The sequence below is a fragment of the Cornus florida genome, unplaced genomic scaffold (genome assembly GCF_030987335.1).
Source record: "Cornus florida cultivar Cherokee Brave unplaced genomic scaffold, ASM3098733v1 CherokeeBrave_3.0.0_Hap2_Chr10, whole genome shotgun sequence".
Classification (NCBI taxonomy): domain Eukaryota; kingdom Viridiplantae; phylum Streptophyta; class Magnoliopsida; order Cornales; family Cornaceae; genus Cornus; species Cornus florida.
This window is the reverse complement of record NW_026775580.1, coordinates 32,213,380-32,357,558: the sequence shown is the minus strand read 5'-3', so window position 1 is coordinate 32,357,558 and position 144,179 is coordinate 32,213,380. Positions and strand designations below refer to the sequence as shown.

The 144,179-nt window shown below is 36.5% G+C and overlaps 2 protein-coding genes across 7 annotated transcripts; one reads left to right on the top strand and one right to left on the bottom strand.

The window, feature by feature from the left end:
• Window positions 1–68,216: 68,216 nt before the first annotated feature.
• LOC132280016 (COP9 signalosome complex subunit 4) lies at window positions 68,217–81,546 on the top strand. Its single transcript, XM_059782123.1, has 14 exons — window positions 68,217–68,500; window positions 68,606–68,757; window positions 71,670–71,773; window positions 71,885–71,945; window positions 73,360–73,452; window positions 73,544–73,644; window positions 74,882–74,990; window positions 76,088–76,132; window positions 77,111–77,179; window positions 77,271–77,362; window positions 78,163–78,205; window positions 80,358–80,417; window positions 80,966–81,025; window positions 81,306–81,546. The coding sequence occupies exons 1-14, from the start codon at window positions 68,371–68,373 to the stop codon at window positions 81,378–81,380; spliced, it is 1,194 nt and encodes a 397-aa protein (XP_059638106.1). The 5' UTR covers window positions 68,217–68,370; the 3' UTR covers window positions 81,381–81,546.
• A 1,231-nt stretch (window positions 81,547–82,777) lies between these two features.
• Window positions 82,778–134,657, bottom strand: LOC132280015 (probable serine/threonine protein kinase IRE4). 6 transcript variants are annotated; one of them, XM_059782117.1, is made up of 18 exons: window positions 134,406–134,657; window positions 133,961–134,223; window positions 132,458–132,555; window positions 132,129–132,344; window positions 125,725–126,969; window positions 124,835–125,007; window positions 124,483–124,735; window positions 106,250–106,342; window positions 105,770–105,910; window positions 105,573–105,665; window positions 103,857–104,049; window positions 103,697–103,782; window positions 102,996–103,084; window positions 97,103–97,154; window positions 96,866–96,922; window positions 96,148–96,294; window positions 83,595–83,669; window positions 82,778–83,142 (listed from the first exon to the last, which is right to left on the bottom strand). In XM_059782117.1, exons 2-18 carry the CDS (start codon window positions 134,181–134,183, stop codon window positions 83,047–83,049), a joined length of 3,330 nt encoding a protein of 1,109 aa, XP_059638100.1. In that variant the 5' UTR covers window positions 134,184–134,223; window positions 134,406–134,657; the 3' UTR covers window positions 82,778–83,046. The 6 variants fall into 6 exon arrangements, with proteins under 6 accessions (XP_059638100.1, XP_059638103.1, XP_059638102.1 ...); XM_059782120.1 differs by having other exon boundaries at window positions 132,458–132,552; XM_059782119.1 differs by having other exon boundaries at window positions 133,961–134,194.
• Window positions 134,658–144,179: the final 9,522 nt, after the last annotated feature.

Below are 144,179 nucleotides of genomic sequence, written 5' to 3'. Positions count from 1 at the left end.
GGAGGGCTCTCTCGATTTTGTTGTCACCAAAGACACAAGAGATTGTGAGAGCACCCGGATCCTTATACTTTGGAGGAGTGCTGTGCTGAATGATAGCACTAACATTTTTAGTTAACCTCACTTTCTTTGGCAAATGATTTTTAGAAGTGCGCTTTTGAGTGCACAAGTCCTTGAGAAATTTTGCATAGGGAGGGATTTGCTTGATAGCATCCAAGAGGGGCAAGTTGATCTTCACTTGCTTAAAAACTTCCCACATGTCTTAAATTTTACAATTCTTGTTCCCAATATGTGTTGACTCTTGAAGACGTTGAGGAAACGGAGCTTTTGGCTCATAAGTAATTTCCCCATTCGGGTTAACATGTGTGGGATTTCCATGAATGGTATTTGGAGGAGCAGAGCTTGGAATTTGATTGGAAGAGCTTGAATTTGGATTTTTCAAAGGAAGTTCTTTTTCATTTTTGTCTCCACCAACCTTGTTGTCAACCACTCTACCACTCCTAAGGGTGGTGATTGCTTGAACATGCTCATGGCTCGGCCCACTCGATGGAGGGGTTTCATTAATCGCATGCATCCCTCTAGGATTTTCAAATGGTTGAGCGGGAAGCTTACCTTTGTCCTTTTGAAGAAATTGGTTCATAGAGTTAGCTATTTGGCCCACTTGATTTTCGAGCTTAGCTATGGATTGAGTATGAGAGTGAACCATTTAAAGAGTAGGCTGCAAAGATGTCAAGAGTTGCTTGTTGGAATCCATAATTTGCTTGTTTAATGATTCCATCATTTGCTTGTTTGCAGCCACAATTTCATCAGTTGGATACACCGGGGGTTGATTGGAGACATTTGGATTGTACGGAGGACGGTAGCTTGAAGAGGCTGGAAATTGCCTATTTTGAAATTGAGGAGGGGGCTGATTTTGATGCCCCGTATTTTGGAATTGCAAATTCTGTGGGGCTTGTTGCCTCCACGAGAAATTCGGGTGATCTTGCCATCACGGATTGTAGGTATTGGAATAAGGATTATTCCCGGATCTTGAGAACATGGCATTAGCTTGCTCTTGATTTGGATTGGAAAATTGCTCTGGTGTAGGGCAATCTTCCGTGAAATGGAATAGACTAGTACATGATGAGCATACCGAACTTGCCGAATTTTGAGATAATGAAGGAGAAAGATGTAGTGCCATCAATTGATAGAATTTATGAGCTATGGCATCCACTTGAGATGATTCCTCCCTTATTGATTTTGGCTGACAAGGGTTGGTGTTCTTTGCATTGGTTGAGGTTAGAGCCCTACGAGAATTATGTTGAAGTGAATTTTCGCTTAAATTCTCTAGTAGAGTCCAAGCCTCATCCGCATTCTTGGACATGAGCATCCCACCACAAGAAGAGTCAACCATGAATCTATGGGGTTCGGTCAAGCCAACATAGAAAGCTTGCACTAATTGCCATTTTGGAATCAAATGATGCGGACATTTTCTAAGAAGATCTTGTAGCCTTTACCAAGTCTCGTAGAGTTGTTCTCCATCCATTTGAGAGAAGCTAAGAACGGAACGCCTCATTTGGTTGGTTTTACTCACCGGATAATACTTCTTAAGGAATTCTTGTTGTAATTGAGCCCAAGAAGTGATGGAATTTGGAGTGAGTGAGTTTAACCAATACTTTGCCTTATCTTTTAAAGAAAATGGGAAAAGATGCAGATGGCGTGCATTCTCAAGAAAACCTCTCAACCGGATGGTCGAACAGATTTCAAGGAATTCATCAAGATGCTTATACGGATCTTCATTATCAAGGCCATGGAAAGATGGAAGCATTTGAATGGTACTTGATTTGATCTCATATTGAGCCGCATCAATGTTTGGCATCACTATGCATGAAGGTGAAGCATATGTAGGAGGGATGAAATGGTCCCTGAGAGTCATTGGCTCTATATTTGGAATTTCGGCCCTATCATTATTAATTCCCTCATTTCTGACATCTCCTACATTTTCAGCCATTGTGTTAAATTCAGTTTCAAGTTCTCTTAGGCTAGAAAATTCCCTAAGGTTTCGTCTAAGAGTTCTTTCAAGTGAATTTATGTCAACTGGCGAGTCAAGAGTTGGTAGGGAGAGTGATCTACGGCCAAACATCAACAATACATAATGCTATCAACGCAACTATTCATCATTCACAACTCCACATACGATGTTCCCATTCTCCTCAATTATCAAGACAAAATTTAAATGGCCACGACAAGGACCGATGCTTGTACACGAAATTTAAACAAGATAATAGCCTCAACAAGGGCTTCAAAACTAAATTATCACTAAGTTTAACACATGCACAATATTCATAATGTCGAAACTAGAAGGTCAAGAAACTTACCTGGAGTCCCCTAGACTTACAAAATTGCTAGCGTTCCCTCAATGAGCCTCGATTTCCTAGAATCTCACACAATTTACAACAACAGAATTGTCAAAACCATACAAGAAATATTTACAAATCACAATATTAACAATCAAACCAAAGTTAACCCTAGAACTTCGGTTGCTAAACTGTTTGCAGTCCCCGGCAATGGCGCCAAAAATTGATCGGTTGAGAATTCGATCTATAATAAATCAACCTTCACAATAGCACGAATCATTGTAAAATAGGGCTATTGGTCGGGTAAGTCGAACCGCTGGGACTGAGCTAATCTATGGTAACCTAAGTGTCTAGAGTCTTTTTAGAATGATACGGGGTGTTCATAGAGGATTTTTTGGTTGCCACTTAAGCTATGAAAGTAAGGTGCATAAAATAAAAGTTTACAAGAGTTTAAAGGAGATAAAATACAAGTAAAGAGGACTAGGGAAGTGAATCCGCCTCCATCCCTATACACACACTAGATTAGAGCTAAATTGGGGGAAAAATAATATATGATGGTCAAGAAATATATAGCAACACATAGTTGCCATATAATCAACAAGATGCACATTAAATCTCAAGCAAGCATGATCCATCAAAGGTTAACATGTTTAGACTACCTAACTAAGGTGTAGCTTAACCACATTTACTTGAATGAAAGATTATCAAGCCCTAGATAAAATGATGAATCACATGAAGGTAAGAAATAAGCATAAACCATCAAAGGCTTCACCTAAGCAATGATCTATCAAAGTACTTATCAACATGCCATTAAACCATTTCATAACCTTATCTCCATTCTTACCATGAAAACTCAAGCAATATGATTAATATAAGACATCATCTAAAACAAGATAATCAACTTACAAAAATCATCCATACATATATCAACATTCATTACAACAAATGAAGTGCTCTTGGTTATGAAAAGACCATAGAATATACATTGTAATCCCCAAAATATAGCCTAAATTAGAACATGCTTACAAGAGAAGGGCCTCATCACCTCCCTAGATGGAGGTTTAGTTACCCATGGGAGCCTTAGAAGAAGGAAGAAGCTTGGAAGATCCCTCCATTTTCGAGCTCCTTTGTTATAGCTTCAAGAAGTCAATCTTTTCCTCCTCCTTTTCTCCCTAGAAATCTTACAAGATGAGATATATCTATGTTATGTGGTTCCCCTCACCTCTTGTAGGCATCATCCTACCAAACCCTACTAAACAAAGCTCAACTCCCCACCAAAAGACATCTCCAACCAACCCATAAAGAAGGAAATCAGAAATAAGGGAATCAAGGTGCAAATGGGCTGAAGTGATGGATCCCGGAGAGCATTCTGCCCAAAGTTCGAGCGCTCGAAGTAAGCCCTTCGAGCGCTCGAAGTTCCATCAGCTTGCTCATTTCTCTTGACCTACTTTGCACTACTTTGGTAAAATAGCCATAATTTTCTGCTCCAAACTCCAAATGAAGAACCGTTTAAAGATATGGAAATCTAATTCAAAGCTCTAAATACGCTATGTTTTAATAGAAGTCCAGTTCTCAAGTTTGTTAGGTCAAAAATGGCAAGTAAGGTCAAAGTCCACTGCTGCCAGAACTTCAGTCTTGAGCACATTGATATTCAAAGAATCAACAAAACATCATTTTTGCTCCTTTTTGGCCAATGAGCCTGAAAATATATAAAAACATGCAAATGAAGTTAATCTACATAAAATAATCAAATAATGGACTTAACTAATGCAACTAAGGGTGCTTGAATATGCAATATTCGGCTCTTATCAAGAACGCACACTGTTTTGGTTATTTGAATTACTTACTGAAACTTAAAATGGAGAAGGCTCTCCTTGAGATGGAGAAGGCTCTCTTTGAAATGGAGAAGGCTCTTTTGTTTCAGAGCCTTCTCTTTCTCTTGTTAATACGTGAAACTGGATTTTTATGGTCTGTTTGACTGAGATTGAGTTTTCTAAAACTATTTAAAGCCTACTGGATGATTTAATACACTGTTTAAGACTTAGAAAAATAATGGGAAGCTTGGTGGTATGTAGACATTACAAATGGAATTAATTTAAGGTTAAAATTGAACCTGTATGAGGATGGTTGGATTTTATCTTATAACTGCTTATTGTTTTAGCAAGTTAATTTCTTTGCATGACTTAAAATTATGAATCATGTTTTGCAGCTGTGCTATAAGCATACTGATGTTTAATTATATGTATGCTTAGTTGGGATTAACTGATAATTTAATCTGTTATATATTGTATCCGTTATGGCACTATTCGGAGGACTTCAGTGCATAGTCTTACTTTGCCAATTTAATGGACTGTAATTAGGATTTTAAATCGTTTTTGGGATGCATGATTTAGTTTTGCGCACGTTAAATTGTGTTTGCGCTTATTTTGGAATGTAGTTGATAACTATTTATACTGTTTTGTCAACTACGGTAAACGGAGGGTAGTATGCACCGGTATGGGACGGTGGAATACTAGGTATGGATTAGTTCAGACACTAAGCCTACCTAATCTGGATTGAGGTTCGAATTAACAATAAAAGTTAAGTCCAACTTCTGTTAGTGTCAGGTCAGTAAATAACTGAATGACATAATTGGATTTATGGGATAAATTGTTGTACAGATATCAAGCCACTATATCAGATGGATGATATTTTGTATTAGGAGGACACAGACTTTATATATTTATGTTATGATGCCATGGTATGAGCTTGAGTCTCATGACCATGGTTAGGGTGCGTATATCGCCTGGGATGGATAGCTGGATAGAGGTGTTATTCCCTGGTAGGTCTAAGTACACATGACCACATTATGTGCGATTTGCATGGTACCTCTACTTAGGTTGAGACAGACCTATTGGACTAGTGAGCGTCCTATAGTGTGTACTTATACATATATGGACTACTCTAGATATTGTTGAGTCTATCTAGGATGTATCTGCGTATCAGGTTTATGTATGGATCGTAGTAGAATAGGACTTGCATGTGGGCCTGACCCACTCTCTTATTTTTCAGGTGTTCGACAGTACCAGGCTTAGAGCTTTATCGTGTTAATGCAGATATAGACACTCACTCTTCCAGTTACATAGGATTTCCTTTCTATTTTAATTTTGGATTTTAATTCTGTAAATTTATTCAAAGATTTGGGATTAGGGGTCCACTAGGTGGATTCCCGAGTTGTACGGATTTAAATTATATTAATTTATTATTTAATGTTGAGAATTTTTATTTTAGTTTTCTTTCAGTGCATTATTCTTTTATTATTAATTCAGTTTTTATTCCTGCTTGTTTACATATTGATTGTTTGGTATCCTTCGGATTTGTGCTCGGACTTGATCACCTGTGGCTCTAGAATCGAGGGGTATCACACCATAATACCCATATCTATCCTCATTCCATCCATTGTGGGTGGAAACCTTATAATACTCATTTATAGGCACCATAATGCCTATGTCTACCCCTATGTCAATCTTTGTGGTTGGAGACCCTATAATACTCATTCATGGGCGCCATAATACCCATGTTTATCCTCATTCCCATCTTTGTGGGTGGAGACCCTATAATACTCATTCATGGACGCTATAATGCTTATATTTATCTTTGGGCCACCCTTTGTTGGGGTAGAGACTCTAGAATAACCCACCATAGGCAACATGGTTTTCATGCTCTCTCTTAGTTTTAACCATCGTTGGCAGAGACTCTAAAACCCAACTCGAATTACATAAGGTTCATTTTCCCAAATTTCATGGATGGAGGTCCTTAAGCTCAAATTCGGGTTATTTATGGCTCACATTCTCATCCGAGTTACCTACGACTCATATCATTCCAACAAACCGAGGTCTTTAAACTCACCCCATTCTAAACTATGTTTTGACTTGATTCCTACACTATGGGATACATAGGCAGTTTAGACAATCCTAAGCCCAGTTAGGTTTCTCGTATCTTCCACTATTCCCAATTAGGTGTGAGTTGTACGCAACGGAATATTTAGAAAGTTTTGTATTTTTAGAAACAGATCTGTGTCTTTCTAACTTTACTTATGTTAGCAATTAAATAATTAATTTCATGCAAGATAAAATAAAGTAGAGTAAAAAGTTAGAGATGACACCAAGATTTTTTACGAGAAAACCCCAATTGATAATATAGATCAACTGTTTGCTCGGGAAAAACCTTATGGATTGTGCAGTCCAACGTAAACTGATCCACTATGTATGAAACAAAGTACGTTGAAAGTTGACTCTGGCTCACACTCTATCGTTATACCAAATACCAATAACTGACAATCATTTAGCTTTGCGATGTCCCGTCCGACAACTTGACCTTTGGCTTATGCTTGATCTTCGTAAAAGTGTAACAGGTAGATTAAACAACACTCCACGAATGCTTTAACTGTTTCAAAGTGTGATCGTTTTTACTTCTGTTCTTCAATATCTGAATTCGATAGAGAACTAGATCTGCTTTTCTCTAATCGTTGTAGATGCTAGACTTTAATTATGAATAGGATTTAAACAACACTCTAAACTCACTATGTGTTTATGTGTGTGTTCTAGAAAGACTGACAAAGAAATCTCTTGGATTTTCTGCAAAAATAATCTTCATAAGGCTTTTATGAATAATGAAGTTGTAGTGTGATGCGACCGAGCGTGTGCACAAAATAATGCACAACACTTTAGGTTTAGAAATAATGTCAAGTGGGCATCATATTTTATAATTTATAAAACCATTAAACACTTATACTATGGAGTATGAAGCGAGTAGGTATCGTCTCAATAGATCTAAAATTTGTTGGTTTTTGGATTAAAATTCTACTTTAGTGCTTATGTGATTGCTAAAGAGAGATTTGTTTTGTGATTAGAACTAACTTATGGCATAGGATTCACCACTAAGCACATTCCCTAACTTACTAACTTTCAACTAATTGGGGAAATAATAATGTGTAATCTAAATGTGGCTAACAATTGCAATGAAAAGTGTAAACCATCAATTTCAAGCATGAATCAACTACTTAATAACAATTAAACTAAGTGTAGTGTAATTCACCAATTCAAAGTATGATTCATTAATTCAAGTTACAATTTCAACACACATTAATTTAGAGGATAATGCAATTGCGACAAAAAGTATGGAATTCAAACACAAGTATGGATGGTCTACTTACCTAATAATTAAATTGCAATTAAACTTATTAAACTAATTAAACATGAACTTAAAACTAATTAGACAATGAATTAACCTAAAAGTGTAGTGCCATCTATCAAGTAGAAGCATTTTCCATCAATTTGAAACACAATTACAACTAATCATTACTATGCATAGATATCACAAGAATCAATTAACAAAGAATTCAAGTGTAGAACTTGATTACCAATCAAACACACGTAAGACAACATGATATTGACATAGATAATCAAATGAAAGCATTAAATCACAATATTCAAGACTATACATCAATTACACAATTAAATCCCCAAAAAGTAAGAAAGAAAGAGAGCTTAGGTTATATGCTTAGGGTTTATCCAACCCTAAGTTGAAGAATCAGCCGCTCATGATTGATAGATGCAAGATGTTAACAAGCTCCATCCTTTGATTCATCTGGCCTTTCTTCTTCTTCTCTGAACTTTTCTTAATAACTCTAGCTTTTCTCTTTTTCGCGTTTTCTAGAGAGAACGATATCTCGATTACAAAAAATAAAAAATTTAATAAAAAATAAATAAAAACTAACTCTAAACTAATGAGTCTTTGTTCCTTTAAGTAACAAACCCTATTAAAGCCCATAAGTTACAAAAATAAGCCCAAAAGACAAAACCCCGTTGCCATCAAAACATGTTAAACCTGTAACTTAAATTGTTGCCAGCAACATAGCATCTGGACGTAATGTATAAGAGGCTTGCGTCTGGACTTAGTGCACTGCTGCATCCTTGCTTCCTTCTGAATGTTGTCCCGATGCTCTGGCTTGACTCCAAAAGGCCATAATGGACCGTTCTTAGCTCATTTTAACTTTATTGCCCTGAAATACACATAAACATAAATTAAGACTAAAACATGAAAGTAAAATAGATGCAAGGACTGAAATACCCTGGCTTAGGTGCTGAAATGTGCAACATTTTGATAAGCGTCAAATATTTCTTATTTAAGCGCCCTTAATTGCATTAGTTAAGCTCATTATTTGATCTGTTTATATAGATTAACTACATTTTTATGTTTTTGTGTTTTTGCAGGTCTTATTGCTAAAAAGGAATAAGAATAAAGTTTTAAAGGGTTTTGAAACACAAGTTATATCAGGCCTATATTTCAAGTGATCATCAAAGAGAAATAACATGAAGAGCCAATAAATGTAACCGGAGCTAAAGAGAGAAGTTCGTGTCAGAGTAGCATGCCTGGCGTCCGGACGCCATCCTCTAGAAGCTCGCATCCGGACGCCCATTTTGGCGTCCGGACGCCAAACCATCAGGGCCTCGCGTCTAGACGCGAGACTACCGGCCCCCATTTTATTTAAGTCCGATTTTGTCTATCCTGAGATGTATTTTTGAATTTTAAATGAGGGATTTTGTATTTTGAACTCACGGGAGGATAAAGAGGGGAAAAGGGCTGAAGAAGTCTATCAAGTTTGTTTTGGAAGAAAAGATAGAGAGAGGAGAGAGGATTTTGAGGGTTCTTAGAGGAGGCTTACAAAGATGGTGAGAAAGGGAATTCTATTCTCTTCTTCAATCCTGGACGGTGTAGCTATATTCATGAGAGGCTAAATCCCTTTTCTAGGGAGTTGATGTAACCAAGACCAAGTAAACATGGTTTGATTTGTATTTAATTTGGGGATTTTTCACTGTACATATTAGTTTCATAAATTAGAAGTATTTATATTGACTTGATGTTCTTTACATTAAATTTCCTAGTATTACACTTAATTTCCTATAGTGACAATACGAAATAATTTATGGAATGGTTATATTGGCATGAAATTAAGCATTTATATAGGTTATACCTAAGAAAGATGGACCATACTACACCCTTAGATTAATGTAGTTAGGTAAATGGTCCATACCAACTGAAGATAGTCTATGATATTTAATTGATTTCATGTGTTGCAACATACTATTGAAAGACCTTGATAGGCCATGCCTAGGGAAGATGGTTCATACCACAATCTAGTTTAGGTGGATGAACCATACTAACCAAAGATGGGTTATACTTAGTCCTGGATGTATGATCTTCATGACAATGTTATGGTAGTTTTATGCTCCTACACATCATTATATATATATAATTGTCAATCCCCAAGTTGAGTGTAAGTTTTACATATTTATGCAGTTGAGGTAAAGTCAATTCCCTAGCCTTTTCTTTATAAGTTCATTTCATTCTTTTTTACATTATTTACTGTTTTCTGAAAGTTAAATTCGTAGGTTAAGTGACAAACCAATCGATTTATCATTTCTTTTATCAGATAGAGGAAGTAGTTTTATAATTCTATTTACCATAAACTAGCAATCCTTGTGGTTCGACAACCCCCTACTCTAGCATAGCATTAATCTGCAATGATGAATGTGTTATTGTTATAACTGGTATTTTGAAGTGGTGCATCACATTTAAGCACTTATCATAGTGCAAAAGCCATTAATAAACCTGGATGACAATCAGAATTTATAAAGAATTTTCTAAGACCTAATCCTTCAGAAAATATAGGAAATTTCATGCATAGGACTTTTAATGTAATTATAAACCAACTAGGAAAGAAATCAGAACAAGATTTAAAGTTTCGAAATACTATAGAAGACCTTTAATGATACCCCTCGAATCCGAGACATGGGTTGATCAGGCCCAAACCTGAACCCAAGGGAATATCAGACAATTAATATATAAACGAACACAGATTCCAAAAAATACTTAAGAAATAAATATTAAAGCTGAAAAAATTACTAATATAAAATCCTCAACCATCATGAGTAAAATAATCCAACTCTCCAAAACCTCAAAGAGTACAACTCGGGAATCCATCCAGTGGACCCCTAAACAAAATCCCAACTGAATATAAACAACTGAAAATAAAATCCAAATCTAAAACATGGAATGAAATCCTACGTCATCGGTAGAGTGAATGACCGTCTCTGCTCAGTAGAACAAGCCCTAAGACTGGAACCGTCTGATACCTGAAAACATATAAGAGTGGGTCAGGCCCACGAATAAGTTCTACTTTAACTACAATCCATACAGTGACCCGATACGCAGATACACCCTAGATATCTCAACAATATCTATCTAGTCCATACATATATATATCCACACTAAGGGACATTCACTGAACTACACAAGGGGTCTCAACCTGAATAGAAGGCAACATACAAAACGCACCTGAATGGGCATGAGTACCTAAGCCTAACAGGGCACACCTCAACCTATCATAGCCAGCTACGCATCCACTCCATATACGCACCCTAACCATCGACTCTGAGACTCAAGCTTATATCGTGGTACCATAATCATATATTTAAAGTCCGTCCGAACAAGAGTATGTCATTTAATACATTGTTGATCTAACATAAGATTTATTATCCGATTAGCCACTCAACTTATTCAGTTGATCTCACTTAACCACAAGTAACAAATAATCCATGTAGTCACTCAACTTACTCAGTTGATCTAACTAAAATATAAGTAGGATTCAATTTTTTACAATCCATTCCCTTATTCCAATAGGGTAGGTCTTAGCGTTCTGAGCTAAAACATCCTAGGATGCCACCGTCCCATACTGGTGCATACAATCCATAACATCCATGTAAATTACAAAATAAAAATATCAGTTCAGTAATTAAAGTCCAAAACCATGTAAATTACAGAACATAAATAATAGTTCAGCAATTAAAATCCAAAACCATAATCCAGGTAATTGCAGAATATTTTTAAATCCAAGCCTTAATCCATGTAATTGCAGAAAAGAGTATAATATTTCAGCAATTAAAATCCAAAGTATGCATAGATCAAACATGGTAAATAAATGACCCTATCATGCATCCAAAATAAGATTTATAATCATACTGTATTTCGTTAAATTGCTAAAATTAAATTAAGCAATTAAACTCCTTCCATCCGTTAACCGCATGTAAAGTTGCATATTTTTCTACTGATCAATTAGCCTACAGGTATAACTTATGCCATATAAGGCTTAAAATTCCATGAAATCATTATTTAGAACCCCTAAGACAATCCTAAAACAATTCTAAAAAATTAAACTCGTCCAAACAGTAAAACAAATATTCCAGAACGCATAAACATGGGAGAGCCTGCTCTTAGAACTTGAGAGCAGGCTCCATTAAGCATGGAGCCGGCTCCATGCCTCTTGGAGTCGGCTCTAGAGGGGTGGGAGCTGGCTCTACATCCCCTAGAGCCAGCTCTTCACTTGGGGGAGCCGGCTCCCTCTTCCATGGAGCTGGCTTTCTCCCTCTCTGAGAGCCTTGGAACTTCTACGGCCTTCTGCTTCGTCTCCGGCCACTTCCACCTCTTCTATTCTTCATTAAAACTGACCCTAAGGGTCTTAAATTACATCCAGTATCATTCCAGTCCTTTGTTTACAACAGTTTGCATAAAAAGAACAAACAAAACAATTACCGATTCAACAAGCTTAAAGATCAAACGGTGAAACCCATCTTGCAAGAACAAGTCCAGATTAAATTCAACACATACAGATGATTGATTTAACCTATACTAAACATGCAAGGTCCATTTAATGTCCAATTAAAATCCTAGAGATCATCTAGGTGTGCACAGAACACAGGTCAAAGGGAGAGAGACAGAATAGAACTTGCCTATGTGGTTTTGGAATAAAAACCTTGTCGCCGTCTTCTTAAGCTTTTCGACGGCGTCCATTTACTATCAACTCAACAACCTACTGCTCAACCTTCCCTCCTCCTAGGTCTGACCTTTAAGCCACAGCCGGAACCCTCACCGAACTTGCTCTGTTTTCTCACAAGTCTCTGTTATGTTTCTCTCTACCTCCAGTATGTGTATTGGGTTCTAAAACCCTTGGCAGATTTATACAGATATATTTATAGGCTTCACTTAAAAACCTAATTCTAGTTATACTACGAGACGGAAAACTAAAAATACAAATAATAACTAGTCGGCGTAATTACACAAAGAAAATAAAACAAACCCTAAACTATTTACTACATTATTACCGAAGACTAACCCCAAATTAACATTATTAATGAAAAAAAAAAAAATTAAAGTTCCACATAATCAAATTAAACCATTTAACTATTAAAAACAAATAACTCAATTAAATAAAATAATTAATACATATAACTCAATCAATTAACAACAAATAAAACAATTAGACAAATAAACAAATAATGGCAAATAAGCAACTAATCAAATAAATTGAACAAAAAATACAATAAAACAATAACTAAAATGCCGAGACTATCCTTTTAAAATTAGGGGTATTACATTCTTCCCCCCTAACAAAAGGAATTCTGTCCTCGTAATTCGCTCTTACCTTCTTCCAATATTTCAGGAAACTGCAAGCAAATGACATCCTCCCATGCCCAAGTAGATTCAGCCTCATTGTGGTGACTCCACTGAACACACACCAAAGAGATCACCTTATTACGAAGAATTTGATCCCGACGGTCGACAATACGACACGGTGGCTCCAAATACGTTGCATCCGACTGTAACTCAATCTCCCCAACATTGATATACTGATACCGATCCTCATCTCGTAGAAATTTCCGCAACATGGAAACATGGAACACATTATGTACGCGATCCAAATTATTTGGAAGTGCCACCGATAAGCGACAGTTCTAACTTGATCCGTAATTATGAATGGATCGACAAATTGCGGTGACAACTTCCCTTTCTTCCCAAAGCGCATGACACCTTTCATAGGCGACACTTTGAGTAGATACTGATCCCCAACCTGGAACTCTAACTCACAAGTACGACAATTTGCATAACTTTTCTGCCTACTCTGGGCAGTGCGTATACGATCCCTAATAAGAGGGATCTTCTCCGAAGTATCCTTAATGAACTCAGGACCCAAGAATCTGCTCTCTCCAACCTCCATCCAACAAACAGGAGATTGACATGGTCGGCTATATAATGCCTCAAATGGTGCCATACCAATAGTCTTCTGGAAACTATTATTATATGTAAACTCCACAAGGGGCAAATAATTCTCCCAGTGGCCCTTGAAATCAAGAACACACAATCAAAGCATATCCTCCATGATCTGATTAATCCGCTCAGTCTATCCATCAGTCTGAGGATGATAAGCAGTGTTAAGATGCAACTCTGTACCCAAAACCTGCTGTAAAGTCTTCCAAAATATTGATACAAAGCTCGAATCCCTATCCAATATAATAGATAACGGAATGCCATGCAACTTCACAATTTCTGTAATGTAAAGTCTTGCTAGCTGCTCCGAAGTGAAGTCAGTGCGAATAGGCAAGAAATGAGTTAATTTAGTCAATCTATCCACGATAACCCAAATAGAATTGTGATCTTTAAAAGAATTTGGCAATCCCTCCACAAAATCTATAGAAATGCTCTCCTATTTCCACTCCGGTATCGGTAGTGGCTGTAGAGCTCCTGGCGGCCTCTGATGATCAATCTTGACCATCTAACAAGTACTACACTGAGAGACAAAAATAGCAATGTTCTTCTTCATACCGGCCCACCAAAATTGCCGCTTCATATCCTAATACATCTTATCTCCTCCTGGATAAACAAAAAACTCAGAATAAAGAGTCTCAGTCATCACATCCTTCCTCAAATCGTCAGCAAAAGGTACCACTAAACGGCCCTTGTACCTCAAACCTCCATCAGTCCCCACCTAGTAAAATGGGACTTCCCCATAAGCTATCTCTGTAACTCTGTCAATGCACTGCTGATCCATAAGTTGTGCTTTCAAAACCTTGTGAATAATAGAAGGTGTAACTACCATACAAACCATGAAAGCATCCGACAACTCATCCACCGTCTTCAAAGCATTCCACTCAATAGTGAATAGAGCTGAAAGACTACCAACAGGTCGGCGACTGAGGGCATCTGCCACCACATTCGCTTTCCCCGGATGATACTGTATAGAGAAATGATAGTCTTTCACAAACTCTAACCATCGGCGCTGTTTCATATTCAACTCCCGCTGAGTGAACAACTACTGCAGGCTCTTGTGATCACTAAATAACCTGAAGGATTCTCCCAACAGATAATGCCTGCAAATGCGTAAGGCAAAGACCACAGCTGCCAACTCCAAATCATGAGTTGGATAATTAAGCTCATGAGGCTTAAGCTTTTGAGATTCATACGAAATCGGTCGCTCGTCCTGCATCAAAACACATCCAAGACCTTGCAAAAAAGCATCTGTGTAGACAAGATACTCAATCCCGCTCTGTGGAGTAGACAGAACTGGTGCAGAAGTCAACTTGCACTTTAGCTCATCAAAAGCTTTTTGACAATGTTCATCCCACACGAACCGCACACCCTTTTTAGTCAGATGCGTGGGTGGTCCTGCTATCTTTGAGAACCCCTGAATGAACCTACAATAGTATCCTGCCAATCCGAGGAAACTCCGAATCTCGGTAGGTGAGGTAGGCTGTTCCCCTTTCTGACACCACGTGACCCAGAAACTTCACTTCCCGATGCCAAAATTCACACTTCTCGAATTTGACATATAACTGATGTTCATGAAGAGTCTACAACACGATGCGAAGATGCCTTGCATGATCGTCCTCAGACCTAGAATAAATCAAAATGTCATCAATGAAGACAATGACAAACTGATCTAAATAAGCCCTGAAGACTCTGTTCATTAAGTCTATGAAAACTGCTGGTGCGTTAGTCAGTCCGAAAGGCATGACACGAAACTCATAAGACCCATATCTAGTGAGAAATGTTGTCCTCGAAACATCTTGCTCCCTCACCCGAAGTTGATGATATCCGGAACGCAAATCAATCTTCGAGAAGTATGTAGCTCCCTTCAACTGATCAAAAAGATCATCAATCCTGGGTAAAGGGTACTTATTACAAATAGTAACCTTGTTCAACTCCCTGTAATCTATACACAGGCGAAGTGAACCAACCTTCTTCTTCACAAACAACACTGGTGCTCCCCAGGGTGAAGTACTCCTACGAATAAAACCCTAGCTCAGTAATTGTTGGATCTGATTCCTCAGCTCTCGCATCTCTACTGGTGCCATCCTGTATGGAGCCCTAGCAATAGGCGTAGTGCCTGGAGCTAAGTCAATCACAAAATCGATCTCGCGACTAGATGGCAACCCTGGAATCTCCTGAAACACATCCAAAAAGTCCTGTAGGATTGGTATGCTAGCCAATGACACAATAATCTCCTCCTCCATATGGAACAAATATGTGCTAGTAACCCTGTTCGAACGTGGCATAGCGACAACGTACATATCCTGACCAGGTATGGTGAACACAATAGACCTATCATAACAATTAACTTGGGCATGGTAATGTGATAATCAATCCATCCCAAGTATCACATCATAAGTGTGCATGTCCAGGACCAATAGATTGGCTAGAAATCTGAGTCTACCAATATCTAATGTCATAGGCCCATCACTCTCATGTAAAATAGTTGTATTGCCTAAAGGTGTAGAAATACCCTGAGGTTTACTGCATACCCGCGTCGTCATCCTAGATAAAGTAACAAAAGATTGAGATACAAATGAGTGTGTAGCACCCGTATCAAATAAAATATGTCCCTGTGAACCATGAATAAGAAACATATCCTCAACAGCCTGAGGTGCCTAAACATCCTGTGGCATGGGGTTGTACACACTGCTATAATGCAACTGCTACGGTGCCTATCCCCTAGTCTGTGGCAGTGCTGGTAAAGACGGATATGTCTGTCCCTAAATCCGTGGAACCTGTGGAGCGGGTAAAGGTACTGGTGCCCTCTATCCCTGTTGCACATCTTGTCCCTGTCCCTGTCCTACTTTAGGACACTGCCTGGAAGTATGACCATACTCTCCACAAGTGTAGCAACTACCTTAAAGGTGCTAAACTGTCTCTTCTACAATCCATCTTACAGGATTGATTCCCACAAGTTTCTTTTATAAACTCATTGGTAACCATTCCATCTCAAGACAACGAACTTATAAGCAAAGCTTTGTTTGCTTGCTCAAATTACAAATCACTCCACTGTGATAATCATTTACTATTGCAACAATCGCATTCCAATATAGTCTAATAAAACCATTTGTGTAATCATCACTAAAATGTTCTCATAAAACACAATAGAGATACCAAAACCACTAGTTCACTTTATTAAGAACTTCTTTAAACCATAAACTGTCAAAAGAATAATCGTAAAATATTCTTTAACATATTATTAGCGTACGTGATTAAATCCGTACTACACTTTTACTAATACCTCCACTACTACTAGAAATGAAAATCATATTACTCTTAAAAGAGCATTCATACTTGAACTCCGATGCCCTCCATCTTGGATGCTCCAGTATCTCCTCTATTCGGATCTTCTTCGGGGTCTTCCTCTCCACTTGGCTCAGCTTTGAGCACCACCGAAGTTGTGTTGGGTCCACAGTATGGTGGCCAATCTCGCACACTAGAAACCTTCCTTGACTTATACTCTGAAGCAACACCTATTGGAACCAATTCCTTGGTCTCCAATTCTGCCTTGTTGGTCGACCTTCGCAGGGGAATCGTCGGAGTAACTTTCTTCTTCCCTGGGTCCTTCTTTGCTGTCATCACAGACCATATCCTTTTGCTAGTGCCAAACATTCTGCAATTACAGAATAAGATTGACATCAGTATGTTCCAAGCGAACCGTAAAGGAATACAATGAATCCTAAACTTAAGCTCTAATCAAGAGAAAATGCTACACGGAAGTCTTAATACGAAATACCCTAGAGAAACTTGAACCTGGAGTGCTCTGATACCAACTGTGATACCCCTCGAATCCGAGACATAGGTTGATCAGGCCCAAGCCCGAACCCGAGGGAATATTAGACAATTAATATATGAACGAACACAGATTACAAAAAAAAATTTAAGAAATAAATATTAAAGCTGAAAGAATTACTAATATAAAATCCTCAACCATCATGAGTAAAATAATCCAACTCTCTAAAACCTCCAAGAGTACAACTCGGGAATCCAACCAATGGACCCCTAAACAAAATCCCAACTGAATATAAACAACTGAAAATAAAATCCAAATCTAAAACATGGAATGAAATCCTACGTCGTCGGTATAGTGAATGACCGTCTCTGCTCAGCAGAACAAGCCCTAAGACTAGAACCGTCTGATACCTGAAAACATATAAGAGTGGGTCAGGCCCACAAATAAGTTCTACTCTAACTACAATCCATACAGTGACCCGATACGCAGATACACTCTAGATATCTCAACAATATCTATCTAGTCCATACATATATATATCCACACTAAGGGACATTCACTGAACTACACAAGGGGTCTCAACCTGAATAAAAGGCAACATGCAAAACGCACCTGAATGGGCATGAGTAGCTAAGCCTAATAGGGCACACCTCAACCTATCATAGCCAGCTACGCATCCACTCCATATACGCACCCTAACCATCGACTCTGAGACTCAAGCTTATATCGTGGTACCATAATCATATATTTAAAGTCCGTCCGAACTAGAGTATGTCATTTAATACTTTGTTGATCTGACATAAGATTTATTATCCGATTAGCCACTCAACTTATTCAATTGATCTCACTTAACCACAAATAACAAATAATCCATGTAGTCACTCAACTTACTCAATTGATCTAACCAAAATATAAGTAGGATTCAATTTTTTACAATCCATTCCCTTATTCCAATAGGGTAGGCCTTAGCGTTCTGAACTAAAACATCCCTAGGATGCCACCGTCCCATACTGGTGCATAAAATCCACACATCTATGTAAATTACAGAACATAAATTTCAATTCAGCAATTAAAGTCCAAAACCATGTAAATTACATAACATAAATAACAATTCAGCAATTAAAGTGCAAAACCATAATCTAGGTAATTGCAGAATAGTGTTAAATATTTCAGCAAATACAATCCAAGCCTTAATCCAAGTAATTGCAGAAAAGAGTCTAGTATTTCAGCAAATAAAATCTAGAGTATGCATAGATCAAACCTGGTAAATAAATGACCCTATCATGCATCCAAAATAAGATTTATAATCATACTGTATTTCATTAAATTGCTAAAATTAAATTAAGCAATTAAACTCCTTCCATCCGTTAACCGCATGCAAAGTTGTATATTTTTCTACTGTTTCATTCATTAGCCTACAAGTATAACTTATGCCATATAAGGCTTAAAATTCCGTGAAATCATTATTTAGAACCCCCAGTACAATCCTAAAACAATTCTGAAAAACTAAACTCGTCCAAACAGTTAAAAAAAAATTCCAGAATGCACAAACGTGGGAGAGCCTGCTCTTAGAACTTGAGAGCAGGCTCCAATAAGCATGGAGCCGGCTCTATACCTCTTGGAGTCAGCTTTAGAGGGTTAGGAGCCGGCTCTACATCCCCTAGAGCCGGCTCTTTACTTGGGGGAGCCGGCTCCCTCTTCCATAGAGCCGGTTTTCTCTCTCTCTGAGAGCCTTGGAACTTCTACGGCCTTCTGCTTCGTCTTCGGCCACTTCCACCTCTTCTGTTCTTCATTAAAACTGACCCTAAGGGTCTTAAATTACATCCAGTATCATTCCAGTCCTTTGTTTACAATAGTTTGCATTAAAAAGAACAAACAAAACAATTACCAATTTAACAAGCTTAAAGATCAAACGGTGAAACCTATCTTGCAAAACAAGTCCAGATTAAATTCAACACATGCAGATGATTGATTTAACCTATACTAAACATGCAAAGTCCATTTAATGTCTAATTAAAATCCTAGAGATCATCTAGGTGTGCACAAAACACAGGTCAAGGGGAGAGAGACAAAATAGAACTTGTCTGTGTGGTTTTGGAATAAAAACCTTGTTGCCGTCTTTCTAAGCTTTACGACGACATCCGTTTACTATCAACTCAACAACCTACTGCTCAACCTTCCCTCCTCCTAGGTCTGACCTTTAAACCACAGCCGGAACCCTCACCGAACTTGCTCTGTTTTCTCACAAGTCTCTGTTATGTTTCTCTCTGCCTCCAGTATGTGTATAGGGTTCTAAAACCCTTAGCAGATTTATACAGATATATTTATTGGTTTCACTTAAAAACCTAATTCGAGTTATACTATAAGACGAAAAACTAAAAATACAAACAATAACTAATCGGCGTAATTACATAAAGAAAATAAAACAAACCCTAAACTATATACTACATTATTACTGAAAACTGACCCCAAATTAACATTATTAATGAAAACAAATAATTAAACTTCCACATAATCAAATTAAACCATTTTGTTGGCCTAAGGATTTTATCTAAAGGTCAATCTTATGTTTTGATGATTACAAACCATTAATGATGTTTAAGTACTAATGTTTTCATTGAGTGATATATAGTTAATCAATATTCAATCCTCAATGTTGAGCTAGAAAATCCATTCCAAGCATTACAAATACTCAAGCTATGGATTCAAGGAAGCCTTAAAAGTTACAAGAGATCAAAGGCATATTCAATCAAAGAAAAATTCGAACTTCAAAGATCATTCAAGCATTTCAAAGAAAGAAAACAAGTCTTCATCAAGCCTAAACGATCATGGTCAAGAATGAAGAAAAGGGGTAGATAAGATGGTGAGAGCTTAAGATTTAGATGGCAAAGTATTTTTGAATTCATTTGAAGCTCATCTCTATAAGACCATGCATATCATACATCATATGCTCCTACATCATTAGCAATGCTAGGACCATGTACATATATATTTAACATATGAAATCTTTGCTAAGAATGAGTTAGTTCAAGCTTGCATAAGCTTTGAAAGAACTCAACTTAAGCTAGAAATGCTAGGACCATGTACATTAATCACAATACTTATTTTGGCCTCTAGAAAGAAAAGGAAAAGGCATTGAATTTTATATTTCATCTTTAAAGTCTTTATTGCTATAATTTGGTAAATGACTCTAAGACACAATGCACTTGAAATTTAACATCTTCATATGTCCCTAGACTCCTAGAAACAGGCCTTGAACTAAATTGAATCATTCATCAAAGTCCTAGGTGCTAGAAAAATGAATATCTCAAAAGAATCAATTTTCAGCCTAGAAAATTTTCAGACCAGCTTGCACTCAAAATGCTATAACTATTTGTGTAGTTGGAATTTTTACATAAGGCTAGTGGAATTAGAAAGCTGACTTCGAGCTCTTGAGTTTAGACTCAAATTTCACCTAAAAAGGATTTGAATTGAGAGAGATATAACCATCACAAGATGACTGATTCTGCTCTCCAAAAATTCTGACTAGGTTGCACTAAAATGGCCATAACCATTTCTGTGTTTATAATTTTTGAGCAAGGCTAGTGGCATTAGAAAGCTTACTTCAAGGTAATAAATTTAGACTCAAATTTCACCTCATTTGGAGTTTCATGGACTGAGTTATGTCCATATGAAGTCATGAACTTTTTCTGTCCGAACCAATTCAGCAGCAGCCTTCATGAAGCAAGAGCCACCTCTATAAGAAATAGAGCCAGCTCTCTCAAGGCTAATAGAGCCTGCTCAATGAAATTTAGATAAAGCTCAATGGGAATTAGAGAAGGCTCAAAGAATAGAGAAGGCTCCATGAAAAATTAGAGAAGGCTCAATGAGATGGAGAAGGCTCCATGAAATAAAAGAGAAGGCTCTTTTCAATTCCAGTAGGCTTTTTAATGAAGGACTAATGTTTCCAACCAAAGAGCAGGCTCCAAAGAAATATAGAACAGGCTCTCAAAGCTAGGGAGCCGCCTCTCTTGTTTTACAGAGCAGGCTCTTTCTAAGGGAAAAATGATTCTTCAAAATAAAGAGATGGCTCACTTGTTTACAAGAGACGGCTCTTTCTAAGGAATAAATGAACAAAGAGACGGCTCACTTGTTTTAAGAGAAGGCTCTTTCTGGGTTTTGAATTGCAACGAAATTGTTTTCATTAAATGTTTCCCAACAACCTGTAACAGCTATATTGAGTCTCAAAATTCTATAAATACAGAGGGCTAGCATGCTAAATCAACTACCATTGTTGAGAGACATTATATTGCATCAGAGAGAGCTGTTGTTCTCATATCTTCTCTTCTTCTCTCTCATTTCACGCTTATTCTATTTTGAGAGATTCAATCAAGCATTCAAAGGGCTTTTGCTCTTATTTGAATCCTTATAGAGTTTGTGCTTTATTATTCACTTGAGAGATTATCAGAGCTTATTTTCTTCACATATTTCATCTTCTCTCATTCATTTCATTCATAGAGTTTGAGCTTCATTTATATTCATCAATACTCTAGTTGTGAGCAAAAAATTGTACTACTGTCTTTAAGAGATTCATTGTACACTTCATTTCTATTACAAGTTATTGTAAAGGGTTGGTGTGACCCAAAAGGAAGCCTGGGAGAAGGGTGTTCTCCTACCAAGAAAGAGAAGCAAGGTCTTGCTTCAATTGAAGGTTTGTTCTCCACCATTAAGGAGAAGCTCTAAGGAATTTGGGAAGTCTCAAAAGGGATCTTGAGCCGAGGAGTAGGAGTTTCCGAACCTCGCAAAAATCGCCTTGTTATTGTTTGCAATTTCTCTTCCCTTATCTCTTATACAATTATGTTAAATTGATTACTTTCATATCTTGATTATTACATAATTGATTATATTGTTGATTAGAAATTGTATTTCTATAATTTGCAAAAATTGGCCATTGACTCTATTCACCCCCCCTCTAGAGTCAATTCTTGGGTAACAATTGGTATCAGAGCCTAACCTATTTAAAGGACTTAATCGTCTTAGAGTACGATCATGGCCAACAATGGTAGTATCACACACTTAAAAGGACAATCCAATGATCAACCTCCTTGTTTTGATGGAAATGATTATATCTATTGGAAAATTAGAATGAAAGCCTTTCTAAAAAGTATTGATATTGATTTATGGAAAGTTATTGAAATTGGTAATCATATCCCAACCAAAGTTATTGAAGGGAATGAAAATTCTAAATCAAAAAGTGAATGGGATGAAAATGATCATAGATTAGTTCAATGTAATGCTTTAGCCACATGTTATCTTTATTGTGCATTAAGCAAAAATGAGTTCAACAAAATTATCTTTTGTAAAACGGCTAAAGAAATTTGGAACTCACTTGAATTAGCATATGGAGGATCAATTAGTGGTAAGGAATCATATATGCCTATGCTTATTGAAAAAGATGTGTCTTCCATCATAAATGAAAATGAATCAAGTAGTGAGATGCATTCTAGTTCTACTAACATTACTAATCATTTGAACTTTCTTAGTAGAACTTACTCTTATTCCTATAGTGAAGAAAATGAAGCAATGCAAAAGAAGAGTATAGACCTCCAAGCTTCTAGCAAAGAAGTAAGTAGCATAAAAGAGGTGGTTAATCTTTGTCTCATGGCCGACAAAGATGAGGTAAATTCTAACCATGATGATTTTGATATAAATATTTCTTATAATGAGTTAGTGGATGAGCACAATGAATTACTTGATGCATTTAAAGAATTACAAGGTGTGCTAGAAAACATGCTTGTGAAATGTGCTTCCTTTAAAAAAGAAAACCATGATCTCCTTCAAAGACATGAAAAAGTTCAAATGGAAAATGACTTTTTGAAAAAGGAAAATCAATATCTTGTGCAAAAATTAGAAAAGATTCAAATTGAAAATGAGTCATTGAAAAATGAAATGAAATGTGTATTTTCTAAAGAATCTTCATCAATTGATCTTATTCCCGAAAATGAGTCTTTAAAGAAAATAATTCATGATCAAAATGACATTTTAGCAAAGCTTACCAAAGAAAAGGAGAATTTGAGTACTATACTTAGAAATCAAAGAGATGTCTTTTTCAAAAATGAGATACAATATGATCCTCACACTAAAGATGCATGCTTGTTGAGAATAAAAAGGCCTTTGTATGATCATTTTGTCAAGAGTGGTACCCAAACCTCTAAATGCAATTATTGTAAAAGATTAGGACATATGATTCATGATTGTTTATATAGAAAGAAATTGAGGTCAAAGAAGATTTGGGTTCCAAAAGGAACTTATGTTCTATTGCCTAACTCATATGGACCCAAGAAACTTTGGGTACCAAAAGAAGAATATGCAACTCTTTCTTATAGGGTTAATTAAGGGCATCAATTAAGGATTATGAAGGAAGCATCACTCTTGGGAACAATTTCAAGGGCAAGGACAAGTGGATTCTCAAGTTGGTGCCTAGAGCACAAAAGAAATATCATGCCAAGAATTTCTCAATCACAAAATGGAAAGGATGCATCACTTTGAGAAACTACCACCAAGCTAATGAAGTTAGTACCATGGGTAACTAATTCCTTTCTCATTAATATGCTTTTATATGAAGAATTCAATCATGAAATTCTAAGCATGATGCTCTTGATATGCTACTTGTTCCTAATAGATGTAAAAATGTCTATGTTTTGATATTTTGCATAAAAGTAATTTGTTTTGGCATATGAGTTATGAACATGCTAACATAAAATGATTCTCTATCTTTCAAATGATCTTTAAATTAACTTTGCCCAATCTTTGTGAAAGATTTATTGGAAGATATGCCATCAAATAAAAGTATACATTATCTAATGTAGACCATCAATGCTATTTCATGTGAACCTTATCAAATGTATTAAAGTAGCAATGTTTTAAAAAGTCTTCTATATGCTTTTGTGATCTTAAATGTTTTATCTATACTTAATTGTGTCACTTCCATGCATATAGAAAATGATGTTGTTCAACTTGAGGAACAAATCTCATTGGAAGAGAGCCATCTCATTAAAATGAAGAATGAGAATTTATATTGCTTTCCTAAAGGATGGAAGTGTGTGTGTTCTATATAAAGGCTATTATAGCAAATTGAAAGGGTGAGCCTCAAAGTAAAAAAAAAAAAAAAAGGAAAACCCTAGAAAAGAAAGCTAAATAAGAGTGTCTCGAGAGGCCATATGAACACATGATTTCCTGTATTCTTAATAAAGAGTGAAAGTTGGATACATTCTCAGAAATTAGTGAGCAAGTGTAAAATACATTGAAGTGTTGATGAAGGCCTAATAAATAGAAAATCTGGTGCAAAAGGTAACTAAAAAGACTTAAATTTGTTGGAATCACTATCTTCACTTGAAGAAGGTTTAAACAAGCTCTTATATCATGTTTACATCTGGAGAAGGTGATCACTTGAACAAAGTTGAGTTGAAGTAAATTTTTGATATCCCTAACCCTCATTTAAGCTTATTTTCTGGTTTAGCCTCTGATTTGTGTAAGGAAGTGTTAATATCTTGCTGTGATTCATCTGTCAATCATTCTAGCAAGTGTATTTAGTTGAATAGAGGCTAGTGAAGTTCAAAATTTTCATCAAAACTGACCAACTTGAAGTTTGGCCTGGTAAACCTAAGTTGTTAAGGTTTAAGGCCTGAAAATTTGGGATTTAAACTGTGAAAATTGTATACCATGCTTATCTTGTTGTAACTGCTGCCTTAGCAAGTGTATTAACATGAAATATAACTGAGGGCTTCGAATTCAAGGTAGTGTTGCAGTGATTTTATAAGTTTTGTCCCTGAGTGCAGAGTTTCTACAGAAACTAGTCTATAACCGATTTTGAGGCTGAAATTAAATTGTGAAATGAATTACTTAACCTCTGAGCTCTTGTGAGAAGATGAACCAAGTATGTGAGAGTGTATTCTAGGCCTGAGACCTTATAGAATTCCATTTATGCCCTTGATTCAGAGGCATCACAATGGCTACAAAACTAATTCTGAGCTAAACTGTTTTATTACTGATTATGTGCTAAAGCTAGCAACAGCAGAGCCAGCTCCATTTAGAGGAGAGACGTCTCTTTGAAGAAAAGGAAAGCCATCTCTACACAAAGCAGAGCAAGCTCCACAGATGATCTTAAAGTGCTTGCTCTCAGGATCTCTTGATTTTTTAAAGAGAGAGCCAACTCCCTTTATATAAGAGCAGACTCTGCAAACTGAGAAAGCAGGCTCTATAAAAATAAGAGACGGCTCCTAACCTGGACCAAAACCTACATACATTTTAATTGCTCTCAGGATCTTATGCAGAGTTTAGTAAGAGCAGGCTCTAATTCATTAAGAGCCGGCTCCATGAAAGGCTCTAAGAAGTGCAACTCTCAGCATCTCCTTTGAAGTATGCAAGAGCCGACTCCAAATTTACTAAGAGCCGGCTCCAAAAATATTTGCAGAGCCTGCTCCAACATTTCTTGAGGCGGCTCACACATGCTATCAAAAGCTCTAAAAGCCTAACTCTCGGCATCTCAAAGCAGACCTCAGAAAATGCTAAGAGCCGGCTCTATAAATTTCTAAGAGCCGGCTCCATTAAATAACATAGAGCCGGCTCAATATATCATGAGAGCCGGCTCCATTGATGGATATCCTCTCCCTGATTTTGGGTCATCCAATTTAGTGCACTGTAGGATGATATATGTATACTTATTCTAGGCATCTTCACAAGTAAGGTTCCTTCATCAAATTCTCTTTAAAATTCATATATTCTTGCTGTTTAAATGAAATTTCAATGATAATTTCTAAATTCACTCTCTTTGATTCTTCATTCCATGAAACCCTTGATTGGACTGTAGCTTTCTCTTTACTTGTAAAAGACTTATTCTAGTAAGAATTGCTTAGTCTATAGTCTGTAAATTCAAAATTTATGCACAAACTATCATTTGTCCCTTGGTATCAAATCCTAGAAATATATTGCATAAATTTTATTATCAAATTCCATTTGATTTTGAAATTTATCCTTGAATAGCTTACATATATATCATCTATGTTTCATTTGGGCACTATATTGCAAGGTTCTACAGGATTTCCACAAATAAGCTGAATTTATTAATTTTAATCCCTATCCTTGTTATATAATTTTTTTTTTTGGGGGAGGTTTTCAAGCATAAATTTTTTTAGCACTTGGTATCAAAATTTTGACTGGATGTGAATTTTAATCTAGGTTGTTTTATTGTTTCAAAATTCTTTTATTACTACTATATATCTTCAGTCAAAATGAATTTGGATTTGGAATTTACATTGTGTTTTCATTAGGGTTTCCATTCTATTTGTTCTTTGTGTATTTTCAATCCAAACCCTAAAATTATCAATGGCTTCTATATATGTAAAATGCAAATTTGCTTCAAATTTCTTCCTATTTGTTTAAATCTTTCATGTTTCTCATGCATTACTACTTCAAAATTTGGCAAGAACCTAGTTCATCCTCCCACCTTTTTGAGATGACAAAGGGGGAGAAAGATGTGTGATTCATTATGCTTGTTATGCTTGCGTATATTACTTTTCACTTATTTTAGATGCATATTGAAAGGGGGAGTCTTATACACTTTAATGAGTAAAATATTTGTTGTAAAATCAAGCATACTATGATATTCAAGATATGCATATTGATAGGGGGAGTATTCTTTCAAATGCAACTCCACTTTGACAATAAACACATCAATGTTTTGTCATCATCAAAAAGGGGGAGATTGTTGGCCTAAGGATTTTATCTAAAGGTCAATCTTATGTTTTGATGATTACAAACCATTAATGATGTTTAAGTACTAATGTTTTTATTGAGTGATATATAGTTAATCAATATTCAATCCTCAATGTTGAGCTAGAAGATCCATTCCAAGCATTACAAATACTCAAGCTATGGATTCAAGGAAGCCTTAAAAGTTGCAAGAGATCAAAGGCATATTCAATCAAAGAAAAACTCGAACTTCAAAGATCATTCAAGCATTTCAAAGAAAGAAAACAAGTCTTCATCAAGCCTAAACGATCATGGTCAAGAATGAAGAAAAGGGGTAGATAAGATGGTGAGAGCTTAAGATTTAATGTCAAAGTATTTTTGAATTCATTTGAAGCTCATCTCTATAGGACCATGCATATCATACATCATATGCTCCTACATCATTAGCAATAGACTTTGAACTTCAATACACATATATTTAACATATGAAGTCTTTGCCAAGAATGAGTTAGTTTAAGCTTGCATAAGCTTTGAAAGAACTCAACTTAAGCTAGAAATGCTAGGACCATGCACATTAATCACAATACTTATTTTGGTCTCTAGAAAGAAAAGGAAAAGGCATTGAATTTTATATTTCATCTTTAAAGCCTTTATTGCCATAATTTGGTAAATGACTCTAAGACACAATGCACTTGAAATTTAACCTCTTCATATGTCCCTAGACTCCTAGAAACAGGCCTTGAACTAAATTGAATCATTCATCAAAGTCTTAGGTGCTAGAAAAATGAATATCTCAAAAGAAGCAATTTTCAGCCTAGAAAATTTCCAGACCAGCTTGCACTCAAAATGCTATAACTATTTGTGTAGTTGGAATTTTTACATAAGGCCAGTGGAATTAGAAATCTGACTTCGAGCTCTTGAGTTTAGACTCAAATGTCACCTAAAAAAGATTTGAATTGAGAGAGATATAACCATCACAAGATGATTGATTCTGCTCTGCGAAAATTCTGACCTGGTTGCACTAAAATGGCCATAACCATTTCTGTGTTTAGAATTTTTGAGCAAGGCTAGTGGCATTAGAAAGCTTACTTCAAGGTAATAAATTTAGACTCAAATTTCACCTCATTTGGAGTTTCATGGACTGAGTTATGTCCATATGAAGTCATGAATTTTTTCTGTCCAAACCAATTCAGCAGCAGCCTTCATGAAGCAAGAGCCACCTCTATAAGAAATAGAGCCAGCTCTCTCAAGGCTAATAGAGCCTGCTCAATGAAATTTAGAGAAGGCTCAATGGGAATTAGAGAAGGCTCAAAGAATAGAGAAGGCTCCATAAAAAATTAGAGGAGGCTCAATGAGATGGAGAAGGCTCCATGAAATAAAAGAGAAGGCTCTTTTCAATTCCAGTAGGCTTTTTAACGAAGGACTAATGTTTCCAACCAAAGAGCAGGCTCCAAAGAAATATAGAGCAGGCTCTCAAAGCTAGGGAGCCGCCTCTCTTGTTTTACAGAGCAGGCTCTTTCTAAGGGAAAAATGATTCTTCAAAATAAAGAGATGGCTCACTTGTTTACAAGAGACGGCTCTTTCTAAGGAATAAATGAACAAAAAGACAGTTCACTTGTTTTAAGAGCAGGCTCTTTCTGGGTTTTGAACTGCAACGGAATTATTTTCATTAAATGTTTCCCAACAACCTGTAACAGCTATATTGAGTCTCAAAATTCTATAAATACAGAGGGCTAGCATGCTAAATCAACTACCATTGTTGAGAGACATTATATTGCATCAAAGAGAGTTGTTGTTCTCATATCTTCTCTTCTTCTCTCTCATTTCATGCTTATTCTATTTTGAGAGATTCAATCAAGCATTCAAAGGGCTTTTGCTCTTATTTGAATCCTTATAGAGTTTGTGCTTTATTATTCACTTGAGAGATTATCAGAGCTTATTTTCTTTACATATTTCATCTTCTCTCATTCATTTCATTCATAGAGTTTGAGCTTCATTTATATTCATCAATACTCTAGTTGTGAGCAAAAAATTGTACTACTGTCTTTAAGAGATTCATTGTACACTTCATTTCTATTACAAGTTATTGTAAAGGGTTGGTGTGACCCAAATGGAAGCCTGGGAGAAGGGTGTTCTCCTACCAAGAAAGAGAAGCAAGGTCTTGCTTCAATTGAAGGTTTGCTCTCCACCATTAAGGAGAAGCTCTAAGGAATTTGGGAAGTCTCAAGAGGGATCTTGAGCCGAGGAGTAGGAATTTCCGAACCTCGCAAAAATTGCCTTATTATTGTTTGCAATTTCTCTTCCCTTATCTCTTTTACAATTGTGTTAAATTGATTACTTTCATATCTTGATTATTACATAATTGATTATATTGTTGATTAGAAATTGTATTTCTATAATTTGCAAAAATTGGCCATTGACTCTATTCACCCCCCCTCTAAAGTCAATTCTTGGGTAACATATTTAACTATTAAAAACAAATAACTCAATTAAATAAAATAATTAATACAAATAACTCAATCAATTAACAACAAATAAAACAATTAGACAAATAAGCAAATAATGGCAAATAAGCAACTAATCAAATAAATAAATAAATAAAATACAATAAAACACTAATTAAACTGCCGAGACTATCCTTTTAAAGTTTGGGGTATTACACTCTTGAACCGGTTCAAGAAAGGTTGAACCAGTCCCCTTTGGTACAACCAAAGTGGTACCGGTTTAAGATAGGCAGTCCACTTTGGTTGAACTAATAGACTTCTTGAACCAGTTCACCAAATGTCGAACCGGTTCAAGACTTTCAGCCTTGAATTTTCAGTGTCCCTTTTGAAAAAAAAACTTCTTTTCTTTTTCCAGATTTTTTTTTTTAAAACTTCACTGATTAAAATAAACACCAAAAAAAAGTCTAAAAACTAAAAATCAAAAATCTTTTTGACTTTTTCAAAATTTTCAATTTTTTTTTATATTTTAAAAGTAACAAATTGCTGATCATTAAATTCATCCAGTCAACACAATATTCAAAACTTTTTAAAAAGAATTTTAAAAAGTATTTAACAGTACAAATTTTTGACTTCACAAAATTTTCAAATAATTTTAAATCTCAGAAAGTAATCACAACATGAAATCTAACTTGCAAATTTTACTAAAAAATTTAGAAATTAATCTAGCAAGTTCGTGTGTGTGTGTGTGTGTGAATCTAATCCATTTTTAATCAAATTTTAACAGATTATTGTCTAAACTATATTGATCGAAAAGTATCAAGATAAATTTGTTTTTGAGCTATTTTTCTAAGCTTTCACTCTAAAGAGCATGCATCAATTTCCCAGCACCTTTCTTTTTACTCAATTAGCTCCTCTTCAAAGTCTAATGGGAGCTTTCGATCAAATCTCAATAGGTTATTATTTTTTCCTTAACAAATATTCCAGCAATTTTAAAAATTTTAATTTCTTTTTATGCTGAATAATTTCAAATTTATTTATTATTTTTTTGCAAACAATAACCTTTGTAACTTTTGTGATCAATATACCCTAGTCAACAATTCAAAGATTTTCAATCAAATTTTTCAGAGATGAACTAGTACATAAAAACTATTACCTTAAGAGAATCAAATCTAAAAATCCCCTAATCAATGCAAATTATCTTTCATTGTATAGATTACAAGCCAATAATGCGACGACCCTGGTTTTTAGGCCAGTGCATCCTGTGATGAACCGAAGATTGACCCGATAACGGATCCAGATTTGGAAGCAAGAAACAAAACAACTATCTCCTAAGGCACAACACACCTCTAAGACACTTTGATGACCTTCCATGAGGTCGTGGAACTCAATGAGAACTGACGCAAAAGCAAAAGATCGGAAATATGACGAATAAGCCACCAGGGGCAAAATGGTCATTTTACATGAAAATGACGCCCCTAAAATGTATATCATTACCAAAACACATCTGCAACTTCCCATGAAGTCACGGAACTCAAAAGAAAGTAGCGGAAGTGAATTATAAGAAACCGAACAAAAATAACCCCAAGGGCAAAATGGTCATTTCTAAAAGTATAAAATCGGGTGCTACCGAGCACACCACTAGGAAGACAGTGAAAAATTAATCAAGTTAAACTCAAGAACCACTTGATTCGGAGTCCGGATGGAAGAGAAAAGTCAAAACAAAGTTTTGACGTCGCCGCTGCCGTGAATAGTAAGCTAGGCAAAATACTGAAGTTCGTGTGCTATTTTGAGGTACTAAACGATATTTTCTGGAAAAACACGAAGAATAAATCCCCTTTAAAATAATTTTTCCAAGCTGACCATGTCAAAAGAAAATTTTATTTTTGACATGAAATCCCCAAAATGTCCTTACAACAGACTTTTTCAAATAGTGCAAGTGCGCACAGGAAATCAGATTTGACATGGGGTTTTTGGGTCCGAGACGACATTTTCTGGAAAAATGTTGTGAAGAAACCCCCCTAAAATCATATTTTCTATGTGACCATGTCAAGACCGGAATTTATTTTTGAAAGAAAATTTCCGAAATGCCCCTAGATCAGTCTAGACCAAGAGGGTTCAAAAATGCTACAGTGACTATCTGCAATTGAGAGCAAAAACAGGTTAGTAGATAAATTTTTCTGGAAAAACACGGAAAAGAAACCCCTCCCAAAATCAAATTTTCTACCTGGCTACTAGACGAAAACAAAGAAAATGGACTATAAAATGCCCAGAATGCCCCTCCATGAAATCTGGTCAAGAGGGTCATAAAGCTGCTAAATGTAAAACTAAAACCAGAACTTTGCAAGGGATTTCCGGTACCAAAATGATATTTTCTGGTAAAACACAAAAAAGAAACCCCCCCCTAAAATCACGTTTTCTAAGTGGTCATGTGGAGACTGGAATTTTTTTTCTCAAAAGAAAACTCCAAAACGCCCTTAAACCGGATTATGCAATAAAAATACAAAATGAGTCCATAGGAGGCTCAAATTGCCAAAGAAGAGGTTTTGCCCAAAAACAATCATGCACGCAAACTTAACTTACCTATTAGGACGTGCTACAATGATCCACGGCTTAAAAATACCACCGATGCAAAATTTGACCCCCCAACGGTCAAAAATAAGAAAATGCACATGAAATGGAAAATTTGAAATTTAAAATTGACAAATGATTTCAAATTACCGTTTGGCCCTTGGCCACACTTCATGCATGATTAATGAGACCTAGTAGAAGTGCCAGAACACACTTTGCACCACCCGATTTGAAAATGAACATTTAAAGGCTCGGTTTCTATTATTTTAGCCAAAAAATGCAATATGTGAACTAAAATACAAAAATGAAAACTAAATGGTGTTTGGCCCTTGGCCATACCTCACATATGGCAAATGAATGCTAAAGGATGAATTTCACACAAAATGCACACACCGGTGCGAGAATGCATATCAAAACCCTAATTTTCATACTTTTCTCATTAAAGGCAAAATTCAACATTCATGAATATTCATGAATTTCAAATAAAGTTTGGCCCATGGCCACAAATTATATACATGGAATGAGTGTCAAAAAGTATGCTTAAGCACATAATACAAGTTTGGAATCAAATATACACATTTGACAAAATGGCTACAAATGGCATTTCATACTAACACTTGCATGAAATGGAACTTAAAAGCTATAAGTCATCCCAATGAACGATAAGCATCATGAACCAAGTCTTCGTACCTGAAACAGTCCCCCAGTAACTTCAGGGTGAGTAAACAAGTTTACTCGTAGAGAATGAGCATGCATGGACTCGATTTCTTTAGAGATTTTTACATTGACTTGAAACAATTTAAAAAGGGTCATGCCACCTAATGTCTATATCAAAGGTTTGACTTAGGGAGCATCGTAAGCTACTCATGCAATTGAATTGAACCACGGCATACAAGTATACAAACTCAAATATGCAAGTCAATACTAAAACATGATATACGATATAGAAGCATATATTTACAAGTATACTAATCCACATTTAAACAAGTTATGCAATGTCTAAGCATGCATATACAAATATACAATTAACATGGAAAACTCATGAATCAAGTATACAGGCACAAGTATACTAAGCTAAATGAATTACGCATAAGACAAGCATACACGACCCAAGTATACAAAATGAAATTCGATTGCACAAATCAAATATACAATGCGTAAGTATACTAAATAGGGTTTAGATATACAACCAAGGATACAAGTTCAAGTATGCTAAATGAGATCTAAATACACAAAATAAGTATACAGTTTCAAGTATACTAAATAAGATCTAATACACAAAGCGAGTATATAGTCTCAAGTATACCAAATAAGATCTAAAATGCAAGATAAACACAAATTCACAAGTTACAAGTAATCCATAATTAACAACTTGAATATAAATGCGAAATCAAATAGTGGAAAGACTAGGATCCTTGGCTGCAGACCAATCGAGTAATTCCGGGTTACTAGCCCGCAAGGTACTACCTATTGCGCATGTGTATAAGTTATTCCGGGTAATTACGACCCACAAGGTACTACCTACTGCGTACTTTATATGACTTAGGAAACTCACGAATTCGTAGTAGGGCCAAACCCTAGCCATCACATGAACATGATCCTTACAAGCCTTCAAAAATAATAAGTTCAAAACTTATGCAAAATCTATAAGTTAAACCAAACTTATACATCTCAAATAATGTCTAGGAATCAATTTACATGCACATGTAAGGTTGAATCCACACAAACCATGTCCTAAGTTCAAGTCTACAATGACATTCACAATGTCGAATCTTCAGTATACGATTCATTACACGCTATAACAATTTCATTTTAACATTAAAATGCAATCTCATCCAAACGATCCCTAATTCAAATATGGTAAACAACATGGTATGATCACTACACAAACCAACTCAAAAACTAATTTGGATCATTGAGACAACAAAATAGAGTTTAATTGAAACATGGTAATTAAATCTCTAGTTTTCTAAAACAACCCCAAATGGCCCCAAATGGATACATACAAGTGAACAAGCCCAAGTCACTACCATTATCAAGTTAAAAACTCAATCAAACTAGTGGAACCATTAATTAGATTTTTAATTAATTCATTTAATTCAAAATCTCTAGATTTCTAAACTTATCCAAATGCTCTCAATTTAACATAGGTTAGAGAACATGCCAAGGCCTATTTTAATCTCACATTACAAGTTGTTTTCATGCTTGTTTCAACTATGTGAATTAAACTTTCATAAAAGATAAATATTAAATAAGTTTTGCAATTCTTATTCAAGTGCTCTGAATTTAATATATGTTACTCAACATACCAATGCCTAATTTACTAGCATGCCACAATTTAATTCCAATGTACTTATCATCATGAGAATTAAATCTTAAACAAGAAAATAATTAAATGAAAGGTTTCAAAACCTAATCAGATACTCTAGATTTGATATATATGAAAGTACATGGCATGTACATCAAGGATATCAAGTCAGAATTTCAAGGAAGTGAATAGTGCACTTGGAGCAAATTAATTAATTATTACTAGATTTCAAAACATCCCCGATTACTTTCAATTTCACATATGTTGAAGAGTACATTAAAGCCTAACATAATATACTAACACATATTGATTTCAAGCTAGATAAGGCCACATGAATTAATCTTTCACTTAAGATAAATATTAAATAAAAATTTCATTACTTGTCTAAAAGCTCTCAATTTAATATATGTCAATAACCATGTCAAAGGGTAATATTCTATCATGCCACATGTTTAAACCAAGTTATAAGCAACCGGGAAAATCAAATCCTTCACAAGAAAAATAAATAACAAAATCTCTAGATTTGTTACTAAAGCATAAAAATAAGTTACATAAACATCACTAGCATGCAATATAACAAGAATAATAACCTATAACACCCCCTACCTCAATTTGAGATGAAAATCTCAAAGGCCCACCAAAATAAAAGTGCTCTGAATCTGACGATACCGAAGGTTTTTGTCGGGGACAACACGATGAACAAGAATCCCCAAAAAGCCCCATGAAAATCACAACTTGACTTCAAACCCGAACTCAAAATTTGGCCAAAAACAGGTTCTAATAAGGGTGAAAGGTAGAGCACAACAAGGCGTACAACAAAGGTTAAGGCCGAAGACTTTTCACTAAGGAAATCAAGTGGAGGAGAAGAAGAAAAGGTGGCAGCCCAAGGAGCTCCCATGGCTGCCGGCCAAGAGGGGGAGGAAGATGATCAAAATCTAACTTTTCTTCTTTAAGTCCCCTATTTATAGAAAATCTCAAAAAGTGCCCCGAAAGGGCCCCGCCGGGTCCGGAAAAGTGGAATTTGAGCAGACGCACTCAAACGGTGAAACTCCATGAACAAAAAAGGTTTAAAATGAGAAAATATGAATAACAGAAGAAACGGCATCAAAAACTGAGTCCCGAGTAGAGAGATATGCCCCGAACAAGTTCGGCAACAACCGGGGTCAGAAACTCTGAAACTGGAGAAAAGCAATCAGAATGAAATTCTAAGAGTACACGACTCGACGAAATGTAAAAATGAATCCCGTACGAGAATCCAGGCTCCATACGAGGTATTTTTGTAACAACTTTCGTTATTTGCGCAATGGCCCTTCCAAAAAGTGAAAAACTACACTAATGGCCCAGAATGAAAATATCTTCAAAATTTTTTTTCTTAAAAACCCCTGAAATAAAATATCTTCAAAAGATATTTATGAAAAACACCCCAAGAAAAGAAAAAGATTCTGAAGAATTGTGCATCCATACCCCTACGAACACCGGGAGCAACCAGAGTACTTTTCTACAAAAGTAAAGATACGTATTTCGTGGAAACCACTTAGAATGAAGATACGTGAAGTCAAAAACTAACTCTGAGCATGAAAAGTGAGGTTGTGCCAAAAAGTGACAAATGGGAAAAAGACAGAATATGGAAAAGGACGAAATAGGAAAAAGGACAAAAAGTGAATAGTATCCGAAAAGTGAAAATGTGGAAATGACTCGGTCCTCAAAGGAAGTAGTCAATCCATACAAAAGAGTCTCAGAAACCATTTTCAAGCACTCAAGATGACATTAAGCGACGAGAAACAGAGTTCAGAAAGGAAAATTAAACGAAAAAACTTATCCATAAAATTTCAGGAAAAAGGAAAGGAAGGTAAATGACCGAGTCATTACAAATAATATATTTTTATCAAATTATCATGTGTCCTAATTTGCATTCACAGACAGATTATAAATTCAATTGAAAGAACTTTCACATATGTATCATGAAGAATATGATCAGAAACTTAACACCTAAGGGCCCGTTTGGCATGCGTTTTGTTTTAAGCATTTTGTTTTTGGTTTAAAACAGAAACAGTGTTTTTGTTGTAGGAGTGTTTTCAAAAAAAATCGGAAGCACGCTTGGGAACGATGTTTTACTATGGAAATGTCGGAAATAGAAACACGAACAATTATGGTTTTAGGCTATGAACAGTTTTCCAAACAAGAAAAAATAACTTTTTGGTGCTTTGATTTTGGGCCACTGTTCACAAAGTGTTTTAGCACTGTGTAAAATAAAACAAGGCCACACCAAACATGCTTTTGTTGCCAAAATCGACATTATAGTAGCCCAAAAACAAAAACAGCAGAAACAAAATGCATACCAAACGGGGCCTAAACCAAACCTTAACAAGTGATCCAATGGCAACAAAATTTTCATCTAAGCACAAACCATGATCACAGAATATCCTATGACTCAGTTTGAAGTAGGGGTGACAAAGTTCGATACGACCTGCCAACACGACACATACACGACACGAGTTAAATGTGTGACGGCCCAAGGTTTTTTCAACCCGGTGCGTCTGTGATGAACCGAAAGATGACCCGATAACGGATCTGAATTGCGAAAGCAAAAGATGAAACAACATCCCTAGGGACACAACATGTCTCTAGGACACCAAAGAGACCCTCAATGAGATCACGCAACCCAAAGAAAACAAATGTGGAAACAAGATTTCAAAAATGGACAAAAAGGAATCCAAGGGTAAAATGGTCATTTCCATCCTAAAAATGAGTACTACCAAGACACCGTTGGAAAGACAACAAAAAATAAATGAATTTAGACTCAAGAATCACTTGATTCGGAGTCCCGACGACAAAGATATCAAGTCTTAAAGTCGAAGGAAGAAAAGCCCTATCCTGGTTCGAACCAAAAACTAACACCCCTCCACTAAAACTTGAATCACTTGAGCTACCAAAGGAATCTAAGACTCTAATTGGTACCATTGGAAATCTTATTTCGATGCGGTCAGTTTAGACTCAAGAATGGACCAATTCGAAGTTAAAACGAGGAAGATATAACAACTTGAAGTTGGAGGTGCAGTGCTGAACCAAGACACACAAACACACCCTATGAACAGTACTTCGAGCGCTCGAACTAGGAATTTGAGCGCTCGAACAGTACCTGCCCAAGGCCAAAACTTTCTACCCAAACTTCGAGCGCTCGAACTCCTATAGCTGCACCTGAAATGCAACCTTGAAATGGAATTTTGAGGACTTTCTGGGCCTTTTTTGGAAAAAAGTTGTGAAGTAACCCCCCTTAAAATCATGTTTTCTAGTCAACCATGTCAAGACCAACATTTATTTTTCAAGTGAAATACCAAAAATGCCCTTAAGGTCTCATTTAGCAAAAATATGCAAATGAATGCTACTCTAAGTGTTCATTTAATCAAGAATGGTGTTGTGTGCCAAAGTGAACATGCACACATATGTAAAATGAGTAAATACATATGTTTCAATAGCTCATGATCACATAACATGTCATATACAAATTACAACCTGTCAAACCTCGAATTCTCATCATTTCATAAGACAATTATGGGATTAAACTAGCATACATGTGATATAAACGTACATGGCACTTGGCCTCATGTTATGCATACAAAATAGACATCTTCAAGTGTTCTTAGATATACATTACACATCAAGGACGCCATCTTAGCTTCTACAATACCATACATCCATGGTATACAAAATTAACATCCAAAAAGGAAGGCATGCTAAACAAATGCATGTCAATATACAAAAATGCTTCAAATAACTCAAAATCTTATAAGGATGATGAGCATCCAAGAACATGGTCTCTTTACCTGAAAAACAACCCAAACCACTAGGGTGAGTAATCAAGTTACTCGTAGGAGAAGTATATGCGTATACCCTAAAGTTTCAATATCATTGCAAGATTAATATAGACGAATACAAGGGAGCATTCCACTTAACGTCTATGTTCAAGGTGTGCTAAGGGATCATCTTAATCTAACTTAAATGATTCTTAAACAACACATAACAATGTCAATGTACTTAACAACATCAATTCGCAATCAACCAAAAATTACAAGTTATAATTAAACATTGGTTGTCAACTTGAAATTTAATGCGAAATCACATAATGGAAAACTTGGACATCTCGTCTTAGACTAAACCAAGATCAATATGGTTATTCCGGGCATTAACCCGCTGGGAAGACCACCCTAGTGCGCACTATCTCAATTGGGGAGAACTCATACCTCCCGCACTAAAGCCAAACTTTAGCCATGTCACTTGTAACACAATGTCCCAAGAGAATCCAAAATATATCAAGTTCAAAACTTATATATATCATAATTTAAGGCATATAAACCACCTTCCATGCACAAGTATCTTTGAAACCACACAAACCATGTCTTAGGGTTCCAAATCTAGAATGGCATAATAAATGACAAGTTCTTAACAAGATATAATGTGCAATATAATACCACAACTCATCAATTTAAACCATGTCTCAACAATAAGCTTTATGTACTAGATTACAACATTTATAGTATTAAGCTTCTAAAATAATTACAATCACCAATAGTAATCAACTTGAATGTAGAATTATCATCACAATAGTATAGTAATTCAAATCAATAAGAGTTATATACAACATCAATAATCCTACACAAGATACATACACAATATACATGCTTAAATCAAATAAACCCTAAGTCAATTATAAGGATTTCCTATAATATGCAAGACTATCATATTAGAAGCATGTACACAATATATATTAAACCCCAAAGGATTGTAAAACACTTAAAATATAAACATACTACCACCCCTACCTCAATAGAGAATTGAATCTCTATAATCTAAACAACCAAGCACTAAATGGAAAACAAGCTTAGGGTTAATGAAGAGGAAAATGAGAGGAAACTTTTACTAGTTAAGGTTCTTAGTCTAAGATAAATGGAAGGGCACCAAAATTGAAGAAGAAAGCTATTAACCAAGCTTTTCTCCAATGATGCCTAGGTTAGAACTTTGAAGAACTAAGGAAAATAAAGAGGATAAGTGAAAAATGGTGAGTGGAAGGGCTAGAGATCCTCCACTCACTATGTGCTCTTACACTACCTCTCACACACACACAATGCAAGACTAGATCATGGCCTTACACTTGTCACTAATCCAATGCCTCTTCCAAGACTCAATCCTAACCTTACACTTGTCAACAATCCAATGCCTCTTCCAAGACTTAATTCTAAGCTTACACTTGTCAACAATCCAATGGTTACATGTGCACCAATCTAAGGCCAACACATGGATGAATCTCCACCCACCAAATGTCAAGAGGTCATGGTGCCAAGTCTCTTCACCTATTCACCTAAATGCCAACAAATGGCTCCATGAGAGTGTGACACTTGTCACACTTTCCAAAAATTACAAAATGGTCCTTTTTCAAAATATCTTCTAAAATAAATTGCAAAAAGGTCCCCCAAACGAAAAATAATAATTTTGCATAATTACACTAAAATCCCAAAAGTTATGAATAATTACACTAAAGTATGCATTCATGCCCTTTATGAAAAAAATAAAAGTAACTAGCATGCTTTTCAACAAAAGTGAAAATACCAATGTCATGGAAATCGAGTATCATGAATGCATGCAAAACTGGAATCAAATCCGAACACCCGAAGTGAGGTTAAGCAAAGAAAAACGATAAACTAGTAAAAGCAAAATAAGAAAAAGGCGAAAAAAAGAAAATCACCAAAAATGAAAAAGGAGGAAAAAGTCCGGGTTATTACAACCTACCCTCCTTAAAAGGATTTCGTCCCCGAAATCGAGCCGTACCTGAAAGAGAGCATAAATGGGGATACCGAGAACGAACCTCCTGCTCGAGCTCCCAGGTAGTCTCCTCAACGCCGTGATGTCTCCACAAGACCTTAACCAATGGAATAGTCTTAGTCCGCAAAACCTGCTCCCGTGAATCAAGAATCTGGACCGGACCTTCCTCGTAGGTCACATCCTCATCAACAACAACATCTGTCCACCGTAAAACATACGATGGATCCGGCTCGTACTTCCTCAACATAGATACATGAAAGACGTCGTGAACCCTATCCAGGTCTGGCGGTAATGCCAAACGATAAGTAACTTCACCGACGCGCTCCAAGATCTGAAATGGCCCAATGAACCTAGGAGACAACTTGCCTATCTATTTAAATCTCAGAAGTCCCTTCCGTGGAGAAATCTTGAGAAAGACATGGTCCTCTACCTCAAAAGACAAGGATCTCATCCTCTTATCAGCATAACTCTTCTGTCTGCTCTGAGCTGTAGCCAACCGCTGCCGAATCAACTTAATCTTCTCTGTAGTCTCAAAGACAATGTCGGGACCCAAGGCGACTGTATCACCTACCTCGGTCCAACAAACTGGAGATCTGCAAAGTCTACCATACAATGCCTCAAAAGGTGCCATGCCAATACTGATCTGGTAACTGTTGTTGTAGGCAACCTCAACCAATGGTAAGTAGTCTTCCCAACTACCCCCAAAATCTAAAATGCAAGCTCGTAGCATATCCTCCTAGATCTGAATGGTACGCTCTGACTGACCATCAGTTTGAGGATGGAATGCCGTGCTGAAATGAAGCCCCGTGTCAAGAGCCTCCTGAAAACTCTGCCAAAAGTGAGACGTGAACCTGGGATCCCGATCCAAAACAATGAATACTGGAACCCCATGAAGCCTGACAATCTGCCCCACATATAGTCCGCTAAGCCTCTCTGCGTCATCTGTCACTGCCATAGGCAAAAAGTGAGCCGTCTTAGTCAATTTATTAATAATGACCCAAGCGGCATCATTCCTTGCCTTGGATCTCGGAAGTCCCGTCACGAAATCCATAGTGATGTGCTCCCACTTCCACTCTGCCACTGGTAGTGGTTGCCACAAACCTGCCGGTCTCTGATGCTCTGCCTTCACTTGTTGACAAGTAAGGCATTTAGCCACGAACTGAGAAACATCCCGTTTCATACCCTTCCACCAAAACTGTCTCCGCAAATTGTGATACATCTTCGTACCACCTGGATGAATTGCGAGTCGAGAATGGTGAAAATCCCGAAGAACATCGTCATGACAAGACAAAGGGACAAACATCCTCCCTCTGTACCTGAGACCACTGTCTGAATGCAAGGTCCAACCCTCTACATTCCCGCCGCCTGAAATCTGATCGTGGATGGACTTCATCTCCCTATCCTCCTGCTGTGCCTCAATAACTCTGCTAATAAGAGCCGTTTGAGCCACAAGGCTAAATAAAATAGCTGGTGAAACATCCTCATACAACTGCAAACCAAGATCTGCAAGCTCTTCTAACATCTTCCATCTGTGAATGGAAATGCTAGCAAGAGTACCCCGTGACTTCCTACTCAATGCATCGGCCACCACATTGGCTTTCCCCGGATGATACTGCAACACAAAATCATAGTCCTCCATGAACTCAACCCATCTGCGCTGCCTCAAATTCAAATCCTTCTGAGAGAAGAAATATTTGAGACTCTTGTGATCGGAGAAAACTTCAAACTTTTCCCCATACAAATAGTGTCTCCATCCCTTCAGGGCAAAGATAACCGCTGCCAACTCCAAATCATGTGTCGGATAGTTTAACTCGTGAGTCTTCAACTGCCGAGACCCATAAGCAACTACCCGTTCTGTTTGCATCAAGACACAACCTAAACCTTCTCGCGAAGCATCACAATAGACCACGTAACCCAAACCACGTTCAGGTATGATCAAAACTGGAGCTGATGTCAACCTGACCTTCAACTCCTGAAAAGCAAAATCACAAGCCTCATTCCATATGAACTTGACCCCTTTGTGAGTAAGTCGAGTCATAGGTGCCGCTAAACGAGAGAAATCCCAAACAAATCTCCTGTAATAGCCGGCTAGGCCAAGAAAACTCCGAACTTCAAACACTGTCTTCTGATGCTCCCAATCCATCACAGACTCAATCCCCTGACACAACGTGTCCAAGGAACTTCACCTCTAGTAGCCAAAATTCGCATTTCTCGAACTTGGCATACAATTGGTTATCCCTAAGGATCTGTAAAACTACTCTCAGGTGATACTCATGCTCTTCTCTCGAAGCTGAGTATACGAGAATGTCATCAACGAACACCACCACAAATTTGTCAAGATAGTCACTGAATACACGATTCATCAAATCCATAAAAGCTGCTGGAGCATTGGTCAAACCAAATGGCATCACCAGAAACTCATAATGGCCATAACGTGTACGAAAAACGTTCTTGGATATATCCTCATCCTTAACCCTCAACTGATAGTAACCTGATCTCAAATCAATCTTCGAAAAGCATGTCGCTCCCTTCAACTGATCAAACAAGTCATCAATCCTAGGCTAAGGATACCTGTTCTTGATCGTAGCTTGATTCAACTTGCGATAATCGATGCAAAGTCTCAAATACCCATCCTTCTTCTTTGCAAAAAGAACTGGTGCTCCACATGGTGAAGCACTAGGACGAATAAAGCCCTTAGTTTTCAAATCATCCAGCTGACCTTTCAACTCATCAAGCTCTGCCGGTGCCATACGGTACGGTGCCATAGAGATGGGTGCCGTGCCGGGAATAACATCGATGGCAAAAACAACTTCCCTTAAAAGAGGTAACTCCGTTAGCTCCTCTGGAATGACATCAACAAAATCCTCAACAACTGCCGAAAAAACACGGCCTAAACTATTATCCTCGTCAACTAGCAAACTAGCCAAGTAGGATCTGTGGCGACTCCAGTCACCAATGCTGAAAACCATTACCGGGTGGGAATCGCTCCGATCTCCCACAAAATGGAAACAATCTCCCTTGGGAGTATAAACAGACACCCTCCCGCGGAAGCAATCGATCGTAGCCCGGAAGAATGACAACCAATCCATCCCAAGAATGACGTCAAAACCCGTCATGTCGAGAACAACAAAATCAAACTCCAAAGTCCGTCCAGCTATCTCAATAGCACAACCTCGACAAACACGATCCAAAGACACTGGACCCCCCACTGGTGTGTCAACACAGAGAAAACTGTCCCGAAGTGTGACCTCCAGACCCAATGAATGTGCAAATGATGCAGAAATGGATGAAAGAACAAAATGCATATGAAAATGAAGGCTCAAACGAAAAACTGAATAGAGGAAAGGTACCTTGGTCAGTCGAAATCCCTGCGGAAGCATCCGTCTGTGGGAGAGAAACAACCTTACATGCCTTGGCCTGCAGCTTTGGACACCCCCTCTTGAAGTGGCCCTGCTGCTTACAGTAGTTGCAAGTCTCGTGAACCTCATTGATAACAACAGCTGCATGCCGAATGATCTGAGCTTGAAGCCGTGGGCAATGAGGCCTGATGTGCCCTGGCTGATGGCAATGGTGACACACTATCTCACGAGTGAACCCTGCTGTCAAAGGAACTGTGATCGTAGGACGAATCTGTTGTGATGGTCCCCGTGAGCAAGCAACATCCCCAACTTTAGCCATCTTTGCCTGCACCCTAAAGATGAAGCCTCATCCTCACATCGCTTCCTAGACTCCTTAACCCATACTACATCTAAAGCCTCTGCCCCGACGAGTACAGCCCGCTGAATTATATCCTCGTAAGTCCTTAAGTCTGGGAGTGGAGACTGTGGCCTGACCTCAAGCTGTAAGCCATCTCGAAGTCCCCTAAGATACTCTAAAGCCTCAGAGACTACTGGTGCCGGTGCCGGTGCCAGATTCTGCACCCCTGCTACCTGCCTGCGTATCAATTCCTGTAGGGATTCAGCAATCCCCTGATTGATTCTCTGAGCCACTCGCTCCTCGTAAGTCGGTGCCCGCGGCGAATCAGCATCCGCGCAACGAACTGGAATCCTGGGCCTTCCCGGACCCCGTGTGAACTCGGTGTCAGCCACCTGCTCCTCAGTGCCCTAACGCGAAGACTCTCTACGCGTGACAACCATGATGCTAAACGTATAAAAGAAAGGAAGACAATAATAACACAAGTTATTATGACTAAATGCAACTCACACTATGAATACAATGAAGCAAGAAGCAAGACTAGGTATGTAACTTACTGTCATGCTAAAGCAATTAACAAAAGCTTCTTAAATAGTTAAGCACTTAAACAGATAAGCATACATGTCAAAAAAAGGTACTCTTAACCACATAGGCATATAAGCAGAAAGACATGTCACACTACTAAGCATGTTATCACAAAACATCTAAACATGTTATGAAGTCAAAACATGTTATCAAAAGCATGTGAATGCATCAAAGTACATAAACAAAAGCATGATATGCACCCAAAACCCGTCGTCCTAAGGTGTTCAAACCTAGGAGCTCTGATACCACTTGTGACGGCCCAAGGTTTTTCAACCCGGTGCGTCTGTGATGAACCGAAAGATGACCCGATAACGAATTCGAATTGCGGAAGCAAAAGATAAAATGACATCCCTAGGGACACAATATGTCTCTAGGACACCAAAGAGACCCTCAATGAGATCACGGAACCCAAAGAAAACAAATGTGGAAACAAGATTTCAAAAATGGACAAAAAGGAACCTAAGGGTAAAATGGTCATTTCCATCCTAAAAGTGAGTAGTACCAAGTACACCGTTGGAAAGACAATGAAAAATAAATGAATTTAGACTCAAGAATCACTTGATTCGGAGTCCGGACGGCAAAGATATCAAGTCTTGAAGTCGAAGGAAGAAAAGCCCTATCCCGGTTCGAACCAAAAACTGACACCCCTCCACTAAAACTTGAATACCTTGAGCTACCAAGGAATCTGAAACTCTAATTGGTACCATTGGAAATCTTATTTCGATGCGGTCAGTTTAGACTCAAGAACGGACCAATTCGGAGTTAAAACGAGGAAGATATAACAACTTGAAGTTAGAGGTGCAGTGCTGAACCAAGAAACACAAACACACCCTATGAACAGTACTTTGAGCGCTCGAACTAGGACTTCGAGCGCTCGAACAGTACCTGCCCGAGGCCAAAACTTTCTGCCCAAACTTCGAGCGCTCAAACTCCTGTAGCTGCACCTGAAATGCAACCTTGAAATGCAATTTTGAGGACTTTCTGGGCCTTTTTTGGAAAAAAGTTGTGAAGTAACCCACCTTAAAATCATGTTTTCTGGTCAACCATGTCAAGACCAACATTTATTTTTCAAGTGAAATACCAAAAATGCCCTTAAGGTCTCATTTAGCAAAAATATGCAAATGAATGCTACTCTAATGTTCATTTAATCAAGAATGGTGTTGTGTGCCAAAGTGAACATGCACACATATGTAAAATGAGTAAATACATATGTTTCAATAGCTCATGGTCACATAACATGTCATATACAAATTACAACCTGTCAAACCTCGAATTCTCATCATTTCATAAGACAACTATGGGATTAAACTAGCATACATGTGATATAAATGTACATGGCACTTGGCCTCATGTTATGCATACAAAATAGACATCTTCAAGTGTTCTTAGATATACATTACACATCAAGGAAGCCATCTTAGCTTCTACAATACCATACATCCATGGTATACAAAATTAACATCCAAAAAGGAAGGCATGCTAAACAAATGCATGTCAATATACAAAAATGCTTCAAATAACTCAAAATCTTCTAAGGATGATGAGCATCCAAGAACATGGTCTCTTTACCTGAAAAACAACCCAAACCACTAGGGTGAGTAATCAAGTTACTCGTAGGAGAAGTATATGCGTATACCCTAAAGTTTCAATATCATTGCAAGATTAATATAGACGAATACAAGGGAGCATTCCACTTAACGTCTATGTTCAAGGTGTGCTAAGGGATCATCTTAAGCTAACTTAAATGATTCTTAAACAACACATAACAATGTCAATGTACTTAACAACATCAATTCGCAATCAACCAAAAATTACAAGTTACAATTAAACATTGGTTGTCAACTTGAAATTTAATGCGAAATCACATAATGGAAAACTTGGACATCTCGTCTTGGACTAAACCAAGATCAATATGGTTATTCCGGGCATTAACCCGCTGGGAAGACCACCCTAGTGCGCACTATCTCAATTGGGGAGAACTCATACCTCCCGCACTAAAGCCAAACTTTAGCCATATCACTTGTAACACAATGTCCCAAGAGAATCCAAAATATATCAAGTTCAAAACTTATATATATCATAATTTAAGGCATATAAACCACCTTCCATGCACAAGTATCTTTGAAACCACACAAACCATGTCTTAGGGTTCCAAATCTAGAATGGCATAATAAATGACAAGTTCTTAACATGATATAATGTGCAATATAATACCACAACTCATCAATTTAAACCATGTCTCAACAATAAGCTTTATGTACTAGATTACAACATTTATAGTGTTAAGCTTCTAAAATAATTACAATCACCAATAGTAATCAACTTGAATGTAGAATTATCATCACAATAGTATAGTAATTCAAATCAATAAGAGTTATATACAACATCAATAATCCTACACAAGATACATACACAATATACATGCTTAAATCAAATAAACCCTAAGTCAATCATAAGGATTTCCTATAATATGCAAGACTATCATATTAGAAGCATGTACACAATATATATTAAACCCCAAAGGATTGTAAAACACTTAAAATATAAACATACTACCACCCCTACCTCAATAGAGAATTGAATCTCTATAATCCAAGCAACCAAGCACTAAATGGAAAACAAGCTTAGGGTTAATGAAGAGGAGAATGAGAGGAAACTTTTACTAGTTAAGGTTCTTAGTCTAAGATAAATGGAAGGGCACCAAAATTGAAGAAGAAAGCTATTAACCAAGCTTTTCTCCAATGGTGCCTAGGTTAGAACTTTGAAGAACTAAGGAAAATGAAGAGGATAAGTGAAAAATGGTGAGTGGAAGGGCTAGAGATCCTCCACTCACTGTGTGCTCTTACACTACCTCTCACACACACACAATGCAAGACTAGATCATGGCCTTACACTTGTCACTAATCCAATGCCTCTTCCAAGACTCAATCCTAACCTTACACTTGTCAACAATCCAGTGCCTCTTCCATGACTTAATCCTAAGCTTACACTTGTCAACAATCCAATGGTTACATGTGCACCAATCTAAGGCCAACACATGGATGAATCTCCACCCACCAAATGTCAAGAGGTCATGGTGCCAAGTCTCTTCACCTATTCACCTAAATGTCAACAAATGGCTCCATGAGAGTGTGACACTTGTCACACTTTCCAAAAATTGCAAAATGGTCCTTTTTCAAAATATCTTCTAAAATAAATTGCAAAAAGGTCCCCCAAACGAAAAATAATAATTTTGCATAATTACACTAAAATCCCAAAAGTTATGAATAATTACACTAAAGTATGCATTCATGCCCTTTATGAAAAAATAAAAGTAACTAGCATGCTTTTCAACAAAAGTGAAAATACCAATGTCATGGAAATCGAGTATCTTGAATGCATACAAAATCGGAATCAAATCCGAACACCCAAAGTGAGGTTAAGCAAAGAAAAACGATAAACGAGTAAAAGACAAAATAAGAAAAGGGCGAAAAAAAGAAAATCACCAAAAATGAAAACGGAGGAAAAAGTCTGGGTCATTACAAAATGGGTAATGGGTTTACTATAAACTAGTTTGTGTCATAAACGGGTTGACACGATTATGTAACGACCAGAACCGGAGGTTAGAATCGCTAACCAGGTCCTTAACAAAACCCGATGACACACTAGGGGTAAAATGGTTATTTTAAAATGTGAGGGGATAATATAACTTTAAATTAGTTATTCTAGTCATTCCATGATATTTGGTGAGGTTCTACGGTCATCAGTTATGAATTCCCAAAAGTGTCCTTACCCGGTTCAAGGGAAATTCCGATAATATTCCACTAAAACAATTATAACTCTTAACATGAATGGAATTTGAGGATGAGATTAGTCTCATTGGAAAACTAACTCAAAATCCTTGAAAATAGACTGAAGAATGACCTAATTTGGATTCGGAACAAAGAAGTTATGATCATCAGAAGTCAAACGTTCCAAGCTGTCAACTGGAGAAGACAAAATAGTGAACTGGGGGACTTGAACTAGTTCAAGATAGGCAGTATGCCCATTCTCAAACCAAATATCCCCCCTTAAACCGGTTCAAGATGCCCAGAACCTCAAAAATGCCCCAAATAGCCTAAAACTAAATACTTGAGCACATGAGCACCCCTATGGTCCATTGGTGACCTTATTTAAGGTCTAAACCTGTCCCGAATATGCATTTAGCAGTGTAAAAATATAATTAAACCCCGTGCCTTCAATTAAACCAAATACAAGTCCAATACATCATTTGAAGACCGAAGTACACAAATCTCATTTTATACAATTCCAAAAGAATTAAGTACAAACAATGAAGCCTCCATGGCCAAAATTACATAGCTTTAATATAAATAAAATAAAATCCTAACTACATCAATATCCATGGATGCATATCATTCATCGGCTCAACTCTGAATTCCTGAAAAATGTTAATGATAATAGGGTGAGCTCAACAGTTCAGTAGAAAAAGCCTAAAGTACATTCCTAAAAATCCAGTGAGCCACAACCAAAGAAAAGGGATCATGGGATTATGAATCATATCAATCATACATAAATTTCACAAATTCACAAACTATACCATTAAAAATGAAATGCAAGTGTTCTCTTCTTCCTTTCCAACCCATCCTCACTAAAACCTTCTTAACCACCACCTTAACTTACAACACCATCCTTCATCTCACTTCTCAACATTTTTTTCCACACCAAACATTCACCTTCTCAATTCACCCCATGCCAAGAATATGCATATCATTCTGCCATTTATCAATATACAAGTCATTATTTACATCATGATTATCATATCAAACACCCAAACATAAAAATTAGTCACATAATTCATACTTTCACATTTTCTAATAGAAAATAACATGTTTGGCATAAATACAAGAAACCATCATATTCTCAATCCACAATAATTAAATCAACACTATCTCATGCTTAACATCAGAACCAAAAAGTTACAAACTAAGCATGTTTCACAATATCAAGATTTTTATGTAAGAAAATACATAAAATCTCACAAAAATCATAGGAATTCGTAATTTAGACTTCGCCTATCTCAAGATAGCAACCCAAGCTCCCTGCCAGAATTTCGAGCACTCGAAGGGTGGTCTCAAGCACTCGAAATTAGTGTAATGAGCAACATGCAATTCTTGCCCATCTCTGACCCATTGTGGAAGAATGACCATAACTTTGTGCTCCAAACTCCGAATGATGATCTGTTTGAAGATTTGGAGAGGTCATTCAGAGCTTTAAAAACTTCATGTTTTGATGAAGACCCAATTCTCAAGTTTGGTTGGTCGAAAATGGGGAGAAAGGCAGCACTTCAGTGCTACCAGGCAGTTCTGCGCACCTCTGGTAAGAAGATCATAACTCTCTGCTCCGAACTCCGAATGACGAACCTCTTGAAGATTTGGAAAGCTGATTCAGAGCTCTAAATCTTTCATGTTATGATAGAAGTCTAGTTCTTGAGTTTGCTAGGTCGAAAATGGCGACAAAAGTCAGGTTCTACTGCTGCCAAAATTTCAGAATTGGCACCCTTTTTGTTCAAAATTCCACAAGGCATCATTTTTGCTTCCTTTTTGCAATTTAACCTGAAAATATACAAAAACATGCAAATGGAGATAATTTACATAAAATAATCAATTAATGAACTTGGTTAATGTAATTTAGGGCGCTTGAATATACAGTATTCGGCTCTTATCATACCCCCAAACTTACATTTTGCTAGTCCCTTAGCAAAACCAAAATGCAAAGCTCAATGGAATGAAAAACATGGGAATGCTATTACAAAAATATCCACCATGGCAAAAATAAACATAAACATAGCTCAAATACAACTTGAAACAGATAAAGAGCTGGAGACGGGATCATTGGGAAGACTACCTTGCATATATGAAGCATTGATACAAAAATTGGCAAAAACCATTTCAACATGCATGCATTAACATCATAGTCCATATAAATAATTCAATTGTCATCTTTTAAATGGAAATAACTCAAACTCCAGTGAAAGTGAATTGAATTCTCAACATGCGGCTTTTACTTTCTTTTCCATTCCAAGGCACAAGTTTTCAAATCAATGAATTCCCCTTTACATGAAGTCCCTAAGGCATGATTTTATTTTCAAGACAACTTTTGTTGCCTGTTAAGAATTTATTATAACTCAAAAGTGAAACATAAAATGGTTGTGCAGTGTTGAAATCCTTTAAGCTTTCTAACCAACCTATGTAGCAAGCGTTAGGCCAACAACTCCCAAACCAGATGGCTTTAGGGTGTTAAGTGTAGAGACACTCCAAAGGGCTTAATAGCTCAAGTTGGAAAGGCTACGAACTCTAGCGAACCATGTTTATTACAATTTTTTTGAATGACCGTGCAATGTTTAAGTCCTTTAAACTTTCTAACCAACCCTTGTAGCAAGCGTTAGGCCAACAACTCCCAAACCAGACGGCTTTAGGGTGCTAAGTGTAGAGACACTCCTAGGGCTTAATAGCTCTTGTTGGAAAGGCTACGAACGTCAACTGGTCATTTTTTTCTTTCTTTCTCAGTTTTTTTTTTTTTTAGACAACTTAAATCATGCCAAAGATATTCATCTATTAGGTTCATCAAATCAGATTAACTAGGCCAAGGTCAAGGTCGATTAAGTTGCATGCCTCACAGTTAAGTTTCCAATGTGCATCTGTGCATTGTGAAGCTTAAAAGAGTGTCAAATCCAGCGAGAATTTAATTGAGACATTTTTACAGACTAATTTGAATCTACATGATCATTTCAACTCAAATTTTTCTTTATTTTTAAAAATTTCAATTGCTTCTATACACAAGGTATTAAACATATGTTTCATCTCCGACAAGTGTCAAGTTATACTATCATTGCTTAGCAAAAATAGTGATACCAAAATTATGCCAAAAATGCAATATTGCACCCCCAAACTTAAACTACACAGTGTCCTCAATGTGGACATGGGTTGAAGTTAAAGACAAAAAATGACAGAAAAATAAAAAGGAACAAAAATACCCAGGGGGAGGAAAAGGCATGGGGAGAAGAACCCCCAAACTTGAATTGGACTGCGCAACCTAGATAGTATCATGAAAAACAAAAAGAGACAACTACAAAAAGCATTAATAGCACAAGCATAAATACAGAAAAATAATGTACATAAAGTTAACAGAAAAGAGAGAATTTGCATTTCAAAAAGAGTTTACATGATTATAAAAAGAGCTGTACAGGGATCATGTCTACTAGAGCAACCTATACATAGCAAATTCTTACAGTGCAAAAGTAAAACAACAGATACAAGAGAAATATGTACATATGAAACAAAAAGATAAGGTCCAACACTCGCAGCAGCTATGGTCCAGAGGGAAGACGGGCGAGGATGGAATAGAGGAGAGACTGAGTCTTACGCCGGTCGGCCTGAGCCAAACGACGTTCCTCAGCTGCGACACGGCGGTCTTTAGCAGCAAGACGACGATCTTCTTCGGCACGGGAAGAAGTCGCACACATAGTCCGAGTGTACGGGGACAAAGAATTTTCAAAATGATCCATCTGCTCATGAATACCGGCAATGCTAGCCCGGATGAAATTCTGGTCCTGCTGAGAGTCGACCGGAGGCTCTAACCTTGCAGCGGCTGCGGCCGTGGAAGCATCCTCAGAAGGAGGGGGAGGTGGAGCTTGGATGAACAGGGGGGCAGCAGGCTGAGGGGTACTAGAATGGCTAAGAACATTGATCCACCGGCGCTTGGTAAAATTTTTAATCTTTTCACCTTTTGGTTCATGGGGAGGAACAATGAAACCCTTGTGCTTTAGGAGCCGAGTGATGAAAAACGGCAAAGGCAATTTTCGATTTTTAACTCGCGAAACCCGTGCATTATGAGCGTCATGCCAAAACTTCATAAATGTTGTCCAAATGAGCTCCGGGATGGAGAACCATTGGCCTTGGTCCATGGCATATAAGGCTTGCAAAAGGAGGCCCCTACGCTCGGTGCTATGCACCAAAGGGCAGACATTGTGCTTGAAAACAGTGTCAATGAACCAGAGGCGTTCCGGAAGATTGGTTTTGCGGATAAAAGACTGGGGCCTATTAGGATCGTCAACATTGCCAATGGCAGCGACAACCTGCTCCACAGTTAATGTATCCGGCTCCTCATATAAAGGGAGATTCTCACGATTGACAATGTCATCGGGGCACTCAATGGGGCAACCAGAAGCCTGAATGATGTCAGTCATAGTGAAAGCATAGGTGGTGCCATCAATGGATGTAGTGAGAGAAATGGGTGGCTCTTCAGGGCATTGGAGATTCTGGTAGAAGAGACGCACTACACGGGGGTAGTCAACCCTGGCAAGGGGCGCGCAAATGTGCTGCAGACGCAGGTTAGTCAATTCGGCTATAGCCCACGAAGTAGTGGGTAGAATGTCAAAGGCATCCGTGAGCGGAAAAGAAAGCTCGTAGTTGAGTTGTTTGCGATCCCAAGGATCACGTGGTCGCTCACGATTGACAGCACGGGCACCCGCAGAGGGTCTAGGAGGGCGAGAAGGACCGGCACGAGACATTTAGAGAGGTGGACTTGGTTGAGGACTTTCAGCGAGCACCTGGCGTGCACCACAAAAGAGAGAATGTGAAGATGAGTGGGAGGGATGATGAAAACCAAAAATTTTGACAACCAAACCAAGCTCTAGCATAGAGCAATCATCAACCACATACAACACAACCTCCACAATGCATTCCCATCCTCCTTATAAAGGAAATAAAGACAAGGAATTGAGAAGAATATGAAGCTCACATACCTTGAGAAGAAGAAGAAGAATGGAGGCACATGGATTGAATGCATGCATGCATTAGAATGAAAACTGGGAAGGTGGTGTGGAAGTGAGAGAAGGTGGTATGTGGTGAGAGATGGTTGATGGAGATGGTTGGTTTGGGTGTGGTGGTGTCGGGTGATGAAGGTTGGGGTGGTGTGTGGTGATGTGTGGCAGAAGGTGAGGGGTTAGAGAGAGAGATTAAGGAGAGAGAAAAGGTGGTGGGTGGTGTTGGTGGAGGTGTTGATTCGGTGGAAGAAGAAGGATGAGGTTGGGTGGTGGTGAGTGGTGTTGGGTTGATGAGGTAGGAGGTTGGTTGTTGGGTGCCGAGGGGGAGTGGAGTGTGGGTTCGGGGTTTAAAAGAGAGGAGAGTAAGCTTGGCTCGAGCACTCGAAGTTGGACTTCGAGTGCTCTAGAATGGGGCAGTGGGCTCGGTTGGCTTGGGTGAGAGGACTCAAGGAATGGCGAGCACTCGAAGCTTGGTGAGTGGTGTTGGGTTGATGAGGTAGGAGGTTGGTTGTTGGGTGCCGAGGGGGAGTGGAGTGTGGGTTCGGGGTTTAAAAGAGAGGAGAGTAAGCTTGGCTCGAGCACTCGAAGTTGGACTTCGAGTGCTCTAGAATGGGGCAGTGGGCTCGGTTGGCTTGGGTGAGAGGACTCAAGGAATGGCGAGCACTCGAAGCTTGGCTTCGAGTGCTCTAGAATTTGGCAGAGAGGGTTTGGTTTGGTGTTTGGGGTGAGAGATGAGGTTGGAATGAAGTGTGGAGCATGCATGGAAGTGGGTTGGTTTTGGAGAGGGGTTGGTCGTGGGTTGGTTTTGTTGGTGGCTGGTTTAGGGACATGTATGCATGGGCTTGCATGCATGCATGCAGGGCATGGAGTTGGATGTTGGAGGTTGAGGTTGTGTGGGTGATCTTGAAGAGAGAGAACCGAGAGGTGAGAGAGTTGGTTTGTGGAGTTAGTGAGGTTGGGAGGGGGGTAATGAGAGAGGGACCGAGAGATGAGAGAGTTGGTTTGTGGATGAAGGGGGGTTCGAGCACTCGAAGTTGGACTTCGAGTGCTCGAAGTATGGGCAGTGAGTTGGGTTAAGAAGCTTGGGCACTCGGAATGGGGTTGGGATTGCTCGAGAGTATGGCAGTGAGCTTGCAAGGAGTGAGAGAGATGAAGGCATTTGATGGATTGGCATGGCTGGTGCAATGCCTGTGAGTTGCAGCCAACTTGAATGCAAGGAGCTTGCATAAGGATTTAAGCAACATTGACTGAGCTTGTGCACTCCAAAAATGAGGATTTAAGCAACATTGACACCTATGCATGCAAGGTGTCAATGTTGGAAAGCAGAATTTCAGTGGCTTCGAGTGCAAGGTGGCAATGCATGCAATGCAGCAAGTTATGAAGGCATGCAAGGATGCTAATGGATTGTGCCACGGTTTCAAAATGTTTCCATGCATGCAAATGTAGTGCCATACAATATTAAAGTGGGATCACGTGATGAAAGTTGAATGCATGAACTCATGAAAGAATGCATGAATGCAATGCAGGCATGCATGCATGCAACATTGTAACCTATAGATTGATCATTCTTATGCATGCATGATAAAATAAATATAATAAATAATAAATAAATTAATAAATTAAATAAAATAAAATAAAAATAATAACAAAATAAAGTAAGATAAAATAAAATTAAATATTTCAATGAATGAAATCCCACTTCTTTTTTTTTTGACAATGCAACCACTCTCTACTGCATAAATGCATTTAAGAAACTTTTCAACTTTTTGCAACTTCAATGCAATGTATGGATGATTTTGAGGAATCATGATCCAACAATGGAGGAAGAGAAGAGGCTATGCATGTGAGTGCCATGTCGAAAGTCCGAGAAAATTGCCTGATAGAGCCGAAAACTTCCGGGAATGAAAACAAGAGCTGAGAAGGTCTAAGAAGCAAGTCTAAAATTGTGGAACACAGCTGAAGAGCTATTCAGAAAAATCAAATTTTTGGCTTTCGAGACCATTTCCCAGAAAATTTCAAGGCACGAGCAATTTAAGAAGGTAGAGAAGCTTGGAACATCGAAAGAATTTATTCCTTTGCTTTGCTAAATTTAATGTCGATAGCTAGACGAAGTTAGAGCAGGCACTAATCCTCAAAAATCTCAATAGCTAGACACACCGAGATCAAGTTAGTCCTCCTTACCCTATACCATGTCTCTCTAGAGATTCAAGCTTCCCTAAGTAAGAAAGTTCTTTTGGAAGCGGAAGGAAAAGAGCTTGAAGACAAAAGTTGGAAAGAGGTAATGGAAAGACCTCAATCCACTCTTCATCCTCAATGAAGAACTTTGGATTATTTAGGGGCTGATTTGGATGAGGGAAAGGTGGATCAAATGAAGGCACATCAAGCAAAGACTTGTGAAGGGCCATATTGAGCACGGGTATGCTCGACCAATTATCCTTCAGAATTTCAACATCCTCCTCACACTTATCCGGCGGCTCAGGCTCAATAGCTTGAGATAACTCAAGTGAAGGAATGAAAGGAGGTGTAAGCTCCCAAGAGAAGGATACATTTGATGTTGCCCAAGGAAGAGAGAGAATAGGTGGAGGAATATCAAACAAAGAATTTACCTCCAAAATAGAATTATCAACATCAAAATCCTCATAATTGAAATGAGCTAAGCAAGCTTTTAGAGGATCCTCCATTAAAAGAGGTGTATCAAGCAAAGGATTATGTAGGGGCTGTTTTAGAGTAGGGTAGACAATCTCTACATCATTATTTTTCCCATTTTGGGCCACAATTGCTTCATTTTGATGTGAGGCAACAATTTGATCTTCAACCACCATTTCATCATTTTCACATGTAATAACCACTTGATCATTCTCATGATGAAAGTTACTAGGAGTAATCTCATCATTCATAGAATTTTCTTTTGGATTGGCCATAAATTCAAATGAAAATGTTTCCTCCTTTGTTGAATTTGAGATATTTGGTCATCTATCATTGCACTAACTTGGGACTGGTGATATGGTACCACTTGATTGATAGACTCTACTGTGGATTGCATGCTAGCAAGGGAAGCCAATAGTTGATTGTTGGTGTCCATCATTTGCGTGTGCATAGACTCCATCATTTGTTTGTTAGCAACAATTAGCTCATCCAATGGAGACGGTGGAAAAGGAGAAGAGGGCTGGAAATAATGATCATTGGGTTGAAAATTGGCTTGAAAATGTTGCCCATGAGATTGTGGGGCTGAATTTTCCATGTCATGCCACAAGAAATTTTGGTGATCTCCCCTACCCGAGTCATAACCATTGAAGTATGGATCACTACTCGGTTCAGAGAAATTCTCATTTGGTTGCTCTAGATAAAAGTCCGAGAATTGTCTCGTTGGAAGACGTTCTCTTGTATGATGTGTATGACTAGAGCAAAAGGCACAAAACTCATGTGGTGTGTAAAATTGAGTTGAAGGAAAATTGCTCCCCATTAAGGACTAATTCAGCCACTTGATTAGATACATTAAGGTGAATTCACACAAAATATATACAACACAATTAAACTACACAGCAACCCTTCACCAAAACATCCACATGCAATGATCCCTTTCTCCTCAATTATCAAGACAAAAATCAAAATGGCCACGACAAGGACCGATGCTTGGAATTGAAAATACACAATTGAAATAGCCTCGACAAGGGCTTGCAATTTAACTACTTCTAAGCTTAACACATGCACAATATCCACAATTCGAAACTAGAAGTCACGAGACTTACCTGGGGTCCTCTAGACTCACAATTTGCTAGCATTCCCACGGCGAGCTTCGAGTCCCTAGGATCTCACTTACAACACAAAGATGGTTAGAACACACAAGAAATATTCACAAAACACAGTATTCACAATCAAACTAAATTTAACCCTAAACTTTGGTTGCTAAACCGTTTGCAAGTCCCCGGCAACGGCGCCAAAAATTGATCGACGGTCGAAATCAATTATAAATCAACCCTCTTCGCAATAGCACGAATCATTGTAAAATAGGGCTATTGGACGGGTAAGTCGAACCACTGGGACTGCGCTAGTCTTAAGGCAACCTAAGTATCTAAAGTCATTTTAGAGTGATGAGGGGTTTATAAAGGGTTTGTGTGTTTGTTACTAAACTAAGAAATTAAAATGCATAAAACAATAGATTGCAATGAAATTGAAGAAGTGAGATACAAGTAGAAAAGACTAGGGAGATGAATCCACACTACACCCTAAGTACATACTAGATTAGGTCTAAATTTGGGGATAAATAGCATATATGCAATGGTCAAGAAATATGAAGCAACTCCGTTGCTTAATAAACATCAAGAAGTTCACTTAATCAAAACAAGAATGATCCATCAAAAGCTACCATAGTTGAACTACTTAAACTAAGGTGTAGAATCAAATATACTATCTCAAGCAAAAGACCATCAAGCTTTCAATCAAATGGTGAAGCACATGAAGGTAGGAATCAAGTATAAACCATCAAAGGAGGTACCTAAGCAATGGAATATCAAGTTTCAAAATCAACATGCCTTGAAAAACATTCATAGTCTATATTATCATTGTCACTATGAAAATAAAAGCAATAAGATTGATCCAAGAATCATCAAAGATATAACAATGAACTTACATCAACCATTTACACATTAAAATTCATTACAAGAAGGAATATGCTCTTAGACTATGAAACTACCATACATTATACATTATAGTCCCCAAAAGTATAGCCTAATCTAGAACATGATCAAAAGAGGAGGCTTCATCACCTCCCTAGATGGAGGTTTAGCTCTCCATTGATACAAAAATGGAAGAAGAAGACGAAGAATACAACTTCATTTTCGAGCTCTACTGTAGCACTCAAGAACACTCTCTTCCTTGCTCTCTTCTCTCCCCTCTAATCTTGTAAGAATCAAGGATAACATCTATGTGGTCCTCCCTCTCTCTTATCAAGCTCAAGTCAAGGCTCTCTCTCCTCCAAGGAACACCTCCAACCACTTCATAAAGAAGGAAGATGGCATTGAGGAAACCAATATGCAAGTGGCTGAAATTGAGCCATTTCCGAGTGCAATCTGCCAGAATTTCAAGCACTCGAAGGGTGGTCTCGAGCACTCGAAATTAGTGTAATGAGCAACATGCAATTCTTGCCCATCTCTGACCCACTGTGGAAGAATGACCATAACTTTGTACTCCGAACTCCGAATGATGATCTGTTTGAAGATTTGGAGAGCTGATTCAGATCTTTAAAAACTTCATGTTTTGATGAAGACCCAATTCTCAAGTCTGGTTGGTCGAAAATGGGGAGAAAGGCAGCACTTCAGTGCTGCCAGGCAGTTCTGCGCACCTCTGGTCAGAAGATCATAACTCTCTGCTCCGAACTCCGAATGATGAACTGCTTGAAGATTTGGAAAGCTGATTCAGAGCTCTAAATCTTTCATGTTATGATGGAAGTCCAGTTCTTGAGTTTCCTAGGTCGAAAATGGCAACAAAAGTCAGGTTCTACTGCTGCCAGAATTTCAGAATTGGCACCCTTTTTGTTCAAAATTCCACAAGGCATCATTTTTGCTTCCTTTTTGCAATTTAACCTGAAAATGTACAAAAACATGCAAATGGAGATAATTTACATAAAATAATCAATTAATGGACTTTGTTAATGTAATTTAGGGCGCTTGAATATACAGTATTCGGCGCTTATCAGATCATCGATCTGTGATTCTGTATCATCATTCATCGATCTATCTCCAGTTCGGCAGTCCTCTATCTCTATCACCGTGAGCTCACCCAGATCTCTATCTTCAGTCCAGTCTCCAGTCCTCCGTCTTGTATAACTCAGTAAACTCACCCAGATCTATCTTCTTGTTGCACGCACCTGATTCTTTTACAACTCAGTGAACTCACCCGGATTTATCTTCTTGTTTAGATAAAATATTAATAATTCCATCAATCATTTTGTCTATGTATATTGTGTTGCTTGTAATCCGGTCTTGCATTACCTGTGATTTTTATTATAAAATAACCAAATAAATCATTTTAAATTTTAAAATAACCAACCGAAATGGGTGTGATTCGTTAGTGTACAAAACAAATCATTTTAGTTTCAACCCTCTTTATTCTTCATTGAGATCAACTTTTAAATTAAAAATATAAAACTTAGTATTTGATTTTAATGATTTTGCCCATTAATTAATAATATAAAATAAACTAATAATTTTAATGATTTTGCCCATTAGTTTGTATTTTAATTTTAAAAATATAAAATAATATAAAATATATTATTTTTATTTTAATTAATTAATTAAAATTATTTTTGTATTTGATTTTAATGATTTTTCCCCTTTTATTCGTTAGTGTACATGATGATCGCAGATATCGTTTATTTTTTCTTTACATATAAGTTTTCTTTATTTGGTTATTTTATAATAATAACCAGTAGAATATTTTTTATTAGTTCCCCAATATCTAAATCATTTTTAAATTTTAAAATAATAATTCCTGCAATCATCATGTATATTTTAAAATTCTTAACGAAAAACTATTTTTATAAGACTTCTCTTTCCATCTAATAACGTGAGAAACAGAAACCAGAATAGAAAACATTTTTAGTTCTAAAACATTTCTATCGTTTATCAGTTCCAATAAAAAAATTATGTCCATGTGAAACGTTATCTTCCAAAACTCTAAACTGAACCGTTACTTTTCTGTATCAATGGATTTTCATGAGATGTATAGAAACTAAATAATTATACTATATATATACATGTCCATGAAAAAAGCTGAAACTAAATACAAAAGTTGATGTCTTGTTATATCATTCTTTCCTAATTCTTCTGTGTGTGTGTGTGTGTGTGTGATGTTCAGGCTGTAATGTTTGCATTGAAATTATTGGCAATATTTGAATCTGGATTGACTTTAGCATCTAATTGTAATACTCCTAATTTTAAAAGGATAGTCTCGGTATTTATTTAATTATTTTAATTGTATTTTTATTTGATTAATTAATTATTTGCTTATTTGGCTATTTGTTATTTGGTTAATTGAATTAATTGTTTAAATTAAATTGTGTGTACATATATGTTTTGTTTGAATGAAATTATTTATGATGTGTTTGTTTAATTGGTTTGATTATTTAAATGTTGTGTTTGTTTAAGTGTAATTATTTGTTAGATTAAATGTTTTATTTTATTTTAAAAGGAGATGGATTTGGATAGTAATAATAGACTAACCCAAAAGGTCACATGGACTACTTGGATAGGAGGTTTGATGGGTACGGATATCTACCCATATATGAATGGTGGTATATACGTATATATATTTGAGTATTTATGTATATAAGGATGGAGTAATATTATTATTTTTAATAGAAATAATAATAATATTAGGATGACTAATATATTTTATATAATTATAAATTGTATTATAGTTATATATGATATATCACGTACATAAACTATGCTTTATGTATATATGTATTATTTTATGTTTTCTCTTTTTCTTTTATTTTCCTTTTATTAGAGGAATTGGTTTTTATATAGGATTAGGGTTAGAATTTAACTTATATATACATAGGATATATGTTTGCCAAGGGTTTAGAACCCTATTCACGTATTATTGGAGGTAGAGTAGGTTTGAGAAAAAACAGAGAGTTTTTGAGAGAGAAGAAACTAGGGTTTCGGCCAAGGATTTAAGGTCAAACCAAGGAGGTAGATTGAGGGTTGTTTGGGGGTTGGAACCAGAACAGTAGGAGGCTTCGACGACGGCCGAGGATTGCCGAAAAAGTTAGGAAGTAAAGGTTAAGGTTTCAATCTGAAACCTAGAGGCAAGTTCTTATTCTTACTCTTCCCCATAGGTCTGCGTTCTATACATGCATAGTTAATTCCAGGGGTTAATCAGATAATAAATTAACTTGATATGTACGCTTAAATTGGATTAAAACTGAGTTATGTATTATTTTGTGTTCTTGCTAAAACTTGAATTTTATTACATGAAATTTTGTTTTAATTGGTGTTTAAGATGCATAATATATTCAAATAATTATTTTGGAACTGTATGGGACTTTGTTGGGACCTTTAAAGACCTTAACGAGGCGATCGGAATGTCCGAAAGTCGCCGGAGACGAAGAAGATGGAAGATAGTAGAAGTAGAGGCAGCTCTACTTGGAGTAGAGTAGGCTCTACTCCTAGGACTTCACTGTACATTGGTTTTTTTTTTTTATTTTATTACAGAAGGGTTTAAAACATACCTAGACTATAATGGATAGTTGGAATGATTTAAATTGGCATAATTATTTTCCAGAATACATAATTTATGCTAATTTGTCATGGATACGAACAATATAATATTTTAAATAAATCTGTATATTGTTAACGAATGATGAAATTGCGTATTATTCATCTAGTAATTTAAATAGATGTTAAATGATTTAACTTATGGATTATCAGTATAATTTAGTCATGTATCTATCTAATGTTGAGTATACTGATTTATGGATTTAATTGATGTATAAATTTATTTTTCTTCATCAATTATTGGATGGAAGGGAGGAATTAATTGCTTAAAAATAACTTAGTAATTAATATAGATGTTATAGGATTTTAATCATGCATTGGCAGAATAATATGGTCAAGTATTTGGTCTGATCTTACTATACTTATTTCTGGATATTTGATGTATTTAGATTATTGCATCAACTGTGGATTTATTTGATGTATTACTTTGGATGTTGCATCATTTATGGATCATATGCATTAAATGCACCGGTATGGGACGGTGGCATATTAGGGACGGATTAACTAAAAACGTTAAGTCCTGCCTATTCATGTAACGGAATGGATTAACAAACAAATATTAAATTCTAAATATATTCATGTCAGGTCAACTGAATTAGTTGGATGACATACCGGATGTTTATTTTATGTTCTGGATCAGGATGGATTTTAAATATATATAGTTATGAGCCATGATATGAGCTTGAGTCTCAGGATCATGGTTAGGGTGCGTATATTGCCTAGGATGGATAACTAGATATAGTAGACATCTGGGTGTCCTGGTAGGTCTAGATACTTATGCCCACTTTATGTGCGATTTGCATGTTGTATTCTATTCAGATTGAGATAGACCTATAGTCCAGTGAGCATCCTATAGTGTGTATCTATATATGTGTACAGACTACTAGTAATTATTGGATTGACTAAGATGTATACGTGTATCAGATCTCTACTTGGATTGTGGTAGAGTAGAACTTATCTGTGGGTCTGATCCACCATTATTTTTCAGGTGTTCGTCAGGAGCAGAGATTGTTCGTGCTGAGCAGGGATCAATCTACTTCACTTTTCTAGATTATCTACATAGGAGTTTCATTTATGTTTCAGTGTTCTGATATAGACAGTTATGGTTGTCACTTGTTCAGTTGGGATTTTCTAAGGGTCCACATAGTATGGATTCCCAAGTTGTATTATTATTGGAGGATTGGATGTATCAGAATATTTTATTATTTATGAAAATTTATTCTGAGGATTTTTATTAATGGATTTTCATTTTAGTTTCTTTCAGCAATTTATCTATTCTTAGTTATTATATTTGTATTTTGTGTTCAATTATTACCGATTTGTTTTTTATATCCTCGGGTATTCGGGCGTGGGCCTGGCTAACCCGCATCCGGAAATCCGGGGGTATCACACTAATGATGCAATTGGAAATCAAATTATCTCTAATGATGACCTGGTGGTTCTATCACAAGCTATAGTATTCTTATTTTACATGCATTCTTTAATCCCCTTCGTTTCCAACTTTCCATTACATACATTCTTTTATATTTTAATCTGTTTTTTTATTATTATTTTATTTTTTATTTTATTTTTTTTATCTAAACTTATTATACACTTACATGTTTTGTAGGAATTTATACTTTTGGGTATTTTAAAAAAGAGTGCATACAGATTGCAGAAGGAAGTTTTTGAATTGCGAATCTTTGGCTTTTGAGAAGATTGCATGTTACCCTGACATTTCTATTAAACATTTTTATTTCGGTCTGTAATAACTTATGACTTATCTTAATTTCGGTCTGTAACTTATGACTTATCTTTATTTCGGTCTGTAACTTATGACTTGTGACTTAATCTTTATCTTTGGCTTCTAATCTCTCTTTTGGACTATAGTACAAGATTTCTAGCAATGTTTGCTAGTATTTTAATCTTTGGTCATTTTAAACAAGTTAAGCGGGTAAACACCTTTAACAGGTTAAGCGGGTAAATATGTTAAACAGGTCGTTAAATATGTTGTGTTTGGTGTGTCTAACACGACTCGTTTATTAAACAAGTTACACGTGTCGTGTCATGTTATTCGTTTAATAAACATGTCATATTCGGATTTAGGATATGTGACATGATTATTAATCGTGTCGTGTTCGGGTTGACCTGTTTAGTGTTATACCCCTAGTTCGACGCGACACGATTATAACACGCAAACACATATTGCCACCTATAGTTTGAAGGTAAAGTCCTTTTGGAAACTAGTTCCATGGACTCAACAGGTACATAATTGATCAAATCAGTCTTTTTGATCCACACAGTTTTCACTCTCACTTCCTGAAATTCTTTTTCATATTTTACCTCATTCATAGGCAAATTTTCAGTTTTAGAAATTTTATGTGGCACAAAATTCTTTTTCTTTTTAAAAAACACATTTTTCTTAGCATGAACATCATGAGAATGAATTTTAAAAAAATCTTTTTTTTTCCTGTGAAAACATGAGGATACTTAAGTCCATTCTTACCACAAAAGTGCAATGCAACAGTTAGGCACATAAGACATATCAGAATACAATGCATGGATTAGGCATACGATAATCAATAGGTTTAACAAAAATTGTTTTACCTTGACTATTAGACGAGCCTTTAACAAATTCTAACCCAGTTTTATCATTCATATCCTTACACATGTTGACTAACTTATTCAAGCTATCTTGACCCATTGTAAACCCTTTCAGTTTATCGTGTGTAGATTTCAATTCTATTTCAAGATAATAAATTTTCAGAGTAAGACATTCATTCAAAGAGTTAGTACTACTTACCTTATCTTCAAGAATGATGATCTTCCTGTTAAGCTCAATGATGATATAATTACTTTTTCTTTTTCCTTCATTAATCTGTTTTCTTAGATTTTTATTCTCCCCTTTTGCTTGGATAAGCTCATTTGCTAACTTATTGATAGCCTATTTGATTTCAATGGTTTCTCTGACCATCGTCTTCAATATTTCGTCATTCTTTTCATCCTCTTGCACCTGTTCATCTCAAACTTCATTGTCTTCATTATCTAAAATATTAAAGTCAGATAAAGTAACAATATGAAGACCTTTTTCAAGAAAAGCGATATAAGAAAAATCATTAGTTACATCATAAGGAGAGTCATTATCACTAGAAGCAGAATTTTCAGAAATAAAAACTTTCATTGTTTTTCCTTTATTCCTACACTTTTGATCTTTCTTAGGACTATGACATATATTGGATATGTGACCTTTGTCACCATAATTCCAGCAAGTGAATTCAGTTTCTTTTGATTCTTTTACTTTCTTTTCATTAAATCTAAATTTCGACGACTTATTAAATTTTTTAGAATTGGCCATATTGTCATTCCTTCTCATCTGTTGTCTTTGCAATATCTGATTGAATTGCCTTGACAGAAAAACAAAATCATCATTAGAGTTGCCATCGACAGAATTCTCAACCTATGTTGATTTTAAAGTAAGATTCTTCTCATTATGATTTAAATCAAAATTTTGCATCTCAAAATTTTTCAATGAACCTACAACTTCCATCAACTTTAGATGTTGACAATCTCAATGTTCAATGATAATTTCTACCTTTATTTGAAATCATTTTGGTAAAGACTTTAAGATTTTCTCACAGATTTTCTTATCACTGACTCTTTTGCTTTAGTAACGTAGTTCAGAAATAATTTCAAGAAAACCAGAATAAAAATCAGAAAATGATTCATCTTCTTTCATCATGATATTCCCAAAGTTATGAGAAAACATCTGAATTTTGGACAACTTCACTTTTGCTTTCATGAGTAACTTACAAATATCCCAAGCATATTTAGCAGTTTTACAATTAGAAATTCTAGCATATTCAGATGGAACAACGGAATTAATAATTGCATATAAAGCTTTTTCATTAGCATCATTATACTCAGTTTCAACAACAGTAAAAGAAAAGGTGTCTTTTAAAACTTTTTCAACTTTACCATCCACAGTTTTATATTGTGTAGGTGGTGTATAACCAGATTCAACAATAGCCCAAGTTTTACCTCCTGAATTTTGCAAATAAGCTCTCATCTTTGATAAGGACTACGTTAATTAGAACCTCCTTCTTTCAACGCATAAGACATGATGAAAACAAAATTTTTGAAATCAATCAAAACTTTTCCAAAAGGATAAACTCAATGTGTAGAGATTGGCTCTAATACCAATTTGCGAGTTGTACGCAGCGGAATATTTAGAAATTTTTGTATTTTTAGAAACAGATTTGTGTCTTTCTAACTCTACCTATTTTAGCAATTAAATAATTAATCTTATGCAAGATAAAATAAAGCAAAGTAAAGAGTTAGAGATGACACTTGAATTTTTAGCGAGGAAACCCCAGTTGATAAAATAGATCAACTATTTGCGCGGAAAAACCTCGTGGACTGTGCACTCCAAAGTAAACTGAACCACTATGTAAAAAACAAAGTACATTGAACTTTGACTCTGGCTTACACCCTATCGTTCTACCAAATACCAATAGCTGCCAATCCTCTGGCATTGTGACGTCCCGTCCAACAATAACTTGACCACGGGCTTATGCTTGATCTTTGTAGATTTGTAGCAGGTAGATCAAACAACACTCTGTGAATACTTTGACCATTTGCAAAGTGTGATCGCTTTTACTTCTGTTCTTCAATATCTGAATTCGATGTAGAAGTAGATCTGCTTTTCTCTGATCGTTGTAGATGCAAGACTTTGATCACAATCAGAATTTGAACAATACTCTAAACTCACTATGTGTTTATATGTGTGTTTTAGAAAGACTGTGAGAGAAATCTCTTGAATTTTCTGTAAAAATAATCTTCCTAAGGTTTTTATGAATAATAAAGTTGTAGTGCAAAAGCTGTTAATAAACCCAGATAACTATCAGGGTTTATATAGAATTTTCAAAGACCTAATCCTTTAGAAAATATAAGAATCATGTATAGGACTTTTGGTATAATTATAAACCAACTAGGAAAGAAATCAGAATATGATTCAAAGTTTCCAAATCCTGTAGAAGACCCTTGAACCGGTTTAAAAAAGGCTGAACCGATTCAAGAATGGCAAATTTATTTTGAAGCCAATTTTGAAAGGCTTAAACTGGTTCCAAGAAGCTTGAACCGGTTCAAGTATGCCAGACTTGAATCCTAAGGCCTGAAGGTTTAAAAACACTGTTTTGGTAAGATCTGAAAAAATAGCAAGTATGAAACGTGTCCTAACCTTTTTAGATTTCTTCCTAAAGTATTGTTTTTTCCTTTCTAAATGATCTTAGTATAATATCTTTGAACAACCTTCCAATTTTGCAGTCGATATCGATCCTGATATGGTAACTTAAAATTACAACTCGACTAGGACTTATTTTGACATAAAAAATTGCAAATTACAGAATTTATGTCTCATATTGGGACCATCTTCCGCTATATTTTCATCATTTCTTCATACCACCTTCATCTTCATTGCCATACCATGTAAATTAATCTTCAAGCATGCAAATCATAAATCATTATAATGCAATCATAAAATGGAAACGTAATTTAACACAAATAATTGGTAACTGTCTTTGGGTGCCTAACCCTTCCTAAAGCGTAAATAAACCCTCGAATCCCACATTTGGTGAAATAGACCAATTAGAAGTCATTTTAAGGCCCCCAAATCCATCAATTCCTCATCTTTGGTGACTTAACACATCAAAACTCAATGTTAGGTGGTCACTTCATAAAATATTCGATTTAGTTTTATATTCACACCTCACATCTCAAATTTTTCAAGGCCGTAGCCACCCGTCGCAAATAAAGTCCATTTCTCTTTGGGCGCGAAAACTGACCTCCAACCTTAGGAGGACAAGCTGGAGTGGGCTTTGACACGAGGAAAAATTGCAATGCGACAATAAGTATAGTGTTTGTGTTGATAATTCATATATAAAATATTCATATTATGGCACGACATAAATACAAAATAGCAAATACTAATTGTCATCGCAACACTTGTTAATAGAAATGGTACTAATGTGCCATATATTGTTGACGTTCACTTTGTAAATCGATAAAAAGGTACCCTTTGCAACAAATTAGCAGGCATCTCAAAAGGTTCGTATTCTTACGTATTGTTTACTTGACTTTTGGTAGTATCTATGCTCTGTTTGGTAAGAAAGAAGAAAATTAGAAGAAAGGGAGATAAGTAGGGGTAAATGAGACACTTAATTATAATGATTGTGTTATTTATTATTTTTGTTTGGTTGGATAGAAGAGAAGAGAATGAGATAATACCTTATTTTGTTTGCTATGACATAATAGAAAAGAGACACTTAATTATAATGATAGTTTTGTAATTTTTTTAAAATAATTTTTTGAAAAAAAACATTATCTTCCATCGATATTTGGAGGAATGAAAATTTAGGAAAGATGAAGGATGATGGATAATGAAAAATAGTAAAAAAGAAAAAGAAAAAAATGATTGATCCATCTTATTTTCTCCTCCCTCTTGCATCATCTAGACCAAAATGGAGGTAGGGAGTTTATTTCATCTTATCCGCCCTTTCCACCTCCCGCTAATTTGGTCGTTTTACTAAGCATTTTTTTTAAGGAAATTTTTTTTTTTAAAAAAAGGATTGTTTTGACAATTTTGCAAAAATATAGGATAATATGGTAAAAAGCCACGGTCACTAATTTGTGACGTGGCGGATCCTCTCTTGTGGGAGAGCACCGAAACAAGTGCACAGACTATTCCATGCCCTATATTAAAGTGCGAGACGGAGAGGAGGAGAGAGGGCTTTTACAGAGTAGAATTTTTTTTTTGAAACCTCCGTTCTGCTCCTCTCTCAAAATACAGTTTCACAAATTCGACACAAAGTTAAACCCTAATTCCTATCTGCGAAGTGCGAACGCCTTCTCGCCATGGATAGTGCCTTCGCGAGCGCCTCTGCGATCACTGATCAGAGGCAAAAGATCGAACAGTACAAACTCATTCTCTCCTCCGTCATCGCATCCAACGACATCGCACAAGCGAAGAAGTTCATTGATCACAGTTACTTCATATAAATCTTGCTCTTTCTTTTTTCTTTTATTTTATTTTTTGAATTTGGAATGGTTACAGTGAGTTAAAGTTGTTGATATTTTATTTGAATCACAGTGTTGTCGGACGACGTGCCATTGGTGGTGTCGCGACAGCTTTTGCAGACATTCGCCCAGGAATTGGGTAGGTTGGAGCCGGAGACCCAAAAGGAGATTGCCCATTATACCCTTAACCAGATTCAGCCTCGGGTCGTATCGTTCGAAGAACAGGTTCGTTTCAAGAATTTATGTTATAGACTATGTATGCATTGATAGTTTATAGAGTGTATATAAAGCGATTGGCCAAACTTGTAGAAAATCTCATACAGAATTTAATAGGATCGGGTGATTTGATTGTCTCCCTACTACTGCGTGTTGTACCAATTATGGAACAAGAAGCTGCTGAATTGGCCTATTTGTAATTCCGTTTTTGAGAAATGAAAAGGGAAGAAATAGATTCTCCCGAGCCTTGCTTGGTCACATCCAAGAATCCTGCAGCTTGATTTTACCAAAGATGATGAGAACGTGCACGAATGCTGCAAAATACTCGTCTTCTGGTTTTGTGGGTTTGAGAGTATGGTATATATATATATATGGGGAGTTTTTAATGTGTCCCACGCATTCAATCTATTATGATAAAAGGGTTGTCCAATAGGATTTTTTTCAAAATTTTGTATGACCCTCCATTTGGTCCCTAGAAAGCTCAGAGAAAGATTAGATGAGGATTTTTTTTGGATTCCACGGTTATATGTTGCTCTAGTTGCCACCAATAATGAAACAAAATACCTTTTTCAAACCAAGTGGTTGTATTAGGCCGAATTACACTTAATTGACTGAAGGCGTTTGTTGGCATGGATTCAAAACAACACAAGAATCATTAATTGGAAAATTTAACCTATTTTTATTCAATTATTCTTTGAGAAACCAAAGACATCACAATTTCTGCAATTTGATGATTTACAGGGCATTTTTTTAGCTCTTCTTATTATTTATTTTTTCTTTCAAGCTTTATCATAAATTTCCTTAAAGGTCTTTATTTCATTTCAAACCACATCCCTATGTTTCTTATATAGTTTTTCCGATCTGTCTCCTATTTCTTTTCCACATGCTGGTTCCAAACTCTCTTATCTATTGTGATAATCATGATTCTAATTATTGTGTTATTTGTGTAAGGCTATTGTATATGTTGCTTAATTAGGTTATTACCATTCTAAAATCCAAGCTTCTTTTCATCTTGTTTTCATTTGGTTTATTTGTACATATTTATTTGAGTTTATTGGGGACATGCATTGTTATTAATTCCATGGCATGTTGGCAAGTTTTATTTGAGAATGAAATGATTTACGTACCATCAAGGTAATGCTTGAGTGATATCTTCTCCACCTTCCAATGAGAAGGTTTGATGGAGACGGATTCCTGAAAGCTGTAAATGCATTTGTTCAAGTCACAAGAAGGACAAAGGGAGTGAGTGTGTGCTTTTCCTATAAAAGAAAAAGAAGGAAAAAAGGAAATGCGCCTTATTTGGCACTGGTTCTCTTCTTGTGGTAATCAGGATTAATGGGATTATTTGTGTCAGGGTTGAGTTTACGCTGGTTTGTTGTTCTAGTCATTGCCCTGCTTGGCAGAATTATTCCATGGGCGTCGCTTGTAGATTGCCAATGCCTACCTCACTGTATTTGTTACTTGTAAAGATTCTTGGGCACTTAATACCAATGCTCCAGACCCAATATGATGTAGGACAGAATCCTGCATAGTTCGACAAGCAGATTGACAAGTCCGTTTTCGACAAACCAATAGTGTTTTTTGGGTGGAAACAACGCATTGAGAAAAACCCACTAGCTTTGCTTGTGGGCCATGCTGGTTTTCGGCTGAAAACCTTCGTTTAGGGCTCCGAAATCGCGTTTTATTGTGTGTTACAGGAGGCCTGCCGATTATTTCAAGGCCTTAACGAAGTCAAAATGCTCTAAGATTTTATATTTAGTAGTTTTATTTGATTAGGTTTCTTTCTCTATTTTTACAGAATTTTTAGAGAGAATTTATTTTAAAACTTATTTCTAGGATTAGTTTCCTTGTGTTTTTAGTTTTCTTCTAATATTAGGTTTTCTTTCATTATAAAATATATGTAATGGAGAAAGCAGATTCATTCAACCTTTTATCAATAATATTTTAGAATTCTTTATGAATTTATCTTTCGTTTTGTGAATTCAAAACACCTACTTTGTGGATTCAAAGTAAACTGTTCCTTGTAAACAAATTTATCGCTTCCACTTACGTCACAATACTAGATGCTTAGGTATAGACTGAGATGCATTTACTCCTATGGTTCTGTAGTTATAGGCAAGGACAATATCAATGGGGCACATTCTGCTTTCACAAGTCACAACATGTCTGCCAGTAGACAACACAAGTTCACATATGGTCTAATCTGCTATATAATGACATTATAATTTTTCTTGAAGGTTACTGCACTGGAAATTCAGTTGTTATTTTGACATTGAACCGGTCAATTATTTAAAACTTAAGTATGTTTGGTCACCTTTTCTTTTCCTTTTTATAATTTTATTACTTTTTTGTATATGGAATGTTTATATTGCAAAAGATTCTCTGGGGGAGAGAAGCTGTTAGGGCACATGATAAAGTAAAAACTTTTGAAATTATTCTTCTATTGGTTTTCAGGGAATATCCTTTTCTGTTGGTTTGTTTGTTTAATTGTTCTGTGATATGAGTAGTGTTTAGGGTTTAGTCTTATTTGGCTTTCTAGTTTTGTCATTTGTGTGCTCTCATTGGTACTATCATATTTTTGGGTTTTACCCTTTGTTGTTTTTAAAACTAGTTGATATTTATAACAAATTTATGAAAAAGTTAGTTACTGCAGAAGATCAAATTTCCATTTGGTAATGCTATCCTGTTTTTCAGTTTACATTTTCATTAATTTTTTTTTTTTTTTTGGATAAATAAACATTTTACTTTAATTTTTCCGTGTGTGTGTTCTCGTCTGCAAATTCTGTGTGTTTGTGCAAATTCAATGTAATGTATAGCAGTTAACAGATATGATTTTGGAATGGAAATCCATTTTCTGGTATATTTGTTGATTGGTTGATATTTTGAGTGAGAAAATTACCATCTATCTGTATGAGTTGTAGGTGTTGGTAATAAGAGAGAAACTTGCTGAGTTGTATGAGTCTGAACAGCAATGGTCAAAAGCAGCTCAAATGCTCAGTGGCATTGATCTTGATTCTGGAATGAGGTTCGAGAGTAAGCTTCTTCTTTTGGTTTGTTCATGGACCAGTTCCACTTTAACATATTCTTATGTGCCCTCTGAATTTATGATTCCTTTTGTTTGTGTTTTCTCCCTCAGAGTGATTGATGATACATTCAGGTTGTCGAAGTGTGTCCAGATTGCTCGCCTATACCTAGAGGTACTCTACACTTCATTCTTTAAATCAGATTGAGAAGATGAAATTTATTATACATTTATTTCGATAAGGTTGTCATGCTTTTGGACGTGGCAACTTCCTGATTTTAGATGTTCGGAGTGAATATGTCTGAAGGGCTGGAAAAAAGAAGTGCCTGTGAAAGAGAAATGGAATATGTGCTCAGCACTTTGTATGCTGCAGTGTGCATGTGTTGAGAAAAGAGAGTTGTCTTCTTTTGTTAGGCTAAAAGAAATAGTGTTAGAATATGAAGTTTCTTTTCATTGAGGATAATTTCATTTGAAATTATCGCGATAATGTAAATATTAATTTCATTATGAATTATTGCCATAATTTAATAATTAATAGAAGCCAACTTTTGTATGGTACAAATTCTGTCCTCATATTAAGTCATTGGTGTTTGCTGCTAAATATCACACGATGTAAGATGCTAGGGATTCTATATATAGATAGGTGATGAATACATGTATAGGTGATAGATATTCGTTGTTCCTTTTATCAATCATTTTGTCCATGATCTCATAGGAATGCAAAATAATCATTTGAATGGTAATATTGTCCAACTAAATTTGTTGTGTAGTTCTTGGTAGCATTTTTAATTTGGGGTTCACAGTTTGGCATCTTTTCCCATATAGCCAGCCTAGTGACACGGGCTTAGAGTTTCAGCACCACTCTAGCTGCTCCCATGCGGCACCAAGACGTTGCTTCCACTCTCGCAAGTACTTGGTCAGCCTAACTCCCGTGCACACCTTAGCCAACACACTTCCCTCGTGCGCTTACTAGTGTTGTAGTTGCCCTCGCCTTCTCCTCACTTGGCTTGCATACTCACACACACTAAGGCACTTGAGTTGGCAAGGAAAGAACACTTTTATTACTTCAAAGAATGCTTTGTACAAGGCTAGCACTCAAGCTCTCTACAAGGCTCTCAAGACTCACTCTAGGACTCGTTGGCTACAAAATGAAGTCCTACTCCTATTTATAGGCATCCCCATCCCTAATGGATGGCTAGGATGCATTCTAACCAACGGTGGAGATCGATCTCTAGAACCTTCTCCCACATTCTTCACACTTCCATACTTATCTACTAGTATCTGCAACATTATAGAACTCTCCATACTACTCCACACAATTCTGGAGAACTCTAGAATCTTCCACATACTTCTACAATATTCTACACATATCTAGAATCTTCCACACAACTCTAGACAATTCCGGAAGATTCTAGAAACTCCACTCGCCATGCAGTTGCCATGCAGCGTCCTCCTCAGCGTTTGCGTGTCGTCTGCGTGGCACAACCTCCATAGGCGGGGCGTGACACTAGGCTGCCTAACTTAAGCATTCTGTATTCCTGTCTACTATACACTTTTGGAAATGAGTACTTTTGTTGCTTTTTTGGCAGGATGATGACGCTGTGAATGCGGAAGCTTTTATCAATAAAGCTTCGTTCTTGGTTAGCAACAAGCAGCATGAAGTATTAAATTTACAGTACAAGGTTGATATTGGTTGATGGTGAGGATTATTCCGTTATAGGTTGGGAGCTGTAGCATTTTGCTGACATTTTGTTTGTTCTTTTTACTTGTCAGGTTTGTTATGCTAGGATTCTAGATCTAAAGAGGAAGTTCTTGGAAGCTGCACTGCGTTATTATGACATTTCCCAAATTGAGAAGCGGCAAATTGGAGATGAGTATGTACCCTAAAGGATTTGGTTTATTTTTTTTGGAACTTCTTATCAAGTTGGTCTTTTCCAATCTATTTGTTGGTGTCCATGTTTTTGCATTTGTATTTGGGGTTTGCCAAGTCATGGGTTACTATGTGTGGAAAAGCATATTAAATCTATTGATGGTGTATACTGCATTGCAAGCTTTTAATGCTTTTCCCATTATATAGATGTCCAATGTCATTAACACTGGCCGTCACTGACATGTATCACGTGCCATCATAGTTTTCATTTCTATATACTACTTTAAATATATATAATTTACTTGAGTTGAAATTTCCAGACTTTGCGTCCTACACTCTGTTTGTTTCAGTGTTTGGTCGCATATAAAGTAAAATATTTTACATCCCTACTACAAAAATGACTTACAGATACTGAATCAGCTAAGTCATTTCACCCGTTTGATCTCGACTAATCTCGAACCAATCCGTCAAAACAACTCTGTTACTCTCTCGTTGCTCCATCACCAGATCTATAAAATGGTACAACCTCTTTCAAAGCAAATCATTAAAACGGAGATGAACCATTGGTTTTATTTCCCCTAATAGATCTATGAACCCTAAATATATCTCGTCTATGTATCATATATATGTTTGTATAAGAAAGAATCCAACTCCCCATCCTTCACCACCAATGAAAAATTGCAGAGTCCACCACCATATTGATCTGAAATGAATTGGATTTTTGGAAGCCACAGTCGCATTCTTTTCACAATTGATCTGAAATCTGGGTTTGCGACTGCTAGAAGACTTCTAATTTGAAGCTTGATTCCTATATGGTTATATCATTTATCTCTTGTAAAAAAAAATGTTGGGAAACTGAGAGAAAGAGATTTGATGATCACCACTAGCATAGCTATTAGTACTGTATCAACTCTATACAAAATTTATCTATGTTCTTTATATATATATATTCATGCATGTGTGTGTCATTTATTTTGTGTTGATTTGTTGGGAATCTGAGAGAAAGAGAAGCATGTGTTTTTGGGATTTGTTTGTATATGATTTGATTTAAGAAGTATAAATTTCTGATCCCCGGAATTTCCACAACAGTTGTTATACAACTTATACTCTTGTTTAGTTAATAGCATGAAAATATCTATAAGATACAACAGACATTGTGTACTCTGTATTGCTTGCCTTTAATTTACTAGTAGGCGTTTGCATGTTACTTAATTGATTTGTTAATTTTTTGGTTCTGCCAGAGTGATTGATGAGGAAGCACTAGAGCAAGCTCTGGCTGCCGCTGTGACTTGTACAATTTTGGCTGCTGCAGGTCCTCAACGATCTCGTGTTCTTGCCACTTTGTACAAAGTAAATTTTTTTGCTTAATGAATAGGAGAGAGTTTTAGAATCAGTTTCTATCCTTGAATTATATTTAAGTGTTTCCTTTTCCAGTAAGTAGTTAGAATAATCTAAGAGTTGAATTTTTGGTGTTACTCCTCTTTAAAATGTTCTCTATTCATTCGAAAGACACATTTATAATTGAAGTGGACGCCTTTCAGTTTTTTCGCTTGAATTATATTTAAGTGTTTAAGTGTTTCCTTTTCCAGTAAGTAGTTAGAATAATCTAAGAGTTGAATTTTTGGTGTTACTCCTCTTTAAAATGTTCTCTATTCATTCGAAAGACACATTTATAATTGAAGTGGACGCCTTTCAGTTTTTTCGCTTGTTTTTGCTCTGATGGTGCTGTTAATTGTAGTTACTGCTCTCTCCTCTTGCATGTGTGTATGATACCAATGTATCATGAGAAATTTTGATTATCACGTTAACAATAAGTTTTTTGGTGATGCCTTTCTATATATTTTTTTAAATGTCATTTGCAATCTAAGGAGATGTCGTTTCAAAATTTATATGTTTCCGTTAAATTCTTTACACTGATTAGCATTATAACTTTTTACCATATTTTTTATCTTATAATATGATAGCTAAAATGAAAAATGAGTGTAATAGAAAACCTTTGTCGCGCTAGATCTTTACGTCTTTTACAAATTCATTTGTATTTCACAATTCACGACACCTTGTATTTTCATAATTTGATTTTGATCGATTACGGAAGGAAAATCCTTGATCTTTGTTCCAAGATTTAAATTTCTACGTTTTGGTGGAAATTACGTGCTTGTTTCTGGTGGGCAAATACATGTTTAGTCATAGGAATCTCTTGCTTTTACTGAATGAAATCTTGCATGCTCTTTCATGGGATATATTGTGATCAATTATACTAAGGAAGGCTCTTTTACTTTTAGTTGGTGTTAAATACCTTGTGAGCGGATTTTGATTGGGTGTGAAGCTCGTGTTAGGAGTAGGCTGGAAAAATATCGTCAATAAAAGTATTAGGAGATAATAATGTAATGGATTTGATGTCTAAGACTGAATTTGCATTTTGCTGAAATATTGAGTCTTTGTTCCAGGATGAACGGTGTTCTAAGTTGAAGATTTATCCAATCTTGCAGAAGGTACTCTCTCTCTCTCCCCCTCCCTCCCTCCCTCCCTCCCTCTCTCACACACACACACATAAAATAGATGATTGACATTGGCTGAGAAAGATAACTGAATCCCATATGATGCTAACCGAATATGGTCAATTGGTCTGTGTATTATGTCATTTCATCACCATACTGATGGGTCTTCTTTGAAGTAGAGGGTGATGATCTCACAGTTGTGTTTGTTGTTGGAATAACAGTTGGCCAGTTTGATAAAGTTAACAATGTCAAGATCATTAGTTTTTAGTTCGGGTCTAGGCTACTTCCACCTCGAAGAAACAATTTCATGTGTTAAGAGTCGGGGCGAACACCGCGAACCAAGAACAAATCAAGAAACACGACAGAAAAATAAACACGCCACACACAAGCAATACAAAGATTTTTACGTGGTTCGGTAAAACTTGCATCCATGGTGAAGATTTGGTGAAAGATTTACTATGGAAAAATCAGTTGATTACAAGTTTAGCTCCCAAACCCTAACTCTCTCTTTTTCCTACTGTTTTCAGTGTTCTCTCATTACACACCCCAAACCCTAAATGCCCGGGCTACAAGAGAGTTCTAAACATGGTCCAAGACTCGCAAGCGAAAAACGGGTCAAAATTTTTCCCGTGGACACTGGCCTTGGACCCTCATGGCTTTAGTGGTCTTGGGCCCCACAACGCTTTGCAACACCACCCGGGCCAAAACAAAACTCAGGCCACAACATCACAATATGTATTTAGACTAGGATTTTAAGTAAAAGAGTAAGAAATGAAGAAGATAAGAAAGAAATGGATTTATTGACACAAATACAACATGCGCATATAGATGCATACAAACTCTTGCACCCAACGCGCAAATTCTGCTACAGACATACAGATTCCTTTTTCAGTTTTAGTTGTATTTATCCTCTTCAAATATTTAGACTTTTACATTTGTTATTTGAGATTAATTGAACACAGAATTGTTCAGGTGTATTTGGAGAGAATTTTGAGGAAACCAGAAATCGATGCATTTGCTGAAGAACTAAAAGCACATCAGGTAACTAATTTTATTCTTAAAGAGGAAAACTATGTTTTCATTTGTCGTGCAGCACTTACTTATGATTTATAACTTTTTATATTTTTGACAGAAAGCGCTTTTACCAGATAATTTTACTGTGCTGGATCGTGCTATGATTGAGCATAATCTGCTGAGTGCTAGCAAACTTTACACAAATATAAGGTTGGATAACTGATGTGTTGCCTTTCACAGTTTTTTTTTTTTTCTTCTCTAGTTTTTTACCTATGAAGCACTGACACAGACACGGGACACGGGTACAATACGACGTGGACACGGCAAGGATAAGTCAATAAAATAATAATATAATTTATTATTATATATGTAAAATTAATTTTTGTCATAAATATAATACATTTAAATTCAACCCACCACATTTTAAATTTCTTTCCAAACAAAGTAAAGGATTTCATTGAAATACAAAGCAGCATCTTTATATCCAAAAGCCAACCAGGTTTATGCTTGTAACCAACAAAGGTAAAAGAGACAAAAGTCACTAAGCCCTATTCTTATAGCCAAACAAAGTGTACAAGAGATAAGATTCGTTCCTCACTCATTGGTCAATTGATACCAATTAGAGAATAAGATTCTTATTTCAGCTTTAGGCGCCTCTTTCAATCGATACACACATTTATACACAGCCCTGTTTAAATAGAAACTTGCACAGATATACACACCCATATATATCACAAACATATATTAATTTATATCGTATCTATATCTTCTGTCCAAAAATACTCCCAGGTCCGAACAGCGTAGCCATGTCCACCGACGTATCCTCCATCGTGTCGCAGTGTCCCACGGCGTGTCCGATCTGAAACAGAGGAGAGAAAAGTGTTGGACACGTTCACAGCGTGTCGGACACGTGTCCGGTACGGCCCCATGGTTTGCCGTGTCAGTGCTTCATAGTTTTATACTAACATATATGCTTTTTAATTTGTACCTTTTCTTTTTTCCTGTAATAGCTTTGATGAGTTAGGCACGTTGCTTGGCATTGCTCCTCACAAGGTACAGTCCTACCCAAAGATCTATTTGAGAATCCCCGAGCACTTGTGTTATTGGTTTGTTAGAAATTTTAGTATGCATTTTTTCTGATTTGATATTTTCTCCTATATTTGGTCATCATGGACAAATTTCTTAAAAATGATTATCGTTAGTTTACCGCGACTTCATTATTACATAAGTAGATAACCGTATTTTGTTCATAGTGAAACCCACAACTTGTTTTATACATCTTTATCCATGAATAAGATAGTTGGAGCTCTACTTGTGGTCCCTAATTGAGGCCTGAATCATGCCTTGCCTTTCACAAGTGGGCATATTTCAGGTTGGTCCAACTTGACATTGTATGCTATAATGATGGTGCAAATCGACAATGGAAGCTATTTACTTATTGGGGAGACTAAAGAAAGATAGAGAGAGAAGTATAAAGATCTTCAGATGGCTTTTATAGATTTGAAAGCCTGTGTTAGGGTCTGTAGAGTTACAATATGGGGAATTTTAGAAAATAATGTCACAAACAAGAAATACAGACATGATAAAGGGCGTGCACAATGTAACTATGACCATAATTAGTGGAAATGTTGGAGAAACAAGTGAATTTCCAATTACTGTAATGCTTGCATCAAAGATCAACATAGGTCCGTATCTTTTTGCCTTGTCAGTTATGTGAATGAACAGAATACACTCATCTTGAGGTTCCATGGCGTATAATATTTCTTGATGGTTTTGTTTTAATTGATGAAACTAGACCAGAATAAGTGCCAAATTAGAGTTATGGAGAGAAGTTCTAAAATCAAGAGGGTTTAAGGTAATAAAGACAAACTGAATATATGGATTGTAATTCCAACAAAACTAAAAATACAAGTGGGGATGCAGTAGAGATTGAGGCCTCAAGGGTTAAGAGATACCAAAATTTGAACATTTTTATTACACAGACTTCGTTATCTACAGAGATGGAGAAATTGAAAATTATGTTTAATAGATCTAAAGTAGGTTAGGTTAAATGTTTTAGTGCTTCTAGCATATTGTGCTATTGATACATCCTTAAAATTAAAAGGTAAACTCTAGTTTAGTCATACTTTAAAGAAGCTCCGGCCGCTAAGCATATTTAGAAAATGAGCGTCATCGAAATGTGAATATTAAGATGGATGTATAACAAGACTAAAAAAGATAAAAAAAAAAATTAGAGAAACACATTTGGGAGATGGTTGGAGTAGTACTCCTTTGATATAAAATGAGAGATTATCAACCTTGATGGATTTTGGAGTGTATCTTGGGTAGGCCTACCCGTGCTCAACCTTTATTTGTCAAACTTAGGCAAAATCTTTTCAAAATGTGGTCAGTGTAGGTTGGAATTCATAAGAATTCTTGTCTTTCTACGAATATAACTCTACCGCAGAGATGGAGGCCTCGACAATCTGGTTGAGCAGTAAGAAATTACAGTACAGTTAACGTGGCTGTTCTGGAGGGACAGAGACTCAAAATAAAGGGGTCATGGGGTTTTATTTTAGTATTCCTTGTGTGTTATGTAATATAATTTTTGAATTTGTGATGAACACCAGCATCATCATTAAAAAATATAAACGCGCTGATATACCAATTGGACATGAATTCTGCACTTCAGTTTGGGTTGGCAGGAGATTTGAAGCTAAACAGCTGGCAGTAATATGTGCTTTAATAGTATTGAAAATTTAGTTGCACATAGATATTTTTTTTTTGATAAGTTTAGTTGCACATAGATATGAAAAAGGATGCATCTAATATGTCATCCGGTTTTAGTTTCTTCAGATATCTAGCTATATCGCTTGCTCCTTGACGTGTGCACCCCCACACACAAGCACAAACAACACTACTTTAGTTTGAAGCTTTTCTGTTTTTGCTGAAATTGTGGTGTGCAACCAGTTCATGCTATTCAATGTTGCTCCATTTGTGTTTGAGCTCTTGAACTCAATTGAAGGACTTTTTATTTGAGGGGGACAAAAAAAACAATATTGATTGAAGTCCCTACTTTTTTAAGCACTGATTTCTCTTTCCCCATTTTGGATGTTCTGTTTATTGGATAGTAACTAAATTTTCTGCATAACATACTTTGAGCATAATATATAAGTTCTTATGGTCCTTAAAGCTCTTAAAACATCAGGCTGAATGTTCTTTGCAGGCTGAGAAGATAGCATCAAGAATGATCTATGAAGATAGGATGAGGGGATCTATTGATCAGGTGTGATATCCACATTGTGATGGCAAAATCTTGTACCTTCTAGGGATTTTCCCCTACTATATTTCCTTGTTCATTATCTTTATTTTTGTTTAATATAACCATATTTAGGGGGAAAAAAGTTTTGTACCATCAATTATGAAGAATATATATATATATCAATTTGTGGTGAACTGTGAGTCTAGGTTTTCACTTTCACTTTCTTATCCATGTAGTTGTTAGATATACATTATAATATGTTTTAATTAAAAAATTATACTTATAGGATTGTTTAATATATTGGGAATAAAGAATTTTAATGTATCAAATGGCTTCATTTAATATTTATTTGTAGGCAGCCTTAATCTATTACAATCTGTAGATTTATCCGTCACAATTTCTATTTTAGTTCTGATTTTTGCATCTAATTCGATGTATTTTTCTTTATGAGAGGAATAATGTTATATTTAGGGTGCCCTTCGATTGAGTCTGTAATGTCGAGTACAAGCTGAGACATGAAACATGCAATTAACATTATGCATGACATTTGTGTAAAAAATTTCATGTATCAGGTGGAAGCTGTCATACATTTTGAAGATGACACCGAAGAGCTGCAACAGTGGGATCAACAGGTGAGTAATTGTTGTGGAGTAAGTTTATCTTAACAAGAGCTATATGAAGTACTATATTAAAGGATCAGAAAAGAATCTATGCATGTCTGTCACTTCATTCTGTAGTGCACATTATTGCAAATTTGCTGAATTATACCATGAGCACAATAATATAAATTTTTTTCCCCAAAAGATAGAGAGAGGCCAGGAGTTTTGGATGTGCAGTATTAAGTGCTTCCAACAAAATTGTTAGCTGAGTATTTTAACAGTCATTGTTTTCAATCGTTTCTGGTTTTTGTAGATTGTCGGCCTATGTCAAGCTCTCAACGACGTCCTCGACAGCATGGCAAAGAAGGGTTTGGCGATTCCTGTCTGATTTATTCTCCTGTTGATACATGGATTTCTTTCTTTTTGGGGTATCAAAGGGTGTCCTCATTCTCTTTGGGATACATGGATTATTTTATTATTGCATCATTTGAACAATTGATGTTTATGTTTTGCGGCAATTTTGTTTGCATATTAAGTTATACAAGTTCTGTCAACGAGTGCCTAATTTTTGAAATTTTAATGGCTCATTTGTTGAAATCAGGAATTCCATGGTAACACCCCCTAATAGTTTGAAACTATGTGTTCTGTTTAGAGAATCCAATTTTTCTCTGATCAAACACAAGTACCACACCCTAAGACCTAATAGTCACTCATTTTCGAAGCTCCTTTCGATTTCAATTACTTTGTTATGTGACTTATCTTTATCTTTTCACTACCAGTCTTGAAACCTGGAGAAAAGGAGGGTTCTGTTGCGTAGAACTAATTTTAGCTAGTCTATACAAACAAGAATTTTGAGTTAGAAAAAATAAGTTCATATGATAGCATAGCCTATGCGGACTTGAACCCTCAACCTACCATTGGAAACTATAGGAAATGGTATTGGGGCTCCAACTTTTAGTGGTTTTGTTTGTTGAGTGAATGTGGTTGTGTGATTAAGCTTTAAGTTAATGTTTTCAATGGATTGTTTCTAATAGCAGGAATTTCAGAAGATTTAAGGCAAACTATGAGTTGAGTTGATAGAAACACGTACCGATAGTGATGTGCCCAGAACTATCTGCTTTTATTCAGTTTCTAAATCTTGTACATTCAATTTGCATATTCGATGCTCATTCCTTGTCAATTTGAGCTCTGTTTTAGTGACTTGCACATCACCCATGAAACTTGTGTAATTAGTTGTTATTGTATGAAGTAGCACTTGTAAATCGTAGCGTCCTTTTTTATTCTGCAGTGAAGATTTTGATCATACAAAAGGAATCCTCTCCTTCGTCATGTTCAACCATTTTCCAACTAGGTTATGTTAATCATGGGTGCAACTTGGGCGGGCTCCACCCAGCCCTACCCGAAGTTAGCCCAAAATTTTTCAGTATTGGGCTTATTAATTCACAAAACGGGTTAGAATTTTTCAAAACCGACCCAACCCAAAATTTAAAAACCCCTCCAATAACTGATTCGCGTTTTTGAACCATGGATTTAACCTGTTTTACCTGTTACAGATTCCAAAAAAGAGATTCACTCTCTCTTTGATCCCAATTGTTGTCGTCCAAAGCCCAAGTTGCCGTTTCAAATATAAGATATTAAGATGGTGCAAAATTTTATGCCAGTTGCCTCTTCAACATTAGAAAGCGATATGAGCTATGAACCTTCCATCATTAATGTTAACTTTGGAAGACCTTGTTCGACGGTATTTACATTAGGGCCGTCCTCATTCTCAAGCACGTTCCATGATTCATGCGAACGTTTTTTGTTTCCTCTTCGTTCTTTTCGAGAAATATATCAATCAATTCAGAAGAAAGAAAATAAGAAAATTGTACATTCTTCCTTCCATATTTGTAAATATGACAGTGAGCTCCAGAAAGTCGAATGAATCAATGAGGCTAACACTGATGCGGCTAATATCTAAACATGGGAGACACTGATGGGTGGGCTACTCTCTCTATATTTTGGCCCTTTGCTCTAACATTGAAAATATTCTCTTACCTTTTTCTTTTTTTAACCTATCGATTTGGACTTTTGCTCGGAGATGAGCTTGATGATCCCTTCCAACTCTGTAAAAGCACATCGCGATTGATGGACGCCAGTTGTGACAAATTCTGCAAAGATAACTCAATTAAGTGCCCTGACAGTATTCCGTGACAAGTATACATGTCTGGGAATTTGAAATTGGGCGTTTAACAATGCAACAATCAACCATTTAACAGGTTGTGTTGCTAGACAGTGAATCCGGTTGAACGTGGTTCAACAGCTTATAAGATGTTTTTAAATTCAAAGAAAAAAACACTACAGGAGGTGTGTGCATGCATGTATCGGCATTAAGCCCGTGACCTTTTAATTAAGATAAAATACATGGCAGCAAGTCATATAGTACAAATATAACATGCAAGCAACTAACTGGCCATGCAAATGACCTTCATAAGAGTGGTTCAAGTGACCGCCTGAGCCAGAATCCTATAGAAATACACTAGGACCATGGGGTTGCATAAACAGTTGTTCGGTGCATCTTATTCTTCATTGTTTTTCATATGTAGGAGACGAGGAAGATTACCTTAAAAGAAAAATTCATCAAGGATAGATCAAGAGAGGGATCAAACGCTGCAAGATCACCACATTCATCCATCTTCTGAAAAACATAGAAAAAAATGATTCTGGATGAGAGATTCATTCACAACTGCTAAAACCAATAGGTCCAATAGTAACAAGGAAGAAGTTTAGTGAGTGTGATTGATTATATCAACAGTCCTGGATGTACCAAGGTGAGAGGGCTGCCTAGAAATCACATGTGACATTTTCATACAAACTGATCCTTTATAACCAAAAGACTTGTGCCGCAGCTAAATATTATTATATACATAACATGACGGAGAGAAAATAATTTGAGGGGCAGCAGCCTTGAACGACAATAAGATAAGAAGAAAAAAAAAAAAAAAAAATCAAATTACCTTAATAAGGTGGAATTCAATCATCAAATAAATCACCGTTTACTATTATTAGTCATATGAGGGTGAAATTTATGGAGCAGTATTTTCACCCATTTCCTCTGTATAAGGTTACTACCATAATCATTTTTACTAGAAACTTTTACAGGCAACCAACATTCTACTTATATATTGCTCGAATAAATCAACAATCTATTTCAATTTAAATCAGCCCAAGACATAATTATTAAAATTTTACATTATATGAATTGAATCTTACAATTGGATTCAATAGGATACATTTTCAATTGGAAAAACCCCACAATCAAATCAAGATATGCTATCATTTGATGCTCACACTATAAGATTATGACCAAGACACAAAATTACTAAAAACAAAGACCATCCGTATAGCAATTACTAAACCAAAGAATATAATTATGTGAACAATTCTAAATCACAGAACTCTCGGCCACAAATTTAAATCAATCCAAAGGTAAACCTTGGAAAATGAAGGAAATTAAAGCACAGGAAGGACAAACATAACTGAAATATCAAAAGCCTATATCTTTTTTTTTTTTTTTTTTTTGTTTGAGAATTTTATTTTTGCCTAAAAGAAGCTCAAGAGGGGAGCGCTCCCAAAAGAATACACAAGATGCCAAAGGCGACCACAATATCTTTTTACAATCATAAAAATGAAATAAACCAAAATTTAGGCCACAAATTGTAAATTTAAGTCATACATAGATGATAAAAATGATTGAAGAAAACGATCAAAAATGAGAGGGGAGGAGTTTAATATTTTTGGGAAAGTAAAAGGGTGGGGGGCAAATTAATAATTTTGCAAATCAGGGAGCAATTTCATAAAATTTCCAAATATATATATGTAACAAAGAAAAAAATGAAGGGGGGCAGCATAATGCCTCCGCCCCTGCATATAGAAAAGGCCATTAGACACTCCGATCCATGTTAAGGAAATGCTAAGAGGAGCAGATTGAGTGCAATTGTACAAAGGGACGGACTCCATGCAAGTGTAATCTGTTGCATTATTTGCATTATTGATGGGATAAAGGCAAGGATGCATGAACAGACTGTTCTTGTAGCCAAACCAGCGTTCTCTCACTTAAACAGCCCGAACGTTTACATTGTATTAGGCAAAGGACCCAGTATAGTAACTCAAATAGCTGGTAGTTTGTTTATCATTATGTCCCACTACAATAACAGATGGATTCACGGTTCCACCAACCCACACCAAAAAATAAAATAAATAAACCTTATATATAGGTATATATATGGTGGGTTTATAAAAAATTTACAAGTGGCACCTCCAAAATCCATACAGAACTTTTGGGCCTTTTTGGTCTTTAAGAAGTTCAAATCCAGTGGAGAAAGGAATCCATTATTACAGTAGCCGTTGCTGTAGCAATCAATAAGTTCAAATACAGTGGCAATTGGCATGCTCTTTTGTTCGTTCGTTGCCGCTCTACTTTTCCCCCCTTCTCTTATGAGTTGCTATCTCTTCTATTTAGAATGTTTTCCCTCATTTTTAGGTAGTATTTTTCTCTTCAATTTTTTTTATGTTATACTAAGAATAGGAAAAAGCTACAATAATGGTTGAGCTTTGCTAAGTTCTATAATTTTAATTATATAATACAATTTGACCCTTCCAACTGAAAATTTCTAAGTTCACCTGAGACTACAATTCAAACAATGATTTCCACCTTGATAAGTGCTGATCAAACTAAATTCAAGAGAGATCTTTGAGTTAAGTCTAAAAATTAACAATATACGGGAAAACAACTGGTTGAAATTTTCTATTGAGAAACAAGTTGACATGCTCTTTCACTCGTTTCTAGCCACTCTACTTTTTTCCCCTTCTCTTATGAGTCCCCATCTCTTCTATTTAGATTGTTTCCCCTCATTTTTAGGTAGTATTTCTCTTCTTTTTTTCTTTTTTATTTTATTTTTTTATGTTATAGTAAGAATAGGAAAAAAGCTACAATAATGGTTTGATAAGTGCTGAGCAAGCTTGATTCAAAAGGAGATCTTTGAATTAAGTCTAAACAATAAAACCCTACGGGAAGACAATTGGTTGAGTTTTTCTATTGAGAAACAAGTTACAAAAAGCAGGATTTTCAAAGATAATTTGCAAGGTGCAAGTTGCAACTCTTATTACAAGCTTGAAGCCTTGAACATCATCTCAAATCATTCACCTACAAAATGAAAGGGAAAAAAGGGGATAAATTACAGTTAACTCCCCTCTAATTATAGTTTATTACACGTACCTCCCCCGTGTTTTGGATAATTACACTTACCTCCCTTCTACTTACATGTGTGTAACAAACTGATTGTCGTCAATTTCACTAACAGTCAAAGACGGTCAACACTAACATGACAATATTTTTTAGCTTTGTATGACGTGTGAAAATACTTTTATCCATTGCTGCTTGTGTGAAAAGATAATTGTTAACAACCATCTACTTCAAAAACTTATGCTATTAGAGAGGGTGTAACTTAAATATTTAAATCCTTCAACACGCCCCTCACGTGTGACCTTCTTTTTTGTCCAACACGTGTTTCAATTTTTAAATCAGGGTGATGGTGAGGTTTGAACACAAGTTCTTGCCTGCTTTGATACCATGTCAAAATTGAAAAAAGAATACGTGGTTCAGCCACTAGGGCTTACATCCATGACACACAAAGCAAAAAGTGCTACATATCTTTATTATACTCTCTTAATTTCGTATACAATGATCACCTCCATTTATAGGTGAAAGAATACAAAAATGCTATAAATATAAGAAATATATTGATAGAAAGATTCCTAAAATCATTCACATGGTTTGATTTAAGGGCTTTAATCATTCCTATATTATTCCCCACCCCACCCCACCCCACCCCACCCCACCCCACCCCACCATGAAAGAATACAAACATGCTATAAATATAAGAAATATATTGATAGAAAGAATCCTAAAATCATTCACAAGGTTCATTCATATCAATACTCCATCAAGGAGTGATTTAAGGGCTTTAATCAATCCTATAATAATATTCTCCAACACCCCACACCCCCCAAAGTTGATACACGGAGATTTTAACTCGAGTGTCCAACTTGAAACTAAATATGAAGTTGTCAAGAATCCGAGACGAGTTGGTCTGAAGAACTGAGATGAGTTGATCTAGAGATCCAAGAAGAGTTGATCCGCAGATCGAAACGACTTGATCTTGAGATTCGAGATGAGTAGGGTATGATAAACTCGCTATGATATCATGTCAAAATTAAAGAAAGAAATAGAAAATGAACACAAGGATATAACGTGGTTCAACCACTGAAGCCTACATCCACGACACAAAGAGCCCAAAGGGCTACATCATTCTTATTATATACTCTCTTAAGATTGTTTACAACGAACACCTTTATTTATAGGTGAAAGAATACAAGTGATAAATATGAAAAATTAGGGCTGCAACTTGGGCTGGGCCAGCCCGAATTTACCCGAGCCCAACCTGAAATTTTCAGGGCTTGGACAATATTTTTCTGTTCTAGGTATGGGCTTGGGCTAGATATTCTGAGCCCGAATTAAATTCGGGCTGGGCTTGGGTTGATATTATATAAAGCCCGAAGCCCAGCCCGAGCCCGGAAAGGGTATATTTATTTTAAAACTATGTTATTTCACAAGTATATAATAGCTTAGTTGGTAATGTGTTCGAAATTTTTATTGGAGGAATATTGTTCGAGTCCTTGTAGCTGCACAAATTTTTTATTTTTTACATTCTGAATATAGAGGCGTGGGCTCATGGGCGGGCTTGGGTAGGAGAAGTTAATTATGGGTTGGGCTTGGGTGGCTGGGATTAGGCTTTAGGCGGGCTCGGGCAAAAGATTTTGTACATGGGCTGAGCCCGAATTAAGTCTCTAGCTCACCCAACCCGCCCGAGTTGCAGCCCTATGAAAAATACATTGATGGAAGTTTCCTAAAATCACTCCAATCAATATTTTATCATAAGTTAAAATCACTCCTATAATATTATCCCTTTTCATACACAATACAATGGTGGAGGCTCCTCTATATAGGAAAAGAAATGATGAGAATGTAAAGAGATAGAAAGAGGAATCAGTGGAGGAAACCCTCCACTGATTCCTCTTGTAACAGTAAATCTTCAATAATAGGAATCAATGGAGGATTTTCCTCCACTGGTTCCTCCATTAAATCTTCAATTCTCCCCCTAAAGTTGGAGCATGAATGCCTAACTTTCCATTAAGATAAAGAAAGAAGAGAGAAGGCGAGTTGATTCGAAGATCCAAGATGAGTTAATTCGTAGATCTAAACAAGTTGATCCGAAAATTGAGACGAGTTGATCCATTAAGATTTGAGACGAGTAAAGTATAGAGTAGAGTATGATAAGCATACTCTAATACCATGTCAAAATTGAAGAGAGAAATATAAAATGAAGAAAGATATAGCGTGGTTCAACCACTAGGGCCAACATCCATGGCAAGAAGAGCCCACATCACCACTCTTAAATAGAATAAGCACCTTTATTTATAGGTGAAAGAATACAAGTGATAAATATGGTAAATACATTGATGGAGGATTCTTAAAATCAATCCCATGAATTACTCCAATTAATATTTTATCATAGGCTAAAATCACTTCAATCAATATTTTATCATAAGCTAAAATCACTTCTATAGTATTTTCCCTTTTATACACAATACAATGGTGGAGGCTCCTCTATATAGGAGAAGAAATGATGAGAATGGAAAAAGATCGAAATAGGAAATAAAGATGATTTTTCTCCATTGATTCCTCTAGTAACAGTAAATCTTCAATAATAGGAAACAATATCAATTACTGGAGGATTTTCCTCCACTAATTCCTCCATTAAATCTTCATTTCTCCCCCTCAAGATGGAGCATGAATGCCCAACATGCCATTGAGACGACAAGTAATAGCAAGTGCAAATGATGAAGAGAGAAGAGAGAAGGTGAGTTGATCTGAAGATCCAAGACGAGTTGATAATCTAAATAAGTTGATCGAATATATGAGATGAGTTGATCCTGAAATCCAAGATGAGTAGATTTTAGAGTAAGGTATGATAAACCCACTCTGATACCATGTCAAAATTGAAGAGAGAAATAGAAAATGAAGAACACAAGGATATAACGTGGTTTAGCCACTAGATCTACATCCACGGCATAGAGTCAAAAGGGTTACATCACTCTTATTATATTCTCTCCTAAGATTGTTTATGCTGGAGAGTGTGAGTTATTTATTTTCTTTCATTAAGGGCACTATTGTACTTTCATCTTATCAATATATATATAAATAGGTGAGAGATTTGGGAAACCCTAAGACTCTCAAAAACCTTTACAAATTTTCTCTTTCTTCTTTCTTCCTCTTCTCCTTTTTGCTACAACCACACGATTCTTCCACTTTAACTTGGTATCAGAGACTCCAATTCAACCAGAATTTATCCAAACATTGTACAAAGCATAGGAGAGAGAGAACAAAGTTGACGTCAGTATTTTCACGCAGACGTCAGCATCTGGAGGCTGGAAATTTTCGGAAATCATATATGGTCTTGATTGTCTCTTTTTTTGGTAATTATGGTGATTTTTGCAGTACTTTTTGAAGTCATTTGATTAGCCTTTTCATTTTTCAAATCTTTTCTTGTCTTGTGGCCAAAAAAATTTCAATATGGATTTTGGGGCACTTTTGGTTGTTTTTGTTGGTTGGAATCCACACTATATGGTGCGTCTACCCTAAGGAAAAGGCTGGTTTCTGTTTGTTGAATATTTTATTGCATTTGGATCAATTTTTTTGGCTCAAAGGGGTGGCCAGTCGGTTTCTTGGTCTTCTTCAGCCTCTGAAATTGGGTCTGCTGTTCTCTTGCTTTGGAAATATTTTCTGGAGGTTTGGGCCTTCAAATGCTGCATTTTAACTACAATTTGTTCCTCTTAATATTGTACTCCAAGTTTCTTGTGTTTCAGCCTTAAAGTCCTGAAAACTGAATTATATTCTGTTTCCTTTTGCTGTTCTTGTTTCTTTTTTTTTTTTGAATCCTACTCATGGCTGACAGTTAACCAGTATCCATCAAGGATGATGATATGCCTAAGTCGATGACCTCGCAAAAATTGAATAGAGTTCAGGTTTTTTTGTATTGGCGAAGGAAATTGAAATACTTGACTGAAAATCCTCCCTCTGACGAGAAGAAAATTGAAGATTGGACACATGAGGATAGTGTTGTTATGGGATGGCTATGGCACAGTATGGAACCTGAGTTGCTAGGACAGTTGCATTTTGTGATTCCTCAACGAAAATTTGGGACTCTATTGCAGAATCATTTTCTCGCCAGTGTAATGTTTCTCTTGTTTATGAGTTGTATGAGAAAATATTTGCTACTAAGCAGTCAGGAAAACCATTGTTAGAATACTATAGTACCTTGAAAATTTTGTGGGATCAGTTGCTGCATCATCGACCATTTACTACTGATTTAGAGCAGCAAAAGCAGCATTGGGAGGAGTTTATGATTGCTTCTTTGCTATCCGGTTTAGACACAGATTTTTGTGGCTTCAAAGATCAGATTCTCGCTAGTGATAAGTTACCTACAGCTGCTAATGCTTATTCTCGTCTATTGAGATCATCTTTAGGACAAAGTTCCACTGTACCTCCTGCGGAGTCTTCTGCATTAGTCTCTAGCATTGGAGGCCGTGGTGGTTCTCGTGGTAGCCGTGGTGGTATTTCTACTGGACGAGGCGATAGGAAGTGTCATCATTGTGGTCGTACAAATCACACTGAGCCCTATTGTTGGGTAAAATACGGTAAACCAGAGCATGCACATCAGGTTATAAATGGTACCACACAGCCACTACAGCCTCGTACTACATCTGGACATGTGGCTCCTGATTTTGGCTCATGTGATACACTCACTACTCAGCTTAGCGAGCTCCTTCAGACATTGCAATCTGCTCTCCCAGCCACATCAACTGCTACTTTAGCCAACTCAGGTAATATTGCATGTGTGGCCCAATCTTCTTCGTCCTGGGTCATTGACTCCCGAGCTATTTCTCATATGTCTAGTATAACATCTCTCTTTTCTGATTTCAAATCTTTTAAACATCATATTATTTTAGTTGATGGTTCTTCTCGTCCTATATGTGGGAAAGGTGTCCTTCACCCTACCAAGTTGTTGTCATTCTCTTCCAGTCTTTATTTTCCTTTTAATCTGCGTTCTGTAAGTTAATTGACTAAGACATTGCACTATTCTATAACCTTTTCTCCCAATTCGTGTGTTTTACAGGACCTCAGGACGAAGAAAATGATTGATTCGGGGCATGAGAAGGATGGGCTATATTATCTGGATCCAGATGAACCTCCTCCTGCCTTATCATCAGCTTTGAGTACTACAGTTTTGCCTCTTCAATGGCATTTTCGTTTAGGTCACCCATCTTTGGCAAAATTACGATTAGCTATTCCTACACTGAGTCCAGTGTCTGTCTTAGACTGTGAAGCTTGTCAGTTTGGCAAGCATCACCGTAGTTCTTTTCCAAGTAGTAGTCCATACAGACATTTGGGGTCCTCAAACTGCTAGTTTGAATGGATTTCATTATTTTGTTTTATTTATTAATGATTATTCTCGAATGACAAGGTTATTTTTTATGAAAGAGTGATCTGAATTACCTCATATTATTGCTAAATACTATAATGAAATTTTTACTCAGTTTGGTAAATGCATTAAAGTTTTTTGATCTGATAATGCCTTGGAGCATATACAATCTACCATGAATTCATTTTGTGTTGATTGGGTATCATTCATCAGATTAGTTGTGCTCACACTTCTCAACAGAATGGTGTTGCTGAACAAAAACACCATCATCTGTTGGATGTTGCTCGTACCTTGTTATTCAATATGCAAGTACCAAAATAGTTTTGGGTTGATACAGTTCTTTTTGTTATCTCATTAACTGTATGTCCTCTGCTGTTTAATAATCAGTCTCCTTTTCTCTTTTATATCCCGATCTCTCTCCTTTCCAGCTCACTCCTCGTGTCTTTGGTTGTGTAGCCTTTGTTCATATCTTAGATCCTGGTCGTGACAAACTGTCTCCTTGTGCTCATAAGTGTGTTTTTCTTGGGTACTCCTACACTCAGAAGGGGTATCGTTGCTACAGTCCTAAATGTTGTCAATACTTTGTGAGTGATGATGTTACTTTTTTTTACTCATCTGCTTTCTTTTCATCGTATGGTCATAATTTATCTTCTGATCTCATATCTATTCGTGAGGGGGAGTCTTCTATATCTTCTCCAACTCTCCCAATGCCGATGCTATTAGATACACATTCTAATCCTCCCTTGCAAGTTTACCAACAATCAAAATCTCAGCCCGTTGTTTCTTATACTCCGGCCACAACTTCTTCTCAACCAAAGGTTCCTGTTCCTCCTTCATCCACCTCTGCTACTGATGATTTACCACTTTCCTTACGTCGAGGTAAATGTACTTGTACTCAACATCCCATTGCTAATTTTGGGTCCTATAACCGTGTTCCCTCCTCTTTGCAGTCTTTTGCTTTAGCCTTGTCCTCTATCTCTATTCCATCATCTTATCGGAGGGCTTTATCTATGTCTGGTTGGGAACATGCTATGGATGAGGAAATGAGTCGTTTTCACTAGAATCAGACTTCGGATCTTATTGTTCTTCCATCTGGGAAGCAAATTGTAGGTTGTCGTTGGGTATACACTATTAAATATCCACCCGATGGTTCTATTGAGCGGCTTAAGGCGCGGTTGGTTGCCAAAGGGTACACGCAAACCTATGGGGTTGATTATTTAGAAACATTCTCTTTTGTAGCCCAACTTAATTCTGTACGGGTTCTTCTTTTTGTGGCAGCTTGTTGTTCTTGGCCTTTATATCAACTTGATATAAAGAATGCTTTTCTTCATGGTGACCAACCAGAGGAAGTTTATATGGATCAACCACCTGGTTATGTTGTTGCTGGTAGTGAGCACCTAGTGTGTCGACTACGGAAGGCTCTTTATGATCCAAAGCAATCTCCTCGTGCTTGGTTTGATAGATTTAGTGCTATGGTGATTGAGTTTGGCTTTCAGTGCTCTACTTCCAATCATTCTGTCTTTGTTTGTAGCTCTTTTGTTGGCACTATTGTTTTGATTGTCTATGTTGATGATATAATTATATCTGGGCATTATTCATAAGGTATTGCAGAGTTGAAAAGACACTAGTCAACATTTTCATACTAAGGACTTGGGTGCCCTTCGCTATTTCCTTGGGATTAAAGTTGTTCGTTCTCGTCAGGGCATCTCACTATCTCAACGGAAATATGTTCTTGATCTGCTATCTGAGATTGGTCTCTTAGGTGCTCGACCAGTTGATGCTCCTATGGACTCTATGGTCAAACTTGATGGCGAAAATATAGCGTTTGGTTATGTTGTTGCCGGTAGTGAGCACCTAGTGTGTCGACTACGGAAGGCTCTTCATGATCCAAAGCAGTCTTCTCGTGCTTGGTTTGATAGATTTAGTGTTGTGGTGATTGAGTTTGGCTTTCAGCGCTCTACTTCTAATCATTCTGTCTTTGTTCGTAGCTCTTCTGTTGGCACTATTGTTTTGATTGTCTATGTTGATGATATAATTATATCCGGGAATTATTCATAAGGTATTGCAGAGTTGAAAAGACACTAGAGTCAACATTTTCATACTAAGGACTTGGGTGCCCTTCGCTATTTCCTTGGGATTAAAGTTGTTCGTTCTCGTCAGGGTATCTCACTATCTTAACGGAAATATGTTCTTGATCTTCTGTCTGAGACCAGTCTCTTAGGTGCTCGACCAGTTGATACTCCTATGGACTCTATGGTCAAACTTGATGGCGAAAATGGAGCGTTCTTTGTTGATGTTGGCCGATATCGGCGTCGGGTTGGGAAATTGATTTGTCTTACTGTTACTCGTCCTGATATTGCTTATGTTGTTGGAGTGGTTAGTCAGTATATGCATGCTCCTCATCAATCTCACTTTGAGGTTGTTTGTCGTATTCTCCGTTATCTAAAGGGTGCACCTGGGATGGACTGTTGTATAAGCCCTCTTCTTCTTTATGGGGGTAACATGTTTTAGTGATGTTGACTAGGCTAACAGTCGTTTTGATAGGCAATCTACATCTGGTTATTGCACCTTTGATGGTGATAATCTTGTTACATGGCAAAGTAAAAAGCAAGCAGTCGTTGCTCGTTCTAGTGCTAAGGCTGAGTATCGTGCTATGGCTCACACTGCCTCCGAGATGTTATAGGTTCGCTCTATTTTTCAGGAATTGAGTATTGATGTTCCTACTCCAATGTCAATGCATTGTGATAATCAAGCTGCGATTTTCATTGCTGGCAATTCTGTTTTTCACGAGCATACCAAGCATATCAAGGTAGATTGTCATTTTATTCGAGATTTGTCGATGCGCAAACATATTGTAACTCCCTAGGTTTGCTCTGAAGATCGGTTGGGTGATATTATTACAAAACCACTTGCTCGTACTACTTTTCGGCGCATGTGTTCCAAACTGGGCATGTTGAATTTGTATGCTCCAGCTTGAGAGGGAGTGTTGGAGAGTGTGAGTTATTTATTTTGTTCATTAAGGGCACTATTATACTTTCATCTTCTCAATATATAAAAATAGGTGAGAGATGTGGGAAACCCTACCGACTCTCAAAAACCTATACAGATTTTCTCTTTCTTCTTTCTTCCTCTTCTTTTTCCTACAACCACACATGATTCTTCCACTTTAACTATTTACAATGATTGCCTCTATTTATAGGTAAAAGAATACAAGTGATAAATATGGAAAATAAATGGAGGACCACTAAAATCAATCCCATAAATCACTCCAATCAATATTTTATCATAGGCGAAGACCACTCCTATAATATTTTTTCCCTTTTCATACACAATACAATGGTGGAGACTCCACTATATAGGAGAAGAAATTATGAGAATGGAAAGAGATAGGGAAAAAAAAAAAAAAAGGGGGAGCATTTTTCTCCATTGATTCCTCTGGTAACAATAAATCTTCAATAATAGGAAACAACGTCAATTACTGAAGGATTTCCTCCAGTGATTCCTTTATTAAATCTTCAATACTCACCCTCAAGTTGGAGCATGAATGTCCAACTTGCCATTCAGATTATGAGTAGCAGCAAGTGCAAATGATGACGAGAGAAGGCAAGTTGATCCGAAGATTTGAGACGAGTTAATCCGGAGATCTGAGATGAGTAGAATATAGAGGAGGGTATGATAAACCCGCTCTAATACCATGTCAAAATTGAAGAGACAAAAAAAAAAATGAACACAAAGATATAACATGGTTCAACCACTAGGGCTTACATCCATGACATAGATCCCAAAGGGCTACACCACTCCTGTTATATTTTCTCTTCAAATTGTTTACAATGAGCACCTCTATTTATAGGTGAAAGAATAAAAGTAATAAATATGACAAATATATTGATGGAGGATTCCTAAAATCACTCCAATCAGTATCTTATCATAGGCTAAAATCACTCCTATAATATTTTCTCTTTTCAAACACAATACAATGGTGGAGGCTCCTCAATATAGGAGAAGAAATGATGAGAATGAAAAGAAATAGAAATAGGAAATAAGGAGGATCATTCTGCACTGATTCCTCTAGTAACAATAAATCTTCAATAATAGGAAACAACATCAATTGGAGGATTTTCCTCTACTGATTCCTCTATTAAATCTTCAATAATAATTATACCAATAACTAAAGGAAATTAGATTGACGGTAGGGATCAATTTGTTAAACACATGTAATTAGAAGGGTGGAAACTGTAATTATCCAAAATACAGGGGAGGTGAGTGTAATAAACCCTAACGACTGGGGAGGTAAATGTAATTTACCCACACAAAAAAAAAAAAATTGTGAAAGCTCCATGTAAAATAGGATTATTTTGTAATATCAACCAAAATTCTCATACTGATCTTTTGTATTGAAATAAATTGCAGAAGAGCATTTTAGAACAACCCTTCCAGCTGAAGAACATAGTGTCAATTAGAATTGTACCCAGTCTGCCCCTCCGAACACCCTTGCCTAATAGAGATCTCACTAGTAATGGCCTAATAGTTTAATAGATAAAAAAGAAAGTTGATTGATGAGTCTAACCATACCTCAAGTCCAGAATTTGAGGAGTCACTAATGACGGAATCAGAATCACTAGTGTCATCATCATCTGCCATGCTAGTTGAGAATTGAGTATACCGTGAGACAAAGTAACTTGTGTCATCTAAACCATCTGGGTTTGGTACAAAGGCAGCCTGCACACAGTCAAGTAATAAATTATTAACAATATAGAAAATATGATACTAAAACAAGAAAACAAGCACCTGAACTGTGCAATCAGTAAATTTTATAAAACAATAAATGTATGTCCATTCACATGCATGCCAACAACAGCAACATAAATGCACACAAAAAGCAGAAATAAAATGAACGCATTGGGAGGTAAGTTGTCATAAGGCTCAACAATGTACTAATTTCGCAGCATTGTGGATTCATGCACGACATTTTCAAAGCACTTCCATGAACTTATCCTAACTGGAGAACGCACTGAATACACATAAAAGAATGACATTAGATTTATTTTCTCATTATTGGTCATATCTATAGAACTTCAGAATTGGGCCCATAAACTGAAAATCCGTAACCCCAATTGCTACTGGAATACTGTCTAGTGACTCTAGTTAACTTATATTTTATTCAGTAAACCTCATTATCAGCGCGAGGTTGAGTAATTTGGAAGCTCATAAAGTTCATAAACTTGAGGGCACGAGTTTGAGCATTAGTTGTACAGTTAAATAAACAAACAAGAGAGGCATGCATCCCGACCTTCTGTAATGCAAGGGTGTCCCAGTTAACTCCCCTGAAAAATGGATGAGCTTTGACCTGTAAGAAAGTAAAAAACCAATCTGGAACACTTAGTTTATCTCCCAATAAATCATATCGTTTTAGTTTATCTTCTAAGTAATCATATCGTTGAGACAACTAGTCCATATTTTAAATAATCATTAAGGTGCAGACGATGTTAATTTGTCAATAACAAAATTTAAACACAGAAAATACAACCTCAGACGAACCCTTGGCTCCAAGGCGCTGATCTGGATCATGAACGAGAAACCTATAAAGGAAAAGATTATGGTGTGAATGAGATATTTTAACATAAATAAATCCGTTTACAATTTTCACACAAAAAAACACAGGCAAAAAGCAAAATGGCAAGAAAAAATTTGTATGGCCAACCAATATATTTTTGGCAAATTTCTGCAGAGTGAATCAAGACAAATTACAAATTGTAGGTCAACTATGCCAAAAAAAATGTCAGAAACAATATACTTGAGTTACATATGAGTATGAGTGGGAATCTATAATGTAAAACTATTGGGAAAAGTGAGGGTTGAATGAGGGATCATGGAATATATATACATTTAAAAAGAAGACCTTAAAGTGGTTCTAAAGTTTGATATGATACTTGGAACAAGACCTTTAGAAGGTTTATGCATTTTAGAAAGGGAAACATATAATAATGCTGCAAAGAAGAGATGATTTGATCTAAATTGAAGGTATTAAAGAGAAAGACAGGTAGATAATGATACTACTTGATTCAATAACAGGAGATATAAAATTCTCAATCTCTAACCAAAATGTAGCATTTGTCATGCAAAATGGTAGAACAATATATGCAGCACTGACTAATAGTTAGTCTAATCAATGCAAATAAAAGGATACTAAGTGGAGATGAAAATTTTTTAAACTCATTTGTTGGCATAAAGGCTCCCTAACCAAGCTTAACTTGGTAGTTTTGGTGATTCTAACTACTATTATGTGATCTAACTATCTACTTGAGTGTGTTTCATTTCAGATAGACATTTATACTCAGGTACATAGGAAGGTTCTTAGCGTCCATTCTCACAGTCAAGGAACTCAACATCAATGAATTATTAGAGGTCAAGGACTTAGGCAAGTGAGTTGATCCATGAAGCACAAGCTCAAGTTCTCTTCATGAAGTACAAAGATCAATTCTAAAGAGAGAAATAACAGACGTCTTGCCAAACTTATTTCTCCTTATGAGCAGCTAGATGTCTTCATGAGACTTTACGTCTCCTTTCTCAGTCACACCAATAGTCACATGGATATCTCCTAATGAGATTCATTTTCCCCTAATTCAAATCAGACTAAAGCTTCAAGAAAAAGCTTCCCTTTACGTCTTCCCAAGGTCAGCTGTTCTGACTTTACCACTTCCCCACACAAGTCACAGAGTAGTCAATCAGTTCACTTTGGTATTTATTGCCGCGAACACACTGACACAAGGAAGCTTGTGGTGATGACTCAAACAGCTCTATTATCTGAATTGAGCTGGAAGTATCAGCTTCTTTGGACAACAGTTAAGCACAAGTCAATCGCTAAACGACACACGAACATCACATAAATCACCAAGACGCCTTACATGAAGAACTCTCTTTTCAAATAAACATCTTGCACAAATAACTCCCTTTTCAAACCAACTTCTTCTCCAAACAATTCCTCACGTACTCCAACGGTCACAAATTCAAAAAAGGCTACAAATACACTTCTTCCCCAACGTCTCAAACTTGAGAGCAGTAGTTATACTGACCTCCACCATAGATGCATATGGTTTGAGTGAGTGATAGAGAGTACAGAACCCAGTACACTGGATTGAGCTTGAGTGTGAGTACAGAAGCCAGTACTCGAGTGAGAAAGAGTGAATTGAGAGAGATGGGGTATAGAGACCAATACTCTAGGTGAGTTGAATGTGAGTGAAACAGAACATACTAACCAGTGCTTCTGTTGGTGTGAAAGAGAGTGAGTGAGCGTAACAGAGCACATATATCAGTGCTTCCGTATGAGTGAAACAAAGCATATACCAGTCCCTCTGTTTGTCAGATTGAGTGTAAGTGAGTGTACAGAAACCAGTCCACAAGTGAGGATGAGTGAACTGGGTGAGAAAGAGTACATAAACCAGTACTCTAATGCGAATGAGTGAATGTGTGTGAAACTCTTCATATTGCATCTTCACCATACATACCTTGAGTCGAGCTTTTACTTTGAAATACTTATTTTGACTCGAAGTTGTGAGCTTAACTGTTGTATCAGTCCATTCAAGGGACATTCATATATCTTGTTACCTCAAATCTTCTGTCAACACTTTGAGAGAAGTCCAAGTGGTTCACTTGGCAACTAGGCTGCTTGTGGAGCATGGTAAAGGTTACTTCTGAGCCTGCAAAAGAGAAGATGGCCCTTGACATCTCAAAAACAAGGAGAGTTGTGCTCTTCATCCTCAAAAGGAGTGAGTTACTCCTCAGCTCGTTAAAAGGGGGGTTTGATCGTCACCCGAAGAGAAGCAGTTAGTGGAATCCTTGAGAAGTTCTTGAGAGTTGAGGCATGGATGTATGTTAGCATGGGTTGTACCGAACCATGTAAAAATTCCATTGTCTAGTTGTTTGCATTTTTCTAACTCATAATCTTACTTGCCTAGCTGATCTGCTAATTTGATTATATTGTTCCTAATCTTATTATACCATTCTGCATCAAACTGTTTATAGGCATGTTACATAAGTGTTGATATAGTTGCGGTGAATATGTTAGGAAGGAAAGAAATAAGAAGCTTGAACTTCTTAAGTGATCTTAGTTGTGCTAGTTCAATGTAAGCTATCCTTGTAATATGATACCTAATTAAACTATTGTACATGTTGAGAACGTGCTTACCCAGAATACATAATTTACCAAATCTTCAAATGTTCACAATGAAATATTCATACTGTAGGAAAGAACACCATAAAAGATTATTGTGATCTTAAAATTAAAAACGATAAAGAAATGAGAGATCGGAAAATGTACCATAGTTTGTTAGAAGCCCCATACATCCCCCTCTAAGGTTCTTGTTTGGGTAACATCATCCAATATGTAACATGTAACAACCGTATTTTGTATTTAATTAATGTATTATATATATGTAGATGTGTATGTGTAGTTGAGTGGATAAAGGATTTACATTCAAATTTTGATTTTACAAGATTGTTATCTACTTGACTGATAGGATAGTAGGGATAGATAGGAATAAGTTTGACCAGATGTTTACTAAGGGGATAATTATTTTCTGTTCAGTGCATTTAATCAAGAAGGCTTCAGTGTAGAGAGAGTTTCAGGGAGAAGGAAGTCCGAAATTATCAGGAAAGTATTTCCTATGCATGATGTTGCTGATAGAGCCTAGTTTTCGTAACCAGAAAGAATTACCAGGGAAAATTGGAAATAAGAATGTGTTGGAGCAGGAAACTTACAACGAAGGAATGAGCAAATCAGGAAGTAATTTCCTGCCTTCTTCTGTATGTATAACATTGAGAATTATTATTTATTATTATTGTTTTTTGTCAGTATATTAGAAATATGAGTTAGCAGTTAAATGAATTAGGCTAAATTGTTATTCATGGAAGGTTGTGTATGAGTGATCTGCCTCTCTCTCTCTCTGATAAGTAATTGGAAGATGCCTAAAATATATGGGTCCATATATTGGTGTATAGGCAATAGGTTGGATTCACAGAATACTAATGGAGCATTTTAGAAGAAATGGAGGTGTTATTCATATTTAGAATATATATAGGTATAGATTATAGATGGTTTCCAATAGGAAATTCGACTAATATATACGACTGTTGACATAAAATTCTGGAATTTTAGATCTGTCACAATGGAATGTTTGAATTTATTTCTATTACTGACGGAACACTTAAAAGAGAACTGAAACAGAATTGGAATGGAAGAAGACGTGTTTGACTAATTTAAAACAGTGCATTAGATACAAAATATAATTGGGTCTATAAGAGTTTAACATAATTTTGGAGTCTAAAGATTGATTAGTGGAATTACAAGAGACAAACCACTGGGGTTGAGGTGTAATGGAATTACAAAAGAAACCACTAGGTAGAGGTATAGATTAATATGTGACAAAAGTGACAATGAAGACACGACAATATGTTGTAGATAAATGACTAAGGTTAGTTATCCAATAAGAAACTACACACACACACACACACACACATATATATATATGTATATATGTAGTCTTAGGCTTGTACAGCACATAATTTCGTGCATATAGATGATTGGGCATACACTTACAGTATATAAATGCACATTTAATAGGTGTATTTGAACTACTTATTATTACAGTGAGCATGGAAGTCAAAGTCTGAATTGTATAACTGTCTTTGTTGGGTTGATTAATGAAGCCAAACTCTATCTCATTAATTGTAAGTGTTTATTAGAAGCATGAAAATCATGTGAGTGTAATACCAGTAAATAACTCAAGTAAAGAAATTGGGAATATTATATTATTTACCAAGTTCAGAGTACTTGTGAAACCAACTACTTAATGATGCAAGAAAATGAGCATTTTTTTAAAAATTAAAAAATAAAAAATTATACTCCCTGTCACATATCAGTAGTGCCTCTTTCCTTTTAGGTATGTCCCAAATTAGTTGTCCCATTTGAAAAAATCAGAGCAAAAGAAATGCTATCTTTCCATATTTACCCTTTAAGTTTTCACATATCTCAAAACGTAGTAATATACATATTTAAACTTAAAAGGACAACTTGGTAATTTTAAAAGGAGACAATGCATTAATTGCATGTCCCCTTAAAAAGTTCTAATAACAAAAGTGGACATCTAATATAGGACGGAGGGGGTTGTATTAAAAAGGGTTGGAGGAATCATAAGTATTAACTTAAAGACAAATACGGATGTGTTCCATCTTGAAAAATGGATGTGTTCCTGCATATGTATAAACGGATGTTTTCTTTATTGAGCTACTGGATATGTTCCTTCAATTTTTTTTTGATAAGTAAGATTACATTGAAGAAAGGATCTCAAAAGGGTGCTCCCAGAGGAAACAAAGCAAACCAAGATATGTTCCTTCATAAAAATGATTCAGTTAATCAGTATTGGATGTGTTCCTTGAGTTTGATATTGGTCATGGAACCAAAGAACAGAGAATCTTTAACATCTGTTTTGTCACCCATGGAGACCGAGCAAGAACGAGATGAGATCCAAGTAAGAATAGGATCCAAGCAAGGAGATCAGCAATAGGATTCTTTCCAAGCAAGGCTATGCTATGCCATACAATCGATGAAGCTGTAACCTTTTTTTTTCCCCCTTTAATAGAGAGAAATGGTGGAGACTGGGTGAAGAAGAGGAAGACGGGAGTTGGGTCTCAGGAGCATTTTTGCTCTGATACCATGTTGTAAATAAGAGCAAGAAAATAGAAGAGAAGATCTCTTGTATATCCCTTAGATGTGAGTACAAGTGGGTTTATATAGGAACCCAAGCCATACAATCAGTACATTAATTTAGCCAATTACCAGAAATTAAGCTAATCAAAATACTATAATCAAGCTAGCAGATTTTATGCATCAGAATATTCCTATAATCAAGCTAGTAGATTACATGTAGCAGAATAATCAACTTATCTAATTAATTACAGGCTGTAAACAGCCTATATTCACGACAATACCAAGTGATTAGATATTTTATTTTGCGAACTCAAAACACTATCAAAATTTTCTGTTATTTCCTCAGGACAAGTCCATTGCGTCCTCTGATTCGTGTAATAGCAAAATAGAAAAAGATAAATAATACCAAGCAAGTGTTAACAACGCTCTCACATCCTATAATTTTACATCTAATGATTCAACTGCTCCTTAATTCTTCCATAATGCTGCCAAGTCTTAATATTTTTCATACCAAATTTCTGTCACATTCATGTGATGAACATAATTAAGCAAAGTCAAACTCTACAGAATACTATTAATCGTGGGAACCATTTCAAAATGCTTGAGGCACAGACTCGTTAAACAATTTCAAAGGAGGATAAACAAAAATCAATACTGATGTATCAAAACCACAAAAACAACACAGAAACTAGAGTCAAAAGTTCTATTAACCAACCTGTCAATCAAGTCTTGGGCCTCATAAGACATGTCTTTAGGAACAGAGGGCCAGGGGATTTTCCTGTTAAGAATGTTGTCGAAGATAATCTGTGCAGCCAAGATGGTGCAAATGTTAAAACAATTATGTTTCTCATCCCAAGTGGAAAACTACAACTATATTAAGTACAACCACAACCTTATCAAAACCTAGTGCACATAAGAATGAGCAAGTAATCGATAATCAGTAACAAATAACAATGTAGTTGTAGCAACCAACACACCACGACATTTCTTTTCTGAACTACGGCCATTGCTAGTAGTAACAACTTGTCACGATCCATTGGTTCATATAGTTCCTCAAGCTTAAGGCAATTAAAAATATCTGCCAAGTGAGAGGCATGCCCAACATTTCTTCTGCAAATCTTTTTTTTTTTTTTTTGACAAGTAACATTTCTTCTGCAAATCTTTATTTCCCATTCATGCAACATTTTATGAATTAAGTTGCAAATGTTGCACTTGAAACAATTGTTGAGTTAAAATTTGAAACCTGACATGTTTAATATCCTTTCAAAAACAACAATTTGAAATAATACAAGTGGATAGTGGATGAGAAACAAAACAAACACAAACATAATGACTTTACTGCTCTCTATTCTCTACCATGCACTGGCATCCAAAGAAATATATACATGAACAGATAAGTCCAATAATAAAGCAAACCTCTGGAAGTTCAGCATTGAAAGGAGGGATGCCACAGATAAATTCAAATAGGATAATTCCCACTGACCACCAGTCTGCAGCATAACCTGCAGGAATGCCCAGGAGGTCATTCAACTGTCTAATATACTGAAAAACATTCACATGCAGATTGTGTCCAAACCATGCTCAGTTCCCAGAAGAATCTCAGGTGCCAAGTAGTCTGGTGTGCCAACAGCTGACCGCTGACTTCTATCCTCTGTTTGTTGATTGTGCAGCCCATGGGAGTCCGCAAGAGCAGTTCCATTTATCTCGGGTCCAGGTAAATCGCCTGTGCTGTTCATAAGGCCAATCTTTGACAATCCAAAATCTGTAAGCTGGTAAACCAAGTAATGATTGGTATATCATGTTGAAGATGTAAAGTTAAAATATATATGGTATGAACGTATACGAGTCATGACTTCATACAAGGCACCATTGGGTGGAGCCATATAGGAGGGAAATTTCCATAATTCTTCTGGTAGTTCTTGTTTTTTATAAGTTTATTCAAGGTAATTTCTATATTTAATCCAAAAATTGTAAAAGGTTATCTTAAGACTCTGCAAACATTCACATCAGTGGCGGATCCAAGAATTTATTTTAGTGGGGGCAACGCCGAACAATGAGAAGAAAATATTTTTTAGCAAAATAAAATTAAAAGATCTTAAATATTGGTTGACACCATTTTCATTCAATAAATTTATAATAGTTCCTCAACCAGCTTTTATGTTTTGAACATTCAATGATAATTTCTTTTGATATATGAAATACTCCCAGTAAATTGCAAGACTCTATCGTAATTTTAATTATTTGAAAAACCGTTTCATAAAAAGACCAATCTATTCTTAATTATTATTATTATTATTATTTTGATAAGTAAAAGAAGACCAATCTATAAATGTTGACAAAAATCTTATCCTTTTCTGTTATAACCAAATATGAAATTTTTATTCACGAAGTGTGAGATTGGGTGAAAAAAGAGAATTAAGGATTTTCCTAATTGGCTTAGTGTCAAGAAATATATTGAAAAGAGACTTACATGGCTCTCTTTTCTCCTTTTTGTCTTGAAAAAAGAATGATAGGGTGAAAGAGAGATGTCAATGACTAACATGGAGGAGATTGACTAGATGTGAGTTGTAGAAAAGTGATGTGCGAAGAGGTTTATGAGACACAGATATAAACTACTAAAAGAACGTGTTGAAAGGTCCAGACTGAAGGCTTTTTTTTCTTTTTTTGGAATTATTTATAGTGGGGGCATTTTTTTATTTTAAAAAATTATATATACAAAAGTATAATTAACAAAAGTTGAGTGGGGGCAATTGACCCCACTCAACCCTATCTGGCTCTGCCACTGATTCAAATTATTCTAACCACCTCCAGTAACGGAGAAAACATCTGCAAGAGGTTTTTCTCATATGTTTTTAACAAAAGGTGGAAAAGAATTTTTTTTTTTTTTTGATAAGTAACAAAAGGTGGAAAAGAATTATGCAAGTACTTCTAACTTCAGAAGACATCTTCTCAAAGCCTGAAGAGAATTTATGTAACAAAGTGGAAATTGAAATCATCTCCTCTCTTTAATAGCTAAATAATGTTTTTTTTTTTTTTTTAATACGACATTCTATAGGTATTCAATATCAAATCTCAAGTTTGTTTTTTGTTTTCGGAATGTCAATGCAAAATGAATATGAGAAATTAGAAACCACATGGAGCATTAATTAGGTGGCCATTGCTTAACAAACAAATGGCTACAGAACCAGGAATAAAAAAAAATGGCTACATGCAAGGCATACTACTAAAACTATATGGAACTCTTAGTATATGTTAAAAACTCATGATATTTTATACAGTCTATCAACCAAACCTTGATATGTCCATCATGTGCAATCAATATGTTGTCCGGTTTCAAATCACGATGCACAATTCCAAGAGACTGTAGGTATTCTAAAGCAAGAACCTGAAAAATGCAAATATCAACTAAAAAAACAAAAAATAAAAAATAAAAAGAAGACGACTAGCCAAGAAGCAAAAAACTTATCCATGAAATGATTTTAAACAAACCAGTTCAGCAATATAGGTACGAGCTACATCTTCCTCAAGGCAACCAACTTTCTTCAGCAAAGAATATAGATCACCTCCATTAAGATATTCCATAACCAAATAAAGGTTGTCCCTACTGGTGAATGAATAAAAAAATCGAACCTGCAAAAGCAATACCATATATTCATGTCGTGAAAATCAATATGGAGCATTGAAAAGAATCAAATGTGAACAATTTTTCTTAGGAAATCAACTTTTAAAAAGGGAAGAGCTTCGATAAGAAATTTAGATAATTAATTAACAAAAAAATGCAGGAATTGGAAGCTTAACTACGGGGGGTGTCTGAGTATCAACTAGGGGGAAAAAAAAAAAAAACTTAACTACATGCAACCTGAGAAGCACATATGGGTCCAATTTCAAAACACAGATCAAATTCTATATTGACATCATTCAAATATGGTAAATGTCCTAGCTGAAGATAAATTTAGAATTCCATATTACCACAAAAGGATTTCGAACTGTTATCAATATGTTACGCTCTGCCAATATACGCTCAATATCATTTTTCCGTATCATATCCAATTTCTTGAGCTCCTGCATAAGTACAACAATCATGATGAGAATCTACACCAGAAATAGCATATAATACAAGTTCAAAATAACAATTAGTTAATTAAATAAAAGATACATATCAAAGGTGTGATTTTTATTTTTATTTTACCAAACTTGTTAGTTAATGATTGAGAATTGAAGCATAAGCAAAGACTTTCGAGCAAAGTCATTGTTGATAAAACAAACTATTAAGTTTATTGACACAACTAAAATTTTGATTGTAGTCAAATGTTTGACACGGAAGTACCTCTCAGTCTCGCCAGTGCACTTCTTAAGAGTCTTCAGGTATCGTATTGTAATTTAGACAGAACCAGATAAAAAGGAGGTAGTGGCTAAAGAATTATACATTTAAGGGGGAAAAATAAAATGAAAGGAGGCAGATAAAAATTCAATCATCAAAGAATATGACTATATACATTTTTAAAATAAGTAATATTACGATATACATTTCTAATTCAATATAATATGATAATAAACATTTCTAATTTTGACTCTACGCCATTGTATTAAGGCAAGAGATAAACAATTGAGGCAAATCTAGCCCCCAGACAAGCTAGGACATGAGTAGAGACTATCAATGTAATTTCATATCTAGTTGGTGCGGAAGGGGAAAAAATTAAAAATAATAATTTTTTTTTTGTAAAAAAACTTCAGTTTATCCACCCTATTTTGATTTAGTTCTACAGATTGAATACAATCAAGCAGAATCAAATTTGAATGCTACGGAAAAAATTGAAAACTCAAAAACGAAATAGAAAAGATACAAAATCAATAAAAGAAGGTGGGTGGGAACAGTGGTGGAGTCATGTTGGGACCAGGTCATTTATTTATAATTTTTACTTTTAAGTTTTGATAATTCTAAAATTGCCCCCACTGAATTTTTAAAATATTCACTAAAAACCTTAATAAAAACTTGTAAATGTCAAAAGATTCCTCAATTTTTAAATCATTTGCTCAATAAGATTTTTAAAATTCAGAAAAAATCCTAATTTGCTATTAAATTTTCTGTTATTTATATTTTCTATACACGAATTTTGATAATTATAGAAGTGCCTCGATTCAACTCCTAAAGAATTCGCAAAAGACCATCAAAAAACTTCCAGTTTTCAAAACTACCCTTCATTTAACTCATTTGCCAAACAAAATTTTCAAAATTCAGAAAAAGACTGTCTTTTCTCCTCTGGGGTCCCACAAAACTTTTAAGAATCAAAACTAAAAAAATAAAACTATGCAATTTTTCATTTTGGTTCAATTTTTCTCATCATATTATGGTTAATGGTGCCCCAACAGACTTAAATTCCAGGCTCCGCCACTGGGTGGGAAAACTTATTAGATACCATTTGACTTTGGTAGTGTGTTATTAAAGGCCCAAGGCGCACCAAGGCGCTAGAGGTCCTTTGGAGCCTAGGCACGAAGCGCACAGCGAGGCGCGCGTCTGAGTGAAGTGAGACGCACAATTGAAAATTTAAATTACTATAAAAACATTGATATCTCATAAGTCATATCAATATTCTAAAAATTAATATCAAATATAAAAAAGTAAATCCATCAACAAAACAAGCATCCAACAACCATAAAACAGAGCACAAATTTGTTTTCTTGAAAGGCAAAGCAGGATTTGTTCTTTTGAATGGCAAAACAAAGCACAAAAAGAAATAAATTTGTCAAGAAAAAAAACTGTTAACAAAAAAAAATTGTTAACAAGAAAAGAAAAGAAAAAACACAGCCAAAAAAAAAAAGATGCATAGACAGAAGTAGATGTAGAGAGAGAAGTAGACGAGAAGAGAGAGAAAGTGTTAAAGAAAAAAAAGGAGAAAAAACAGAGCCCCCCAAAAAAAGACAAAGAAGAGAACTAGACGAAGAGAGAGATATAAACAAAGATAAGAAGAGAGGAGAAGATGAAAGAACTGATGTGGCTTCGTCGTTCATCTCTGCAACTAGGGTTTCGTCATTGGTCTCACGGTCTCACTCTTTCTCTGTTCGGTTGACACTTTGACTCTTGGGCTTTCTTATTTGTTTATTCTTTTGAACAAAAGTTTCTTCTCTCGTACGTTTGGACTTTCTTATTTGTTTATTAAGTTGCCAAAAGTACCCTTTTTGACTTAAGAAATAGAATAATCATAGTTTTTTTAATAAAAAAATCAGTGAGGCGCACCTGACAAACAGGACAAGTCGTAATCGAGGTGCATGCCTAGTAAACATCAATAAGCCTGGGATGACAACAGGCGCTAGACCTGCGCCTCGAACCTAGGCGCGTCTTTAACAACACTGCTCTGGTACTTAATAAGTTTTACCTATTATTGAATTTGAACCAATGACACCCACCCTATGAAAGCAACACTCTAACCACTGAGTTAACTAGATCATTTATCATCAAAAATAGAACCAACCCATCACATCGATGAATTGTGAATATCATATTAATTATACGCAATAGCTGCTAAATCATGGAATATTAATCTTGGCAAGAAATTACATACATGATAAAATATGTATCACAAACACTAAGGGCTATAGCTCAATTAGGTAGAGCACCTCGTTTACATGCGGGCTAATGTTTTTTGGGGGAGCCTATCATGTGGGTAAACAGCAAAAAACCCTCAACTTTCACGATTTTGTAGAAAACCTCCCTGAACTTCCGTTTTTTTTCACGATTTCGTACCCAATGCCGTTTGCGGACAGTTACTATTGTTGTCGGGGGCTTATTTGTTATTACTTATATAATGTAGGGTGCGTATGTGTAATTTATGAAACTTCTTAATATAAATAGAATGTGGTGGAAGGATGAAAGTATTCTCTCTCTTTCCCCATCTCTCTCTCTCTCTCTCTTTCCTCTCCTCCTCTTTCTTCTCTTCTTCATCTTCTTCTACTTTACTCTTGTTTTGATTATAGCTTAAAGTCAACAACTATAATGATGGAAATTTGACATTTTGAACCTGAAATCTCTATTATACCCTTCTCTATTGATGGGTGAGACTTGAACCCTCCACCTTATGCATAAAAAGGAGATGAAATATCATTTGACTACGCATTGGTTCTAGTCTTTGTGAATTTGTATATATAACTTTAAAAATATATATAAGTTGAAAAAAAAAAAAAAAAAAAAAAAAAAAAAAACTATAATCTTTTTTAGGTTCACGACTCCACCGGTAATGTAAATGGGTCATACATATTTCGTATTTTATATATATATATATATATATATATATATTCCTAAATTTTGTGTCATTGAGGGTTCTTTTGTCATTTTACAACCAATGTTCTTTTTATATTTCATTTCTTGAGGGGTAAAATGGTAAAATAGAAGTACGTTAACGGCATTTTAATTGGTTGGGGGTAAGTAATGACTTTCAAATAACTGAGGGGGTTAGTTGCATAACCGAGGGGGTCTTTGCAAAACCGAGAAAGTTGAGGGGGGATATTTGTAGTTCTGATGTAGAACGGCTAGCTCATGCACATGATCACCGTAAATCAGGGAAGCTGAAACGGTAAGGAGGGAAATAGAAGATATTATTCTCCACGGTAAGATTTAAGGAGATTTGGTGTAGTTTCCAACAATAGAAGATATTATACTCCATTACAAGATTTAAGGAGGATTCTGCACCATCAAATCTCATATTTCCCCAACGCATGCTTTATTTTTATTTTATTTTTGACTTGCCTATATTAAGAGAAGAGATGTAAGTCTGCAGACATCATTATTATCAATATAATTTCAGTTTCTCTCTTATGAGTGTGTTCTTTGTGAATTCAAGGGTTTAACCCTATTCTTTATCGTTTCTGCTACGTTAGTTGGTATCAGAGCAAGGTTCCGAATCCAAGATTCGCCTTTGTTTCGATGGCTGGTTCACAAGATGGAAGCAACCCCTCCAGCGACGGTGATCGTGATGGAGTAGCTCTTTTGAGGGCTTAGTTTACTAAATTCTAGACCAAAGTTAATCAAACCTTACTTGATATGCATAAAACTATGCGTCAAGTATTGGCGAGATTGACAACGGTAGAACTTAACCGCGAGAACAACAAGCTGCCCAACAACGGTGATCATGGATGTCCTGCTGGTAATCGCAACCCAAACCCATCGAATAGGCAACCAGCCTATGAGGAAAATGTCGGTTTTGGTCAAGGGCAGATCCAGCATTTCTGAATGGGGTGGGCTAACTTTGGATTGGGTTACCATTATAATTTTCTTTTTTTTTTTTTTTTTTTTTTTTGGGGGGGGGGGGGGGGGGGGGCGGGCGGGCTAGGCTGAAGCCCACCTTCGCCCACCCCTGGATCCGCCTTTGGTTTTGGTAACAACTGAGCCATGCAGGTGTTTGGAGATAATCGAGGTCGATGGGAAATTGATGATTCCATGGATTTTCGTATGAAGATTGACCTACCCACCTTTCAAAGTCATCTTCGTATTGAACAATTCTTGGAATGGATTAATGAAGTTGAACGTTTCTTTGACTATATGAAAATCCAGGAGGAGAAGCAAGTCAAACTCGTGGCCTATAAGTTGAAAGGCGGCGCATCAGCGTGGTGGGATAAAGTGCAAACTACCCGCGCATGCGGGGGTAAAGATCCGGTACGTACATAGGTTAAGATGAAGAAGTTGATGAAAGCCCGATTTTTAGCCCTGATTACGAGCAGGTTCTTTATTAGAAATATCAGTCCTGCATGCCGAGAAGTAGAACGATTGCTGAATATGCTAAAGAATTTTATCGGTTGTCATCCCTTAACAACCTGGTGGAACCCGAATTTAGCATAGTGGCCCGTTTCAAAGGCAGGTTACGAGGGAATATTGAAGAGAAAGTGGCGTTGCAACCACTATTCAAACTGTCTGAGATTGTCACAGCGGCACAGAGAGCAAAATCGTTACTGGAGAAGTCGAAGAATCGGTCTTGTGGTTCATATAATACCCCACGTCCTACACATGACATGGGTAAACAGACCGCGGTAGTCCCTATTCCAATGACATGGCGTGGCATTGGAGATGGTCCATCAAAGGCCAAAACCGCAACACCCCATAAGCCCTGCTGGAAGGGGAGCCCCCACTATGAGAGAAAATCCCTATGAACACCCAAGTATGAGCAAGTGTTTTCGATGTGGAGAACCTGACCAGAAATCCAACAATTGCCCCAAGCGACCTACAGTAAATTTGGTCGAGAGTAAGGCGAGGGTGAGGAAGGTGAGTTCGCTAACTTTGAAGAATAAGAGGTGACTAAAGGAGACAATGGCGAGTTGTTGTCCCACTCTTTAGTCGAGAGGAAGTTGATGTTCACGTCAAAGAAGGAGGAGCATCCGCAACGTCATAATGTGTTTTGTACACGTTGCACTGTCAACCATAAGGTATGTAACGTTATTATTGATATTGTCAGTAGTGAGAACATTGTTTCCTTAACAATGGTTCAAAATTGGGGCTTAAAACAGATAAACATCCCCATCCATACAAAATTGGATGGATCAAGAAAGGCTCAGAAACGCGAGTAACTAAAACCTGCACTGTTCCATTCTCAATTGGGAAAATATAGGCAAAGAAGGTGCGTTGTGATGTAGTCGACACGGATGCATGCCATATGATTTTGGGTAGACCATGGCAATTTGATGTTGATGCCACTCACCGTGGTAGAGACAATATGTATATTTATTAGCATATATGATAGCCACTATTTATGGAATGACTTACCATAATAGCAAAGATTTGATTATGCTATAGAATATGCCATAGAATATGCTTTAGAATAAGTTGTGATTTGATTTAGTTTCCTTTCTTCTAATATGAGCATGTGCTCATTTTATCTATAAATACTAGAGTTGTGAATGAGTAATTCATCTCATTCAAGCCTTTACACAATTCTCTCATTTTCCTTTTATATTGTATTTCCACTTGGTATCAGAGCCAACACCTTTCCACACCTTTCAGCAACCTTGCTACTTGTGCGACAACTACCTTGTGACATCGTGTGACGTTGCCTACATGTGTTTTCTGTGTTGCTGTTTTGTGATCGAAAACAGGTATTTTTAAGTTTTACAATTTCTTTTTTACACTTCTAGGGTTGGGTAAATTGGGATAGTTGGTTTCCAACACCTAGAAGGGCTTGGGTAAAAAAAAAATAGTCTACTATGGATATTAAGGAGGAGGCTGTCTGGCTATATGTAAGCGGGCAGCGCTCCTTAAAAGAAAAGGTATGTATTAAGATTTTTCAGGAATGGCCTGAGGAGACATTGTTATTGTTTATGGTCTGAGGAGACCCTTTGATTTATGAACAAAATTTGTGGTGTTTTTGGATTTTTTTTATTGTCGTGTGATAGATTATAGCAGATTCAGGGTCCTCGACTGTTAATTCTCTTGGATCAAGTTCTGTGGGTGTTGGTGCCATTTTTCCTACCAACTCATCAGAAAATCCAGAACTTCAAATCACCACAGTGAAGTTGGATGGTTCCAACTATTTGATTTGGGCACAGTCTGCCAAGATGTTCATTGGTGGCAAAGGCAAGATTAGCTACATTACTGGTTCTGAGAAAGAGCCAGCTGAGTCAGATAAGGCATATCCACAGTGGTTTGCAGATAACACTATGGTTATGTCTTAGCTAGTCAATTCGATGCAACCAAACATAGCTGTTGGCTATATGTTTATGAAGACTGCTAAGCAAATTTGGGATTCAGTTCAACGCACTTATTCTCAGAGGCAGAATAATCCACGAATTTTCCAGTTGAGGCGAGATCACCAGGATTTCTCAAGGTGACTTGAAAGTTTCAGGTTACATCGCCAAGCTTCGTGCTATTTGGGAGGAGATGTCATATTATGATTCCTTCCACTCTTGGAAGGATCCAAATGATGCAGTTTTATATGCAGGAATTGTGGAGAAGAATCGAGTGTTGCAGTTTCTTGCCGGGTTGAACGACGAGTTTGAGTATGCTCGTGTTCATTTATTGGGCTTATCTTCATTCCCTACTCTTGAGGATGAATACTCCTGTGTGTTGTCAGATGAGAGCCCCCGGACTCATCCATGAGGTGTTGCTTCTGTTGATCGTTCTACTATAGCAGTTCGGGTTCCCAAACTTTCAGGAACTTCACCAACCCAGTCAGTTCAGAGCACTACCACCGATCCTCCTCTGGGACGACAACGCAAACGGTGTGACCACTGCAGAAAAATTGGTCGCATCAAATCTCGTTGTTATGCTCTACAATCTACATAGACGCCCACCGCAACAGAAACAACATCCTCAATCCTCTGCACATTCTGTTACACAACCAGTCTCATTATCAACTCTTGACAACCCTGCCTCTACATCTTCTGCCACAGTTACCTCGACTCAAGCTCATTTGGACAAGTTCAAGCAATTCTTCAACCAAATGGAGGCATCATCTCAGCCAACCTCCACTTATGCCCACTCAGGTACTATTGCGTCTGCACATAGCGTATCTACATCTTTGACACCATGGATCATTAATTATGGTGCTTCAGACAATATGACTAGTATGCCCTCACTCTTCCAATCTTATAGTATCTGCTCTGGCCAATGCAAGGTCCACCTTGCGGATGGCTCTCCGTCTTCCATTGCTGGGAAGGGTCACATATCAGTTACTCCTTTATTAACTTTGTCAGATACACTCTATGTTCCAAAGTTGACTACAAATCTTATTTCTGTTAGTAGCGTTACCAAACAATTAAATTATAGTGTAATGTTCTTTCCCTCTCATTGTATTTTTCAGGATCTGGTGTCAAAACAGACGATTGGCAGTGGGCGTGAAGTGGACAGTTTATACCTGTTGGATGCTCCTTTGTCACCTCAAGCACATTTAGCTTCATTTTCTAATATTATCTACTAAAGCCCAGCTTATGCGTTGGCACATGCATTTAGGACATATTTCTTTCGATTATTTGAAATATTTATTTCCTTCCTTATTTTGTAACGTGACAGTGTCAGATTTATCCTGTGAGACATTTCATATGGCTAAACATGTTCGTTCTAATTATCCCGCTAGTAGTAATAAATCTGCTTTAACACCTTTTGATCTTGTTCATTCAAATGTGTGGGGTCCTTGCCCAGTTACTTCTAGCCTTAGATTTCGATATTTCGTGTTGTTCATTGATGATCATAGTCGTGTTACTTGGCTTTATCTTATGAAAACCAAAAACGAGGTATACACCATTTTTAAAAATTTTATGACAATAGTTCAGACTCAATATGGTCATACCATTAAAAAATTCAGATCTGACCAGGGTACAGAGTACACTTATGGGGAGGTACAACGGTTATGTACAGAATTTGGGATTGAGCATCAGATGGCAAATGTTAAAACTCCTCAACAGAATGGTCGTTCTGAGAGAAAAAATTGCCACATCCTTGACTTAGCCAGAGCAATATGCATTGGCATGAATGTTCCCCAGTCATTTTGGGGAGATGCAGTTCTTACCGCTGTTTACATCATTAATAGGACTCCTTCTAGGATTCTTAACTTTGCAGCCCCACTCTCAATCTTATATCCCAATTCATCTCTTTTTTTTATTCCTCCGCGAGTCTTCGGGTGTGTGTGCTTTGTTCAGCAGTTGGGGCAGACTCATACAAAGCTTGACCCCAAGGCTTTGAAGTATGTCTTTTTGGGCCATTCTCACTCTCAAAAAGGTTATAGGTGTTACCATCCTCCCAGTCGTCGGCGATTTATATCCATGGATGTTTCTTTCTTTGAGCATACACCATACTATAGTGGTTCAGTTGGTTCTCAGAGTGAATGGTTCCCATTAAATATAATGGATGATCACCTTCTTCCGTCTTCAACTCCTTTACCATTACCTGTTTCGTCTTCTATGATTCCTCCTCGTGATACCCCTTCAACAGGGGGAATTGTTCCTTTTTCACAGGTTTATAGTCGGAGACAATAGGTACAAGCTTCTACTCCCATGATCGACTGCCCTGTTCCTTCGGCACCAGCTCCGCCTTCTCAAGCTATTCTTTCGCTTGATGATCGCCCCCATTGCTCTTCGAAAGGGTAAACGTTCTTGTACATACCCTATTTCTAATTTTGTTTCTAATTATGCTCCCTCACCCTCCTATCGGAGTTTTCTTGTTTCTGTTGCCTCGGTTTTTGTTCCTTTTAGTGTTGAGGATGCACTAGCACAACCTCAATGGCGTTATGCTATGACAAAAGAACTATAAGCACTTGAGAAAAATCAGACTTGGGACATGGTTAAGCATCCTATTGAACGAAAGGCTGTGGGTTGTCGTTGGGTGTTTACAGTTAAGCATAATCCTGGTAGGTCAGTTGCTCGTTACAAGGCCCGATTGGTTGCCAAGGGTTATGCTCAGACTTATGGCATAGATTATCAGGAGACTTTTGCCCCTGTTGCCAAGATGAATACCATCCGTGTATTATTTTTCGTTGCTGCAATTCGATCTTGGCCTCTATTTTAGATTTCAGTTAGATGTCAAGAATGCCTTTCTCAATAGTGATTTGCAGGAGGAGGTGTACATGGTTCCTCCTCCGGGCTTTCGTTCTCCTGCTCATTCTGGTATGGTATGTCGTCTTCATCATTCTCTGTATGGCCTCAAGCAGTCTCCTTGAGCTTGGTCTCATCGTTTTGGCACTGTTATGCTCAAGTTTGGTTTCCATCAAAGTGCAACTGATCATACCTTGTTTTTACGTCATTCAAGCGGTAAGACAGTTGCTCTCATTGTGTATGTCAATGATATTGTTCTTACCGGCGATGATACTACCGGAATTGATGAGGTTAAGAGCTATATTGGCCGTCAGTTTGAGATTAAGGATCTTGGTCCCCTACGGTACTTCTTGGGCATTGAGGTGGCTTATTCCAAGACTGGCATTTTCATCTCTCAACGTAAGTATGTTCTTGACTTACGTTCTGCTTCTGGTCAGCTTGGCGCTCGTCCTGTTGATACTCCGATTGAGCAGAATCATCGGTTAGCTGATTCTGAGGGGGAGTTGTTGTCAGATGTTGGTCAGTATCAACGACTTGTGGGGAAGCTCATCTATTTATCCATAACTCAACCTGACATTGCTTATGTCGTGAGTCAATTCATGCACTCTCCTCATGCCCCTCACCTTGATGCAGCTATTCGGATCCTTTGCTACTTAAAAGGGTGTCCAGTCTGTGGTATTTTGTTTGCCAATCATGGTCACTTACGTGTTGAGGCTTGGACAGATGTTGATTATGCAGGATCAATTTCAAATAGGAGGTCAACTTCGGGGTATTGTACCACTATCGGTGGTAACTTGGTTACTTGGCGCAGTAAGAAGCAGGATGTTGTCTCTCGATCTAGTGCAGAGGCAGAGTATAGGGCTATGGCTCTTGGGGTAGGTGAGTTGCTATGGCTAAAAACCTTGATGACAGACTTGTGCCTTCCAGTGTCGCTTCCATTCTCACTCTACTACGACAACAAGTCTGCCATTAGCATAGAAGCAAATCCCGTTCAGCATGACAGGACTAAGCATATAGAGGTGGACTGTCACTTCATTCGAGAGAAGATCATCTCTGGTCAAATTTGCACTCCATTTGTCACAAGCTCTCAGCAGCTTGCAGACATGCAGACATTCTTACAAGGGGCGTCAGCAAGATTGTGTCTGAGAATGCATTGTCCAAGATGGGCGTTTCAGATATCCACGCACCAACTTGAGGGGGAGTGTTAGCATATATGATACCACGATTTATGGTATGACTTACTATAATAGCAGAGATTTAACTATGCATATGTTAGCATATATGATAGCCATTATTTATGGAATGACTTACCATAATAGCAGAGATTTGACTATACTATAGAATATGCCATAGAATATACTTTAGAATAAGTTGTGAGTTAATTTAGAATTGATTTAGTTTCCTTTTTTGTAATATGAGCTCTATAAATACTAGAGCTGTGAATAAGTAATTCATCTCATTCAAGCCCTTACACAAAATTCTCTCATTTTCCTTCCATATTGTATTTCTACTATATTCTATACAAGAATGGTAAGAAGATTGTTCTAGGTCCGCTGAAAGAAGCCGAATTTTCCAAAGGAAATTCAGTTATGTTGATCAACAGTGAGGAATTTATAGGCGAAGTAACAACAGCCCCTGAAATCTTTGTTGTTATGTGCAAGAGGGAAGTGGTTGAACAACTAACGAGAGTTAAATCTTACAAAAGCAAGTGGAAGCCCATGTGCTGTTCAGGCCATACTAGTACAGAAGAAAGATGGCAATTGGAGAATGTGCATTGATAGTCGCGCAATTAACAGAACCACTGTCAAGTACAGATTTCCCATTACACGGTTAGATGATATGCTGGATATGTTAGCGGGATCGAAAGTCTTCACCAAAGTGGACCTAAAGAATGGATAGCATCAGATCAAAATCCGCACTGGGATGAGTGGAAAACGGCGTTCAAAACAAAGGATGAGCCGTACAAATGTTCGGATTATCCAACGCGCCGAGTACTTTCATACAATTGATGAATCAGGTACTCAAACCATTTATTGGTCGATTTGTAGTTGTTTATTTCGATGATATTCTGCTTTATAGTCAAATATAGGCAGAACACCTTTTGCACTTGAGAGAGGTATTAATGGCGTTGCAAAAGAATAAGTTGTTCATTAATCTGAAGAAGTGTAGCTTTGTGACCCCAAGCCTAGTTTTCCTCGACTATGTGGTTTGTAGTGATGGCATTCGGGTAGATGAGGAGAAGGTGAGGGCCATTCGAGAGTGGCCTACGCCGAAGAATGTGGGAGAAGTACGCAGTTTCAATGGCTTAGCCACGTTCTACCGAAGGTTCATCAGGAACTTCAATAGTATTGTGGCTCCCATCACAGAGTGCTTGAGATGAGTTTTGCCTTGATCAAGAGGAAAAACTATCAACAGCCCCAATCTTAGTACTTCCAGATTTTGAGAAGCTATTCCAGGTGGATTGTGATGCCTCAATAGTGGGAATCGGAGTATTTCTATCACAAGAAGGAAGACAAGTAGCGTTTTTACAGTGAGAAGCTGAGTGAAGCACGCAAGAAGTGGACTACCTATGAGTTGGAATTCTATGCGGTGGTGCAAGCTTTGCATACGTGGGAGCATTATCTTATCCAGTAAGAGTTCGTGTTGTTTACAGATCACCAGGGACTGAAGTCCATTAACAATCAAAACAATGTTAATCGGATGCACGCGCGATGGGCGGCGTATATCCAACTATTCACCTTCTCACTAAAACACAAGTCAGGCCAACAGAACAAAGTTGCAGATGCACTAAATCGAAGAGCAACTTTCTTAGTGACTATGAGGGTTGAAATCATAGGGTTCGAGTGCCTGAAGGAGTTATATGAGGCCAAGGAAGATTTTGGCCAAGCCTGAGTAGCATGTAAAACGAGCTAATCCTTTAAAGGGTTGCACACGCAGGAAGGATTTCTCTTTAATGGAAATTAGTTGTGAATCCCGCGAAGCTCTTTGCGGGAGCAAGTGGTTCGTGAATTGCATGGAGGAGGATTAGAGGACATTTAAGGTGTGACAAGACGTGAGAGATTGTGGAAGAACAATATTATTAGCCGTAACTCAAGCGTGACGTGGAGAACCCTGTGTGGCGGTGCTCAATCTACCAAGCTAACAAAGGCCAATCTCATAATACTGGCCTTTACACACCGCTACCTATTCCAGATGCTCTATGGGAGGATTTATCCATTGATTTTGTTCTAAGGTCTCCGAGGACGCAACGAGGAGCAGACTCTGTTTTTGTGGTGGTCGATCGATTTTCCAAGATGGCCCATTTTATTGCATGCAAGAAGACGAATGATGCAGTCCAAATGGCTAATCTGTTCTTTAAGGAGGTGCTTCGTTTACATGGGGTGCCACAATCCATTACCTCAAATCGTGACACCAAGTTCTTGTCTCACTTTTGGCGGACTTTATGGAAAAGATTCGATACCTCTCTTAGTTTCAGTATCACCAGTCACCCTCAGACTAATGGTCAAACAGAAATCTAATTTGTTGTATTTCAAGAAAGAAACCAAAACAGTGGGATCTTGCTCTAGCCCAATCAGAATTTGCTTACAATTGCATGGTTAACAGGTCCACTGGCAAATCCCCGTTTGCGGCTGTGTATTGCTGTCCTCCAAAGGTTACTTTGGATTTGGTATCCTCACCAAAGTTGTCGAGAAAGAGTGTTGCTGCAGAGAAAATGGTTGAGCACATTAAGACCATTCAGGAGAGTGTAAAGAAACATCTAGTGGAAACTTATGCCAAATACAAGGCTACAACTGACAAGAGACGAAGGAAAAGAGTATTTGAAGAAGAGGACCTGGTTATGGTGTATCTAAGAAAAGAGAGGTTTCCAGTGGGACCATACAACAAGCTGAAGGCCAAGAAATATGGTCCGTACTAAATTATAAATAAAATCAATAACAACGCCTATGTGGTTGATTTACCTGACATGGCTATTTCTTCTACCTTCAATGTGGCTGACATACGTATTATCCATCAGATTTGGGTAACTCAGGGACGAGTTCTTTTCACGCAAGGGAGACTGATGTAGAACAACTGGCTCATGCGTATCTGAGTATACATAATCACAACAAATCAAGGAGGCTGAAACGGTAAGAAGGGAAATAGAAGATATTGTTCTCCATTGCAAGATTTAAGGAGATTTAGTGTAGTTGCCAACAATAGAAGATATTATTCTCCATTGCAAGATTTAAGGAGGATTTAGTAAATAAATAAGAAGATTTGGTGTAGTAGCCAACAATAGAAGATATTATTCTTCATTGCAAGATTTAAGGAGGATTCTGCTCCATCAAATCTCAGATTTCCCCTTTAATATTATTTTACGCATGCTTTATTTTTATTTTATTTTTGACTTGCCTATATAAAGGCAAGCAAGAGATGAAAGTCTTCAGACATCATTATTATCAATATAATTTCAATTTCTCTCTTGTGAGTGTGTTCTTCGTGAATTCAATGGTTTAACCCTGTTCTTTATCATTTTCGCAACGTTAAGTTAGCCCTTCTTTTTCTAGTAAACCATGGGTGGGAATAAAAAATGGAGTTGTGGACAAATTTTGCATTACCAAGCTTGTTGCATGAATCCATCCTATTAAGTTACTAGCCCCAAAATCCAAGACAACAAGAGGTTTACCAATGCAATATCGTATAAGCCTATTAGAAGCCATGTATAACAGACTAGGTCATTAAAAGCCAAACGGTGAACAATAAAGATTACAAGGCTTTTCTTTTTGCTTTGTTCACTCTTAAATTTATCCTTTCAAGTTACATGTGCATTCATCAGACAAAGGTTATAAAATGCGGATGGGAGCTCACTGTCCTATCCGAAATCAACAGGGAAACATAAAATTGTTTCCTCATCAAAGCTTTTATGAGCACAAGTCCAAAAACCTTTTATGCAACTCCATAACCGTAAGTTCCAAATCAAACTAGAAATACCAAAGCCTTTTTGGTCCACCCACTTCATTGTTCGAAAATTGCCATCTTAGAGCAACTCTAATGGGCTGCCAATTTCAAAATATAACAGGTGGGTTTAACATGGGCTCTCCAATGGGCTGCCAAAAGTATAGTTTTGCCAAATCTTGTGCCAAATATAGCACAAACTATAGCTATTGCTATTGCTTCTGCCAAACTGAAATATATGGGTTTTGAACTTCTGATTCTTGTAGATTTTGTAGTTTAGTGTTGTGTTTGTGTATATATATATATGTCAATGTTGGTATATATGAGTGTGTATATATGTCTGTGTTTGTATATATATGTGTGTGTGTGTGTGCCTGTTAATCCAAAAGTTGCCTAAATTTCAAGACTCAGTTGGATTTGATGATGATTTTTTTTTTTTTTTTTTTAATAAGGCAAATAAGCTAAATAAAATACAAACACTCACAAAAAAAAAAAAAATGGTTGTTGAAAATTGGTAGTTGGAAATGGTAGTTGAAAAATAATGGTAGTTGTTTCAAAAAATAGTATTTTGGACGAAATATACCATTGAAGCATAAATGCTAAAATATAGCATTTTGATACTGTAGCTCCTCTCAAAATATAGATTTGGCATACAAAAATGGCATTTTGCATTGGAGATGGTCTTATTGTTTCATTTTTCTATTCTATTAACATATTTGCCATTGTGGGGCGTTAAATAATGGTAATCCACAATTACAAGTTTCCACCCCCTAGTAAAAAGGGGAAAAATCACAACAACAACAACAATCCTTTTCCCAATTACTTGGGCTCGGCTACATGAATCCTATGTTTCCATTCTGCTCACTAAGGCCATAGCCTCAGTCAAACCACAAGCTATCATATTCTTCTTTACTAACTCTACCCATGTTAACTTTGGTCCTCTTCTTCCCCTAGTGCTACCCTCCATATGAACATGAATCCTATGAAAAAGGGGGAAAATATAAATAAAAAAACACTTGTTAGCAACATCGCCACCTCCACATGAAGATATAACAAAACAACTCTGGGAATAACTTTTTGACTGCGTAGCAGATGTTTCTGTTGTTACTCTCATAAAAAATAGACCAATATTTGCATAGGTCAAGTGCATTTTTTTTTCTTGATAAGTAAAATTTCATTAGCGAGCCCTCAAAAGGGGAGCGCATCCCAAAGAACAAAAAGAACCAAAAGAGCATGCTCTATACTGCCAAAGTATCAATAAAATACACTATATCTCCCACAGATTTACAAAACGACCCTTGCACCCAAAAGTTATAACATCATGAGAACCTGATAGTCTAGTTTTTACCTACTATCACCATGCTGGTTTATTAGCAACCAGTATTCAGACAGTGTTATCTAATTATCTCCTAAAAGAAAAAAAGTGTGAAATATATCAGCCAACTTTTATTAGTTCAGTGGTAGAGCAGTCAGCTGTTACAAGATTGGCTGTAGGTTCATATCCTACTGGCTGCAACTGAATAATAACTAGCAAAAGCATGTACCGAATTTAGCAACAATTTGTGTTGACCTTGAATCCAAGGCTTTTGATGATCATAATTCATTAATGATGTTCTATGTATTCTAATGTCTACCTTGAGCAAATTACAGATCTGCGTTCATCAAGTCAAGACATTACATGGAAAATTCAAAAGAAAAGGAGCATCATAAAAGATATATGAAAAGGTCGCCAAGAAATCAAGATCTCAAGATTAGTCAAGCAATCAAACGATCATGCAAATACCAATGAAAAAGGGGTAGCTAAGTTGGTGAGTGAATAGAACCCTATGTTAAAGCATGTATGAACATTTTTTTTTTTTTTTGATAAGTAAGATTTTATCAAAAACGCTCAAAAGGGGAGCGAAGCCCAAAGAAACAAAAGGGCCAAGAGGCGCCTTAGACCTTCAGAGAGGCCAAGAAAACAATAATTTCCTCCATAGATCTATAATCTCTCCCTGAAATTATGAACATTTTGAAGCTCACATATCCATAATCATGCATATAAAGACCACATTCATCAAGCTTAAGGAACACAAGACTAAAATTGATATCATCAAAACATGTTCCTAAAATTAAAGTTCCATTTCGGTCGACCGATATGGAAGGATCACTTGAAATGGTCAACCGATTCTATCAAAGAATTTGGATCATAGCTTCTAAGTCATTTCGGTCTACCGAAACAAAGGACCCAATCATTTCGGTTTACCGAAATGAGTTAATGAAAAGAATACTCTAGGTGTTTCAAACGACCGAAATAAAGAGGCAAATGAATCGGACGAGCCGATTCTCACAGAATGTTTTGGAACAAAGGAGGAAGGTGTTTCGGACGACCGAAACATAATGGTATTTTATTTCGGACGACTGAACCAGCGCAGATTCAAATTTTGAATGGCCATTTTACCTCGAACTGTGTGTCCAACAGCTAGAGTTCATATCAGACTCATCTGAAACTCTATATAATGACTTGTGGTCTTCATAAAAACACATTGCAACCACTGAGAATCATATCTTTGCAATCATAAAGTCTCTGAATCATCATTCATACACTTCATAGTCCTCTAAGATCATTGAGCTTCAATATATTCATACATACTCTAGAGTGAACTGAAATTTGTACTTCAGATCTGAGAGAGATCATCTTGTACCTTATCTATCTTCTTCAAATCTTGTAAGGGCTGGTGTGGCCCAAGGAAGACTAAGAGAAGGTGTTTCTCTTAGCACTTAGAAGCAAAGAAGAGCTTCTTGTAAAAGGTTTGCTCTCTACCCGTAAGAAGAAGTCATAGTGGATTGGGAAGTCTCAAGAGGGGTCTTAAGCCGAGGAGTAGGAGTTTCCGAACATCGCTAAAATCGCTGAGTACTTGTTTGCAATCTCTCTCTTTATCTCTTATATTTATTGCTTCAAGTTCATTTGAATTAATCTCTTGATAATTGCTGATAGGTGTAACTTAAATTTCAAATTGCTTTGTTAAATTATTGTAGAGAAATTAGCCTTGCTATTGCACATCAATTGAAATTGAAAATTGGCCATTGTTTGCTAAGACTCTATTAACAAACACCCCCACCCCCCCCCCCCCCCCCCCCCCGAGTCATTACTTGGGCAACAATTTGAAAATCTAGAAAAAAAAAGTATTGCATGAGAGAGAGAGAGAGAGAGAGAGAGCAAACAAAGAAGAGAAACTCATGTTATCAAAAGGGAGACCAACCCAAATTACCAAAGAAAATCAATCTAATTAATTGATGTTCACTATAGCAAATCTGTGTGTGTACACACACAAGTATGTATTTATCAGAATTGCAGTAGATCTAGTCCCTTGTCCATGTATCAATTTATTCTTGATGCTTGTTTATAAAAGATAAAAGCATAAGTGTTAAATTAGTCTACTTTCTTAGTACACTCAATAACTCCAAAGGCATAAATGAAAACAACCCACGGTCAGCATATGATTGAGGAGTCAGGGACTCAAACCCAAGTTCGACTAGCAACAGAAAAACCCTGAAAAACCAAACTGCACCAATGTCATATATCGTACCCTATAAGATATTTCAATCTCTTATTTTCATGTTACTCTATTGTCTTCTTTGTCATATATTAATGAAATTTAAAACTACAAAAATCATATTCTCACAGGTGGAAGTGTATCATTTGAGCAAAAAAGAGATGTCCACACAAAAAAATTCTGAAATACATTTATTCCAAGGAAAAAAAATGATTGAATTGTTACCTTTATCGCAAATAAATCCCCCGTTGCTCGCTTTCGCGCCAGAAAGACTTTACCAAAAGCACCTCTGCTAATTGGTTTAATAATCTCAAAGTCATCAATACTTGTTCTTTCTTTATGCAAGGGATGTAAAGGAGTTGATGTTGAACTATTCTGAGATGCATTATCCAACAAAATTTTAGAGCTTTCAGCAAATCTGCCATTGCTATTCAAGGTTTTTGCGTCCATCAGTTCACAAGCAAGTATAAACTTTTCCCTGCATATGAATGTAAAGAAACAGGGGAGGGAAAATGAGGGTCACTTCAGAGTTACATCTATAAGCTTTTCTCATTCTTAGTTCTTAAATACTAATTACCGAAGAAGACTCTCTATTCGACCTCCAAATGTGTCTATTATAAGAGCTTTGAGCTTGCTATGTTGTAAAACATCCTGCAAGTCTTCCATGCAAGCAAGTAAAAACTCATGGGAACCTTCTTTTGAAAGATCTGTGCCTGCCACACAGCGAGCAATGTCAACAAGTTCGATCATCTGCAAGAAAAACTCAATTGTCACAGATGTAAAGCTTTTCTTGAGTAAAGATTGCATAACTCTCACAGCACATGAAGAATACACATAAGGGAAATCAATAAATCATTAATGACATAACACAGGAACTTAGGAATAAAGAATGAAGAAAAAAAAATGAAACAAACACTAGACAGTAAACTGACCAACAATCATGATGACCTAACAGTGTAGTCATTATAATCATGATGTTGATTCATTTAGTAGCAGCTAATATTCAAACTTTTTTTTTTTATCAACCCGGGGTGTCCGGGATGGCACAAACCCTTAGGGCCCCTCAACAACTTAACTAATCCCCGAAGACCCGGAAGGGCGCCTCCCCACCCGAGCCGGGTAAGTCACTGCAAGGGCAGCGGAGACTAGCCACAAAGAACACCCAGCGGGACTCAAACCCCAAGCCTTGGGCTTGCTAAGCTCCAAAGTCCAGCGAGTAAACCACTGGGCCATATCCGAAGTGGATAGCTAATATTCAACCTTACTCATGGAGCACTTCTGATTTTTTAGCTTGACTTTCGTACATAGATGTCATAATTTTTTGAGTTCTAAATGTGAAATATTTAACAATATTATTTAATTGTGTTTTTGGAGTTGCATAAAAACTTGACTTGTCTTGCTAACAAATTTATTTTTTATTTATTTTTAAATGAACTTTTGAAACTAATGTACACCAGGATGACATACTTGTTGCACATCTTCAAGCTCAGAAGGATTGTTATGCTCTAACCAGAAGAAGTCAAAATGTCCTGCCGTAGGGGTATTTGTGGAGGATACTGATGACATGCTTCCAGTTGAGGGTGGACCACAGTGGCTAAGCTTCATGCCAAAGTGACCCCTCGAGTTAATGGTGGTTGCAAGGTGAGAATCATCTATACAGGCAGTGTCCATCTCATGAATATCTTCAAACATCCCTTCCACACCTTTACTTCGCCACTCACTTATCTTTGGAGAATAACCTTCAGATGAAATTGAAGAATTCATAATCCGCATCCCCGGATTCTCAGGGCTGTCATATGATGCATTAACAGTTGAATTATGTGACTCTATGATTTGTTCCAGCATCTCTGTAAGTTTTAAAAGTCGTTCATCTACATCTGAACATTTCAAATCACACTTATCTGCATAAGCACATATATAAGAATGAGATTCCAAGTGAGAAGTAGGAACAACTTCCTCACATATCCTACAAATTACTGAATCAGATAAACTTCGTTCCTGCTCGTGGAGTGAACCGCAGCTAGACTTGATTATGGGATCTCCAAGAGATTTCTCATCAACTTGATGATATCGTTGAACATTTGAAAGCATATCAATTTGGGAACTTTGAGAGAGCGACTTCTGTTCAATAACCATGAAATCCTTTCTGGAAATTATGTTACTTTTATCAGCTGGCTCTTCAGACCTACACCAAGTTGCTTCAGGAAGATTTTGTACCTGATTTTGTCTTAATTCGTGTTTGGCATCTGTAATCAAGCTTAGAGCATAACCTGGACCAGAATCAGCAATCCCTGGATTGGGAATCCAGCTCATTTCAACAGAAGGAACACTTTCTAAGAATTTCTTGAATTTATGAAAAGATGTCTCATCAATGGGCTCACTATCTCTCTCAAAATGCAGCAATCTAGTGCAACGTGTCAATATGAACAGCATGCGTGTCAACAGCCACTTCAGCAATCCTGTTTGGCATTGCTTCCTCTTCTCAGTCAAATCTTGGACAATTGTTTCACACTTAGCACGGAACTCTAAGGAGGTCATTTCAGTACATTCTTGAGCAAGAATGAAAAGATCCTGCGTCATTTTCTGTCCTTCCGGAGAAAGGGAGTCGTTTTCCCGCAAGACTTCCATCAACTCTCCAGCAAAATAAGCCAGCTCTGCATTCACCGCTTCTTTTGCAGCATCAAATCTTGTACGCAATGATCCCAGAAGCTCCTGGATATCAACTCATGAGAAACAAGAAGAATTAATAAAGAAGAAGAAGAGGAACAAGCAATAGCAGATTGGTCAGAAACTTCTAAATCAAAAGACTCTAATCTGATCGTAAAAATCACCAACAGAAATGCTCAAATTTTAGTTAACATTATTTCAAACAATTAAATTGTCATAGGTTAAGCGCTTTTATAATGCAGTAACATTTATGGTGAAGTCACACTAAACTGTTTACTGTCGAAATTTCTTTCAATCATGTATATCTGGAGAGAGATGTAACTGTTCCATATCCCTGTTTTCATACAGGTTTGTATAAAAACTTCTTTTGCCTTCAATCTCTTCTAAAACTCTAATTAGAAGAAAAAATTTGTGGACTGTTCCAGGATATTCTTACAAAGGTGAAAGATCACCAATTACAAAGTTTCCAATAGATGTTTCAAGCTGTGATCCAAATATTGAAACATACAATTTGGATCCATTTTTTTAAAGGTGCAGGTCAAAGGGAAAAAAAGACTCAAGGCACAGAACATGAGGCTTCAATTTCAATGTCATTTATCTCAAAGGATCTCCTAGGAAAGTACTGAGTAGCATCTATGGCTTAAAGCCTTAAACTCAAGGCTTCATTAATCTGGTGGACATTCTATCTGTATTTTCCTAGAAGAAAGGAAACTTTACCTGTCTGAACAAATTACTTTTCTGATCCTTAAAGAACATTAATAATCATACTTTATAACCTAATTATGAAGTTCATTAGGTAAGCACCTAGCTTCAGGTACCTTAATAGCAGTTTATAGACAAAACCCCCAGTTAGAACGCCCATAGGGGAAACAACTGAATTCCCAATTACTGTATGCTTACACCAAGGATCAGCATTAAGTCCATACCTTTTTGCCTTGGTAATGGATGAGCTAACAAGACACATCCAAGATGATATTCCATGGTGCATGCTATTTGCCGATGATATTGTTTTAGTGGATGAGACTAGTCAAATTGGAAGTTTGGAGAGAAGCTTTAGAACTAAAAGGGTCTAAGATAAGTAGAAATAAAACTGAATTTATGGAGTGAAAATTTAGTAAATCTAGAAATAAAAATGAGGATGTAGTAAGGATTGAGAATCAAGAGGTACAAAAAAGTGAATATTTTTGCTAGTTAGGCTCAATTATTCATAATGAAGGATAAATTGGAGAGAACATTAATCATAGAATCAAGGCAGGATGGGTTGGTTAAATGGAGGAGTGCATCTATATTGTGTGATAAGTGTATCCCCTTATGATTGAAAGGGAAGTTCTATCGAACAACTATTAGTCCAGCCAAACATTATGGCACAATATGTTGGGAAACTGGGAAACAGCATATGCATAAAGTGTGAGTGGCAGAAATGCATATGTTGAGATGGATGTGTGATAAGACCAGAAAGAATAGAATTAGATTGATCACAATCGGAAGTTGGTTGGAGTAGCGCAAATTCCAGATAAAATGAAAGAAAATGGGTTAAGATTGTTTGGACGTGTGCAAAGAAGAACTTTAAGTGTGCTACTTAGGAAAAGTGACATAATCCACATTAAGGGTAATACTAGGGGAAGAGGAAGACCAAAGCTAAAGTGGGTAGAGTTAGTAAGTAAGGATATGATAGCATGTGTAATTTTTTTTTTTTTTTCATAGTTGATACTCACACACACATGCCCCCTTGGAGGCTTGAACCCTTGACCTTCCTTTGGGAAGTAAAGGCCTGATACCGCTAGGCCATAATGGAAACATGGGATTCATGTAGCCAACCCCAAGAAGTTGGCAAAAAGGAAGACGAGTTAATGTGGGTAGAGTTAGTAAGGAAGGATATGATAGCATGTGAATTGACTGAGGCTATGACCTTACATAGAGCGGAATAGAAATATAGGATTTATGTAGCTAACCCCAAGTAGTTGGGAAAAAGGCTTGATTGCTGTTGTTGTTGCTGCTGCTATAGACAAAAGCCAAAGTTTCTAGAAGGTTTTAGCGGGAAAATCAACACTTGATGGACAAAATAAAGATAGTCACTCAGAAGTGCATCATAATCTCAATCATAGTTATTAAAGGCTCACAGCATATTAAGGCACCAAGATAAGAGCCTAAGCGCAAGGCGCAATGTAAAACATGAGCCTGATCAAAGTAAGGCTCACGTCTGATAGAAATGAATATTGAATATAAGTGTAGGAAAAAAATACACAAGGCAAACTGTTCAATATCAAAATAAAGTAATTTTTAACATATGAATTTTCCTGTTCAATATCAAAATAAAGGAATTCTAAACATATGAATTTTATGATTAGCAAAATAAATGCATGTATGTTTTTCAGTTTGCCACAATTTAATCAAATCAATGTACAACTGAGTTGATTTTAGAATATGCAACACAACTAATCAAGAGTTTTTTAAGATGGCATTTTTGACAAATCAATTAAGAGGATCAGGTGAAAAACGCACGTAAATACTTCCAATATCCATATGCATTAAATAATTAAATACCATTAAACATGTACAACAATAAAAGGCAATAATCATATAGATTCTAAACATATATTATATTATCATAAATATTCAAAATCATTCACTAGACACAAATGATGCAAGTGGTCAAGCATAAACTCAAGAATTTCGTCAAAATATATGATAAGAATAAACAATCAGATTTATCGAATATGACCATGATGTGATGTAGATAATTTTAATTAATGGTCATTGAAAAAAAGAAAACAATATGAATGGATAATTGAAATAAGAGGCAAGATTTTTTTGAGCCTGGAGCCTGCTAACAAGTGGGAGCTTAAGGGCTTTATGGGAGCCTGACTGAAGGGGCATGGCCTGAAATAGGTTAAGGTGTTGCAGCTGAGCCTTGACAAGCCTGAGGCTTTTCTAGAGCATAGGCGCGGCTTCAACAACTATGATCTCAACGTTATTTGCATTATGCATATGACCCATGTCAAGGGACTTCTCTAAATGTGATTATTCTTTGATAAAGACCTTGTAGTTAGGTTTCTCGTTTTCCTTTCCTCTTCTACTTATAAACACCATACCATTCATCAAGTCTCAATCTAAAATTCTGAAGTTTATACAATGATGCCAGACCGTGCACAGGGGACTAGCCTGCTAGGTAAACCTAGTCTGTGACTATTGGCTAGTGGATAAGAATATAATTGGAGCATAAGCCTGCAAGACAATTAAGGACATTCATGGCACTTTCAACACTTGAAATCTCTGACTTAAAATCTTGTCTACTTAAATCTTTAATTGAATGATCCTGTCTGCTTCCTGCTGAATTTAGCTGAGATCTTAGAATAAGCTCTAACATAGCTTGGGAAATGAAAATTCTGTTGATATCATTTCTTATCATGTCCAGCCACAATAATATAAGATTTCCATCATTGCACAAATGTTGGTATCAATCAAAGCATTTCATCCTCTATTTTCTATACAGGACAATCAGAACATCTCTAGAAGGCTATATAAGGAAAACACTACTGGTTTTCATTTCCAAAATGGACAAAGGTGACAAATATAATAAACCTTAAACATAGTGGATTGCAATAATCAGTACCCAAAACAGTGTCAAACAAAAGTGCATGATTGCATGTCCAACTGGGTAAAGGAATGCTAGATTGGTAGTATCCTTGACGCATTGCTAGGGTCATAGATGTAGTCCTGGACTTAATGCAGAACTTTCTTATGTTCCTCCGTGCTATATGATAGGCATCACAAAAAAATATATTCCAGCTTTTTACTTATCAAGCTATTAACTTGTTCAAATCAGAATTCTTGCAATCACGTCATGATAAGGAAATGCATATCAGAGGACCAGAATCAATGGAACAAACAACACAGAAGATATAATAAACAGCAAAAGAGTAACTTTTTTTAAAAAACTTTTATGATAAATTGTAATAGAAGGCATTGATCAGTGAAGGAAACAGTATAAATGTTAAGCTCTGTAAACTGAGTGGTAATTTATCAGCTAGTACTTTGAAGCAAAATAAAGAAAAAAAATAAAAAAATTTCCATCTAATCGAAATTAAATTTTCAATAATCATAACTTACGCAGAGAAAAATTATATATTGGAAGCCAAAAAGAAGAAAACAGTGGAGACTAGTTTAATCAGCTTGCAAACTTGGAGAAAATAATTGTCCTGCTTTGCTGAAACAGAGAGCATCATTGACGTAGGTATAGTAACCTAACAACCATAAAGGTTGCCCACAAAATTCAGTCTCTCCAACCTGGTTGAAGATTGAAAAGGTTAGAGGATCGTCATTTATAATACGCCTATAAATTCCAAGGCTTTAATGGTTCAAACTACTTTCCATATATACTCCTACTGCTTTATGTGGCTCGAGGGACAAACGTTGTTAGTTTCCAGACATCAATGATGAACACAGGGAGCAACAAGAAATAATGTAATTTTTACTATTCTAGGAAGAATGTTTAAAAACAAAGGACACCTATCACAAAGTGCCGATAACCTGAAAATGGAATAAGGAGACTTGGTGACTTGACCAATTGTTGAATATCTCTATGTAGACATCATTGACATAGGTATAGAGACCAAAGAACCATAAGGTTGCCAACAAGATTCAGTCTCCCCAACCCGGTCGAAGATTGAAAAGGTTAGAGGGATCATCATTTATAATACGCCTATAAATTCTAAGGCTTTAACTGTTCAACCTAATTACCCTTTATACTCCCAACTACTTCGTGGCTCAAGGGTCAAAAAGTTATTAATTTCCAGACTTCAATGATGAACACGGGGAGCAACAACAAGACAGTAGAACATAATTTTTACTGTACTAAATAGAATGTTTAAAAATAACAGACCCTGCACTAATCAAAAAGTGCTGATAACCTGAAAAGGGAATAAAGAGACTTGGTGATTTGACCAATTGTTGAATATCTCTATGCAGACATCAATGCAAAAGTGCTTCATAACTTCTACAATGTACCAGTTTTGGAAGCAATTTAAAGATGCGCAAAAAGGATCCTGCTCCTCTTTTATGCATCCTTCTTTGTTTAAATTATGCGTAAGAACTTAATTCAAAGAATGACCAACTAACTCTGATTCTACAGAACATTACAAACCTTTTATTTTCCCACTAATGGATGCGACTAGCAAATGACCCAGTAAAAATTTGAGTGTTACCTTCAAGTCATTATAACTGTGAGGCCGGGGATGAACAGGTCGAATACCACCCCTTGGTCCTAGTTCATGCGAATAACTTTTTAGAACCTTTGGCACTTTACTAGAGCATGTAGTGTCTGGTGAAGATTGTTTTCCGGTTAAATTATTTCCCACCTTGTGTAGTTTAGTTCTTGTAGGACCATCCTCGCCAAGTTCCTTGACTTCTGACTCACTGTACTGTCAAATTAGTGTCGCAGATAGATTATTACTTGCAAGAAAGTTCAAACCATAAAAATAAATACATGAAAAACTTGGTAACACCATCAGATGCCCGTTTAACCAAACCTTACCTGAGTGTTTGGAGGAATATCATTGAAAGCTTGATTGGAATCTTTAACAAGATGTGACGTGAGCCACCGGGCTATCTTCTTCCCTTTACGGAATCCTACTACACAAATGAATTCAGAAATTTTCAAAATTCTCTTTGTTTCCTGTCCTAATAATTGATCAGGTATGCTTTGTCACAACAAACATAGGGAATAAACCATGAGGTATTTAACATGATTGTCCATATTAAAAGGTAAAGTATCCTTACATCAGTGTCTACATAAACATAAATGCCACAAATTCATAAAAGCAGTTGAAAAAGAATACTTATGATTTCACTTCAAACTTAAGCTATTTCAATTTTTGTCTCTTTAGCAATTTTTTTCAACTTTAAACTGTTCATGCAAACTTCAAGTATTTAAAAAGAATTTCATTGCTTTGAGGGTTCATATAAATTTGATCAGAAAGAACAATGGCATCAAATGTTAAAGCCTTTCTAAGGAGAATACAACTGATAAGCCCGATACATCTAGAGTCTTGTTAAGTTATTCAAATGTCCACGTCATAAAGAAATACTTTTAAGAAATGGATAAGCTAAAGCCGTACAATCATTTAAAGTAAAGACAATAAATCCAAATCCACATTGGATGAGGAATCTGTAAGTGAAGTCTCAAACTTAAGTGCCGCCTGTTACACTTCCTATTTAGAAAATAATCAGAACTTGTTACGTCTTTCATCAGTCTGTACTCTGTGCATATGATGATATGAAAGCTGCTTCTATTACCATCTCGTATCAACCCCATAGTTAAATTTGACCCTAGTTAAATGTAAATTCGAGCTCAAAACTAAGTTTAACCCCCAGTTCTACCTTTCTTTTGCCCTTATGATTGAGGAAAAGAAGTAAGGTGACAATTAAATAAGAATTTGAGATCCATTATTCACCACTTTCCGGTTCTAATGACCTGGTAAGTATCATTCCATCATGATCAACCAAAATCCAAGAGCCTATGGTCACCCCAGGACCCTTGCCCCATTTGGAGCAGCACCAATCACTCTCCCTAAATTTAAAAAGTTGGGGAATGGGAAACTATAATATATATATATATATATATGAAGAGATAAAAAATAAAAATAAATAAATAATAAAAAACAAAAGAACAAAACAATTCTTCAAAACAGAATTAGATACTTGGTCGAAAAGATTATCACACAGGCAAAATCTTGTGCATGTCACAGAACTTTATCGTTAATCCCTCACACACACACACAAACACACACATATATATATAAACATTTTACAATCTAGACTTCCCACTCCAAACTGACTATTCAGATGAACATAAAAACTAAAGTTTAACATGACAAACAACAATAATTAATCCGTGACAAGTAAACAAATAACGTGATAAACCTTTACAATTATGCTTTACAATTATGATTCCAACAACCAAACAGAGCCCTTAAATGTGCACCAAGAAAACCAAGTTTGCTCAAATATATATAACCATCAAGACCAAGACGCAAACCTTCTTTGGAACCCTTGATCTTCACATGCCCTTGACCTAACGACCTCTGCTTCTGCTTCAGATGAGGTCTCAAAGCTCCATGACTCTGAAACTCAATCAACTTGTCGGTCTCATCAAGATTCGAATCCTTCGACCGCAGTCGACGAGTCTTAATCCGATTCAACCCGGTCGGAATACCGATTTCAGGCGACAATTCTCCGTCGTTTGGACTCGCTTTCGCCATTACAACAAGTCCTTTTTCAAATCAAACCAAAGCATAAACCCTAATTCAAAATCACAACAAACAATGTAACGCATGGCATGAATGAGCTAACAAGACTAAAAAACGAGCAAGAACATGATGATATATGTATATAAATATACACAAAAATGAAAATTGAAATGAAAATCGTAAACCGAATTGAAAATAACAAGCGCCATATATAGATATATATTCATTTCATACATGTAAATGTAGCTGTTTGGTTCAAAGTTCAAACTGAGCGGTGTTCGGTGCTTGGCTGAAGAAAAAGTCTGATGAGAGGGAAAAATAATAATAATAATATAATAATCCTATACTTATCTCTCTAAGAAAGTAAAATATGAGGTGTTTGTATTTAATTTTTTTTTTTTAAATGAGCACTGTAATAATGAATTATTCCATTTATGCCCTCATTTTTATTTTTTTTTTATTTTATTTTTTTTTTTATATGTGTGTGTGTGTATATATACACACACATACATTCAATGTTGATAAAATAAGCTACACCATATTACGACCGACTTATTTTAGTATTCATGATAAGGCTTGAATTGACAGCTTATCATTTTGAAAAGGTTTAGTACCAAATATATTATTCGTAATACTTAGGATAAAATATATCTTATGAGGTTTGTTAAAAGGAGACATAAATACAATTTATTTTATTTTGGAATAATGACACCCCTGATGAGATTTACAAGTCAAATAGAGCCTTAAAACATATGTAAAGTTAACATTACCCTTCACCATTTTTATTAATTTTAATTATAAAATATCAAAATAATTAAATGACCAAATGACCCTCAGTACCCAATCAATTCTACAACCAAATTATGGCGCCGCCACCATACCAAACTCCACAATCACCAACACATACCCACATACCCGCCCCCACAACCACCATCATCCCCACCCCCAAGCCGCCACCACCCCAACAACCACCCCTGCATATTCCGGCATGATCTAGCACCGATACCACCACCATCCCCATCTCCACCCTCACAACCACCACCATTAACTCATTACCCACAATAAAATCAACACCACAACCCTGACTTATTCACTACTGCCACAGTCGTCGCACTCACCTCATCGGCAACTATAGGCTCTAAGGATTCCAGTGACCCCATTGATTCCGGCAGCGATCTGCCATGTGTTTATGAAGGTAGGGATCAATTGCGCTGGAAATTTGTGGCAGCGAAGTGTCATTACCCAGAAATTTTCCTTCCTTTCTTTTTCCTGAAATTTTACGAATGAATTTTTTTCGTTTAATTTCCTTTTATGAGTTCAGTTTCTCGTCGCTTAGTGTCATCTCGAGTGCTCATGAATGGTTTCTGAGACACTTTTCCATGACTTGACAACTTCCTTTGAAGACTGAGTCATTTCCACATTTTTTTCGTTTTTCGACACTATGCACTATTTCGTCCTTTTCCTTATTCTGTCTTATCCCCGTTTGCCAGTTTTTGGCACAACCTCACTTTTCGTGTTCGGAGTTAGTTTTTGACTTCACATATCTTGATCGTGAGTGGTTTCCATGAAATACGTATCTTTACTTTTTCAAGAAAGTACTCTGATTGCTCCAGGTGTCCATAGGGGCGTGGATGCATAGTTCTTTAGAATTATTTTCTCTTCTTGGGGTGTTTTTCATAAATATCTTTTGAAGATATTTTATTTCAGGGGTATCTAAGAAAATATCTTTTGGAAGATATTTTCATTCTGGGGCAGTTTTGCAGTTAACCCTTTTTGTAGGAGTCATTGTGCAATTAACGAAAGTTATTGTAAAATATTTTGTACGGAGCCTGGATACTCGTACGGGATTCATTTTCACATTTCGTCGAGTCGTGTACTCATGGAATTTCATTCTGGTCATTTTTTTTCTCCAGTTTCAGAATTTCTGGATCCAGTTGCCGCCGAACTTGTTCGAGGCATATCTCTCTGCTCGGGACTCGGTTTTCGACGCCGTTTCTTCCGTTGTTCATATTTTCTCATGGTGAATCTTTTTTGTTCACAGAGTTTTGCCATTTGAGTGCGTCTGCTCAAATTCCACTTTTTCCAGACCCGGCAGAGCCCTTTCGGAGCATTTTTTGAGATTTTCTATAAATAGGGGACTTGAAGAGAAAATATCAGATTTTTTTTTCTCTCTCTCTCCTCTCTCTTGGCCGGCAGCCATGGCTGCCAAGGGGCTGCCAGTCTTCTTTCTTCTTTTCCGGCCACTTCCCTCGCGTAAAACATAGTAGTACCTTAGTATTTAATGCTCGCCTTGATGACGCGCACGTTTTGCCCTTATTAGAACCCGTTTCTGACCAAATTTTGAGTTCGGGTTTGAAGTCAAGTTATGATTTTTATGGGGCTTCTTGAGGATTCTTGTTCCTGGTGTAGTCCCCGACAAAACCTCTCAGTATCATCGGATTCGGGGCACTTTTATTTCGGTGGGCCTTTGAGGTTTTCATCTCAAATTGAGGTAGGGGGTGTTATAGGTTTAATTCTTGTTATATAGCATGATATTGATGCTTATACAACTTGATTACATGCTTAAATATGAAATCTAGATATTTTATTATTTATTTTTTTTGTACGGGATCTGATTTTCTCGGTTGCTCATGACTTGGTTTAAACATGTAACATGATATTATATTACCCCTTGATATGCTCATTGTCATGTATTAAATTTGGAACATTTGAATAAGTATTAAAGTTTTTATTTAATATTTATCATTAGTGAAAGATTAATTCATATGGCCTTAATTAGCTTGAAATCAATGTGTGTTAGTATATTATCTTAAGCTTTAATTCACTCTTCAACATAGGTAATTTTGAGAGTAATCGGAGATGTTTTGAAATCTAGTAATATTTAATTAATTTGATTAATTAATTTATTCCGAGTGTACTATCCACTCCATTGGAATTCCGACTTGATATTCATGATGCGCATGCTATGTGGTTTCACATATATTTGATTTAGAATATTTGATTAGGTTTTGAAATCTATCATTTTTTTTTTTTTTTCTAGTATTAAAGTTTAATACTTATGGTTGTATCTTACATGTAATTCACTTGTAACATGCTCTTAAATCAAGTCTTGACATATTGTACAACATACATTACATTGAGATCATTTAAATATATTTCAAAATTTAGAGATTTTAATTAAAAGGATTAATTAAAATCCATTCAATGGTTCCTTGAACTTGACTAAGTGTGTAACTTGTTTTCCATGATTTCCTTGACAAGTTCCTTCACGTGTATCAATTCGAGAATAATCGGATAAGTTTTGAAACTTATATTCATTTAATTCCTTTGTATGGAATTTAACTCACATGGTTGTATCATGCTTAGAATGAACTTGTAACTTAACATTGGACTTGCCTTGTAATCTTGTTAATTTAATCTTTTAAGTAGATTAAATTTCTTTATATGCTTCCATCGTGTTAATCATGCATTGATGTTGAATTCTTGTTGAACTTATGAAGTGGACTTGTATTTCATAAACTTGTATCTTTTATCAAGCATCGTGACTCCTTGTATCTAGGTTTCATTAATGTACTTAATGAATCATGTATCTTATACTTGTGGTATATTTACTTCAATGGATTACATGTGCTATATATCTTGGTTCTAATCTATATAGATTCATACTATGATTTCATGACATTTCACATGCCATTATAGTTGACGAACTTAGGGCATGACTTGTGTGTTCCAAAATCTTGGTTGTGTATGAAACGTGGTTAATGCATTTCTGGTATATTGATACTATCTTGGTTGCACAACTTGTTGATTTTGGGACTTGGGATATCAATCAAGAATTGACATGGCTAAGACTTAGTTCTAGTACGGGGGAATGTCCTCATACACTATAGTGCGCACTAGGAGAAAGGTACCCATGGGTTAGTAGCCCTAAAGTGATCTCAAGAGTACGGTTTTAATCCGGGCGATATCAAGTTTCCACATTAGTTGATTTCACTCTTTAAATTTCAAGTTACTATTCCTTGAAGATTTAAACCTTGTCGTGTTATGTGAAATACTCCAATCTTGTATTTGCATAGATATTATGCCTTATTCGTGGTTTCAAGTATACTTCTTGTCATGTTAATTGGTATAGTCCAATCATGTTAATTACATTGATAATGTAATTCTTGTTAACTTGTATTCGAGTATAATACTTGTCGTGTTGTGTAGAATGCACAAATCGTGTTAATTGCATAGACATTATGCTTTACTATTGACTTCGTGTATAACTCTTACTATGTTAATTGGAGTGTACCAACTATGTTAATTGCATTGATAATGTAATCATTATGAACTCATATTCGTATATCCTTCGTTTCATGTTAATTGGAGTGTACCAATCATGTTAAATTGCATTAATAATGTAATTCTTGTTAACTCGTATTCAAGCATCCTTTTTGTCGTGTTCTTTGGATTATCCCAATCTCTATTCGTTTCATACATGTATATGTATCATGATTCTTATTGCTTATGCTCTAGGATAGCTTATGATGCTCCCTGAGTCTCATTGTGACATAGACGTTAGGTGGCATGAGCCCCTTTGACATGTTTCACCTTAAGGTGATAATTTTGTAAAGTGCTAGGTCGATGCATGCTCATCTCCTACGAGTAGCTTTATGTTACTCACCCACGTAGTGGGAACATTTTTCAGGTACAGGATTTAAGACTCAGAGATTTGTACATGCCTTTGGTGGTTTGGAGATTTGAAACTCCATTTAAAGCATTCTTGTTCACATGCAAGTATTAGCATGTTTAAGTTTTTCTTATGATGCTGTAACACTTAGTTAGATTCAACATACTCTTTTTGCCTTAATGCATGTAAAGTGTACTTAAATACACTAATTGGGATCTATTTAATATGTATGACATGAAGCCAAGAGCCACAACCTTTAAAGTTCAAGTGTAGGTATTTAAACTTCATGTTTTGCGTTAAAAATGTAATTTTCCCAACTTTAGAGGTTTGGCATGTCAAATCTTGTAAATGGAATGTAATGAGACCGTATGCCATTGTAGCTGTTTAAATATCCATATTACACTTGCGTGCATGTTCACACCATCACACACTAGCATATTATGTGAATTGAACATGCCATGGGGGATTCCAAGTAGACTTTCAGCCTCAAGTGCATAACATGAAATTTTTGCACTTTCTCGAGTCTTTTTTTTGGTCAACCGAAATGGCATTTCGGTCGATTGAAGTCTTTTGGTTTTTGATTGAACTTCAAAACATGCATTTCCAGTAGCCATTTTCACTGTTCAAGGCCATTTCGGTCGACCAATGGATTATTTCGGTCGACCGATGGTTCATTTCGGTCTACCGATACAACCAAGCCTTGAAAACATGTTTTTAGCAGAAAATTGGTCCATTTCGGTCGTCCGATGGGTCATTTCGGTTTACCGAAATAGCTTGATCCCGAGGCTAGCCTCTGTTGAGTTTCAACACTAATCTCCTAACTTCAAATAGCCATAACTTCTTTGTTTCTAACCCAAATGGGGTGATTCTTGAGCCTAAATTCATGAGCTTAAAGTCAGCTTTCCAATGACACCAACCATGCATTCAAACTACAATTGTGGTGAGAGTTATTCATGTTTTAGTAAGAGGGTGTCAGTCCTTGTTTAAACCGGGAAGGGGCATTTCGTGGGATTCTTGTCCAATGTTCTTAGAACCTCTTGGAATGTTGTGAAATGATTTGTTTAGGTTGTGTGGACCTTATTTGACTTGTTTAGAGTCAAATCTCCCTTCACATTTACAAATTGACCATTTTGCCCTTGATTAACGGGTTTTGCTCGTTTTTCTTCATTTTGTCGTTTCTCCTTCGTTCGGACTCCGAATCATGCGATTCTTGAGTCCTTCATGATTTGTTTTTCATTATCTTTCCAGTAGTGTGCTCAATGGCACCTGAATCCATACATTTTGAAATGACCTTTCTAACCCCATGTTCATTCTTGTTCCTTTTTGAAACGTGACTTCCGCATTTTGTTTCCTTTGAGTTCCTTAACCTCATGGAGGGTCATCTTAGGGTTTTAGAGGTGTGTTATGTCTTGTGAGACAATTACCTTGTTTCTTGCTTCTGCATCTGGATCCGTTAACGGGTCAATCTTCGGTTTATCGTTGACCCACCGGGTTGATAAAAATCTGGGTTACTACACGAAGTCAGAGGACTGGGCTTGGTTCTGTAAATTGTCCTCACGAGCGAATCGATCTGCAGCGGCGGGAACGATCTGCTATGGTGGCGGCGATTTACGGCAGCGATGTTATGGTGGCCGGCAATATGCAGCGATAACGACGACTATATCCATTCACCATCACTGCACTTGTCTCATCATCGACTATGGGGCTCTATGGGTCGACGGAATCAAAGGCGGGCTGCAGATCTAGAGTCGGCCAGTCGGATATAATGGATGAAGGTTCGTCGACGCCAACGGTGGAGGAAAGGTGGCTCACCGTCATCGCCATCGCCTGTCGCCGCCTTGTGTGTGTGTATACATATATGTGTGTGTGTGTGTGTCTGTATGTGTGTGTGTGTGTGTGTGTGTGTGTGTGTGTGTGTGTGTGTGTGTGTGTGTCTGTATATGTGTGTGTGTGTGTGTGTGTATAGAGGATGATATTATTAACAAATGTGATGGCCTTCCTTTAGCCGCAAAGACACTGGCCGAGGTTATTTCGTTTCAAATGGGCAAGGAACAGTAAATTTCTCTTTTATTTCATTTATCTTGAAAAATTTTGGTTCATTATTAATAGATCCAATCAATTTCAGAAAACTTGTTGGAGAAGATAGTTATGTGCTTGGGCTTGTACTTATGTGGTGCATGAGGCTTCATTCCACAATTATATGCCATAATGTGTGTGTGTGTGTGTGTGTGTTGGTGTTGGGGCAGATGAAGAGAGAACATAGAGGAGAGAATGAAATGAATGGGAATAGGTGTGAGGTTAGAAAGGTCATTTCAATATTCAAATTGGTCAATATATAAGTCAAAGAGCAAAAATGTCAATTTATTAGCTGCATCAAATTTGAGGGAGTGTCTTTGTCTCAAAATAGGGTAAGTTGTATCTGTGTGTCCTTTTGACAAACCTCAAAGGTTGTTGTTGTTGTTTTTTTTTTTTTAATCTTTATGATTTTCCATTGATATAATCTTTTTTCCTTTTCTTAATAAAGGCCATTGGTGAGAAAATAATAATAATAAGTATATATTTTTTTTAAAAAAATGCCATTGTCTGATATTGGTACTGCATAAATAAAAATAAAAAAATGAAAAAAATACTATGAGACAAACTAATTTATATCATTATTTTATACAATACAATTGTATTCAAACACACGTCCTCATATTTATAAAATCGAGTTTTACCATTACAAGTAACAATGACCTTATTTTTTCTCTGTTAATATCCATGAATACTTTATAATGAGGATAATGAATTTTATCATATCACTTAAGAGAAATTATTACATGGTTCCGGTCTACAGGACCAATTCAATCACCAATCGATACATAAGTAAGTGTGTAAGTTTTATATCAGTTTTATTCTACTTTTTACTTGCAGGTCAATTGATAATTGATCGGGACCATGTAATAATTTCTTATCATTTATACGCTTGAAGCTTCCTTAATGCCCCCACTAAAAAAATGGTTATAAATGAGGAGATTTGTTTTTTTTTTTTCTTTTTCTTTTTATTTTTTTAAAAAGCATATATTATAAAGTTCTTAAAACACCCAATCGACATTTATATTACAGAGCAGCTTTACACATCTCGAATTTCATATTTTATGTGGCGATAATTAAAAGGCATAAATGTTCTATACTTTGATACATATTACACTTTCTTTATATTTTATGCATTTGTGTTCCAAGAAAAAAAAATAAAAAATTGCTCATTCAAGAGGGAGGTAACAACCAGCAATCAGACTGAGTTTCTCTCTTATTATATTTTCTCTCTATTTTTTATCTTTTATTATAGGGTAAATTGTACTCACCTCCCTTCTAGTTAACTAAAAGCTCAAACAACTCCCTTCAATTTTTTGAAATATTTTTTACCTCCCCTAAAAGAAATGTCCATCTAAGTCAATTAACTAGCCATTAGATTTTATCAAAAAGACCTTATGTTGACCTTATTATTTTAATACAATAATACTCCTATTCTTATAAGACAATTGCGCTCTTCCCATCACCCACTACAACTCTTCCCTCAACCAGTCAACCTCACCATTCAGCCATAGAACCCAAGAAATTGAGTAGAGAAAGAAATGAAATAGAGCCCATTGATGATTATGTTAACTATTTTAATCTATATTGGCTTTTGATTTAAGAAATTCTTAGCTAAGTTTCAGATGCAAATACAAAAATATTGAATACAATGGTGGTTTTAAATGGATTTTAATTTTAGGAGGATCAATTGAGTATTGATGATGCTCTACAACATTCTTTTTCTAATTTCCTCTCCAAAGATGACCTCTTGTCACACAAGTTTTATGTGCTTAAAGGTACTTCAAAATTTTTTTTTTTATTGTACTAGCCAAACATACCAGAAGTACAACAATTGTAGGGTCTTTACACCACTTCTCTTTGATTTGAGTTTATCATTGCGTCGAAGAGAAATTCACACAACAGAAGCAGGATGCGTTATAAAAAAACTTTTAAAAAATGTGAATATTGGGTACCGCCAGCTGAGGCGGTTGAAATTTTGATGGAGGAGGAAATCGTTGGTACCGCCGCGGCTGAAATTTCACATACTCGAGTTTGCAATTTTGACACCATGGTCAAGGATTTTATTATGAGAAGCAATGCGTACTTGAGATTTAGGGCTTGGGTTGAAACTATCGATTTAGGGCTTGTTATTCATTGTGAGAGTATTGTGAACGGTGTAATTTGGTGTGTAAGGCTTGGTAAGCTAGAGTAGGCTTGTGAGAGGTAAAACTCTAGTGCGACCTACATGTGCTCATAATCCCCACATCGCTTGGGTGTGGAAGAGTGAATTGCTCTATGTAGGTTCATCATCCTTCTATGACACAACGCTTTTTAAAGTTGTGATGGTCATGAACCTATCAGAACTCTAGAGTTAAGCATGCTTAACTTGAAGTAATACCAGGATGGGTGACCTTCTGAGAAGTCTCTAGTCTGGGAGAACAAAAAACTAACAATATTGTGTCTGGATAGGATGATGGTCGTAACAAATGGTATTAGAGTTTAACCCACCTGGAAGTGTGCCGATGGGGATGTCGGGCTCCCAAGAGGGGTGGAATTGTGAGGCTCGGTGGGCGGGAGCAAGCCTACGAGAGGTAAGGACGTGTGCTCACAATTCCCACATCACCTGGGTATGAAAGAGTGAAGTGATGTAGGTTCATCACCCTTTCTATAACACAACGCATTTTAAAGCTGTGATGGCCATGAACCTATCAGAACGTAGTACCAGGATGGGTGACCTCCTGGGAAGTTTTTGGCTTGGGGGAGTCAAAAACGAATAATATTGTGTTTGAATATGGTGAAGGCACTTACATGGTGCAAAGGTAGCGATAAGGCCGGTAATATTGTGTTTATTTATTTTATTATTATTTATTAATTATTATTATTATTTTAATTATCCAATGTTAAATAGGTCTTTTTGACAAAGTTAGAGGGCAATATGGATGTTTTGAATTAACAACGTTGACCAACTTTGACTTAGATGGACTTTAATTTTAGGGGAGGTAAATGATATTCTTGAAAATTGGGGGGAGCCGGTTGAACTTTTGGCTAACTAGAGGAGAGATGAGTGTAAAGTGTAAAAAACCCCTAAACTATGTCCAAAATTTCAAATAACCCCCTTGAAGTATATTTTGTGCATAATTACCCTTTGAAGTTTGAACTATCACATTTTATTGCAAAATATCCCACTGCCTAGACTATTTTACATTAAATGACCAGAATGCGTTTTTTTTTATTGAATTACACTTAATTTATTTTTCTTATTGAAATAAATTACTAAAAAA

Coding starts and splice junctions, on each gene's coding strand:
- LOC132280016 (XM_059782123.1), top strand. CDS start 68,371: ATGGATAGTGCCTTCGCGAGCGCCTCTGCGATCACTGATCAGAGGCAA. Junction 68,501..68,605: donor GAAGAAGTTCATTGATCACA/GTTACTTCATAT, acceptor TTTGAATCACAG/TGTTGTCGGACGACGTGCCA. Junction 71,774..71,884: donor GATCTTGATTCTGGAATGAG/GTTCGAGAGTAA, acceptor TTTCTCCCTCAG/AGTGATTGATGATACATTCA.
- LOC132280015 (XM_059782117.1), bottom strand. CDS start 134,183: ATGGCGAAAGCGAGTCCAAACGACGGAGAATTGTCGCCTGAAATCGGT. Junction 105,666..105,769: donor GTACCTATATTGCTGAACTG/GTTTGTTTAAAA, acceptor TGCATTTTTCAG/GTTCTTGCTTTAGAATACCT. Junction 103,783..103,856: donor TCTTCTGGGAACTGAGCATG/GTTTGGACACAA, acceptor GCATTCCTGCAG/GTTATGCTGCAGACTGGTGG.